The 142886-nt window shown below is 41.9% G+C and overlaps 17 protein-coding genes across 17 annotated transcripts in view; 5 read left to right on the forward strand and 12 right to left on the reverse strand.

The window, feature by feature from the left end:
• Window positions 1-2487: 2487 nt before the first annotated feature.
• shank3b (SH3 and multiple ankyrin repeat domains 3b) lies at window positions 2488-36483 on the reverse strand. The gene is made up of 27 exons (XM_083902663.1): window positions 36355-36483; window positions 25321-25492; window positions 24935-25138; window positions 23750-23821; window positions 23549-23657; window positions 23300-23451; window positions 21856-21985; window positions 21613-21650; window positions 21350-21466; window positions 21014-21091; window positions 20444-20510; window positions 20054-20297; window positions 11207-11382; window positions 10997-11110; window positions 10789-10864; window positions 9520-9602; window positions 9268-9392; window positions 9050-9185; window positions 7985-8065; window positions 7876-7893; window positions 7315-7445; window positions 7131-7224; window positions 6422-7036; window positions 5968-6261; window positions 3849-5142; window positions 3733-3759; window positions 2488-3470 (listed from the first exon to the last, which is right to left on the reverse strand). The coding sequence occupies exons 2-27, from the start codon at window positions 25486-25488 to the stop codon at window positions 2876-2878; spliced, it is 5238 nt and encodes a 1745-aa protein (XP_083758789.1). The 5' UTR covers window positions 25489-25492; window positions 36355-36483; the 3' UTR covers window positions 2488-2875.
• Window positions 36484-46287: 9804 nt separating this feature from the next.
• Window positions 46288-50180, reverse strand: LOC310937887 (uncharacterized protein). The gene is made up of 6 exons (XM_083902269.1): window positions 50151-50180; window positions 49262-49424; window positions 49067-49168; window positions 48153-48278; window positions 47507-47548; window positions 46288-46417 (listed from the first exon to the last, which is right to left on the reverse strand). Exons 2-6 carry the CDS (start codon window positions 49415-49417, stop codon window positions 46316-46318), a joined length of 528 nt encoding a protein of 175 aa, XP_083758395.1. The 5' UTR covers window positions 49418-49424; window positions 50151-50180; the 3' UTR covers window positions 46288-46315.
• A 1047-nt stretch (window positions 50181-51227) lies between these two features.
• LOC310938606 (bestrophin-3-like) lies at window positions 51228-68435 on the forward strand. The gene is made up of 13 exons (XM_083903143.1): window positions 51228-51517; window positions 51954-52048; window positions 53591-53678; window positions 53755-53900; window positions 55089-55243; window positions 55666-55743; window positions 56770-56922; window positions 57144-57224; window positions 66726-66877; window positions 66977-67067; window positions 67395-67513; window positions 67597-67872; window positions 67959-68435. The coding sequence occupies exons 1-13, from the start codon at window positions 51366-51368 to the stop codon at window positions 68347-68349; spliced, it is 1977 nt and encodes a 658-aa protein (XP_083759269.1). The 5' UTR covers window positions 51228-51365; the 3' UTR covers window positions 68350-68435.
• LOC310938277 (histone H2A-like) lies at window positions 58003-58389 on the reverse strand (the record flags this gene model as incomplete). Its single annotated transcript, XM_083902767.1, has 1 exon — window positions 58003-58389. The coding sequence occupies one exon, from the start codon at window positions 58387-58389 to the stop codon at window positions 58003-58005; it is 387 nt and encodes a 128-aa protein (XP_083758893.1).
• LOC310938179 (histone H3.2) lies at window positions 58698-59108 on the forward strand (the record flags this gene model as incomplete). Its single annotated transcript, XM_083902634.1, has 1 exon — window positions 58698-59108. One exon carries the CDS (start codon window positions 58698-58700, stop codon window positions 59106-59108), a length of 411 nt encoding a protein of 136 aa, XP_083758760.1.
• On the reverse strand, window positions 61593-62237 carry LOC310938607 (histone H1-like; the record flags this gene model as incomplete). Its single annotated transcript, XM_083903144.1, has 1 exon — window positions 61593-62237. One exon carries the CDS (start codon window positions 62235-62237, stop codon window positions 61593-61595), a length of 645 nt encoding a protein of 214 aa, XP_083759270.1.
• Window positions 64788-65102, reverse strand: LOC310938608 (histone H4; the record flags this gene model as incomplete). The annotated part of the gene is made up of 1 exon (XM_083903145.1): window positions 64788-65102. The coding sequence occupies exon 1, from the start codon at window positions 65097-65099 to the stop codon at window positions 64788-64790; it is 312 nt and encodes a 103-aa protein (XP_083759271.1). The 5' UTR covers window positions 65100-65102.
• Window positions 68436-69727: 1292 nt separating the features above from the next.
• Window positions 69728-70039, reverse strand: LOC310938557 (histone H4; the record flags this gene model as incomplete). The annotated part of the gene is made up of 1 exon (XM_083903077.1): window positions 69728-70039. One exon carries the CDS (start codon window positions 70037-70039, stop codon window positions 69728-69730), a length of 312 nt encoding a protein of 103 aa, XP_083759203.1.
• Window positions 70040-72064: 2025 nt separating this feature from the next.
• LOC310937825 (histone H3.2) lies at window positions 72065-72475 on the reverse strand (the record flags this gene model as incomplete). The annotated part of the gene is made up of 1 exon (XM_083902197.1): window positions 72065-72475. The coding sequence occupies one exon, from the start codon at window positions 72473-72475 to the stop codon at window positions 72065-72067; it is 411 nt and encodes a 136-aa protein (XP_083758323.1).
• A 308-nt stretch (window positions 72476-72783) lies between these two features.
• Window positions 72784-73170, forward strand: LOC310938638 (histone H2A-like; the record flags this gene model as incomplete). Its single annotated transcript, XM_083903181.1, has 1 exon — window positions 72784-73170. One exon carries the CDS (start codon window positions 72784-72786, stop codon window positions 73168-73170), a length of 387 nt encoding a protein of 128 aa, XP_083759307.1.
• A 1175-nt stretch (window positions 73171-74345) lies between these two features.
• Window positions 74346-74729, forward strand: LOC310938504 (histone H2A-like; the record flags this gene model as incomplete). The annotated part of the gene is made up of 1 exon (XM_083903019.1): window positions 74346-74729. The coding sequence occupies one exon, from the start codon at window positions 74346-74348 to the stop codon at window positions 74727-74729; it is 384 nt and encodes a 127-aa protein (XP_083759145.1).
• A 2708-nt stretch (window positions 74730-77437) lies between these two features.
• LOC310938155 (histone H1-like) lies at window positions 77438-78310 on the forward strand (the record flags this gene model as incomplete). The annotated part of the gene is made up of 1 exon (XM_083902606.1): window positions 77438-78310. The coding sequence occupies one exon, from the start codon at window positions 77438-77440 to the stop codon at window positions 78074-78076; it is 639 nt and encodes a 212-aa protein (XP_083758732.1). The 3' UTR covers window positions 78077-78310.
• A 681-nt stretch (window positions 78311-78991) lies between these two features.
• Window positions 78992-79306, reverse strand: LOC310938171 (histone H4; the record flags this gene model as incomplete). The annotated part of the gene is made up of 1 exon (XM_083902622.1): window positions 78992-79306. The coding sequence occupies exon 1, from the start codon at window positions 79301-79303 to the stop codon at window positions 78992-78994; it is 312 nt and encodes a 103-aa protein (XP_083758748.1). The 5' UTR covers window positions 79304-79306.
• A 664-nt stretch (window positions 79307-79970) lies between these two features.
• Window positions 79971-83739, reverse strand: nots (nothepsin; the record flags this gene model as incomplete). The annotated part of the gene is made up of 9 exons (XM_083902835.1): window positions 79971-80159; window positions 80755-80853; window positions 80939-81083; window positions 81170-81295; window positions 81802-82001; window positions 82217-82335; window positions 82585-82702; window positions 82788-82968; window positions 83678-83739. 9 exons carry the CDS (start codon window positions 83737-83739, stop codon window positions 79971-79973), a joined length of 1239 nt encoding a protein of 412 aa, XP_083758961.1.
• A 755-nt stretch (window positions 83740-84494) lies between these two features.
• Window positions 84495-91712, reverse strand: cct2 (chaperonin containing TCP1, subunit 2 (beta)). The gene is made up of 16 exons (XM_083902595.1): window positions 91639-91712; window positions 90673-90747; window positions 90523-90588; window positions 90032-90143; window positions 89832-89908; window positions 89627-89739; window positions 89297-89499; window positions 89095-89195; window positions 87078-87205; window positions 86885-86988; window positions 86685-86804; window positions 86118-86246; window positions 85909-86012; window positions 85722-85821; window positions 85035-85176; window positions 84495-84886 (listed from the first exon to the last, which is right to left on the reverse strand). Exons 1-16 carry the CDS (start codon window positions 91639-91641, stop codon window positions 84856-84858), a joined length of 1608 nt encoding a protein of 535 aa, XP_083758721.1. The 5' UTR covers window positions 91642-91712; the 3' UTR covers window positions 84495-84855.
• A 5864-nt stretch (window positions 91713-97576) lies between these two features.
• On the reverse strand, window positions 97577-107396 carry myrfl (myelin regulatory factor like; the record flags this gene model as incomplete). Its single annotated transcript, XM_083902836.1, has 22 exons — window positions 97577-97669; window positions 97971-98042; window positions 98717-98828; window positions 99910-99984; window positions 100074-100158; window positions 100635-100790; window positions 101137-101183; window positions 101965-102036; window positions 102132-102308; window positions 102563-102708; window positions 103158-103267; window positions 103354-103462; window positions 104322-104522; window positions 104612-104702; window positions 104782-104892; window positions 105004-105080; window positions 105165-105360; window positions 105442-105651; window positions 105848-106289; window positions 106407-106468; window positions 106848-106941; window positions 107324-107396. 22 exons carry the CDS (start codon window positions 107394-107396, stop codon window positions 97577-97579), a joined length of 2811 nt encoding a protein of 936 aa, XP_083758962.1.
• Window positions 107397-118372: 10976 nt separating this feature from the next.
• The window catches only part of LOC310938344 (leucine-rich repeat-containing G-protein coupled receptor 5-like), a gene marked incomplete at both ends in the record, with an annotated part of 32736 nt that continues 8222 nt past the window's right edge, over window positions 118373-142886 (reverse strand). Inside the window, 19 exons of the mRNA XM_083902837.1 lie at window positions 118373-119121; window positions 120238-120392; window positions 120489-120732; window positions 120827-120910; window positions 121853-122001; window positions 123134-123259; window positions 124568-124639; window positions 126280-126351; window positions 126654-126719; window positions 127652-127723; window positions 128390-128458; window positions 128564-128635; window positions 128775-128846; window positions 128939-129007; window positions 133275-133346; window positions 133933-134148; window positions 137722-137793; window positions 137937-138008; window positions 141120-141191. Coding sequence (XP_083758963.1) covers window positions 118373-119121; window positions 120238-120392; window positions 120489-120732; window positions 120827-120910; window positions 121853-122001; window positions 123134-123259; window positions 124568-124639; window positions 126280-126351; window positions 126654-126719; window positions 127652-127723; window positions 128390-128458; window positions 128564-128635; window positions 128775-128846; window positions 128939-129007; window positions 133275-133346; window positions 133933-134148; window positions 137722-137793; window positions 137937-138008; window positions 141120-141191 — 2575 coding nt within the window. The remainder of the gene's footprint in view (window positions 119122-120237; window positions 120393-120488; window positions 120733-120826; window positions 120911-121852; window positions 122002-123133; window positions 123260-124567; window positions 124640-126279; window positions 126352-126653; window positions 126720-127651; window positions 127724-128389; window positions 128459-128563; window positions 128636-128774; window positions 128847-128938; window positions 129008-133274; window positions 133347-133932; window positions 134149-137721; window positions 137794-137936; window positions 138009-141119; window positions 141192-142886) is intronic.

Consider the following 142886-nt stretch of genomic DNA (forward strand, 5'->3'; position numbering starts at 1 on the left):
ATAAAGACTTCATAAACTACCAAAATATTACCGTATAAATCGTATTTTCTACCGTACTTTGTAGATATATATTACACTATGGCTACATTATTCTACTGTAATATATATAATAGAGTCTATAGCGTCTACTCTAATGAGCTGTACACGGACTATGGTACATTCTAAACTCCTGCGCTGCCGCGGTTCGCGTGGAAACAGGCACTGCGACGTTGATTGTGCTTCAGAAGGGAATCGACGCGTCTTCTGTACGTCGTTAAAAAGACGACAATACGCAACGGTTTCGGTGAAATTAGCTGTGTGGTTTTTTTTTATTAGCAGCAGTTAGCGGCATTTTTTTCCCCCTCACGACCCTGTTAGCGAAGATACAACATTTAGCTAGCTTCTTCTTTTTCCCTCCCAGTTTCGGTTAAGCTAACAGTTTGCTTCTCATGTCTTGGGCTACGCTAACTCAAACAAACCCCCTCGTAGCAGCTAATTTCAACAATTGGCTAGTTTTGCCAAACATTTGACGATTCCACAGTTTGACGTTTGTTAGCTCGTTATTCATTTAGGTCGTTTATTGTTGAATAGATGGTTTTATTTTTGTTTTCTTGGCATTTATAAGATGATAAAATGTAACATTTTTGATTTTGGTTCCTTCTATTGAGAACTTCTATTCTATTTTTCCTGAAGACCCTGTTCGCGAAGATACAACATTTAGCTAGCTTCTTTTTCCCTCCCAGTTTCGGTTAAGCTAACAGTTTGCTTCTCATGTCTTGGGCTACGCTAGCTCGAACAAACCCCGCCCCCGTAGCAGCTAATTTCAACAATTGGCTAGTTTTGCCAAACATTTGACGATTCCACAGTTTGACGTATGTTAGCTCGTTATTCATTTAAGTCGTTTTATTGTTGAATAGATGGTTTTATTTGTGTTTTCTTGGCATTTATAAGATGATACAATTTTTGATTTTGGTTCCTTCTATTGAGAACTTTTTTTTTTTTTTGACAAACTAACCAATTAAAATTAAATCAGAATAATTCTTTTAAAAATGTCCTACAAATGTGTGCAAAGGTTATTTGGGCTGTTTAGGAAACTGTACATTATCTGGAGGAAACTCCACATATGGCAGGGAGGAAGTCCCTAATATGGCAGGGAGGAAACTCCATATATGGCCTGGTTTCGGACAAGTGACTTTTGCGCGGCGGGTGAAGCCAAAACTTGGATGATTGGATTCAGGGATTAAACATTAAAAGGGTGAACCTAAGATTTTGTGCGGGGGGGGGGGGTTAGCGTGAGGAGAATAAAGGAGGAAGAGGAGGAGAAAAAGGTATTTTTTCTGTACAGATGGCTTTAAACAAATAGCACCATGTACAGTAAGCCCTCGATAAGCAGGTTAGAAACCAGAGGTTTACAGTTGGAGCTGCAGCTCTCCCTGAAACACAGCACATCAGCACGACGTCATTGACAAATCATCATGAATTCCAAAAGAACATCGCCGCCAAAACAACCTGGGAATTCAACTCATTGTCAAATCATAAAAAGAACTCCAAAAAACCCAAAAACCCATTTTCCAAACTATTAAAACTCGGTTAAGTCATCACCACCACATTATTATTATTATTATTATTACTTGTTATTTCCGTAAAAACGATCGGCGTTAAGATAATGAACGTAAAGTTAACACAAAGTCTTCGTGAGCGATAACTGCAAAACTGAAGAAAATGCTAAGACACAAGAACTGTTTTTGTTTTGTTTTTTGTCTCGTAAAGGAACAGATAAACGTCGCTGTCGTTAGACGCCCATTAGCTCGCTAATCGCCCGCTAACTCCTGTGCAGAGGCGAAGAACCCGCCTCCATATATCTGCGATCGGTTTGACGCGTCAGCTGTTTGATCAACAAACCCTCGCTCAAGCTTAGCTCCGTGTCCCGCGAAGCTAGCTTCAGCAAATCAACACTAGCTAGCTAACACAAGGACATTGAATAAAGTGTCTAAAGGTATGGAGAGATTTGTCGTGGATATTTTGTTGGGAAAGCTAGCTCAATTAGCTACAATTCAGAGAGTTGTCTATGTCATATTTCAGCTAATATGCTACTGCTAAAGATCTCCGGGAGTTATTGAATCGGTAACAACGGGACTCGCGGAGATCTGACGTGGAAAACCTGAGATGTTGCTTCAAGTTTTGAAAAGTGCTAACAGAGCATTAACGTAGCGACGCATCGTAGACAGCAAAGAGGAAAATGGTTCTTGTATTTGTCTCTGAAGTTTGACTTTTGGACGTTCTTAGAACTTAAAGTCAACGTTGGGACATAAACGGGTTTGTTCAGTTTATTCGGGCCTCGTTCAGATCGAAGCCCAAATCAGATTCGGAGGCATGCGCGATCTGAATCTGACCACCTAGCATAACTAGAACGGAGTCGGAGTCGGTGGAAGCGGAGACGCTGACGTATCCATTGCGGGGCGAAATTAGCTATGTGGCGGATACGGTCTGTGGAATCGAAATCCTATCTGAATCTGATTAAAAATCCAAATTGGGTTGCCGTCTAAACGAAGGCCTTCAAGATTCAAAATGGCGTCAGTGTCAGTTGCTGTGTAGTTAGCATCTGACCTGCTAAATTGAGAAAGTATGAGTTTGGTTGATCAGTGGATACTCGATGCTAACAGACGCTAACGGACACAGAGCTCGGTCCGACCGCCGACGGTTGATCAAACAGGCGAGGAGACAAAAAGCCACAGAGGTCTTTCAGAGAGTCGGGCTCTGCGATAGTAAAAAGGTTTCAAGATTCAGTCATTGCTAAGATATCCTAGTCAGAAACGGCCTAACGTCTGACCAAAGGTCAGGGCTTATGAGGTCACAGTTCAAGATCCCTAAGGGTGAGCGGTCAGAGGTGATGGGGTCAAGTGGAACCGTCCAGCAGCTGTCTCAGCGCCCTCTCGATGTTGATGCGGTGGCCCAGTCTGGTGACGCCCAGCTCCACGTAGTCCTCCTTGGTGAGGGCGGGGAGGTGGGAGCCCTCGATCTCGTGGTCCTGGAAGCGCTGGCGGTGTTCGGCCAGGCCCACGCTCTCCAGCCAGTCGCCCACGTCGTATTTATTCCACAGGTTGAGGGGCCGCTGCCGCCACGGCCGCAGGGCCAGCAGGGGGCCGCTGAGCACCGGCGAGGGGCACGGGGAGGCGTGCGGCGACGGCGAGGGCGAGCGGGACCGGGTCCGCGCGCTGGCGCTCCGCATCACAAAGCGGACCTCCTTCGGTTCCGAGGGGAGGCTGAGACTGGACGACTTCAGGATGGTCAGACCGCGACCCGAGCTTAGATCTGGCCGTTCAGAACAGGGCGTGGGGGAGGAGGCGAGTCCTATCGACCTATCGGAGGGGGAAGGAGAGGGGGAGGGGCTCCGGCGGGTGACAGGGTAGCGGCTGCCTGGTCGAACGGTGTAGCTCGAGCCATACCCTCGCTGGGAGATGGTGTGGAGTTCCCCGAGACTGGAGAACAACCTGCGACAAATCAAAGAGAAGGACGTACCGTAAAAAGTACTGGTATTAGCATTGATTCAAACGGGACCAGTACCCACTTCCTATCTATGGTTAGCTTATCCGAACACAGAAGTTTAGCTAACGGTTGATTCCAAAGCCAGAGAGGCAAATCATTCATTCAGAGATTTTTAGTCGTTAGTCATCTGCGAAGAAGTTGCACGTTAGTTAGCTGTTAGCGTGACTTGGCGATAACGAGAAGTGTTTACCAGAGACAAAAACCTACGATTTACTCTCTCCACTGTCCACACATCTGGAACAAGACAAACATTAGATGACGTTAAAAACACACGTACACATGCACGTACGTACAGCTCAGTACTGCAGTATTTTCCATCTTACCTGGCGCCACCTACAGGTGACCTCCGACCTGGGTCGAGGGGGCTAGGCTCCTCCCCCAGAGAGTGACTGTCTTTGTTGAGCAGCTGTAGCCTGTTAGCGAGATCCAGTCCGGACCCGGCCCTCCCACTCAGCTCCAGCGCCGATGCGGACCGGCTCGTCAAATCCACAACCGACCCCGAGCCCTGACCTCCCAGTGCAGCCGGGCGTCCCCCGTCCTCTGGACTGAAGCCGCGGCGCTCGTCCCCGCGGTCGTCCCCGCCCCCCCAGAGCTTGGACCGCCTCTGGAACAGGTAGCGCGGCTGCCTGCCACCGCTGGTGGGGGAGGAGCAGAGCGGCGAGGAGGGCGAGGAGGAGGCGGCGGAGGGGAGGAGCTCGCTGTCCGACGACTGCTTCAGCAGCGGGTCGCGGAGCGCGGAGCGACCGCGGCCGATGGGCGAACGAAGGCGTGGCTTCAGGCCCGACGGGGAAGTGACCGTGGACGAGGAGGACGGGTGAGCCGCTGGTGGGGAGGAGGGGGAGGGGGGAGCGGGAGGCGAGGCCAAAGTGATGGAGGGCGGGAGTGAGCTCGGCGAGGAGGCGCTATCGTGTAGCCGATCGTCGCCTCCTTCCTCCTCTTCCCCTTGTCGACCCAAGTCAGAACCGCTCTCTCCGCCTCCCTCTCCACCTCGTCGTGGCAACAGGGTGAGGGAGGACGGGGGAGGAGCCCCCGCATTGGAAAAGGCGAGGGGCGGAGTCACTAAACCAATCCTGCGCAGCTCCTCCCTCGTTTCCTCATCACTGGATGACAACAATGCTGGTGGGAGTGTCACAGTGTAAGCCCCGCCCTCCTCCTCAGAGCTGCCCACCGTCAGGCTCCTGCGCCTGTCAATCAGCGACTGTGAGTGACTCTCATTGGACAGCGGCGGCAAGGGGGTGGGCCTCCAGCGCTCGGGGGAGGGGGCGGCGGGCGACGTCACCCCTCCCTCTGTCTCTGGACGCTCCACTTGTCCATCGGGGAAGAGAGGCGGGGTTATGATGCGTTTGTGCCTCAGCTCGGGGCTGGTTTGAGGAGTGGCGCGCTTGGTTCGCTGTTCCGGGCTGGTCTGCGGGGTGGTGCGCTTGGATCGCGGCTCGGGGCTGCTCTGAGGGGTGGCGAGAGGGGTGCGCTTGTGTCGGCCCTCTGGGCTCGCAGCCGGGGTGGGGATGGGCGTGGTGGAGGCAGACGCGTGTTTGGTTCGAGGCTCGGGGCTCGGCGTCCGGGCGGTGAGCGCTCGTTCTCGTGCAGCAAGAGCCAGGGCGAGTGGAGAGGAAGGGTCTGAAGAAGGAAGAGAGAGAGTGAAGGTGGAGGGAGCTTCAAGGTTCTGTTGGGGTTTACTACATCTGCAATAGTCCCTCAAAGATATGTCAAAGGTCCTCAAAGATCTTTCAACAATCCTCAAAGATCTGTCAAAGTCCCTCAAAGATCTGTCAAAGTCCCTCAAATATCTGTCAACGGTCCTCAAAGATCTGTCAACGGTCCTCAAAGATCTGTCAACGGTCCTCAAATATCTGTCAACGGTCCTCAAAGATCTGTCAACGGTCCTCAAATATCTGTCAAAAGTCCTCAAATATCTGTCAAAAGTCCTCAAATATCTGTCAACGGTCCTCAAAGATCTGTCAAAGGTCCTCAAACAGCCAAAGTCCCTCAAAGATCTGTCAACGTTTCCTCAAAGATCTGTCAAAGTCCCTCAAAGATCTGTCAAAGGTCCTTATTTACGTTGTGGAATGCTCCAAATTCCCGGCCATACTAGAATTTCACTGCATACCTCAGAGTTCAGTCCTACCTAAATGATTTGTCCTAGAGAACCTACAAGCCTTGGGCGAAAGGTGGGGTACACTCTTGAAAGATCGCCAGACAAACAACCATTCATGCTCCTACAGTCAATTTTAGAATGTCCAATTAACCTCTGCATGTTTTTGTTGTGAGAGGAACCCGGAGAACCTGCAAACTCCACGCGGAAAGGCCCTGGGGGTTGGACCGTTGGCCTCTCCTTGGAGATTAATACCACAAATCTTAAGGTTTATCTAGAAAAGTCTTGACGCCAATTCTACGTCATGAATTCTGCGACGAGACCACGTAGAGTGGCGGCGCTGGACTTACCCAGAGGTTTCCCCGTCAGCGGGTGGAGGAAGGTGTGAGGCGTCGGCGAAGGCGACAGGACCGGGGCGGGGGGAGGAAGCTCGCCGAGGTCGTCCATCGAATGGCTCTGAGTCAGAAGGGGCGGTGTCTGGTTGTCTGACCCCGCCCCCTCGACAGAGAGGAAGAGGGACGACCGGCGGCCCTGAACCCGAGCACGCTCTGAAAGAACCTGCTGCTGGTACAGCTCCGCCCTGCTGGGGCTGCCGGGCCCACCCACATCTAACTTGGACGAATCGTGATCTCTGAGGCCGAGTCCTGGAAGAAACAGCAAAAAGACGAATGAGTGTCAGGATTTGGAGGCATTGGTTTTTATAGCTGTGTCTCGATCGTGGACGTGAACAAGACCTCGTGAGTATAGCAACTTTATCATTTAAGCTAACAACATGCACAAATTGATAAAAACGAAAGTCCTAACCCTGCTCCTCTACAGGAAGTTGTTTCAACAAAGGCGACTTCCTCCTCTGCGGTTTGGTGGGCGGAGCCTGCTGTCCCACGTTAGCATAAGGGTTTTCTATTGGTCGAGCCCGGCGGCGTGACAGCGGCGAGTGGCCAAGGGCGGGGCTGGTGCTGTGGAGGGACAGCGTGGAGGTGTGCGTGGTGGTGGTGTGAAGCGTGTGCGTGGCGGTGTGCGTAGCGGTGTGCAGCGTGTGTGCGGCGGCGGCGGCGGCAGCGGAGTGCGTGTCGGGCTGCAGCGGCGGCGGGGGCGTGTCCTGCAGGATGATCATGGACCTCGCCTTCCTCTGCCGCTCGGCGTGGGCGTGGCTCCTCGACGGCGAGTCGGCGAGCTCGTGCAGCCGCGGCTCCGCCCCCGGTTTGAAGCTGGAGCGCGTCAGCCCCTCCCCTCTGGCCGGGGGAGGCGGCGGCAGGAAGGACGGCGGGGGTCCAGAGTCGAGGAGGAAGAGCGGCGAGGAGGGAGGAGGAGGCGGAGCCGTCTGCGGAGGCGGCGGGATGAAGCTGTCGGTCAGCGAGGAGCTGCGCGGAAACCGACTCTCGTTGATCAGGGCGGTGATCCTGTCGTCCTCGGGTGTGCCTGTCGCGGTAACCATGGAGACGTGACGTTAAAGACGAGAACGCCAAACTTCCTGTGAGTGTGTTGTTGTTGTTGTTGTTGTTGTTTTTCTCACCGAAACTCTTGGTTCTGGACATTCCTCGGGGTAAAGGCATGGTGGTCTTCTCCGGGGCCGAGGGCGGAACCAGACCCTGACGCTCGAACAGCGACTGAACAAACACACGGGAAACAAATATGACGTGAAAAACCTCCCCAACATCGGGGCGAAGCGAATTAGCTTTCGTTAGCTAGCGTCTCACGTTAATCTCGGCCTGGGTGATCCGCCGGCTCGTCGGTCTCTGTTTGACTGTCGCCGCCCTGAAGTCGTCCGATGGGCGCGCCCTGAGGACCACTTCCTGCTGACTGCTAGCCAACATCTCGTCCAGTTTCTCTGGAGGGGGGAGACACGGAGAACGACGTGAACAAACAAAGACGTTTAACGAAACAGCCTTCACGACATCATGACAGCACAGAGGTCGCGATAGGAATTGCACGTTTGCTGCTTTCGCTCAAGGTCAAACGTTTGAACTTAAGCGGAAAATTAGCATGAGACGATTATTCGTATTCCAATCACGCTAACACCAGTAACGACCACATCCCGTCATGTTCGGATGTTATCCGGTAACGATCGACGCCGGCCGCCGTCGCGGTTAGCATTTAGCGTTCCTCAAGCCACGACCGCTAACAGCGAGACCGTCATCATGCTAAAGCACGGCGATGACACCACGACAGTCCGACAACACAACACCGACGTCACACGCCGCCAAGGCTGAAAACCACAAACACAACATCAGATGCACCATCGAGTCCATGTGACTCACCGAAGCGCCTCCTCCTGGCTGCAGAGAGAACAAAGGTCAACAACACAATGCTGTGACTGTGTGTGTGTGTGTGTGTGAGAGAAAGAGTGTGTGTTTGTGTTTGCTTTACCTATCTCCTCCAGGTCAGCGGTCATGGACTTGGAACGAAGTGTCAGCGAGGTGCTAGGGGCTCGCTTGGGAGGGGGCGGGGCTACATGGCGAGGACCAATCAGATTAGAGTTAGAGGGCAGACAAAGAATGTGGGGTCAAGTCCTCCAGTGAACAGAGAGAGACACAAATAAACATCTTTTACGTACAGTTCTATTCTGAATTTAATGTTTAGTATTTAGCAAAATTCTGCCTTTTTATTTCATCAAATTTAAAAAAAATGATATAAGACCTATAGCTAAACTCCGCCCCTTAACTCACTCATTTTTGGCTGTTGTTTGAGTGAAGTTTGTTTGTAAAAAAAATGCAGAAAAACAGTTTAAACTCTTGGTTAAATCTGGTCTTTCATATGGTAGTGCAGTTAGCTTGTGTTGTTAGCATGAGGCTAAATCGGTTCTCGTAGTTTTGCCGGTGAAAATGAGCTAATGCTAACACTGAATCTGGTCTTAACATTGGTGGCAAGTAGCTAACAGTAGCAAGTAAACTTAACGAACGTTTGTGTTCAGGTTGCCGACTATTAGCCAATGTTAGCCAACATATATAGCCAAGTAAGCTTTATATGGTTTGTCTTATGCTGCTTTTCTATTTTCTATTTAGTCACAGTTGAGAAGTCGGACCATGGACTCAAATTTATCTTCAGCTAGCTATTGTTAGCAATACTAGAATACAGTAACAGCGATTTAGTACTTAGCAACATGTCTACAGTTAAAAACTACATAGTACTATGAGTTTGACTGACATACCATAAAACAAAAACACTAATACAAAACAACCTCGGAAATTCCGAGTTCCGACTACAACATTAGCAGCGATTAGCTAATGTTAGCAACATGTAGCATGCTCATCATTTCACTCCTCTTACAACGTTATGAAACCCCAGGAACAGAACAGAATATCCGAGTCTGTTGTGAAGCTAACACTCAGCTACGATGGTCCAGTGGGCGGGGCTTAGCCATAGGTAGCTATGTAACCAAATTAGATAAATAAAGACGAATATTAAATCAAAGAATAGTAGCAGCAGTGGCACCTTTCTTCCTGATCAGGTTGGATGATTCCGATTTCCTGGACACGGACACGACTTTCATCAACAGGTGACTTCCTCCCTGACGGATCAGCGAGACGACCTGACGGTGACCCACCTTCACCACGTCAGTGCCGTTCACCTGACAAACACACATACAGGTAAATACAGTGAAGCTTTATTCATATACATGTAAACATTACCGCAGGTGACAGGTGTGTTACCTCTATGAGAAAGTCTCCGGTCCGTAGCCCCGCCCTCCAGGCCACGCCCCCTTGGTCAACCGACTCCAGGTACTGAAGGGCGGGAAACGCAGGCGTGGGGGCGAACTCCTCGATGGGCGTCTCCGCTGGAAACAGACGGTCGTATTTTTTTTTATTATTCGCGATTCAACGCTTTTCGTAGCAATAGCCGCCGAGGCTCATGGGAGTTGCAGTTTTCCGTTTGTCGTCGTCGTCGTTATTTAACAAAAATACCTTTAGCTCCTCTCAGGACGAAGCCGAATCCTTCGCTCTCTCTCTTCTGCAGCACGGCCGTCTTCTCCTCGATCACGTAGTCGCTGAGAGACACGGCGATGAATGTTATTCACGTTATCGTTCACGTTAGCTAACAGCTTTCATTTTGTTAGCTTTTAAAGGAAAAAAACAACAACAAAACCTTTTACGTCTGTCTGCTGGCAGCCATTTTGTCCCTCAGGGACACGAATGCAGGAAGCTAGTGCTAGCTAAGCACGGCTAACGTTACCTACGCTTGTTGTTTGTCAAAACAACTGCATATAAAGGTGCATTAAATGACAAATAATTATTAATAATAATAATAATAATAATAATAATCAGTCTCAGGAGACAAGTCCAACTGTATACATGAACGTTTTTGAATTAAAATGCTTAATTGATCACATTTTGTCTCAATATCTTCACTTTATTGCACTAAAACGGATGTTTTTGCCTCATTACGTACTACGTGATACACAGTTTTTAAATATAATGACTATAATAGTAATGTTTACCTGTGTGTGTGTGTGGCATTTATGTAAACAAAAATCAAATTTTAGGATATTTTTTAAATTAAATTTGTGTTTTTGTATGAATTTAAGCAGACAAATTATATATTTAATTTAATGTCCCCTCACTGTTGGTAGAAAATAAACATTTGTCATTATTTAATGTTTTTAGGGCGAAAGCCGGAAGCTAGTGCTAGCTAAGCACTGCTAACGTTACAGAGGCTACCTTTATTTTTGTTGTTGTTGGTCAAAATAACTGCATATAAAGGTGCATTAAATGACAAATAATTACTTTAAATCAGTCACAGGAGACATTTCCAACTGTATACATTTACAATTTTATACAATTTTAATTAAATTGCTAAATTTATTATATTATTACGCAATATCTTGACTTTAGCGCGCTAATATTGACATTGTGTGACATATACTTCGATAAAACGGGTGTTTTTGCCTTGTTACGTCGTACGTGATGCAATATAATGAATGAAATAGTGTGTAATGTTTACCTGTGTGTGTTATGTACAAACAAAAAACTAATTTTAGGGTATTTTTTAAATGAAAAATGTTTTTATTTGAATATAAACAGACAAATCATATATATTTTAGCATCTTAATGTCCCATCACTGTTGGTAGAAATGTCATAATTTATTTCATTTATGTTTTTAGTCTTAATTTGCATAACCTCCACTGTGTGTGTGTGTGCTGTGAAATGCGGGCGTTGCAGTAACCGTGTTTCACCTGTAGGAGGTGTAGTTGTCATAGGATCCTACAGTGTAGTGTCTGAACAGCCTCTTGGTCCTGTCTTCTCTCGTCTCTGAAACACACACACACACACACACACACACACACATTTACAGTTAAACACAGTTAGCTAAATGCATATGTGTGTATGTGTGTGTGTGTGTGTGGGGGGGAGAGAGCGCCCCCTAGTGTTCGCATTATTTACCCAGCCTGGGGTCGTACTGCCTCATCTGCACTTCTTCCACACAGTCGGCGGGAAACCAACCCGTCCGCCCTTTGACGCTTCCCTCCCAGAAGCCGCCCTCGCCGATGGACAACACTGCAACACAGATGTAACAAACAAACAGTAAACAACAACAACAACAACGCAGCAGCTGCGAGTAAACAACAGCGACAACAGCGAAGGCCCCCCGACCTTTGACCCTCTCTCCGCGGTGCAGCTGGATCTCGCCCGGCCCCTGAGGGACGTGCGATCGCGTGGCGATGAAGGTTCGCCCGGGCACGGCACTGTAGAGCCTCCTCTTCCTCATCTGAGGGGTCAGAGGTGGAGACGAGGGGGGGCTGTTCTCCACGTGACCCGCCCCACTGGGGCTGAGGGCACACGGGTCAGAGGTCAGGAGTCAGGGGTCAGAGAGGGAGACAGAGGCACAGTGAAAATACAACTACACTAGACAACGTGCCACAGTATATACTGTGTGTACAACAAGTACTGTGTGTGCTGAACGAAAAGTACTACTTATATATGAAACATGAGTACTATATATACTGAATGAAAAGTACTACTTATATATGAAACAAAAAGTACTATTTATACTGAATGCAAAGTACTATGTATGCTGAACAAAAAGTACTATGTATACTGAATGAAAAGTACTATATATACTGAATGAAAAGTACTACCTATATGAAACAAAAAGTACTATGTACACTAAACGAAAAATACTATGTATACTGAACGAAAAGTACTATGTATACTGAATGAAAAGTACTATATATACTGAATGAAAAGTACTACCTATATGAAACAAAAAGTACTACTTATATGAAACAAATCGTACTATGTATACTGAATGAAAAGTACTATATATACTGAACTTAAAGTACTACATATATGAAACAAAAAGTACTACTTATATGAAACAAAAAGTACTATGTATACTAAACGAAAAGTACTATGTATACTGAACGAAAAGTACTATGTATGCTGAACGAAAAGTACTACTTATATGAAACACAAAGTACTATGTATACTGAACAAAAAGTACTATATATACACTGAATGAAAAGTACTATATATACTGAATGAAAAGTACTACTTATATATGAAACAAAAAGTACTATGTACACTAGACAACATGCTACAGTATATACTGTGTACAACAAGTACTGTGTGTGCTGAACGAAAAAGTACTACTTATATATGAAACATGAGTACTATATATACTGAATGAAAAGTACTACTTATATATGAAACAAAAAGTACTATTTATACTGAATGCAAAGTACTATGTATGCTGAACAAAAAGTACTATGTATACTGAATGAAAAGTACTATATATACTGAATGAAAAGTACTACCTATATGAAACAAAAAGTACTATGTACACTAAACGAAAAATACTATGTATACTGAACGAAAAGTACTATGTATACTGAATGAAAAGTACTATATATACTGAATGAAAAGTACTACCTATATGAAACAAAAAGTACTACTTATATGAAACAAATCGTACTATGTATACTGAATGAAAAGTACTATATATACTGAACTTAAAGTACTACATATATGAAACAAAAAGTACTACTTATATGAAACAAAAAGTACTATGTATACTAAACGAAAAGTACTATGTATACTGAACGAAAAGTACTATGTATGCTGAACGAAAAGTACTACTTATATGAAACATAAAGTACTATGTATACTGAACAAAAAGTACTATATATACACTGAATGAAAAGTACTATATATACTGAATGAAAAGTACTACTTATATATGAAACAAAAAGTACTATGTACACTTGACAATATGCTACAGTATATACTGTGTACAACAAGTACTATGTGTGCTGAACGAAAAGTACTACTTATATATGAAACATGAGTACTATATATGCTGAACGAAAAGTACTATTTATATATGAAACAAAAAGTACTATTTATACTGAATGAAAAGTACTACAAAAAGTATTATGAAACAAAATGTAGTACTTGTATGAAACAAAAAGTACTATTTATACTGAACGAAAAGTACTCTGTTTACTGAACGAAAAGTATTACATATATACGAAACAAAAAGTACTATATATACTGAATGAAAAGTACTACCTATATGAAACAAAAAGTACTACTTATATGAAACAAATAGTACTATGTATACTGAATGAAAAGTAATATGTATACTGAACGAAAAATACTACATATATGAGAAAAAAAGTACTACTTATATGAAACAAAAAATACTATTTAAACTGAACAAAAAGTACTACATATGAAACATGAGTACTATATATGCTGAATGAAAAATACTACTTATATATGAAACAAAAAGTACTATGTACACTAGACAATATGCTACAGTATATACTGTGTACAACAAGTACTGTGTGTGCTGAACGAAAAGTACTACTTATATATGAAACATGAGTACTATATATACTGAATGAAAAGTACTACTTATATATGAAACAAAAAGTACTATGTACACTAGACAATATGCTACAGTATATACTGTGTACAACAAGTACTGTGTGTGCTGAACGAAAAGTACTACTTATATATGAAACATGAGTACTATATATACTGAATGAAAAGTACTACTTATATATGAAACAAAAAGTACTATGTACACTAGACAATATGCTACAGTATATACTGTGTACAACAAGTACTGTGTGTGCTGAACGAAAAGTACTACTTATATATGAAACATGAGTACTATATATACTGAATGAAAAGTACTACTTATATATGAAACAAAAAGTACTATGTACACTAGACAATATGCTACAGTATATACTGTGTACAACAAGTACTGTGTGTGCTGAACGAAAAGTACTACTTATATATGAAACATGAGTACTATATATACTGAATGAAAAGTACTACTTATATATGAAACAAAAAGTACTATGTACACTAGACAATATGCTACAGTATATACTGTGTACAACAAGTACTGTGTGTGCTGAACGAAAAGTACTACTTATATATGAAACATGAGTACTATATATACACTGAATGAAAAGTACTACTTATATATGAAACAAAAAGTACTATTTATACTGAATGCAAAGTACTATGTATGCTGAACAAAAAGTACTATGTATACTGAATGAAAAGTACTATATATACTGAATGAAAAGTACTACTTATATGATACAAAAAATACTATTTAAACTGAACGAAAAGTACTACATATGAAACATGAGTACTATATATGCTGAACGAAAAGTACTACTTATATATGAAACAAAAAGTACTATTTATACTGAATGAAAAGTACTATGTATGCTGAACAAAAAGTACTATGTATACTGAATGAAAAGTACTATATATACTGAATGAAAAGTACTACCTATATGAAACAAAAAGTACTATGTACACTAAACGAAAAATACTATGTATACTGAACGAAAAGTACTATGTATACTGAATGAAAAGTACTATATATACTGAATGAAAAGTACTACCTATATGAAACAAAAAGTACTACTTATATGAAACAAATCGTACTATGTATACTGAATGAAAAGTACTATATATACTGAACTTAAAGTACTACATATATGAAACAAAAAGTACTACTTATATGAAACAAAAAGTACTATGTATACTAAACGAAAAGTACTATGTATACTGAACGAAAAGTACTATGTATGCTGAACGAAAAGTACTACTTATATGAAACATAAAGTACTATGTATACTGAACAAAAAGTACTATATATACACTGAATGAAAAGTACTATATATACTGAATGAAAAGTACTACTTATATATGAAACAAAAAGTACTATGTACACTTGACAATATGCTACAGTATATACTGTGTACAACAAGTACTATGTGTGCTGAACGAAAAGTACTACTTATATATGAAACATGAGTACTATATATGCTGAACGAAAAGTACTATTTATATATGAAACAAAAAGTACTATTTATACTGAATGAAAAGTACTACAAAAAGTATTATGAAACAAAATGTAGTACTTGTATGAAACAAAAAGTACTATTTATACTGAACGAAAAGTACTCTGTTTACTGAACGAAAAGTATTACATATATACGAAACAAAAAGTACTATATATACTGAATGAAAAGTACTACCTATATGAAACAAAAAGTACTACTTATATGAAACAAATAGTACTATGTATACTGAATGAAAAGTAATATGTATACTGAACGAAAAATACTACATATATGAGAAAAAAAGTACTACTTATATGAAACAAAAAATACTATTTAAACTGAACAAAAAGTACTACATATGAAACATGAGTACTATATATGCTGAATGAAAAATACTACTTATATATGAAACAAAAAGTACTATGTACACTAGACAATATGCTACAGTATATACTGTGTACAACAAGTACTGTGTGTGCTGAACGAAAAGTACTACTTATATATGAAACATGAGTACTATATATACTGAATGAAAAGTACTACTTATATATGAAACAAAAAGTACTATGTACACTAGACAATATGCTACAGTATATACTGTGTACAACAAGTACTGTGTGTGCTGAACGAAAAGTACTACTTATATATGAAACATGAGTACTATATATACTGAATGAAAAGTACTACTTATATATGAAACAAAAAGTACTATGTACACTAGACAATATGCTACAGTATATACTGTGTACAACAAGTACTGTGTGTGCTGAACGAAAAGTACTACTTATATATGAAACATGAGTACTATATATACTGAATGAAAAGTACTACTTATATATGAAACAAAAAGTACTATGTACACTAGACAATATGCTACAGTATATACTGTGTACAACAAGTACTGTGTGTGCTGAACGAAAAGTACTACTTATATATGAAACATGAGTACTATATATACTGAATGAAAAGTACTACTTATATATGAAACAAAAAGTACTATGTACACTAGACAATATGCTACAGTATATACTGTGCACAACAAGTACTGTGTGTGCTGAACGAAAAGTACTACTTATATATGAAACATGAGTACTATATATACACTGAATGAAAAGTACTACTTATATATGAAACAAAAAGTACTATGTACACTAGACAATATGCTACAGTATATACTGTGTACAACAAGTACTGTGTGTGCTGAACGAAAAGTACTACTTATATATGAAACATGAGTACTATATATACTGAATGAAAAGTACTACTTATATATGAAACAAAAAGTACTATGTACACTAGACAATATGCTACAGTATATACTGTGTACAACAAGTACTGTGTGTGCTGAACGAAAAGTACTACTTATATATGAAACATGAGTACTATATATACTGAATGAAAAGTACTACTTATATATGAAACAAAAAGTACTATGTACACTAGACAATATGCTACAGTATATACTGTGTACAACAAGTACTATGTGTGCTGAACGAAAAGTACTACTTATGAAACATGAGTACTATATATGCTGAACGAAAAGTACTACTTATATATGAAACAAAAAGTACTATGTTTACTGAATGAAAAGGACTACAAAAAGTATTATGAAACAAAATGTAGTACTTGTATGAAACAAAAAGTACTATTTATACTGAACGAAAAGTACTCTGTTTACTGAACGAAAAGTATTACATATATACGAAACAAAAAGTACTATATATACTGAATGAAAAGTACTACCTATATGAAACAAAAAGTACTACTTATATGAAACAAATAGTACTATGTATACTGAATGAAAAGTAATATGTATACTGAACGAAAAATACTACATATATGAGAAAAAAAGTACTACTTATATGAAACAAAAAATACTATTTAAACTGAACGAAAAGTACTACATATGAAACATGAGTACTATATATGCTGAATGAAAAATACTACTTATATATGAAACAAAAAGTACTATGTACACTAGACAATATGCTACAGTATATACTGTGTACAACAAGTACTATGTGTGCTGAACGAAAAGTACTACTTATATATGAAACATGAGTACTATATATACTGAACGAAAAGTACTACTTATATATGAAACAAAAAGTACTATGTACACTAGACAATATGCTACAGTATATACTGTGTACAACAAGTACTGTGTGTGCTGAACGAAAAGTACTACTTATATATGAAACATGAGTACTATATATACTGAATGAAAAGTACTACTTATATATGAAACAAAAAGTACTATGTACACTAGACAATATGCTACAGTATATACTGTGTACAACAAGTACTGTGTGTGCTGAACGAAAAGTACTACTTATATATGAAACATGAGTACTATATATACTGAATGAAAAGTACTACTTATATATGAAACAAAAAGTACTATGTACACTAGACAATATGCTACAGTATATACTGTGTACAACAAGTACTGTGTGTGCTGAACGAAAAGTACTACTTATATATGAAACATGAGTACTATATATACTGAATGAAAAGTACTACTTATATATGAAACAAAAAGTACTATGTACACTAGACAATATGCTACAGTATATACTGTGTACAACAAGTACTGTGTGTGCTGAACGAAAAGTACTACTTATATATGAAACATGAGTACTATATATACTGAATGAAAAGTACTACTTATATATGAAACAAAAAGTACTATGTACACTAGACAATATGCTACAGTATATACTGTGTACAACAAGTACTGTGTGTGCTGAACGAAAAGTACTACTTATATATGAAACATGAGTACTATATATACTGAATGAAAAGTACTACTTATATATGAAACAAAAAGTACTATGTACACTAGACAATATGCTACAGTATATACTGTGTACAACAAGTACTGTGTGTGCTGAACGAAAAGTACTACTTATATATGAAACATGAGTACTATATATACTGAATGAAAAGTACTACTTATATATGAAACAAAAAGTACTATGTACACTAGACAATATGCTACAGTATATACTGTGTACAACAAGTACTGTGTGTGCTGAACGAAAAGTACTACTTATATATGAAACATGAGTACTATATATACTGAATGAAAAGTACTACTTATATATGAAACAAAAAGTACTATGTACACTAGACAATATGCTACAGTATATACTGTGTACAATGAGTACTGTGTGTGCTGAACGAAAAGTACTACTTATATATGAAACATGAGTACTATATATACTGAATGAAAAGTACTACTTATATATGAAACAAAAAGTACTATGTACACTAGACAATATGCTACAGTATATACTGTGTACAACGAGTACTGTGTGTGCTGAACGAAAAGTACTACTTATATATGAAACATGAGTACTATATATACTGAATGAAAAGTACAACTTATATATGAAACAAAAAGTACTATGTACACTAGACAATATGCTACAGTATATACTGTGTACAACAAGTACTATGTGTGCTGAACGAAAAGTACTACTTATGAAACATGAGTACTATATATGCTGAACGAAAAGTACTACTTATATATGAAACAAAAAGTACTATTTATACTGAATGAAAAGTACTACAAAAAGTATTATGAAACAAAATGTAGTACTTGTATGAAACAAAAAGTACTATTTATACTGAACGAAAAGTACTCTGTTTACTGAACGAAAAGTATTACATATATACGAAACAAAAAGTACTATATATACTGAATGAAAAGTACTACCTATATGAAACAAAAAGTACTACTTATATGAAACAAATAGTACTATGTATACTGAATGAAAAGTAATATATATACTGAACGAAAAATACTACATATATGAGAAAAAAAGTACTACTTATATGAAACAAAAAGTACTATGTATACTGAACGAAAAGTACTACATATATATGAAACAAAAAGTACTATATATACTGAATAAAAATTACTATATATACTGAATGAAAAGTACTACCTATATGAAACAAAAAGTACTATATATACTGAACGAAAAGTACTATGTATACTGAAAAGTACTATGTATACTGAACGAAAACTACTACCTATACGAAATGAAAAGTACTATGTATACTGAATGAAAAGTACTTCCGATACTGAAAAGTACTATGTATACGAAATAAGAAGTACTATGTATACTGAAGGGGCAGCTGTGGCCTAGTGGTTAGGGCTTCGAGCTCGAGACCGGAAGGTAGCCGGTTCAATCCCCGACCAGTCCGCAGCTGAAGTGCTGTTGAGCAAGGCACCTAACCCCCTCACTGCTCCCCGAGCGCCGCTCACTGGCATGGCAGCTCACTGCGCTGGGTTACATGTTCTACACCTCACTGTGTGCTGTGTGTGTTCACTAACTCACTGCAAAATTGAATTTCCCCTTGCGGGACTTAAAGGGTTCTTAAAAAAAAAAAAAAAAAAAAAGAATGAAAAGTACTATGTATACTGAGTGAAAAGTACTACGATACTGAAAAGTACTATGTATACGAAATAAGAAGTACTATGTATACTGAATGAAAAGTACTATGTATACTGAGTGAAAAGTACTATGTATACTGAACGAAAAGTACTATCTATACAAAACAAAAGTATTATGTATACCGAATGAAAAGTACTACCGATAATGAAAACTAAAGTACTATGTATACTGAATGAAAAATACTACCTATACGAAATGAAAAGTACAATGTATACTGAATGAAAAAAGTACTATGTATACTGAATGAAAAGTACTATGTATACTGAAAAGTACTATGTATACTGAATGAAAAGTACTACATATATAGAAACAAAAAATACTACTTCTATGAAACAAAAATACTACTTATACAAAAAAGTACTATGTATACGAAACAAAAAGTACTATGAAACAAAAAGTTCTTTCTACACAAAACAAAAAGTACTAACTATACAAAAAAAATGACTATCTATACAAAACAAAAAGTACTATGAAACAAAAAGTACTATCTATACAAAACAAAAAGTACTAACTATACAAAAAAATGACTATCTATACAAAACAAAAAGTACTATGAAACAAAAAGTACTATCTATACAAAACAAAAAGTACTACAAGCGCGAGAAAGAAAAAATGACGTCAAAAACTCGCCGCTAACTCGTTTCCACTGAAAATACCTGAGTCTGCGCGTGTGTCGTCGCAGCGAGTGCGTGTGCGTGTCGTGGTGCGTCTCCAGGCTTTGGAGGGAGGGGCCAGGGGAGGAGGCGGGACTTTCCAGAGCGTTGTCACTGGCGGAGCGAATCAGAGAGCGCGGCGACGACAGACCGTTCCCCGCCGTCGGCGACCGCGGGGCGCCGCCGCCACCGCGGTCGCCGCCTCGCCGCCGTTTGGTGTAGGACGGGGTTTCTCTGAAGGGAACTACTTGGACACATGTATACAGATACACACACGTGCACAAACACACACACACACACACACACAGAAACACACACATACACACAGAGTTAACAAGCTAGTGGTTCGTAAATAAAGCGTCACCGGATTAAAAATGTGTTTTAAAAACTCACCAACATCAGACGTTTTATGGATTTTAATGATTTCTGCCAAATCAAAGTTCCCAGCAATGATCGCCACCTACACACACACACACACACACACACACACACACACACACACACACACACACACACACACACACACACACACACACACACACACACACACACACACACACACACACTCTGTCAACACTGAAGTTGAACATGACGTTAGCCGTGCTTAGCTAGCCCTAGCTTCCTGCATTCGCCCTGAGGGACAAAATGGCTGCCAGCAGACGGACGTCAACATCCTCACCTCATAAAACCTACGTCAGTTTAAGTCTACGACATCTTAAGAACTCGTTTACGTCTTTATTTCACTGTTAGACGAACTTTATCAACGGGAAACTTCAGTTCCCTGTTGAAAAACTCTGTCCAACAGTGAAATAAAGACGTAAACGTGTTCTTAAGCTATCGTAGACTTAAGCTAACGCGTATTTTATTATGTGTTGTTTTTGTTTCGTGGCTAAAATCAGACACAAACAACGCACACAGCCCAAAAACACACAGGATTGTTGTGTTGTTGTGTTGTTGTCGTACCTGAAAGGCAGTCTGGTTGTTGTAGTTCTTGATGTCCTTGTTCGCGCCCCTGAACAGCAGCACTCGCGCACAGCTGTCCTGCGAAAACCAGCGGCGGCCATTTTGTTAATCACAAAAACAAACAAAAACATGTGACACACAACAACATTTTTTTTTTTTACATATTAAAGAAATCGGGAAACTATGATTAACACAATTTATAGTGTTACATTTATCACAATAATAGTGACGCAGAGCCCCCCCCCCCTTTATGAGCCCCTTAGGGCCCCATAAAGGCTTGGACCGCCCCTGCACTGTTGTTATTATTATGTAATCATACGTGTGTGTGTGTGTTACCTGGTTGTAGAGCGCGCACAGATGCAGTGCCGTGTTTCCTGATGCATTCTGGGAACTCATGTCGGCGCCGTAGAAGAGCAGGTGCTCCAAGTGCTGCACGTTGCCATAGCGACATGCCTGAACTCACATACACACACACAGGCAAAAAAATCATAATGGTGCAGAGCTCCGACTTATTATCAGCACCGGTCGGTGCGTGCGTGCGTGTGTGTGTGTGTGTGCGTGTGTGTGTGTGAGTGTGTGTGTGTGAGTGTGTGTATCACCTGGTGGATCTCCTGCCACCCGTTCTCATCAGTCATCCCTGTAACCATGACAACAGGGAAATATTTCAGCGGGGAAGGAAGTGGAATGTCTCAACGACAACACAATTTAAAGTTCGCTAATAACAAAAGCCGTTGTTTAAAGGGCAGCGGTGACATCATCACACACACACACACACACACACTCTCTCACACACACACACACACACAGTGACAGGCCGGACTGGTCGCTCCGGGCTTCCGTACCGATGGTGGCGTGGTCCTGCAGCAGCAGCTCGCAGCAGTAGGGGGCGCCGCCCACCATGGCAGAGTGGTAGAGGGGAGTGAGGCCTCGACTGTCCTTGTAGTCTGGAGACGCTCCGAGATCCAGCAGCGTCTATTATACACACATATATATACATATACATGAATATATATATATATATATATATATATATATATATATATATATATATATATATATATATATATATATATATACATATACATGAATATATATATATATATATATATATATATATATATATATATATATATGTATTTGTGTTAAAGGGACAGTTGTGATAATGTGAGGCACTGACTCACAGACAGAAAAACAGATTTTAACCACTTAACAAATGACTCATCCGATCAAATCTACGTCAGTTTAAGTCTACGACGTCTTGAGAACGCGTTCACGTCTTTATTTCACTGTTAGACAAACATTTCCAACAGGAAACTGAAGTTTATAAACCACTCACTCTCCCACACCAAACCCCATAGAGAAAATCACTGATTTTAGCTCACGGTGGACACAGGAGCTGCTGGTCCTCTGCTGCCTCGTGTGGTCACTTTGTGTCACTGAAGTCGATCTGAACGAAAGTTTTTAAAAGCCGAATTTGACAAAATAAGACATTGTAAGTTAGTGATGGAGGCAGCAGTGGATCAACAACTCCTGTGTCTCTGTGATGTTAAAATCACTCATTTCTCTATGGACTTTGGTGTGGGAGAGTGAGTGGTTTACAAACTTCAGTTTCCACTTACTTGAGCCCTTTGCACTGAATAAAATAACCATAAAAACAAGTCTACGATATGTTGAGAACACGTTCACGTCTTTATCTCAGTGTTAGATAGATTTTATCAACAGGAAACAGAAGTTTGAAAACCACTCACTCTCCCACACTGCTGGTCTACTGCTGCCTCGTGTGGTCACTTTGTGTCACTGAAGTCGATCTGAACGAAGATTTTCAAAAGCCGAATTTGACAAAATAAGACGTATGAAGTTAGTGACGGAGGCAGCAGTGGATCAACAACTCCCGTGTGCTGTTATATTTGTTTTTAATTAAAATCGCTGGTTTTCTCTATGGGGTTTGGTGTGGGAGAGTGAGCGGTTTATAAAACTTCAGTTTCCTGTTGTAAAAGTCCGTCGAAGGATGTGACCAGATATTAGCACATATTTTTATACATGTTTATATATGTTAAGTGGCTAAAATATGATTTTCCGGCACAAGGGGGCACTCACAGCACAGTCAGAAAAATCCGGAAATTATTACTTAAATATGGCAAAATAGGATAGTTAGCGTGCGCGAAAGGCTATTTGCTAAAAAACCGGCCGTGACGTTTTTGTTCAACCACATAAAAAGTGGACCGCGTTCTTGCTTTGCTAGCGTCGCTACCGAGCGTAGCGCGAGTGCGCGGAGCGTTTCCTCACGGTGAGCGCGGCGCTGTTCCTGCAGAGGACGGCGCGGTGCAGCGCCGTGATGCCGTCCCTGGTCCTGAAGTCCAGGTGAGCTCCACCGCTGCGCAGGACTTTGATGAGCTCACAGCTCTCCTCCAGCTGGACGGCAAGAGTCAAGGGACACTCTGAGGACGGACCGAGACACACAGGTTAGCTTTGTGATGATGGGTTAGACGCGTGTGTTGTTGTTGTTGTTGTTGTTGTTGTTGTTGTTGTGCGTACCGCCGCTGTCCGAGTCGTGGAAGTTTGGGTCGAGACCTTTCTCTAGCCATTTGGAAACTTTCTCCACGTTCTTCTGATGAACATGTTCCATGAAACGCTTCAGGTTGGCCTGAAACACACGCACAACACGACGTCACTGCGCTAACTGTACGAAGACGCTATGTTAGCGTGCTTTAAGTATGTGTGTGTGTGTGTGCGTACCTTGGTGTGTAACTTGGCCAGCTGTTTGTCGTCCACGTAGCTCTGCGTGTAAACTCTGCGCTTGTAACGAAACTGTGGAAACACAGACGTCCAAACAAAATGTTTAAGACGTTAGCTTAAACTGAAACGCGCCGCAAACGTCAGAAAGGTACGATTAGCCTGAGCACACGAAACAGCGTTTCGGAAAATATTAAGACTGGGAAGGAAACAAGGTAGCCAACGTTCCCTAGCCAGGGTCCGCCCACTACTCCTAAACTCTTGAAGGCGATGGGTTAAACGCGGTACCAAATTAGCTAAAATCGTGGCTATTTTCGATCCTGCGTTTCAGTAAAAGCACATGAATACAAACTAAAAACACTCATGACACTTGTTCTTTGCCTTTTCTAGTTTGTGCTCTTCCACTCTGTCGTTTTTTTTGCAGGTCATACCGAGACTCCTGGGCTGCAGGATCCAGATCCAGATGCAAGGCTATTAATATTAGTAGTAGTAGTAGTATTGTCGTCTTTGTTATTATGCTACGATTCAAATTGTAGTAAAAGTATATGTGTCACCACAACCGGCCTTGGCATATACTGCAGGATCCAGATCCAGATCCAGTTGCGAGGCTAGGGTTAGGTAGCCATTGTCATCATTTGTTTGTTAAAATTTATATAAGTATATGTTTTTTTGTAACAATTAATGCTACTGATTGCATAAATGATATGGTGTCCTTTCACCACAACCGGCCTTGGCATATACTGCAGGATCCAGATCCAGTTACGAGGCTATTATTATTATTAGCAGTAGCAGTATTGTCGTCATTTGTTATCATGCTATGATTGAAGTTGACATTGTGTCTGTCGCTACCTTGTCTCATATGTCCTTTCACCACAACCGGCCTAGGCAGACGCTGCATATCTTTGAATCTGTGTCTGTTCGTTGTGAAACTGTTGGGCTTCTGCAGGACATACCGAGACTCCTGGGCTGCAGGATCCAGATCCAGTTGCGAGGCTATTATCATTATTATTATTAGTAGTAGTACTATTGTCGTTATTTGTTATTACGCTACGATTAAAGTCGTCTCCACCTCGTTTCCGCCTTCCCTCATTTGGCCTTTCACCACAACCGGCCTAGGCAGACGCAGCGTAAACCCTAATGCGCGGCTGCGATTTGACGCTACGCAAACGCGCTACGACGCGGACTGACCTCCAGGTACGGGATGGGCGTGATGGGGGGGAGGGGATACTCCTTCAGCAGCCGCTCCTCGTCCAGAAACTTTCCGGCTCGGCCGTTGAACGCCGGCTGGAAGAGACCATAGTTCAAAACATCCGACAGAGACTGAGTCAACGTCACCAGAACCCTCTGCTTACTGGTCCAGACCGGTAACTCTGGGTCCAACCGCAAACACTTCTGAGGAGCCACAGAGAAAGAGACAGACAGATGGGTTTGTCCTGCTGATTCATTCATTATGTTTGCAATGAGACCTCAGCGCGCACACCGTCCATGTTTACATCCACATAACTGAATAATAAACCCTACACACACACACACACGTGTGTGTCTGTGTGTGTGTGTGTGTGTACGTGTGTTACCGTCTGCTGCAGGTCCGGGATGCCAATGCGGACGACAACGCTGTTCCCGGTAGGTGTGTCATCCGTGTCGTCGTCCCTGGCAACAGCAGAGCCTGTCGGGTTGCCGTTAGTAACCGCCTGTTGCCGCGGGCGATCATGTTTGGTGTCAGCAGCCGGACTCAGAGGCATGTGGCTAACAACACACACACACACACGGGGAAAAAACACACACACACACGTCGTCAACTACAGCTGGAAACACGAGGCCATTTTCGTTCTCCTGTTACTTTACACTTCATTACATTTCAGCTTCGGGCGCTCGATGGAGCTACATTTAAAGGGCGAGTTCAGAGTTTTTGTTTCCTGCAGCCTGGAGACGAGGACACACATCGGATGTGCGATGTGTGTCCGCGTCCGTCGGCATCGGGGGAAAAAAGGTGCGAAACGCCTCAATGTCGTCGTACGTGAAATGTCTGGCATCACATAAAAACGTGGCAATTTTTGATCCTAATAAAAGCACATGAATAAAAAGTAAAAACACTCATGAAACACAAAACGGCAACATCTGCCTAGGCCGGTTGTGGTGAAAGGGAAAATGGGGGAGAACAAAACTCGACTGATCATGGATTAATCAAATAAATGTTATAATCTCTAGTTATAACTCATCACCCCCCCCCCCCCCCCCAAAGGTGAAAATAGAGGCAAAATTGAGTTTCACCGAATTTCCCGAAACTTGGTGGGAGGATGTTAACGACCAAGACGAACAAAAAAGTCGACCGTAACCATGGCCTCAACGCGACAGGAAGTCGGCAATTTTGAATTTCGGCGTCCGACGTAAATGAGCGAACTTGTCCGAGCGCGTTTGTCGCACCGACGTAAAAAAAAACGTGCCGATTCGTACGAAACACATCAAAGGTGAAAAGTTGTCAAAAGGTTTTGCAGTTTCAAAAACTACTGATTGTATACATGACATGGTGTCCTTTCACCACAACCGGCCTAGGCATATGCTGCATATCTTTGAATCTGTGTTTTTCTTTCTAAAAGACATACTGAGACTCCTGGGCTGCAGGATCCAGATCAGCTATTATTATTATTATTAGTCGTACTATTGTTGTCATTTGCTATTATGCTATGATTAAAGTTGATATTGATTTAAGTATCTGTTTTTACTGATTGTATAAATGATACGGTGTCCTTTCACCACAACCGGCCTAGGCAGACGCTGGATATCTTTGAAATGTAACATTTGGTGGACAGTGTCCTTCATGTCACGTTGGAATTCTTCTTTGTCGTCCGCTGACTCTGATCTGACCTGCACCTTCTCCTCTCCGCTAATAATGGCCTCAGGATGTGACATCACTTCCTGTTTTTCAGCCCAGCGTCCACTCACTCACACACTCACACACACACACACACACACACACACACACACTCACTCACTGCTTCAGAAAACACATGAATCACCACTTTTGCAAATTTAGGGCCTCATACGAGCGGAGGTGGATCCGTGTGATCTGTGAGCTCAGTTTATTTATATCGAGTTACAAGAACAAGGTTTTTTTTTGTTATTTTTTGAATGAATTCTGCATAATTTTGAATTTAACGACATGTAAGGATTTAATGCTACGTCAAAAATATTGTCCAGTAACATTGAGAAGGAAATGAGACGTGTTGTTGTTACACATGGAGCTAAAGTTAGCATGCAAATAGAGTAGCTTAGGATAGAGAGGATAAAATAACAGTAATTAATTAAAAATGTACAATTTAACAGTGTTTTAGTCAAGATACATTTTTATCAAGGCAGAAACCTCTCAATATTATAGAGAGAAGAGAAACACAAAACGGCAGCATCTGCCTAGGCCGGTTGTGGTGAAAGAGAAAATGGGGAAGAGCAAAACTCGACTGATAATGGATTAATCAAATAAATGTTATAATCTCTAGTTATAACTCATCATCATCAGATTGAGAGACAACTCTTTAAAAGTTGGGCTCTATAGCGCCCCCCTAAGGTGAAAACAGAGGTACAATTGAGTTCCACCGAATTTTCCGAAACTTGGTGGGAAGATGTTATCGACCAAGATGAACAAAAAAGTCAACCGTAACCATGGCCTCAACGCAACAGGATGTCGGCCATTTGCAATTTTGGCCATAACCACGAAACAGGAAGTGCCCCATGACTTCGGAAATACGTCGAGTTCCACCTAATTTCCCGAAACTTGGTGGGAAGATGTTAGCGACCAAGACGGACAAAAAAGTCGACCGTAACCACGGCCTCAACACAACAGGATGTCGGCCATTTGCAATTTTGGCCATAACCACGAAACAGGAAGTGCCCCATGACTTCGGAAATACGTCGAGTTCCACCTAATTTCCCGAAACTTGGTGGGAAGATGTTAGCGACCGAGACGGACAAAAAAGTCGACCGTAACCACGGCCTCAACACAACAGGATGTCGGCCATTTTGAATTTTGTCCATAACCACGAAACAGGAAGTGCCCCATGACTTTGGGAATACGTCGAGTTCCACCGAATTTCCCGAAACTTGGTGGGAAGATGTTATCGACCAAGATGAACGAAAAAAGTCAACCGTAACCATGGCCTCAACGCAACAGGATGTCGGCCATTTTGAATTTTGTCCATAACCACGAAACAGGAAGTGCCCTATGACGTCAGAAATACGTTGAGTTCGACCGAATTTCCCGAAAATTGGTGGGAAGATGTTAGCGACCGAGACGAACAAAAAAGTCGACCGTAACCATGGCCTCAACTCAACAGGAAGTCGGCCATTTTGGAATCTTGGCGTCCATTTCTGGCGATTTTGCACCAGACGTAAATAAGCGAGATGCATATAATTTTGTTATTTGTTCTATTTTCTACGAACGCTGATCACAATCCCTGACATTTGCGTACCACTGGCGGTACACACTTATTTATCTAAGTCACTTTGTAACGTGAGCTCCATCCCATAACGTCTGACTCATCTCTACACATTTTTATGGACCATCAAATGATTAATCCCCCCCCCCCCCCCCCCCCCCCAGGCGAGCAATTTTCCGACGCTCCCTTAAGCGGCGGATGCGCCTCCGCTCGACGCGCGACCTGGTTTTGACTTTAATTATCGTCTCGCGCTAACGATCATTGGCGCCCAATTAGCGGCTCGATTACGGCTCCTGTCAATAAAGGGAGACGAGGAGCCGAAGTCGGGGAGTGGACGACGATGAAAGAGAGACGGAGACGAGGAAGCGAGAGGAGGACGAGTTGTGAGTTGTCATAGAAACTGGAATCGCAGGGAATCCTGTGCTAACCTCACTGTGTCACTCTGAGTGTGTGTGTGTGTGTGTGTGTTAAAAAAAGCCCCCTGATCTACATCCTCGCTGTTTCTATGGCAACGGTTTTTGCAGCTCCTGTTGAAAAACTACCAACCTACCTGCTGACTCTCTCTCTCTCTCTCTCTCTCTCTCTCTGTGTGTGTGTGTGTGTGAACCTCGCTCGCCCTCACATCCACACAGTCTCTTTAATGATGAGGCGTTTGTGGGTAAAAAAACCAAAACACGGGGCGGTGAGTTCAGGGACACTTCAGGTGTGGAGGACGTCTCAGAGTCCACTCGTATTAAAAAAAAAAATAAAAAAAATAAAAATAAAATAAAATAATTAAAGGACCATTCCGCAAATACTGCTGCACTCCATGTCGTCACTTTTATCTCCCTTTAAAAAGCCCTTAAGTCAAATATTTCACTTAGAAAGTGTTGAATTCAGTTAAATTATTACAAAACACCATGTGTTCAGGGTCTTATGTCAAATATGTGCTGTCGGTGTCGCGAAAAAAATAGCCTCAAACGCGGAAAAACGGGTTTTCGCAACTTAAAAAAACCCCACCAAACGAATAAAATCTACGTCAATTTGCGTCTACGGTGTCTTAAGAACATATTTACGTCGTTTTCTCACTGTTAAACAGACTTTTCCGACGGGAAACTGAAGTTCGTAAAACCACTCGCTCTCCCACACCAAAGTCCATAGAGAAAATCGGCGATTTTAACGTCACAGAGACACAGGAGTTCGCAGGAGTCGTCAGATCCACCGCTGCCTCCGTCACTAACTTCACATGAGTTATTTTGTCGATTCGGCTTTGAAAAATCCTTCGTTCGGATGTATTTCAGTGGCACAAAGTGACCACACGAGGCAGCAGTGGACCAGCAGCTCCTGTGTCCACCGTGAGCTAAAATCACTGTTTTTTTGCATGGGGTTTGGTGTGGGAGAGTTTTCCTGTTTTCTGAATCTGTGATTGCATATATATATATATTCAAATAAAGCAGTGTTACAGCGCCACATACAGGTCTGGGATATGTACTGCACAGGAAAAGTTCCAGTTCTCAGTATAGGGGGCGCTCACGACCTTGTGCGACCAAACTCGTAGATTATCGGTTTGTTTTGCCTCGGGTTGAACGTCGCGTACGTTTTCTAATCTGAAGGTTCACGGTGTCTTTGTTTGGCAGAATTTACGCTATAAATAATGTGTGAGAGCGAAGGTCACAGTGCGGAGCTGCATCGTCTCGTTACAGCAGACTCGTCCACTTCCTGCCTCACAACTCTGCCCGTGTGTGATCGTCAGGTTTGATTTCCAGCTGCTGCTCTTCACGTCCGACCAATCAGACGCTCGCGGTCGACTTCCTGCTCAAACACAAAACCTTCTTCCTGTGCGGAAATGATTAGAACCGTGTCGTCTCTGACCTCCATGACAACAACAACAGTTTGGACGGATTAACCTTCGATATCCATCCACGGAAAACACGACAATCGAGGCTAAAGTAAAACAGTTGCTGCCAGTTTCACCCGCCGGGCGTCATTACTTCCCGTCTCCTCACGGTGGCGCTGCTCAAACGAATGAGGATAAATTCAACGGTGGAGAAAGCTACGTGAACGGATGCTCCATCCACGTTCAATACATGGACTGGATGACCTTTGACCTTTGACCTCTACGTTGTGAATAAATAGAGAAAATCCCGCACTTTTAACTTTTCACGTTATCGGAGCTATCAGAGTTATCGCATCGCATCTGTCGGAGATATCACAGCTATCGCAACTATCGTAGATATCGCAGCTATTGTATCGCAAACTATCGGAGTAATTGTATCGCAGCTGTCGCATCGCAGCTATCTGAGTTATTGTATCGCATCACAGCCATCGGAGATATCACAGGTATCGCAACTATCGCATCATATCGCAGCTATCGTAGATATTGCAGCTATCATAGATATGGCAGCTATCGGAGTTATCGCAGCGCAGCTATCGCAGCGCAGCTATCGCAGCGCAGCTATCGGAGATATCACAGCTATCGGAGATATCGCAGCTATCGTAGATATCACAGCTATCAAGATATCGCAGCTATCGTAGATATCGCATCGCAGCTATCACATCGCAGCTATCGGAGTTATTGTATCGCAGCTATCACATCACCGCTATCGGAGTTATTGTATCACAGCTATCGCATCGCAGCTATCGGAGTTATTGTATATCGCAGCTATCGCCGATATCACAGCTATCGCAACTATCGTATCACAGCCATCACATCGCAGTATTCGTAGATATCGCAGCTATCGTAAATATCGCAGCTGTCGTAGATATCGCAGCTATCGTAGATATCGCAGCTATCGTAGATATCACAGCTATCAAGATATCACAGCTATCGTAGATATCGCATCGCAGCTATCACATCACCGCTATCGGAGTTATTGTATCACAGCTATCGCATCACATCGCAGCTATCGGAGTTATTGTATCGCAGCTATCACATCACCGCTATCGGAGTTATTGTATCGCAGCTATCACATCGCAGCTATCGGCGATATCACAGCTATCGCAACTATCGTATCACAGCCATCACATCGCAGTATTCGTAGATATCGCAGCTATCGTAAATATCACAGCTATCGTAAATATCGCAGCTATCGTACATATCGCAGCTATCGTAGATATCGTATCACAGCGATTGTATCACAACTATGATATCGCAGATATCGCAGATCACACATTTTGTAATTTCCAATTATCAGCAGTTTTCCGAAGAACTCATTATCATTGATCTAAAACAACGTTTTTTGCGTGAACGTAAGGCTAAAAAAAAAAAAAAAACATGTTAAAAGACGTACGCTTTTCTACACGTTTATGTAGCTATAACCCGTCTGGAGGCGTCAGTGTTTCGTACACACTTGCGTATAATTCCACATTTCGACGGCTAACAAAAAAGTGAGTTAAGATTTATAAGTTAACGTTTATTAACGATATTAAGCCTTAATAAGCGTTGATTATAGAACATTTACCTAATTAAACCATTATAAAAACCTAACAGTCGTGAATAAACATCTTAATAAGTGTTTTCAAAGCAGTAATTGTGCGTTTATGAAATTTTACAGACGTATTTATGTTTATAAGCGTCTTCTAATGTCTGATCCGTGGTTAATTAACAGGATCTCGACACAAAGAGCGTCTAAATTTAACGTCTTTGTTCGTCCTCCTGCTTCTTTGTGAAGACTTTTTCACAATCGCTGACTTTTCTGTGAACAAAACAGTGAATTTGCATTTGCTGACGCACAACACTGTGTTTCTCTGATCATCTCGAGTACGTTTGAGACTGTGATCGCTGTCGTCTGCCGACACAGACGCTCCGTCCTCCTTCGTCTTCTTCTTCTTCTTCTGAATTATATAAGACGATTGTGTGAACCTGCGTTTTAGAACTTCAACATTTCCTTTTCAACGGCCGCTGGAATTATTTATGCTGCAGAAACGCAGCTGAGCAGCTTTATTAAATATTTAAAATGTCATTTATTTACTCATTTCATCACTTAAAGGTCCAGTATGGAAGATTTAGTCTGGATTTTCACTTCTATTTGGCAAAAATGAAATGTTCAATCACATGCGTAAAACTGAGGTTTACGCTAAAGTTCTGACACGATAAATACAACGTTTTGTATTTAACATCTTGTTTTAGTCGCTATTCTTATAAAACGGAGAATTTTTTGTACAATATCTTTCATTTTAGCACTTTTTTTTTTAATATATTTTTTTTTAATATTATTACATTTTATCATTATTTAATTATTTATAGAAACAAATATTTTTTTAATGGTATCTTTCATTTATTATTTTTTACGGAAAATAAATTTGTATTATTTTTGGTTTTTAGTCGTGGAAGCGAACGTTTGTTTACCTGACAAATGTTCGGAAAATTGACGACTTCCTGTCGAAAATTCAATAAAAATAATGTTATATTACGTTATTTTTATATAATAAATACAAAATTTTGTATGTAACGTCTTGTTTTAGTCGTTGTTCTTATAAAACGGACGTTTTTTGTACGATATCTTTCATTTTAGCACATTTTTATTTTTTATTTATATATTTTTTTTTAAATATTATTATATTTTATCATTATTTAATTATTTATAGAAACAAATATTTTTTTAATGGTATCATTAATTAATTATTTATTAATCACGAAAATACATTTGTATTATTTATGGTTTTTAGTCGTGGAAGCTTGACGACTTCCTGTCGAAAAAAATTATTTTTTTAATGTTATCATTTATTTATTATTTATTACGTAAAAATAAATTTGTATTATTTTTGTTTTTTAGTCGTGGAAGCGAACGTTTGTTTATACAATATCCTTCAAAATAAAAGCCACCACCTCCGGCTTTTGAACCACTTCTTGAGTAAAAACTTTTGCCGTAGCAATAAAAGCTAATAGCTAATAATCGGTATCTTGTAAAAAAACAAATTTACATATTTATGATGTCTTTTATTCAACTAGGTAACTCTATCAAATAAAAATAAAGTTGCTTTTTTTGTTGACGTTATGGTTTACGTAAAAAAAAAAAATTCTACTAACGTTATTTTTTTAGCGTTAGCCGTCAAAATCGCAGAACAAATCGGGTTTACCGTTAACAGCTTGCCAATAAATATTGCAGTTATACACGTTTTTATGTACACAACTGTCGAACTGTAGAACATTAGCGGTAACAGGAAGTAGTTGACGTAGCAGTTAACGTAGTATTTAACGTAGCTTCTACTCAGCTGTAACGTTGTACCTTTAAAGGACCTCAGTCCTCGGTCTGTTTTGGAGCCGTCAGTATATTTAGCAGCAGGAATCTAAACCCTGATCAGTAAAAGTGGATCATTAACGTTTTTTTAAAGCTACGACGTTTCCTCCCACTGCTCCTCAGAGTCATGTGGGCGATCTTTCTTTCTTTCTTCTTCTGTTTCTTCTTCTTCTTCATTTCCAGTCGAGCGTAGAGAGCTGCCAGTGTTTCTCACGCTGAGTGGGAGGACGACGACGATTCAGATCAGGACAGAAAAAGAAAAAAAACGGGAAGTGATTGAAACGTTGACCCCGCCCCCTCCTCCTCCCCCCTCCCTCACAGAAGAAGTTATTTCAAGACGAAGATGAAGATGAAGACCTCCCCGCTGAGAAGAAGAAGAAGAAGAAGCCTGAGCTTCTCCAATGTGGAGATAACGGGTTCCACGGAGAACGATTGTGAACGACCGTAAAAGTTGCGTTTCGTAGATCTGCGAGAAGGTTCTGAGCTGGACCACGACAAGAAGGTCTATTCAAAGGCTCTACGCTCTCAGAAATAAAAGTGCTAAGTAGAACCATATAAGGTTCTTCGGCTTGTCCTCATACACTCTTATAAATAAGGGTTCCAAAACTGTTCTTCTACAAGGGCTGAGGTTCTACCTGGAACCATTTGCTTCTGAAAAACCCTTTCCCGAAGAAAGGGTTCAAGTAGGGTTCATCAAAAGGGTTCTCCTACACTCTTAGAAATAAAAGTGCTAAGTAGAACCCTTTTGAAGGGTTCCACCAAGAACCCTTTTAAAACCCTTTATTCAGGAAAGGGGTTTTAAAGGGTTCCTACTGGAACCTTTAGTGTTACCAAGAACCTTTCCCGAAGAAAGGGTTTTTCAGAAGCAAATGGTTCCAGGTAGAACCTCAGCCCTTCTAGAAGGACTCTTTTGGAACCCTCATTTCTAAGAGTCTATGAGGACAAGCCGAAGAACCTTATACGGTTCTACTTAGCACTTTTATTTCTAAGAGCGTAGGACAACCCTTTTTGGTACCAGGTGGAACCCTGAGTGTCACCAAGAACTTTCCTATTCAGGAAAGGGGTTTTAAAGGGTTCTCTGGATCAAAATGGTTCTTACTGGAACCATTCGTGTTACCAAGAACCCTTCCAGGTAGAACCACAGCCCTTGTGGAAGAACAGGTTTGGAACCCTTATTTCTAAGAGTGTAGAACGGTCAAAGAATGCTCAAATATTCACAAATCTGACAGTGACGGTCGTTCCGCGGAAGTTCCGAGGTTCTACCGTAACGACATGTAGGGTTAGCGTAAAGTTCTTTTCCCCTGCTTTGCGGTATATATGACACAAAGTGACCACACGAGGCAGCAGTAGACCAGCATCTCCTGTGTCCACCGTGAGCTAAAATCAGTGATTTTTTCTCTATGGGGTTTGGTGCGGGAGAGTGAGTAGTTTTCAAACTTCAGTTTCTTGTAGGAAAAGTCTGTCTAACATTAAGATAAAGACGTAAACACGTTCTCAAGATGTCGTAGACTTGTTTGTATGGTGATTTTATTCACTACAAAGGGCTCAAGTAAGAGGAAACTGACGTCTGTAAACCACTCACTCTCCCACACCAAAGTCCATAGAGTAAACCAGTGATTTTAACGTCACAGAGACACAGGAGTTCACAGGAGTTGTTGATCCACTGCTGCCTCCATCACTAACTTACAATGTCTTATTTTAGTGACTTCGGCTTCTATCTGGATTAAAATCAGTGACCAAAAATGACCACACGAGGCAGCAGAGGACCAGCAGCTCCTGTTTCCCTGTGAGCTAAAAAATCAGTGATTTTCTCTATGGGCTTTGGTGTGGGAGAGTGAGTGGTTTTACTTTAAACTTCAGTTCCCTGTTGTTAAAGTCTGTCTAACAGTGAAAATAAAGACGTGAAAACGATTTTGGCTGAATTCTGAATTGACTTTTGTTTGTTATCGAGGTTATTTTTTTTAACTCTCATATCTGGAACCTTCAGCTCGTCACAAAAGAATCAACACAAATCACCTTAGTGATGGAGGCAGCAGTGAATCAACAACTCCTGTGTCTCTGTGACGTTAAAATCACTGGTTTTCTCTATGGACTTTGGTGCGGGAGAATGAGTGGTTTTCAAACTTCAGTTTCTTGTCGGAAAAGTCTGTCTAACATTAAGATAAAGACGTAAACACGTTCTCAAGATGTCGTAGACTTGTTTTTATGGTGATTTTATTCACTACAAAGGGCTCAAGTAAGAGGAAACTGACGTCTGTAAACCAATCACTCTCCCACACCAAAGTCCATAGAGAAAACCAGTGATTTTAACATCAACAGAGACACAGGAGTTCACAGGAGTTGTTGATCCACTGCTGCCTCCATCACTAACTTACAATGTCTTATTTTAGTGACTTCGGCTTCTATCTGGATTAAAATCAGTGACCAAAAATGACCACACGAGGCAGCAGAGGACCAGCAGCTCCTGTGTCCCTGTGAGCTAAAAATCAGTGATTTTCTCTATGGGGTTTGGTGCGGGAGAGTGAGTGGTTTTACTTTAAACTTCAGTTCCCTGTTGTTAAAGTCTGTCTAACAGTGACGATAAAGACGTGAAACGATTTTGGCTGAATTCTGAATTGACTTTTGTTTGTTATCGAGGTTTTTTTTTTGGGCTTTGGTGTGGGAGAGTGAGTGGTTTTACTTTAAACTTCAGTTCCCTGTTGTTAAAGTCTGTCTAACAGTGAAAATAAAGACGTGAAACGATTTTGGCTGAATCCTGAATTGACTTTTGTTTGTTATCGAGGTTTTTTTTTTTAACTCTCATATCTGGAACCTTCAGCTCGTCACAAAAGAATCAACACAAAACCACCACGACCTTGTGACTCGTGGGAATCACCGGCCGCCGCCGCTGAAGCCGTTTTAATTTTTAACCTCCGGTCGTTAAACATTAACCGTTAAAAAAAAAGAAGAGTCCGCTCACCTAACGTCTGCAGTCCCATCAAACTTTTCCCGACGGCCTTTCCTGGTTCCTGCTGGTCTCTGCTCGTCCTGGTTCTGGCTCCGGACCTCCGTCGTCTTCTGGTTCCTGGTTCCAGGTTTCTTCTGGGTTCTCGTTTCGACGTCGCGGTATCCCCGGAGGAAAGGCTTTTTTTAATCCCGACGACGAGGAGGATGATGATGAGGAGGTGGAGGAGGAGGTTGAGGAGGAGGTGGTTGTGGAGAGAATCCTGCAGGAGCTCAGTGAGGTCTCAGAGGTTCAGGCTGTATTCTGGGAGCTGCCCTGCCCATCCTGTAGGAAAAGGAGGAAAGAGAGGGAGGAAGAGGAAGGAGGCGGGTGGGAGGTAAAGGAGACCAGGATGTGAAGGAGGAGGAGGAGGAGGAGGAGGAGGAGGAGAAAAAACATGTCAGGAGAGAAGAAGAAGAAGATTGGAGGTTTTTCCAGAGACAACAGAGTATTTTGGTCTAAAGTGGGTCAGACACTGATGCAGTTGGTGGAGGACGTTTCAGGTTCACGTCCGTTACACAATATCACGGCAGGTTTGTGTGTGTGTGTTTTGCATGGAAGCTGGAGGAGGAGGAGGAGGAGGTGGAGGAGGAGGTGGAGGAGGTGGAGGAGGAGGAGGTGGCGCCTCCTCTGGCACTTCGGCGTTACGTAAAAGTTTGAAACCCTCGGATCGGTGGGAGTCGTTTATCATCAAGCGCACACATGTGCAACGGGCACAGTCTATATTTGTGTGTTTATTTTTAGGGTTTGAGGTAGAAGAAGAAGAAGAAGAAGAAGAAGAAGAAGAAGAAGAAGAGGACGACGACACGGGAGGAGACTTCTTCTTCTTCTTCTTCTTCTTCTTCTTCTGCTGTTGTTGTTGTCCCTGATGGATGGAGGACGGGGAAACTGTTGGACGGCAGCTGAGCTAGCAACAAAAAACACGTTTTAGCCTCTACGCTAAAACCGGCGTCCGCTTAAGTCTACGATATCTTTACGGAGACGTTTCGCGTCTTTATTCCACTTTTGTAAAAACCGCTCACTCTCCCCGCACCAAACCCCATAGAGAAAACCAGCGATTTTAACGTCAAAGAGACACAGGAGTTCACCGGAGTTGTCGATCCACCGCTGCCTCCGTCGCCGACTTCAAACGTCTGATTTTGTCAAACTCGGCTTCGTTTCGATTCAAATCGGTGAACGCAAAGTGACCACACGAGGCAGCAGTAGACCAGCAGCTCCTGTGTCCCCCCCCCCCCCCGTGAGCTTAAATCGCCGATTTTCTCTATGGGGTTTTGGTGTGGGGAGAGCGAGCGGTTTACAAACTTCAGTTTCCTGTCGTTAAAGTCTGTCTAACAGTGAAATAAAGACGTGAACACGTTCCCAAAATGTCGTAGACTTAAACTGACGTGGATTTTATGAGCTGAGTCTTTTCTGAAGTGGCTAATATGTGTTTTTAAACCACTCACTCTCCCTGCACCAAACCCCATAGAGAAAACCAGTGATTTTAACATCACAGAGACACAGGAGTTCACAGGAGTTGTTGATCCACTGCTGCCTCCATCACTAACTTACAATGTCTTATTTTAGTGACTTTGGCTTCTATCTGGATTAAAATCAGTGACACAAAGTGACCACACGAGGCAGCAGAAGACCAGCAGCTCCTGTGTCGCCCGTGAGCTAAAATCACTGATTTTCTCTATGGGCTTTGGTGTGGGAGAGTGAGTGAGTATATTTTTCACCTGACAGATGTTGTCGGGGATTAGAGATGAGCGGAGCGCAAACAGACGGAGCCGAGTCAACGCGGGATTACTCGACAATCCTGTTTAATTTGTGTCTGAGCTCGACGATCGTCAGTCTGCTCTTTTATCGGCCGTCGCCAAACCACAAAATCAAACGCCGAGCGTCGTTTATCGGAGACTGTCCACACGGAAATGAGTTTTGAAGTTTTACGCTCGTGGAAACAGCATTTTTTCTCGGGAAACGCTGATGTCGTAATCCCAGCTAGCTCTTTTTCGTTAGCTCTGTCGCCAACGTTTGTCGTCGTTGGCATCGTTGTTGTCCATTCTCTTGTGTTTGGAGAACATTTGGTCGTTTATTTTGTCTGAACTTTCTATGACGCCGTCTCATAGAAACTTTCTGTCGCAGCGCTACAGTGCCACATAGAGGCCTGGGGTATGTACTACAGTGTTTAGAGTTAGCGTGGATGAAGACATTTTTTTAAACACTTTCGAAATGACAAAATAAAAAAAAAAATTGTTTTCAATTTCCGTGTCGACAGAAAACAGAACTCATACTGGTTGTGGGCACCGGGGGGCGCCCCTCAGCGCAGTAAACTTTAGCTAGCATAAGTGTCTACAGGCGAGATGAGTTTCAGCCACGATGAATATGCTAGCTTAGATGGAAAACGCGAACATTTGAGACAACGACGAGGAGCTCAAACTTCTGAAGGAAGCTCGGGGTCAAATGTCAAAAGGGGAAAGAAAAGGTTTCGGACAAATCTGGTCTGGATCATTCTGTGTGGATCAGGATCCTGGAGGTTTCGGGAAGCATGTGCGAGTGTTAGCAGGTAGCTAGCATCGTCACAATTCTTCACTTTTATAAATAAATACATACGATTATTGTTGTTGTTTCAGACGCAGACAGTAAGCAGCTGTCGGACCTTTGTGTTTCCTGTTAGCTTACCATGCTGTGAATCACTTGCATGCTAATTGCTACTAGCTAAGGTGGCATGCTAGACAGCTTAGTGTGTGTGTGTGTGTGTGTGTGTGAGGAAACCAGTAGGTATTCATGACAACATGAATATAACAGGAGGACAATTCAAAAAAAAGTCTTGACAAAGATTTTAGAGGAACTTCCTGTCACACACACTTCCTGTTTCCAGTCTGCGTTGCCAAGGAAATGGATGTTTGGCAGGAAAAAGCTGAGAAGCACTGATAACACACACACACACACACACACACACACACACACACACACACACACGTCCTGTTCTGTCCCGTGTAAAATTTAAAGAAAACTATGAGCTGTCAATCACAGCATAGCCACGCCCCCAAAGCACCCACTGCATTATGGTCCATTTGACTCTAAACAACCATAAATAAAACGTATATATCATGTGTAATTATGTAAATTACAACTTATTTTTATGTATTTTGTTCTTTAAAATCATATTCACAGAAATCGCAGGTTTTTAGAAAATTCAGCTAATTTATTCGGGGGCCCGAAAAGACTCGCCCACGACACGTCTGTGGGTCCTCGACCCAGTGTTTGGGAAACACTGAAGTAGAATAGAAACAAATAATGCTAAATTGGTTTCTCCGCGCAGATTTCACATATCACACGGGTATAAAAAAAACAAAATCTGTTTTGTTCGCTAACGTTAAAAGTTTTCAACTTTCAGTACACAATTAATATTTCGGAATTTTTGCGAATGTGAGATTCGTACGACGTCCCGACGTATCACAAAGTTGATTTATGTGTCAACTGGTCTGCGAGGAAACGCGAGAACAAGCACACACGATATATCGTCCGTGATTATTGCTAGCATTAGCTCGAGCCGTGTACCTTTGCTCCCGTTACTAGCTTAGATAACGCGAATAAACACGATGATGGTGTAATACGAGCAATATGATGCATAAGAGTTGGTGACAGAAATCCGAATTTCCAAGTTCCAAGTTGGAAGTTCAACTGGAATGTTGGGATTTCCAACTCGGAAAATGTGGGAGGAGCTTCGCAAACCCCTCAACACTTCTTCACGTAGAGCGCTCATATACTTATACGTCGTCTTTTCTGCGAAAAACAACATACTTTTCTACGAGCTTTTCCCCCAATTGCGCGACTGGAACGCGATCAACTCAGCGTTTGCGTCACTCCCATTTCCGATTTCCGAGGTAAAAGGAACGCACCAGAACATTCACCTTTGGTGTGAATTGAAACGAGCGGTGTCGCCCCCTAGTGGACACACACACACGAGAATACAGGACAACGACACTTCCACTTCAGACGAATATCCGAAGCTAATTTGCGTTAGGAGTTTCTCAGCATGTTAAACGCGCAGTGAAAACTAAAGGAGCGCGACTACGTATGCCGTCTTCTCACCTCCTCGTTCGTCAACCCCGTACGTCGCAGAGAATGCGAAAAACAAAAAAATAAATAAATGCGATATTGGACCGTGAGCGTGGTCTCGGCGCCGGTCAGATCTCAGAAGACTCGCTTCGTTGTTAGGTGTGAACGTGGTGTGAGAGAGAAGAGAGAGAGAGTGTCCTGGAAACAGAGCTCCCTCGGCCATCGCCATGGTAACCGATGGCAGGATCTGATAATACTCACTGTTGTTTCTTTCTTACTGTCACACACACACACACACACACACACAACTTTCTCACATCACTGGGAACCAAAAGCGACGAGATGAAACGCGTCCAGTTTTTCGCCTCGAAATCCCAGATCTCTGCGAATGCCCCCTAGAGACCGGAACTATAATTACAGCTAAACAACATTTGAAGGTTAATCGCGTCGTGGGACTTTGCGGCGAGGGAGCAGGATTAACGCAGATTAAATACGCCCTCGCGTCCAGGGCCCGAAACTACGGCGGCATTCACCGATAATGACGCAAAAATGTGTGCTTTTGAAAGCGAGTCAGGGAACTACGGTGGCCTGCGGGGGAGTAAAACTTCTACTTCAGATGACGTACAAACTCTCCGACTGTCGGTTCGGGTCGCTATAGAAACACGACAATATAAGATGGCCGCCTCCGCAACTTGGATTCGGATTAGCCTCTATTAGCAATAGCAGTGCTAGCAGTGTATATGACGGATTTATTGCCATTTAGCGCGATCATCGTGGAATCCCTGCGTTGGGGGGGTTTGTAAAGTTTCTCCGACTTTCCGAGTTCCTAATTTCAACCGGAATGCCACCATGGGTCGGATTTCCAGATCAGAAAGTCGGAGTAACTTCACAAGCCCCAACTTTTGTCGTATATTTAGTTAAGTCCGTAGTACACGTAGCGCTCTGAGGCTTCTCCGAATTTCCGATGCTATAGAAACGCGACAACACAAGATGGCGGCCTCTGCAAAGCGAGGCTTTGCCTAAAGAGTTCACTGTGTTCGAGTATGGACAACGCGTCTCGGGGCTAGCCTTTGTTAGCAATAGCAGTCGAAAAAAAAGCCCACAAACAGCGAAGCTAACGTGCACGTATAAAACTCGAAGATTGCTTTGTGTACGATGGATTTACTGCGAAACAAAAATGACACGATCAGCGGTGGCAGCCATCTTGGAATCCCTGTGTCGGGGGGGTTTTGTAGGGTTTCTCCGACTTTCCGAGTTCCGAGTCTCAACTGGAATGTCGGATTTCAGGCTCGGAAAGTCGGAGCAACTTCACAAGCCCCAACTTTTGTCGTATTTATTTCACATTAGCTCGTCGTACACGTAGCGCTCTGAAGCTTCTCCGACTTCCCAAGTCGGAAATCAACACCCAGAATGCCCCCCTAGACCTCGGAAATTCCGACTTTTTGACTACAACTGGTACACACCGCATTATTGAGGCTACGAAAAACAGTTGATTTTTATCTAAAAGTACTTTAGTACGTTCTTATTTTTGCGAATAAACCTGTCTAAAGGTTACGCACTGAACATTTGTCATGCGTACGTCTCGTTACCGTAACTCAGAGACCGTTAGCGATAGCTAGAAAATTAAAAAAAACTATGGGCTGGCGATCTGTCCAGGCTTTGGCTCTATGTCAGCTAAGATCGGAAGACGGACGTTATGGAAACCGGAAAACAGAGAACACTTTACGTCATTACCGTAAAACCTCAGGACTTTTGGCGGGAAATGTAACGTTTGTGACGTTAGCGTCTCAGTAGCGTGATTCCTAAACGGTTGAATAAATAACCACCGGATAATGAAAGTGAACGTTATCTTTGGGGGGGAAAAGAGCGTTAAAGGGCCAGTACGCTAATACAGACGCTAAAACCTTTACCAGCAACATCCGACCATCGGGCGAAAAAGTAATAAAAAAAAATATATATTATGTTTCACGTACTGCATCTGCGATGTTGGTCACGTGACCACACGTCTGCTTTGGCCACACCCACCTCTCCAAAGACCCCGCAGTTAGCGAAGGCTTACTAATCGCTAGACGTCGATGTTGAAGGAACGCGTCATCGGATCCTAAAATTCGCAAAAAAATTGTTTCCCAACACAAACTTGTCGGAACTGGGACGTAAAAAAAAAATTCGGTTCTGGGGGGTAAACTTAGCATTTTATGACTTAAGTTTACGCACTGCATTTTCAACGTTGGTCACATGACCACACGTCCGCTGTGGCCACACCCACCGCTCCAAAGACGCCCGCAGTTAGCGAAGGCTTACGAATCGCTAGAAGCCGACGGAACGTGCCATCGGATCCTAAAAAAAAAATAATTTGCAATATAGTTCCCGAACACATACTTGTCATAACTGGGACGTTAAAAAAAATTAGGTTCTGGGGGTAAACTTAGCGTAGCGTCGCTATGACGACCACGTGATGTTTGTAGGGTTTCTCTCTTTTTTTTTGCGTAAATTGGAGTGACGGCGAGGACGGATCATGTTTTTAGATTGACGGTCTGAGATTACAGCCTACACACACTCTGCTGCGCTTACATAACACACACACACACACACACACACACACACACACGCGCACACACACACACACACACACACTAAAGGAATAGAGTGAAGGAAACAAACAGGAAACGAGAAGACGAGAAGAAACAGGAATAAATAAATAAGAAATAAAGATGGGACGATTAAGGATGGACAACAAGGTAAGGAGGAGGCAAGGGTGTAGGGAAGGAAGGATCGAAGACGGGGAAGGAAGTTTATACGAGGAAGGAAGAAGGAAAAAGTCAGCGAGCGAGGAGAGGAGGCGAGGAAAGGAAAGGAAGGTTGAAATTAAAGGAATCTCAAGAAAGAAAGATAATTTAAGTCACGACTTTTAAAGTTAGAGAGCGGCGGCAAAGTGACACACACACACACACACGCACAAACACACACACACACACACACACTGCAGAGAGAGAGAGAGAGAGAGAGACTCACCCAGAGACATCAGCGACTCGTTCTCCATGATGATGATGATGATGAGGATGATGATGAATGAATAGAAAAAAAGGGACTGATGGATGGAGAGAGAGAGGAAGAGGAGGAAGAGGAGGAGACGATGATGGAGGACGGGGAAAAAAAAGAAGAAGAGGACGAAGAAGATGAGGAGGAAGAGGAGGAGGAGGAGGAGGTGTACTAGAGACGGAGAGAGAGAGAGAGAGAGAGAGAGAGATGAGTGGAAGGCTGGTCGGTTCAGCCCACACACTGGTAGCATGACACACACACTCTGTGTGTGTGTGTGTGTGTGTGTGTGTACACAAGTGTGTGTGTGTGTGTGTGTGTGTGTGTTGTCTCCCACTCTAATGCGTGGGTTAGAAAACACACCTCTCTCTCTCTCTCTCTTTTTCGCCAGAGAGAGAGAGAGAGAGAGGGTGAGCAGCGTGGGTGTGGTGGAGCGGCCTCGTCTCCATGGCAACGACGCAACCATGGAGTGGGGGGGGGGGGGGGGGGGGGTTTGATGATGGGGGGGGGGGGGGGGGTCAGTATCGTAGTATCAATGATGGTGATTTAATAAAAAAAAAAAAAAATTCTACGTGCTAAACGCACTTTAGCGCGATTGTACGCGGAACTGCTACAGCTACAGCGCCCCCCTGCTGCACGGAGGCTCACAAAACGACTCGTGAAAAAAAATATGGCCGCCATCAGAGGCGCGAAGAAGTTTCGTAAACTCACTCATTCTCCCACACCAAACCCCATAGAGAAAATCACCGATTTTAACTCACAGGGAGCTGCTGGTCCACTGCTGCCTCGTGTGGTCACTGAAGTACATGCAAATGTAAGATTTTGAAAGCCGAATTCTTTAAAATAAGACATTGTAAGTTAGTGATGGAGGCAGCAGTGGATCAACAACTCCTGTGTCTCTGTGATGTTAAAATCACTGGTTTTCTCTATGGACTTTGGTGTGGGAGAGTGAGCGGTTTACAAAGCAAAAAAAATAAAAACAAACACCAGTTCCAAGTCTGAAAGTCTGTCTAATGAGGATATACAATGGTATATAGTCCGATTTCTAAACCACTCACTCTCCCACACCAAACCCCATAGAGAATGTCACTGATTTTAACTCACAGGGACACAGGAGCTGCTGGTCTACTGCTGCCTCGTGTGGTCACTTTGTGTCACTAAAGTACATCCAAATGTAATATTTTAAAAGCCGAATTGATAAAATAAGACATTTGAACTTAGTGATGGAGGCAGCAGTGGATCAACAACTCCTGTGTCTCTGTGATGTTAAAATCACTTATTTTCTCTATGGACTTTGGTGTGGGAGAGTGAAACTTCAGTTTCCTGTTGTAAAAACCCCTCTAACAGCGAGATAAAGACGTGAAACACTAAAGTTCTAAAGTTCACGATCACAGGTGAGCGAATACTTTCTCATAAACTCTTGATTTTTGTCATGTTTTCAGGCTCAGAGAGCGAAGAGTCTGTGACTGCGACAAAAGCTTTGGCTCTGAAAGGTTTTTCGTCGACCATCTGCGGCGTTTGTCTGACAATCGTCAGCTCGTCCGTGTCATCGAGCTCAGACAGTTACAGAGCGATCGCAAACAAATCCGTCACGTTCTTACACCGTCGTCGGAACAACGAGAATAAAAAAAACAAAAACGATTGCCGTGTGCATCACAGAGTCGGTTTCACGCCACATTAGAGAGAGATTATTCACATTTTTGAGTCTTTTTAACACCAAAATTACAAATACATGAAAAATACTAATTTTTTTACCTTTTTGTCAGTTTTTTTGGGAAAAACTTTTTTTTAATCAGATTTTTGGGGAAAAACTTTTTTGTCAATTTTTTTTTAAAGAATAATTTTTTTGTCAAATTTTTGGGGAAAAAATGTTTTGTCACATTTTTGGGAAATACTTTTTTTTGTCAAATTTTTTGAAAAATAAATGTCAAATTTTTTGAAAAATACATATTTTGGGAAATACTTTTTTTTGTCAAATTTTTGGGGAACATTTTTTTGTCACATTTTCGAAATATTTTCTGTTTTTGTCAAAGTTTTGAAAAAAAAAATAGTTTTTGTCATTTTTTATTTTTTTTTTTAAATTATGTTTTATACGTCTTTTCACTGTTTTGTCAAACATTTTTTGTCAATTTTTTTTTAAATTTGACAAAAAAAAAAGTCAAATTTTTCTACATATGTAGAATATAAAATATAACATTTTGCTGCTGAAAACCTTTAAAAACACAGAAAACGAATATTATGTTATAATATTGGCAAAAATCACTAATAAAAACATGAATGAATCAATAATCTTTGCTGTTTCAGAGGTCACACATTTACAGATCTAGTGTAATAAAAGTGTGAGTGTTGTTTGAATGAAACTGCTGTGAAAAGTCACAGCGCCCTCTGCTGGACAGAAGCAGCGTGTGCACTTAAATTTGCTTTGACATTAAAACACAAACTCATCACTTTTTTGTGTGAAAAACACACATTTATATTCAAATGTAAGATTTTTTTTTGCGTCTTATTTTGCTACGTGGAGATTTTAAGCGTCGATTTAAAAAAAAAAAATACCGGCCATCGTGACGGACTGGCTGGTTTCCATGGCAACCACCCACCTGCAGGAGATGATGGTGTAACGTGGTGTGTTCAGGTGCTGGAGGTGTACAGCTGTGAAAACACCCACAGGAAAAAAGAGATCCAGAGATTCAAACACAAATAAACTGTTGTTTAGACGCTGAGCTCAGGTTTATTCAGTCAAACAAACAAACAAAACAAACCAAACCAAACGTCCGCCGTCTGCTTTGAGCCAACGCGACGATCGCGACTTTGTCTCCACGTCGTATTTCCCCGGCGTTCGTTGGGGTGCGTTTGTTTTTCACGTCTCCGTTGTTTGTCCCTTCAGTAACAGGTCCACGTACGCGCCGGTCACCAGACTCTGCTGAGACACGTCCAACTGCTGCATCAGGTCCTCGGCCACCTGAACAAACAACAACAACACACAACTACATGAGTTTAACAACAGGAAAGTGACGTTTATTTTGTTCTCCGCAGAGACACAGGAGTTGACAGGAGTTGTTGATCCACTGCTGCCTCCATCACTATGTTCAAATGCCTTATTTTGTCAATTCGGCTTTTAAAAATCTTCATTCAGATTTTGTTTTCTCACTCGTGAACATGAACACAATTCTAACGTTAACCTACAACCAGGTCTGAACCCTGAAAAAGCCCTTTAAAGATGTGGTTTCAAATCTATGACCTTTTTGTCAAATTTTGTACAGAATTTTTGTTTTACCTTTTTGTCAATTTTTTTTAGGAAAAAAAAATGTTTTGTCAAATTTTTGTAGAAAAAACATTTTTGTCAATTTTTTTTTTTGGACTATTTTTGTGGAATTTTTTGTTTTTGTCAAACTTTTGGAATTTTTTAAAAATTATCTTTTAGACGTTTTTTCACTGTTTTGTCAAATTTCTGAGAAATTTTTATTTTTGGACAATTTATTTATTATTTGACCCAAAAAAAAATGTTTTTGTCAAATTTTTGTACAACATACTATAGTATTACTTGAAAAAAACAACAACACACAAGTACATTTATTTTGGTGATTGCAGAAAAAAAAAAAATCCCACACCAAACCCCATAGAGAAAACCAGTGATTTTAGCTCACAGGGACACAGGAGCTGCTGCTCTACTGCTGCCTCGTGTGGTCACTTTGTGTCACTGAGTTAAGTCTAAATTAAATATTTCAAAAGCCGAATTCACTAAAATCAGACATTGTAAGTTAGTGATGGAGGCAGCAGTGGATCAACAACTCCTGTGAACTCCTGTGTCTCTGTGATGTTAAAATCACTGGTTTTCTCTATGGGCTTTGGTGTGGGAGAGTGAGTGGTTTACAAACTTCAGTTTACACAAGGAAAAGTCTGTCTAACAGTGAAATAAAGACGTGAACATGTTTTTAAGATAGACTTACGGTGACGTATATTTTATCCTTTTTCCTGGCAGCCATGTTTTTTTTAACCGAGACTGAAACTGCTGAACTATCCCTTTAATTATGGTTATTTAAAAACTCACCTTTTGTCCGTCCTCGACCGTCTGCTCATCTCGCATCACCACCTGCACACACACACACACACACACACACACACACACACACACACACACACACACACAGTGAGTGTGTGAAGACACAGAGAGGAAGTGACATCACAAATAAACGGGTTAGTAACGTTAAAATAAAGGCGGTACATTGATCGCGTGGCGTTAGCGTCGTACTTACCGCGTCGTCATAAAACCTCTGGCAGGTTTCCGTGGTTACCGTCGTCTTCCTCTTCGTCGTCATTTTGTTGAAAATAAAAGAAGACGAGCAGCACGAGCGGTTTGCGCGTGTTTTCGTGGGAAAATGGGCGGGGCCTCCGTGGACACGCGGACGCGGGATAGCGCGACGCTAACGTACGGCGTTTATTATCGTCAATAATGAATCAAATATTAGTTATTGACTGTTAATACGTGACATTTGCAACTCTGTGTGTGTGTGTGTGTGTGTGTGCTTTTAACATTTAAACCACAGGAAGTGAGGACATTTTGTCTTGTCCTCACTTGTTTTTTCCAGGGTTAAGACCTGGTTTTAGGGTTCGGATCAGGTTTAGGTTCAGTGTCAGGACCAGTCATCCTCATGGAGACCAAAACCTGGTCCTAATGTGTGTGTGTGTGTGTGTACCTCCAGCTCCATGTAGTGTCCCAGTCCGTCCACCGTGTCCAGGTGAACTCTGGTCTGACCGATCAGAAACAGCCGTCGCTCCTTCTTCACCTGACCTTTGACCCCGAGGGCGTCCGACAGCACCGTCTACACACACACACACACAATGAGCAATAATTAAAACCACAAAAAACATGACATTTAATCCTTATATTTTTGAAGTTTCCATCTGTTTTCGCACTCATGAACATGAACCCAATTCTAACCCTGACCCTAAAACCAGGTCTTAAGCCCTTTAAAGATATGGTTTCTGTATTTGACACCATTTCTGATCCTATTCTATTACTTTTTTTTTTTTTCGGACATAATTTTTTTGACCTTTTTGTCAAATTTTTGAGGAAAATATTTTTTGGGTCAATTTTTTTTTGGGTAAAATTTTGGAAATGTTTTTTTTTAACTTTTTTGTCAAATTTTGGAATTTCTTTAAGTCAAATTTTCTTCTGATTTTTTTTGTCAAATTTTTGAAAAAACATTTTTTTCTACTTTTCTGACGATTCCCCCCCCCCCCTACTTTTTATGTAATTTTTTAAAAAAGATTTTTCCCCCTATTTTTTTTGTCAAATTTTGTAAACTATTTTTTTTTTTTACTTTTTTGTTGAAGTTTAAAACATTTTTATTTTTTGTCAATTTTTAGAATTTTTTAAAAGTCAAATTTTGCTCAGACTTTTTTGTCAATTTAAAAAAAAAACAAAAAACTTTTTTTTCCTACTTTTTTCTATTTTGACACATTGACACTTTTTTTTATTTTTTTACTTTTTGTCAATTTTTTTTTCTTTGACCTTTTTTCATCAAATTTTGGACACTTTTTTGGACCTTGTTGTCAAAATTTGAACACAAAATTACAAGAACACACACACACACACACAGTGTCTGACCTTCAGACTCTGGGGGTCGTTGGTCGGACTGATGGAGTACCGCGACAGTTTGGGTCCGTCTGTGTCTGGACGCTCGTAGAAGATCAGCTGACCTGAGCCGTTCTAAACAAACAAACAAACAAACAAACACAAGTGTTTATCGCTGACTCATGTTTTCACACACACACACACACACACACACACAGTGGTACGTACCATGAAGTCCCGTAGCTTGAGTCGTCCCGTGCTGCAGTTGAAGAAGGTGTCGTGTTGCCTGATGACGGTGCCCTCTGATTGGCTGAGCTTCGCCGCTTTCTCCGCGAACTTGGCCACGTCGCTCACTCTCGCTTTGATCTCCACGTTGGACGGCATGACGCTACTGAGCGCGAGCAAAAGACGATGACGACAACAACAACAGGAAGTAGAGCGTTGAGATGGTAGACGTGGTTTGCCCGCATGCTAGCTGGCAGTTTCCGTTGCCTAGCAACATCGCTCTCACAGTTGTACACTTTAAAACATCAAGTATATCAATATATTATGATCGATTAATCAGTTTAAGGCGTTTCTGAAGCAGTTTTGTGACGTTTCAGCTTCTTAAATGTGAATATTTTCTGGCTTCTTTGGTTCGTTTGAACAAAGAAATCATTAAAAACTGACATTTTGAGGAACTGTGGCACTGATGTGCCTCTAGAGGGCAGCACTGAACCGTCCAGTTTACAGACTGCTGGAAAATATTATTATTAATTATGATAAATGGTAGTTTGTTTGTGTTTTCTATGACAGTATTTTATTTTTAATCATCTAAAATACAGTTTTAAAACTGTATTTAATGTTGTTTTTAATGGACTTGAGTGCGATAATAAATACTTGACATATTTACACTGAAAAAGTTTGACAGACGTCAAAATAAAAGGGTTTTAATGTGAAAAAACCCCGCAGATTTCCTGTGTTTTCAGTCTCGTTCATAATTTAAACATTAGAAGAAGAAGAGAATGAGTGCAGCGCATTTCCGGTGTTTTAACAGTTTAACTTTTAAAGCTGTGTTTTTTACGCTGTGACGTAAAATAAACGTGTAAAGTTAAAGATAAACATGAACTCGTCTCACCTCCGTTTCTCTTCTGTTTTTCTCTCTGCGTCAGACTCGACTTTGCCGCGCTATTTCACTTCCGGGGTGGAGCAGCAGCAGCAGCGCTGATCTGAGAGCAGCAGGGGACACAGTGAGAGGGGGCGGGGCCAACGCATCAAACTGACCCCAGAGCGGCGGTGAAGGTAAACATCCACGAGGCAAACGCTGAAGTCTGCCTGACGTCGTCACTTCATGTTGAAATGACGCACCACCGCCACCTGCTGGTCAGGAGGGTGAACAATAAAATAAAATAAAATAAAATAAAATAAAATAAAATTAAATTAAATTAAATTAAATTAAATTAAATTAAATTAAATTAAATTAAATTAAATTAAATTAAATTAAATTAAATTAAATTAAATTAAATTAAATTTAAAAGAATACAATTAAATTATTATTAATAATAATAAGGCTATTTTCATCATCAATTAAATTGTGAATTAATTCAATTACTGCTGTTTCTCTTCCTGTGGGATCTGCACTGGAGACATTAAATTATGATCGTAATAAATAAAAACAAGGATACGATGTTTACTTAATATTACTGTGTTACTTTGTTACTTACAGCTGATTTAATGAGAACACATTCGTATTTTATGTTGTGTATTATGGGACCAAAGAGCCCATAATATGTTTTTTTTCTCTGTTTTGAGATTTCATTATTGACGTGTTTGTTTCCTTTTGTTTTCTTTAAAAAAATAAAAATAAAAAGAATATATATATATATATATATATATATATATATATATTTATTTGTTTGTTTGTTTATTTATTTATCTATTTATTTAAAGTGCAGCCAAAACAAAACAGTGGAGGCTTCAGCTTCATACCTGACACTGACATTCACTGGTATTGTGGCATCATGTGCATGTGTCTGACAGTGTTTCTGTTTATAACACACACACACACACACACACACACACACACACACACACACACACACACACACACACACACACACACACACAGTCCACATTTAGCGTTTAGCTCATCAATATAACTCTGGATGTGTGTGTGTTGCTTGGCATTACTGGGCAGCGGTGAGTGGGAGAGCATCAACCACACACACACACACTGATAATGGAGAGCTGATGTAACATCAGAGGACCTCCTCGTCCACGCCTGTGTGTCTCTGTCCCTCGTCTGGTCTGGTCTGGTCTGGTCTGGTCTGGTCTGGTCTGGTCTTGTCTCATCATGACCGTCCCGTACTCCAGTAAAGTGGCCAACGCCACTTTCTTCAGCTTCCACCGACTGCTGCTGCGCTGGAAGGGAAGCATCTACAAGCTGCTGTACAGAGAGTTCGCCCTGTTTGTCCTGCTCTACAGCAGCCTGAGCCTGGTCTACAGGTACACACACACACACACACACACACACACACACACACACACACACACACACACACACACACACACACTAGGACCAGGTTTTGGTCTCGTTTGGTTCAGTTTGGTAACGGTAAATTCCTGCGTCAGCTTCAAAAAGTCAATGCGTTAAAATCCGCTCAGTTAGCTCAAAATGTCGGGGTTTAGTGAAAATCTTTAAAATCTTAGCTCACAAACAAAAACAAACTGAAACAAAACCTATAGGAGAATATTTGTAAGTTTAAAAAATAAGTGCTTTTTACGTTCAGTGTTTTCTTAGAGCGCCGTCTGGTGGCAGTTAAAGGAAACGCAGCCATGGAGACTTTGTTCGATCACTTTGAATGTGAACGTTGTTTCGTTTAGCGTCATGTGCTAATGTCCACTCTGTCCTCTCTCTGTCGTTGTCCTCTCTGTCCTCCAGGTTCGTCCTCTCTAACGACCACAAGAGACTGTTTGAGAAACTTTCCATGTACTGCGACAAATACGCAGAGCAGATCCCTGTCACCTTCGTCCTGGGTATGTCCAACTGTCCAACTGTCCACTGACTGTCCACCGACTGTCCACCGACTGTCCAACTGTCCACTGACCGTCCAACTGTCCACTGACTGTCCACCGACTGTCCAACTGTCCACTGACTGTCCAACTGTCCACTGACCGTCGACTGACCGTCCAAATGTCCACTGACCATCCAACTGTCCACTGACCGTCCACTGACCGTCCAAATGTCCACTGACCATCCAACTGTCCACTGACCGTCCACCGACCGTCCAACTGTCCACTGACCATCCAACTGTCCACTGACCGTCCACTGACCGTCCAACTGTCCACTGACCATCCAACTGTCCACTGACCGTCCAACCGTCCAACTGCTCACTGACCGTCCAACTGTCCACTGACCGTCCACCGACTGTCCAACCGTCCAACTGCTCACTGACCGTCCAACTGTCCACTGACCGTCCACCGACTGTCCAACTGTCCACTGACAGTCCAACTGTCCACTGACCGTCCAACTGTCCACTGACTGTCCACTGACCGTCCACTGACCATCCAACTGTCCACTGACTGTCCAACCGTCCACTGACCGTCCAACTGCTCACTGGCCGTCCAACTGCTCACTGACCGTCCAACTGTCCACTGATCGTCCAACTGTTCACTGACTGTCCACTGACCGTCCAACCGTCCACTGACTGTCCAACTGTTCAATGACCGTCCAACCGTCCACTGACCGTCCAACTGTCCACTGACCGTCCACTGACTGTCCAACCGTCCACTGACTGTCCAACCGTCCACTGACCGTCCAACTGTTCACTGACCGTCCAACTGTTCGCTGACCGTCCAACCGTCCACTGACCGTCCAACTGTTCACTGACCGTCCAACTGTTCACTGACCGTCCAACCGTTCACTGACCGTCTAACTGTTCACTGATCGTCCAACCGTCCACTGACCGCCCAACTGTCCACTGACGGTCTAACTGTCCACTAACTGTCCAAAGACTGACAGTAAACACATGTGTGTGTGTGTAGAGTTTTGTCCCTGATCTTCAGGCAGATGGACACTTTGATTCACTCATTATCTGCTAATGGAAACAGATCATTAACCAACAGAGAAAGTTAAAAGCTACAGCAGAGGGAACACATGCTGTGTGTGTGTGTGTGTGTGTGTGTGTGTGTGTGTGTGTGTGTGTGTGTGTGTGTGTGTGTCCTTTATCAAACAGGAAACTGTCAGTCACTTCAGTACAGAAGAAAAAATGTTTTACATCTTATTTAGTTACTTTCAGTCTCTTTTGGACGTTTTTGAGTCTTTCAAATGTGATTATTTTCAGTCTCTTTATGCCTGATTTGAATGTTTCACAGTCCTTTAAAGTTCCATTCTGTCATTTTCAGTCTTAATCTATTTACGCTCCTCAGTGACAAAACGTTATGTTGTGTAGAGACAGATTTGTCCTCATTACTGAGGAAATGCGTCACCATGATGTAAAAAAATGAACCAAACACATCTTTCTTTCTCCAGCATGTTTTTCTCTGGACTTTAACAAACGCCCGGGTTTGTTTTCGCAGGTTTCTACGTCACCCTGGTGGTGAATCGATGGTGGAACCAGTTTGTGAACCTGCCGTGGCCCGATCGTCTCATGTTCCACATCTCCAGGTATCGATGACTGAATCCATGTAGCCGTAGATAGATATATGACGTAGATTCTTCACGCTCCACGTTTCCCCCGCAGCTGTGTTCAGGGTAAAGACGAGTACGGACGCCTGCTGCGCAGAACGTTGATACGCTACGTCAACCTGACGTCGCTGCTCATCTTCCGCTCGGTCAGCACCGCCGTCTGCAAACGCTTCCCGACCGTGGACCACGTGGTGGAGGCAGGTGAGGTCTTCACGGGTCACTTTGAGGTCTTTTTTGGGCTCTCTCTAGTCAAATGAAGGTGCTGCAGCGCCACGTACAGGCCCGGCATATACACAACGCCGTAAATGTGCAGCATCAGTTTGTTAACACGTCTGAAACAACGAGGTTTTCTTCACTGTCTGTAACGTCTGTTCGTTCCATTTTGTGTAGGTGGAGGTGACAGCAGGTTAACGAGGGTCGTTCTTCTCGTTATCGTTAAGCTCCTCCTGACGGTTTCTCAGAACAGATTGGACATTTTTTTTTTGCAAATTCTGGGTTCCTCAGGATAATCCTGCTAAGATTTACAAGGTAGGTTTGTTGGTTGGTAGGTAGGTAGGTAGGTAGGTAAGTAGTTGGGTTGGTTGGTTAGTTAGTTGGTAGGTTGGTTGGTTGGTAGGTAGGTTTGTTGGTTAGTTAGTGAGTTGGTAGGTTGGTTGGTTGGTTGGTAGTTAGGTAGTTGGGTTGGTTGGTTGGTTGGTTGGTTGGTAGTTAGGTAGTTGGGTTGGTTGGTTGGTTGGTTGGTTGGTATGTAGGTAGGTAGGTTGGGTGGGTGGTAGGTTGGTTGGTTGGCTGATGGGTTAGGTAGATAGGTTGATTGGTTGGTGTGTTTGGTAGGCTGGTAGGTAGGCAGGTAGATTGGTTGGTTGGTTGGTTGGTTGGTAGGCTGGCAGGTAGGCAGGTAGATTGGTAGATTGGTTGGTTGGTAAGTCGTTAGGTAGGTAGTTATTTAGATAGGTTGGTTAGGTAGTCAGGTTCTCGGTCGATAGGTAGGCAGGTAGAAAAGTAGGCAGGTTGGTTGGTTGGTTGGTTTGTTTGGTAGATAGGTGGGTAGGTAGTTGGGTTGGTTGGTTGGCTGGTAGGTAGGTAGGTTGGTTGGTTTGTTTGGTAGGTAGGTAGGTAGGTAGGTATTTAGATAGGTTGGTTAGGTAGGTAGGTAGGCAGGCAGGTTCTCGGTCGATAGGTAGGCAGGTTGGTTGGTTGGTTGGTTTGTTTGGTAGATAGGTAGGTTGGCTGGTTGGTAGGCAGGCAGGTAGGTATGGGGGGTTGGTAGGTAGGTATTTTTGATCCCAGACTGTGAACTTACAGGCCCTCAAGTGCTAGCAATCCTCCAGGCCGCTGCTACTACAGCTCTTTATCGTCGTGTGGTCGTTTCTCTCTCCTCACGTGTAGGTTTCATGACTCCAGAGGAGAGGAAGCTGTTCGACAACATCCGCTCCCCTCACCTGAAGTACTGGATCCCCGTGGTGTGGTTCTCCAACCTGGCGTCTAAAGCTCGACAAGAGGGACGCATCCAAGACAGCATCGACCTGCAGAACATTCTCAATGTAAATATGTTTGAGCAAATGAGGGACCACACCACCGACAGATCCATGTAAATAAAACAACGTTAAACAGGTCAACTGAAGGGGCACTTCCTGTTGCCAGTGGGTGGCGCAAATGGACCTAAAAAAGAGCGTATTAAATCCTGCGAGCACACTTTTTCGGACACTACCATGGCCGAACGCTTGCTGCATGGCTTGCGGGAACACGGAAAATGTGTTTTTTAACTGTAATTCTTGTAAATTTTATCGGATCGAGGTACATTTTCAGCGCTAGTCTGAAGCCACTTTAGAGCGCTGTGAGCACAGACATGTGGGTAACGTGACACTCGGCTCGTTCTCAGGCGGGAAAGCGAGACTCTCTTCGGCAGCTGGTGCCGAGCTGACGTTTTGCTTTGCCTGACGTTCTGTCTCTCTTCTCTGAACAGGAGATGAACCTCTTCAGGACCTGGTGCGCCACTCTGTTCGGCTACGACTGGGTCGGCATCCCGCTGGTCTACACCCAGGTCTGTGTTGTGTCACCGCCGAAACAGATGCTCTAATCGCATCATCGTCCCACCATTACTGTAACTGAATCAGAGAGGATGAGGGACGCGCACTTTTGTTTTATTGTGTTGTTGTGTTAGACAGCAACATCACTCACTCACCCCGCACCAAACCCCAAAGAGAAAACCAGCGATTTTGCCTCTAGAAGTAAGTTCATATGTCTTATTTAGTAAATTTAGTGTTTTGAAATAATTCAGATTGACCTCAGTGACACAAAGTGACCACAAGAGGCAGCAGTAGACCAGCAGCTCCTGTGTCTCTGTGAGCTAAAATCACTGATTTTCTCTATGGGCTTTGGTGCGGGAGAGTGAGTGAATTTACAAACTTCAGTTTCCTGTTGAAATAGTCTGTCTAACAGTGAAGATAAAGACGTGAAACATGTTCTTAAGACGTCGTAGACTTCAATTTTATGAGCTGAGTCTTTTCTGAAGTGGCTAAAATCTGTTTTGCCTTATGTTTTTAAACCACTCACTCTCCCACACCAAACCCCATAGAGGAAATCAACAATTTTAACATCACAGAGACACAGGAGTTCACAGGAGTTGTTGATCCACTGCTGCCTCCATCACTAACTTCTAATCTCTTATTCGGTCAATTCGGCTTTTAAAATATTGCATTTGGACTTACTTTAGTGACACAAAGTGACCACACGAGGCAGCAGTTTGTAAAGCACTCACTCTCCCACACCAAACCCCATAGAGAAAATCATTGATTTTAACATCACAGAGACACAGGAGTTGTTGATCCACTGCTGCCTCAGTTCAAATGTCTTATTCGTTAGATTCGGCTTTGAAAGTCTTGCATTTGGATGTACTTCAGTGATACAAAGTGACCACACGAGGCAGCAGTAGACCAGCAGCTCTTGTGTCCTCGTCAGCTAAAATCACTGACTTCCTCTATGGGGTCTGGTGTGTGATGCACAGAACTTTTAAACATTAAAACATGTACGTTTATACTCACAGAATCTGTGTTTACGCCCTCTTCAGGTGGTCACCCTCGCCGTCTACACCTTCTTCCTCGCTTGTCTGATCGGCCGTCAGTTCCTCGACCCCGACCAGGGTCACCACGGCCACGAGCTGGACCTCTTCGTGCCCGTCTTCACCCTGCTGCAGTTCTTCTTCTACGCCGGGTGGCTGAAGGTGAGATTAACGAGATTAACCCGACAAACACAAACCGTAGAACAATTCCGACGTAAATGGAACGCAGCTCGAGTCGCAGTAGCCGACGAAACGTCCGTCCTGTTTTTGCGCCGAGTCGTAAAACACGCCGACCTCTCGTCTGTCTTCACCTTCTATTCATAACTCGCCATATAAAGTTATTAATAACTACGATGAACGGGGGAATATAACGTGATTGACAGGTGGCCGAGCAGCTGATCAACCCGTTCGGAGAGGACGACGACGACTTCGAGGCAAACTGGATCATCGACAGGAACCTTCAGGTGAGAAGCTACGACCTCTAATGACCCGCGGACCAATGAGCATCGACTCTGGTCATTCTGATTTGTTTTATTTATAAATTATAATAATATCGCAGTAACAATATCTATTATGATATTTGATCAGATCAGTTTGTTTTGATGTAGTTTGCCATAAAAATGACGTAAAATAGATCTTTAAAGAGTAGGCTCCGCCCTCTATTGGGGTTTCCCCTAGCAACAGTGCTTAAATAAATAGGTTAATGAACATTACCTAATAAAAAGGTAAGTACTACAGATATAACCATAAAAATATATGAACAAGTGGCAATATTAAAACTAAAAGAAACTTATTAACTTTTCACATATGTGTAAAATTACGAAATATAAAGAATACTTCAATTATACAAGAGAATATTAGATTACATTCTACTGTGACCATATGAATATTGTTTTATATATTATGTTTATTTAGAAAATAAAATATTATATAGATACATGGAAGAAAAAGGTAAGTACAATAAATACAACCATTATGAACAAGTGGCGCCATCTAGTGGCTACACACTGTTCTACAGACATTCAGTCACTAATATTGGGGTTTATTGTATCATATAAAAATAGAGATATTTTTTATATAAATAAGAAAAAGCATATGCATTACAGATATATAGTAAATAACACGAATGTATATACACACACACCTAAAATATTATATAATAAGGGGTTTTAGTTGCGTCTCAGAGAAAGTGTGTGGCTCTTAAAAGAGCCTTTGTGTTGGGTGAGGAGTCCCGTGTTGTGTTTACTTCTTGGCGGCCTTCTCGGTCTTCTTGGGCAGGAGAACAGCCTGGATGTTGGGCAGGACTCCGCCCTGAGCGATGGTGACTCCGCCGAGCAGCTTGTTGAGCTCCTCGTCGTTGCGGACAGCCAGCTGCAGGTGACGCGGGATGATGCGGGTCTTCTTGTTGTCGCGGGCGGCGTTTCCAGCCAGCTCCAGGATCTCAGCGGTCAGGTACTCGAGCACAGCCGCCAGGTAGACGGGGGCGCCGGCGCCGACACGCTGGGCGTAGTTGCCCTTCCTCAGCAGCCTGTGGACGCGGCCAACGGGGAACTGGAGCCCGGCCCTGGAGGAGCGGGTCTTTGCCTTGGCTCTAACTTTGCCGCCACCGGTTTTTCCTCGTCCAGACATAATGTTATTGTTGTTTGATTCAAGTCTCAGACAAACTGTGACTCTCGCTCACCAAAGCCTCTCTTTTATCTCGTTCCTCCCGGAACTTTTGGCGCACATTTTCAAAGCGCTTTTTGTCCAATCACGGAAAGAGGCTCGCGCTTCTGGGCGGCGCTGAGCTCCAGGAAGAGCCGCTGACCAATCAGGAGCCGCAGGACTGACGCAAAGTCACCGCCCTCACAGCCGCTCCAACGCTTTAAAAGAAGCGCGTTTCCGCTTCTCCCCATTCTACTTTTCATGCTGTTGAAGAGAAAAAGAGTTTGTTGAAAATGGCCAGAACTAAACAAACCGCCCGTAAATCCACCGGAGGCAAAGCCCCGAGGAAGCAGCTCGCCACCAAGGCTGCCCGTAAGAGCGCCCCGGCCACCGGCGGCGTGAAGAAGCCTCACCGTTACAGGCCCGGTACCGTGGCTCTGCGAGAGATCCGTCGCTACCAGAAGTCCACGGAGCTGCTGATCCGCAAGCTGCCCTTCCAGCGCCTGGTGCGTGAGATCGCTCAGGACTTCAAGACCGACCTGCGCTTCCAGAGCTCCGCCGTCATGGCTCTGCAGGAGTCCAGCGAGGCCTACCTGGTCGGCCTGTTCGAGGACACCAACCTGTGCGCCATCCACGCCAAGAGGGTCACCATCATGCCCAAAGACATCCAGCTGGCCCGACGTATCCGCGGAGAGCGAGCTTAGATCCGAGGAATTCTATTGAAAAACGACAACACAACGGCTCTTTTAAGAGCCACACACTTTCAATCTGAACGACACACACCTCTTTATATATAAATGTGTTAGTACTATAAAAAGAAAACAACATATAGTAATAATAAACAGTCTGGTCTGAACAATAAATATAAAGTATATTAATATAGAAATACAACATTATTTAAACAGATTGCAGGATTTTTAAACCAAAAACGTATCTTCAAGTCTTCAGATATGTGAAGTTTTGAAACTTACTTCATATGTACATTTGAATGAAGTCCTTAAGAGAGTTTTGTTGTACAATCGTCTTTTCTTAAAGTTGATTAAAGAAAGAAAACGACCAAATACAACATCAGAATTTTCTGTAAATGAGGGACGTTGGTGTTTAAACTATTGGAAAAGTTGTGCAAATTTAAGGTAAAAAAACAAATGTAAGATAAACATTTAAATCTCTAAAGTTAGAGCTAAAACGTTGTTAGCAACTACTTTGTTTACAAGTTATATACAACTAAAAAGTGTAGTAATGTGATGAAAAACATAGGTATATTTACACATGTCTAGTTTAAATAAATTGTGGGATTAATAACAACTCATCTTTAAGTCTTCAGATATGTGATTACTTCATATGTACATTTGAATTTAGTGTTTAAGAGAGTTTTGTTTTACAACCGTCTTTTCTTAAAGTCAAATTAAGAAAGAAAACGACAACATCAGAATTTTCTGTAAACAAGTGACTTTGGTGTCAAAACTATTGGAGAAGTTGTACAAATCTTCAAATTTAAACCACAAAACCAAATCATGTCAAATTAACACTATTTAAGTCTCTAGAGTTAAAGCTAAAACGTTGTTAGCTGCTACTCTGTTCACTTAAACATGTACTGTAAATATTATATAGACATATAACTATCGATTTTGTCGCGTTAGCAAAACATGAACATAATCTGTAAAACACAAAAAATGCTTAATTATTGTTAAATAGTTAGGTAAATAAGTAAATAGGTAAATAATACATCACAGAATCATGAGCTAACACTCGCTAACAGATGTTATTTTATTATTAGGCCGAATTATTATCACACGTCCGGAGATAATATACAATTTAAATACATGTAAGAACAGTTTTAAAGTAAGTGAGAACATATACTAGTGTCATAGTTTTTAGAATTAGAATTAAGATACGTTTAAAATGTAAACAGTGTTAATAAAGTCATGATGTGAAAATATACGTTACACATACTAAGCTAACGTTAACTAATCGTGACAGTTTTCCGACAAACTTTTCTTCCAATATTAAATATTTGTACTTTTATTATAATAACTGTCAACATAGATTAACATAGTTTTGTTATTGACACATTGATGTTTTTGTCCTGGTGATTCTACAACTCTGTCAATATTAAAATGTAGCTTTAAAAGTTATTTTTGTTTTTGTTGTGGAATCAACTCGTTAAAAAATTAACCTTAACTTTGATGTTGTACATATTAAACAAACTTTAAACTACAAAAACAAATGCAAGATAAACACTACTTACATCTCTAAAGTTAGAGCTAAAACGTTGTTAGCAGCTACTTTGTTCACAACTGGACTGTAATATTATACATATATATATATATATATATATATATATATATATATATATATATATATATATAAATTCATATATTCATATATATATTAGACATAACTGGATTTATGGTTTGCAGAAAATACTTCTAAAAAACTTTTAAAATGTTCAAAAACTGTATGTATATATACATATATATATAGACACACATATACATATGTATATATAGAGAGTTTATTAGTTGCCAATATGCAAACCCTATCAAATTACGACAGAAAATAATAGCAACAATAACCCGGAAGTAGTTATATACGATATAAATGAAAACTACAACTACTAAGCTATTGATTAAGATCGTTTTGAAAAACTGTTCTACTTCTTCAAAACTGTTTATATGTATGTGTGTCTGTGTATACATATACATATGTATACACAGACACACATATACATACATGTATAGTTGCTAATATGCAACATCGTCAAACGACAACAGAAAAACAGCAACAACAAAAACCCAGAGGAAGTAATATACGATATAATTCAATATTATATATATATATATATAAGCAAAATTTGAAAACCAAAATACATGTACATATACACTTATACTAATGTGTACAATACATAGGACGTATTAAAAATTATCTAAATATGTATAAAAATGTAGATATTCAGAGTTTCCACCTGCAGCAGGTGTTTAATAATTATTTAACTTAAATTAATAAAGGGTTAAACAACCTTTAGTAAAGTAAGTAAAACACATTATATGTGTAAATATAACATAATAATAACTCATGTACAACAACATATTTCATAGAAATCAATGAGATTGTTTGTCTTGTAGAAAGAGTTGTGTGGCTCTTAAAAGAGCCTTTGTGTTTACAGATGTTTTCATGTTTTTCTCCGCTCACTTCCTCGCTTTCCTGGTCGCGGTTTTCTTCGCTGCTACTTTGGGCTTCGCCGCCTTCTTAGCGGGAGACTTCTTGGGGGCAACGGCTTTCTTCACGACCTTCTTGGGGCTCTTAGCAGCGACCTTCTTAGGGCTCTTAGCTGCCTTCTTAGCCGCCGCCGCGGGTTTCTTGGCCTTCTTCGGGGACTTCTTGGCGGCAACTACTTTCTTCGCTGCGGGCTTTGCCTTCTTGGCCGCTACGGGTTTCTTAGCTGCGGGCTTCTTGGCTTTAACAGCGGCCTTCTTCGCCGGCTTAACGGCCTTCACCTCGGCCTTCTTGTTCAGCTTGAAAGACCCGGAGGCTCCGGTTCCCTTGACCTGAGCCAGAGTCCCGTTAGCGACCAGAGCCTTGACGGCGGTCTTGACGCGGCTGTTGTTCTTGTCCACATCGTATCCTCCGGCGGCCAGAGCCTTCTTCAGAGCTGCCAGAGAGACGCCACTGCGTTCCTTGGACTCGGTCACGGTTTTGACGATCAGGTCCCGGACGTTGGGACCGGGCTTCGCGGGCTTGGCCGCCGCCGCCGCCGCCGCCGCCTTCTTCTTGGGGGCTTTAGCTGGGGCTTTGGCTGGAGCCGCGGCGGGGGCTGGTGCTTCTTCTGCCATGTTTAGTGTTCGCTGATGAGAAGTCAGAGTGAACTGATTTTCCCTGAGTAGGGGGCTGTCCTTAAACACACCATGAGAACCGTGGAGACTCAAGCCCGCCGCTGCTCTCCGTCCGTGCTCTCTGAACACCGGGACACTTGTGTTTTCTCTTCACCGATAAAACCACATAAAATCACGGTACAACATGCGCCGGAGTCCGGCGGTGGATGGAGCCGACAGCTGCGGCGTGTGTGCTGGTGTAGAAGCCGCGCATAGCTCCGGGAGTCTCGGCTTTGTGTCTGTGGAGCCTCCAAACCTCGTCTGATCGCCGCCGTGAGAGACCAAGCCCGCCGACTTTTCCCTCTTCTTTGTCGCCTAAAACGGGTCAAAATGTCTCGGGGCTCGGTCAGAACCCGTCCACCGGCTGCTCCACACGTTCGTTTCGGGCCTCGGAGCAAAAACGAGCAGCTGCCGGTGATTATTGTGCGAAAAAGTGAGGCCGATGTGTGGACAGCAAACACAGAGATGATGGAGGCTCGTGGAGCAGTGGAGCTGCTGCTTCTACTGGACTCTGATCAATCATCATTGTCATCAATACTCTCATTATCTCATGTTGGAAAGAAAGAAAACATTATTTAAAACATTATTCATCATTTAAAACAGTGAAGTGAAGACTATACAGGAATATCAACCTCTGTGTTCATGCACACTGACAGGAACATGACAAACACCGTCAATACTTAACTAAAGGTAAAATATATGAACCTGAATTGCATAAGAAATCTCATAATGAGCTAAATATATATATTAGAAGAGTCAAAGGTGTTGTTTGTTTAATAAAATGCAGTTTTATTTACTGCAAAGACCAGGAAATACAAGAAAAGCTACAGAAACTGGAGAATTCATGTTTGGTTCAAATCTACAATAACTTTATCAACATTTACAACTCTCACAGACAAAAACATTATATATAGTTTTGGACACATTGAACCAAACAACACACAGGTACATTTGTATACAAGTGTAAAATAATAGCCTTAGAATAAGTGTTTTATATGTTCACTGGGTCAGATTTATTCTCCCTCAACATCTGTATAATTCAAGTTTACAGTATTGTGAACTTCAATAACAGGATATAAAACATTCCTCTCGAAAAAGGATAGTGTATCAGTAAAGACTGATAAATACATAATACATGTTAAATGTGCAAAAACAGTGTGGAGTTTCATTTTTACTTGATTGTTTGATATATTTACTTTAACAAAAACAAACAAAATGTATGTTTTCAACTGTCATAAAAACGTGTTTCATGTCAGGTTAGAAAGTTTAAAGCATGACAACAGATTTAAATAAATAAATGTCAGCGACTGTAACATCTGGATTATCTGAACTTTACCTTTCCACTGTTACAGGAATACAAACATATATATAAATAGAAAAATGACAAAAACAAACATTAACATTTTCATCCAATTTTAATCCAGGCCCTTTTCTCTCTCTTCATTGTAGAATTCCTAATCCTAACCCAATAATTCCATTTTGTCTTTCATTCTTTTTGTAAATAGGACAAGACGGAGAATCACAAACATGAATTCATGAATCCCACAATACCATATCATGAGGTTTTTAAGAGCTCAATAAACAAAAACATGGTCACTGAAGCAGATTTCATCAATCACACATGAGATGATTACTACTACTACTAATAATAATAGACGCCTAACTATGTTTTCACTTCAGAACTGGAATAATTTAAGCGCTTTATTAAATCAGTTCATCTCCAGTGAGAGTTCGGTTGGTTTCCGTGCCGTGATGCAGGATCCAGGTCCAAACTCTAGAAGCCATTTAGCTAATGTGGCTTTTTCACTACATAGTTTATATGTATGACATTCTGCACCTTATATACAATCTTAAAACAGTATATAAGGTGCATTTGTACAAAGACGAGCACTCAATGAAATAGTGATGTTGCTAATTACTAAACTGGATGTCATTTATTCTTGTTTTCCTTTCCACTTCCAATTTTCCGCGAGAGAAAGTAAACATTTAACCCTTTTCAAATATGGTTATGGACTATCGTTTAAATAGAGCTGTTATTTTTAGTGCCGTGTTGTGTTCAGGTTCCAGGTTCAACCGTCGAAGAGCACCTCATGTTATACATCAACATTAGGAGAATTGAAATACCACGTGTTAACGTTATGATATTTAACATAAGTTAATATAGAAGGTAATTGAATTAGTATTAAAGCATTATATTTACTGAACTAGACCATTTAAAACAAGATGACCAGCTCTTCTTAGAATAGATGGTGCTGTTTTTCCAGCGTCGTCTTACATTCAGGTTCAGGTTATAACGGCCGAACAGCACTATGCAAACGTAGTAATTATCATAACTTCTTATACCGTAAAACTGTAATTGCATTGTAATTCCAGGATTACATTAATTGGTATACTATAATTCGTAAAAATGGTTTAGAATAAGATTATCAGCTCTTTATAGACTGAGTGTGTGGCTCTTAAAAGAGCCGTTGTTGTTTTTCAGCGTCGTGTTGCGTTCAGGTTCCAAGTAGTTTAACCGCCGAAGCCGTACAGAGTGCGGCCCTGTCTCTTGAGAGCGTAGACCACGTCCATGGCGGTGACGGTCTTTCTCTTAGCGTGCTCGGTGTAGGTGACGGCGTCACGGATGACGTTCTCCAGAAACACCTTGAGCACACCGCGGGTCTCCTCGTAGATGAGGCCCGAGATACGCTTGACTCCGCCGCGGCGAGCCAGACGGCGGATGGCGGGCTTGGTGATTCCCTGGATGTTATCACGGAGAACTTTACGGTGACGCTTAGCGCCGCCTTTCCCGAGTCCTTTGCCTCCTTTTCCGCGTCCACTCATTTTCACAGAGATGAGAAAGTTAAGTTTGTCAGAAACCGAGGCGGCGCTGATATTTATGAGCAGACTGCGGACCTGATAGAAAACACGAGTGACGCCATACTGCGTCATACACACGCTGTGACCAATCAGAGCTGAGGAGACCAGATTCAAAACGACATGCTCTTGTAGTGATTGAACACTGGTGAAAAGTTAAACTATAAGGAAACAGGAGGATTAGCTATTGAAAACATGATATTTGAAGACTTCCGGTGTTAAATACAATAATTTCTATTATATAAATGTATTTCATTTTTAACTTTTTTACTCATTATGTGTTTTATTTACTATGAACAGCAATGTGGTCCACTGTGGTTTGTTTAAAGCGCTTAACAAATAAAGTTGCAATCAGATTGGAATATATATATTTTTTAAATTGAACGTCAAAAAGACAACAAAATACAACAAAAAGTTACAGAAACAGCAGAATTAATCTGTTTCAAAACCAGATGACCTTTATCCAATTTAAATTTATCAACACTTTCAACCCTCACAGACAAAAACACTGAAAAACACTCCAAACGACCTGAACGACGACCACTTCTGCTGCTTTGAAAGACAATGGTCAGTCCTGACACCATCACTACCATCACCTCAGCAGGAACCTCGACACCTCCACCATAAACAATAGAACGGCTTGAACTAACACATTAACATTTTAAACCCACCCACGCAAATCAGCCGGCCCAGAAACCCTGAATGTGTTCGCCGACGTCTTTAACACCTCACTGGAGATAATCTGCTGTGTGTCGTCCTGCTTCAGATTGTCCACAATCATCAATTCAAAGGCTAGCATTAGCATGCTACAGCAACACAAAAACACACCAGAAGTTGTTATATTTAAAGTAAGTTACAGCAGTTTTTCCTCGGTAAGTTTTAAGCAGATTTGTCAATTAAAGCTGTGTTAAAAAAACAAGCTACAATAGCATAGCATAGAATGCTACGCTAGTATGATGCAAGTCTCTACCCATAAAACACTGGAGGTTGTGTTCTGTGTAGTTATATTCAATTTAACAAATATTTCATAAACCTCTGTTTTTCTGCATCAGTTACCAAAACAAATTCCTCCCTGGCAATAAACCTTCTCTTAAAATGTAAGCGTATATTCTGTAAGAAAATAAATACATTTCTAATTCAAAAGGTCTACTGTGTAACATTTTGCCGTATTTAAGTCTATAATCAATTGTTTCCATGGCCTTGTTTTTTGTTTTGCATAACATGAATTTTTAAAATGAAGTTTTCAAACATCTCTAAAGATGTAAATTTGTAGCTACATTAGGCACAACTTAGCTCTTGTCACAGCGTTTTTATTGTGATTTGGCTCACAATAGCAATTTAAGCTATGCTAAAACCAAATGTATTTGTTTTAAAACAGAGCATTCTCATAAAAACGAAGAAGAATTACATCCTTTGTGGTCTGTCTAGGCCACCATAGTTCCCTGAAACACTTCGTGAAGGAGGGAGTGAGCTACAATCTACCGTCTCACCACTAAATGTCGCTAATCAACTGAGTAAAATTCAATAAAGTCTATTCAAAGATCAAAAACTACTACTACTACTACTAATAATAATGCCTTCCTGCTCCTCTAGGTGTCGCTGTTGGCTGTGGACGAGATGCACATGGATTTGCCGCCTTTGACCAAAGACATGTACTGGAACGACTGCGACGCTCGTCCGCCGTACACGCTAGCCGCCGCCGACTACTGCATCCCATCATTCCTCGGCTCCACCACCGACATGGGGTTAACGCAGTAACAGTAACATCACGCGAGTATCGCTCGGGGATAAACGTGATATCGTCTTGGTTTTTTTTTTTTAAACTCCCTTTTTTTCTCCTACAGACTCTCTGAAATTCTGAATTTTGATGAGGCTGAAGTTAGCAACAACGGTCCACAGCTACAGGAGACAATTCTGGCTCGACGTCAAGAGTCGGTAATACGACATTTTTTTCTTAATAACAATTAGTAATTTGTTTATTATTTTTTTCTCTTTCTAAATTTTTTTGGGGAACAGAGTCTGTATATGAATAACACGATAGTGGTTTGAAAAATGACTTGTGCCACCTTGTGGTCATTTACAGATACAGCATTTACACGTTTATTGGTTTATTGATTTTGGGATCATTTCAACAAAAGTGTTAAATACAAAAGCTTTAAAGTTCAGTAAAGATACGTTTTTATTTCAATGTGTTAGCAGGTGTTGACGTGCTACTTTTTCGTTTCACAGTCCTTTGGTTTTTTTGATTTTTTGACGTTGCAGGTTCTCGGTCGAGTCCGTCGGCTGCTCAGCGTTCAGGAACCTCCCGACCTTCGACCTCCTCGACCTTTCTTCAAACGGCACAGCAGCGATGCGACAGGAGGCTTCTTCCCAGACTTCAGGTACAGGGAGTTAGCATCGTCCGTCGCTGGTGATCGACATTTAGACTTTGCGATAAAGACAAAAAATCTTCTTTTTCATCCAGACTCAGTCCAGGTGCAGATGCACGGAGTCCGCCCTCCTGGTTGGTCACGCCGCCGGCCACCGTCGACACCTTGTCCACCTTGAAGGAGGTCAGCAGCAACCCTCCATCTCCTGAACACTCGCCAAGCGAGGTTTTCCCCCATCGCGCCGTTAGCCCGACACTGTCGAACGCTGCGTGTTACAACGGGGAATGTTCTGATGGCGTTGAAGTGACAAAAATTCCAAATGGCCTGGATCATATCCCCAAGCAAGAAACACCCAGTTTGGAAACTCCAAGGTGATCCATTCGACATTTTCGGAGTTTCTTTTGTTGACATTTCTCTATGAAATCTGCGTTGATTTACTTGTTCTTCGTGTTTCCAGAGCCAACTCTTCCGTTTGTTGTTCCCCGACACGACTCGGACCAAAGGAATTCCGCTGGACGACTCACGGCAACCAGAACCGTCCGCCACCTCATCCCCGCGGGCGCCAGTTCTCCGTGCAGTTTTCCAGGCAGACGTCGAGGGCGTCGGTGCGAAGCCTGCCGAGCCCCAAAGCCCTGGGCAGGCAGAGGCAGAGGCGGGGCCTGGCTCGGTTCAAATCCAGAATATCGCCAGCTCCGCCTCCGGCCGACACCCTGCAGCTCCCCGAACCCGAGTTTGAGCACAGCTTCCAGGGAGTGTCGGTGAGCGAGGACGGCGAGGCGGAAGCACGCGGCAGCGACAGCAACAATGGCAGCAGAGAAGACGTCAGAAACAACAACTCAGACAAATGAGCATCGGTTACCTCGCAAACAGACGTGAGCGCCTTTAAGAGCTCTAATTTTTGTAGGTGACAAAAACGTCCATGTTCCTGATAGATGATAAATAAAATAAAAATTGGCCGATTATTATTAGAATTGACATATTAGTATTCAACAGTTGTCTTTGATGCCACCTTGTGGCTCATCCTGGAAGTAGAACTAAATATTTTCTTGAAAACACAACACACAACAACTTGTCCCTTTGTCTTATGTTATTGTTGTTGTGGAAAATGTCATACTTGTATTTGTTGTTGCTGTTAAATTACAGACTTTGACTTTTTAAAAATAAAACTCATGACAAACAAAATGAGACTAGTTGAACTTGTTTTTCACCCATGAAGGTAGCAAACGCGTGAATTGGAAGACACTTTCCGACACCAAGCGAATAAATATGGATTATGTTAATAATCCGAGAGATTTTATGGTAAACTGTGGGGATTAAATGAACTCTACTTCTTTAAGATATGTAAATTGTAATGCAGTTATTGTGGTTGGTGGCATGAATGTCCGTTATCAATTTCAGTTGTGCCAACTAATTCTCGAATTTCACAGATAAATAGATTTTTACGAAATGCTAAATATTCAAAAAAACTAAACAATCAGTTTAACTGTGACATGAACAGCTGTGAAACCTTACGTGTGTCATTAAAACATCTTCACACAAACACTCACCAGTGATCGTAGTCGTCTGGAATCTGAGAAATGAATATCTCGTCTGAACTGTTCTCAATGTCTTATCAAGTACAAGCTGTTTCTGACAGCTCGTTAAAGATGTACCTTTAGCACACAAGTGTTTCAAATCATTGTTTAATGTTAGGGATAATCAACTACTCTGATTTAGCAGATTAGATTGAGAACTAAAATCCCAGATTAGATCAAACTAAACTCATGTGTAGATTAACATGGAACCATGTCTACAAGCAGTATATATATAACAGTTAATTTAATACATGATGTATTTACATCAAATATGCCTAGATGTAATGTTATTTTCAAAATTTTTATTTGTGCTGGTGTTATGTAGGGTTACATTGACTGGACAAGACAATTTGAAAAATAAATCTCTTTTCAAAGATTGTGTATAGATCTTTAAAAGTTATATTTGGTGTTGTGTTGCATTCAGGATCCAGGTATCATACCAAGACGACGGAATCTACGTACCAAGTACCACGTGTAAGTGTAATAACAGCAGTATTTTCATATGAATAACGCAGACGAGTATTACATCTACTGTAAAATAGTGTAAAACTACTTAAAACAAGATTATCAGCTCTTTAAAGACAGAGTGTGTGGCTCTTAAAAGAGCCGTTGTTGTTTTTCAGCGTCGTGTTGCGTTCAGGTTCCAGGTGGTTTAACCGCCGAAGCCGTACAGAGTGCGGCCCTGTCTCTTGAGAGCGTAGACCACGTCCATGGCGGTGACGGTCTTCCTCTTAGCGTGCTCGGTGTAGGTGACGGCGTCACGGATGACGTTCTCCAGGAACACCTTGAGCACACCGCGGGTCTCCTCGTAGATGAGGCCCGAGATACGCTTGACTCCGCCGCGGCGAGCCAGACGGCGGATGGCGGGCTTGGTGATTCCCTGGATGTTATCGCGGAGAACTTTGCGGTGACGCTTAGCGCCGCCTTTCCCGAGTCCTTTTCCTCCTTTTCCGCGTCCACTCATCTTCACAGAGATGAGAGAGTTTAGTTTGTAAGAAACTGAGGAGGCGCTGATATTTAACTGCAGACTGCGGACCTGATAGAAAACGCGAGTGACGTCATACTGCGTCATACACACGCTGAGACCGCCATTGTTTGTAGCTGCAGGCCCACATGCAGCAGTTTCAGGACCGCAGAACTAGGCCCCTTCATTTGTAATTCAATTTGGTTGTTAGGAGTTCATTTTTAGACAATTTGTGATCTTTATGTTAGTTCTTGAACAATCGCAGTTCACCAAAATAAACACAAAAAAGCCCACATATAGTTACAAAATATAACCAAAATGTTTATTTTTGGTCAATTTGCCAATTTGCGAATAATAATAAGAATGATTTGAATTTAGAAGTGCCTTTCCAAAATTATAGGACAACTGTACAATATCAAATATAATATTAAAGATAACATTTAAGGTAGTTAAAAAACACAGACAAGTATAATATTAAAGACAAACGTTACACGTTTACGCTGTGACAATAATATAAGATATAATATAAAGCAGTTTATATATTAACCTCATTGGCCATACAGTTATTAAAACAACAATTATAACTTGTGCTAACAGGGCTGTAAGCTAATGTTCACATTTGAAGCTAATGTTAGGTCAAGTTTCCATTGACACCAGTATTGGCGTTGTTAGCTTATCAATAATGTGACACAATCTGGTGTTGCTACAAATACACGATTCTGCAAACATAAAAATCTCATTTAAAAAAAATAAAAATTATCATTAACTAAAAGTCTGTCTTCAGTGACGCTAATGTGCGCAACTAAAATAAAACAACAACGAAACACCTTTGTGTTCATTCAATTCACTGTGGGGTCTAAAACTGTGGGTCTAAAACTGCTGCCTGCAGCTACATGACTGACCCTTTGACCAATCAGAGCTCAGAGTAGATTCAAATCTTCTATAAACTATAGTGAAATGAACACATTTAGGTGTTTTGTGTTATGTGTTTAATAAAATATAAAAGTGATGAAGAGGTTTTAAAAACATATTTTTACAGTTTTATTGTATGACCTGTTTATTTGTGTTATTTTTATATTTTCTACATTTTTCATTGTTTGTTCTTTGGTCTATTATGTCACATATTTCATTCATTTATCTCTGGTGTACAGCACATTGTTTCAGCTGCTGTTGTTGTTTTTAAAGTGCTTTATAAATAAAGTTGAATTGGATAAAAGGAAACACAAGAGGAGCTAAAGAATAGATAGATTTCAATATTTCAAAACTATGAACTATCATTTTCCAGATCCATTACTTATATCTACTATTTCCACATCACACGTATGTACATTAAAGAAAATTCAAAACCTGTGCAATTTGATTATATTTAAACACCTATAATTAACAATTAAGCAATAATCACATGTGGAACAGGTGATGATGTTATATATATTTGTAGATTACAACATATATAAAGATTTAACTATTCCTCTTTAACCCACGTGAACAGCAATAACAGTGTATTTTTAATACGTAAAACATATGAATTAATTTAAGTATTAAGTATATTCATGTTTTGATAGAACATGTTTAAATATGAATTTAAAAGTTTGCAACAAAACAATCCTCACTGATAATTTAAGAAAATTTGAAACCTAAAAACATTTTACTTATAAAATCTATGTATGCATGTCTAAATCATAATATATATGGTGATTAGATATGAATTGGATAAATGGGAGTTTTTTTTACACCAATGTTTCCTGAACAAACTCTATTCTTGTTGTATCATCTAATAATTAAATTATTATTTTTAAGTATTAACTCAACCTGATCTCTACAAACAACAACAATTTAGTAGGCACTGTATATGTTCTTGTGTGTGTGTATACGTACATATATATATGAAAATATATAAACATATTCATATTTATAACACTAACACATATTATATATAAGTTGAGAAGAGGTGTGTTTCGTTCAGATTGAAAGTGTGTGGCTCTTAAAAGAGCCTTTGGTGTTGTCGTTCAGTAGAGTTCCTGAGATCTAAGCCCGTTCTCCGCGGATACGTCGGGCCAGCTGGATGTCTTTGGGCATGATGGTGACCCTCTTGGCGTGGATGGCGCACAGGTTGGTGTCCTCGAACAGGCCGACCAGGTAGGCCTCGCTGGACTCCTGCAGAGCCATGACGGCGGAGCTCTGGAAGCGCAGGTCGGTCTTGAAGTCCTGAGCGATCTCACGCACCAGGCGCTGGAAGGGCAGCTTGCGGATCAGCAGCTCCGTGGACTTCTGGTAGCGACGGATCTCACGCAGAGCCACGGTACCGGGCCTGTAACGGTGAGGCTTCTTCACGCCGCCGGTGGCCGGGGCGCTCTTACGGGCAGCCTTGGTGGCGAGCTGCTTCCTCGGGGCTTTGCCTCCGGTGGATTTACGGGCGGTTTGTTTAGTTCTGGCCATCTTTAACAAACTCTTTTTCTCTTTGACGGCAAGAAAAGTAGAATGAGGAGAAGCGGAAACGCGCTTCTTTTAAAGCGTTGGAGCGGCTGTGAGGGCGGTGACTTTGCGTCAGTGCTGCGGCTCCTGATTGGTCAGCGGCTCTTCCTGGAGCTCAGCACCGCCCAGAAGCGCGAGCCTCTTTCCGTGATTGGACAAAAAGCGCTTTGAAAATGTGCGCCAAAAGTTCCGGGAGGAACGAGATAAAAGAGAGGCTTTGGTGAGCGAGAGTCACAGTTTGTCCGAGACTCGAATCAAACAACAATAACATTATGTCTGGACGAGGAAAAACCGGTGGCGGCAAAGTTAGAGCCAAGGCAAAGACCCGCTCCTCCAGGGCCGGGCTCCAGTTCCCCGTTGGCCGTGTCCACAGGCTGCTGAGGAAGGGCAACTACGCCCAGCGTGTCGGCGCCGGCGCCCCCGTCTACCTGGCGGCTGTGCTCGAGTACCTGACCGCTGAGATCCTGGAGCTGGCTGGAAACGCCGCCCGCGACAACAAGAAGACCCGCATCATCCCGCGTCACCTGCAGCTGGCTGTCCGCAACGACGAGGAGCTCAACAAGCTGCTCGGCGGAGTCACCATCGCTCAGGGCGGAGTCCTGCCCAACATCCAGGCTGTTCTCCTGCCCAAGAAGACCGAGAAGGCCGCCAAGAAGTAAACACAACACGGGACTCCTCACCCAACACAAAGGCTCTTTTAAGAGCCACACACTTTCTCTGAGACGCAACTAAAACCTCTTATATAACAAATAATACTTTAGTTATATAAAAATGAGTTGGCATTACTTGTTATTCACTTAATAACCATATAATATATTTATTTTCTTTAAATATGACACTACAAAGTCCAATATTACTGAATGACTGTAGAACAGTGAGTAATCTCTAGATTGTGCCACGTGTTCATATACTTTTATCATTGTATTCCTTGTACCTTTTTAAACAGATGAGACCTTAAAATATGACTTATATATTTGCTATATACAAATAAACGCCTATGTTGAGTTAAACTAAAGCACCATGAGATTCTTATTGTTAACATTTAAGTTATTTCCCATGACTCAAAGTACATCCTTACACGTGTTGTATTAAAACAAATAACTATCAACCACTTGTGTCACAACATTCTAATTTTATATCGAAGTTCTCACTTTATGATTTTTACTTCAACTAAATTCTCTTAATTATTATTTTTTATTATACTCATCGGTTCTGATTTATCAAACATTTCCACACAAAGGTCAATGAAACTATCGTTAATCCTTCAGATTATTTTTATATCCGTGGCTTTGTTGTCATCTTTAAGGGGATTAACGTGCATACAAACTGGAAAAACATAAAATGTGATATTGGCATAGTTCCCAGACTTGTGTGTTGCTCAAGGGCTCTAAAGCGCCCTCTAATGCGAAAGGAAAAATTGAATTCCACCAAATTTAGCGAAACTTGGTGGGAAGATGGTTTAGACCAAGACGAACAAAAAAGTCAACCGTAACTATGGCCTCAACTCAACAGGAAGTCGGGCATTTTGAATTTGGCGTCTAGTTTGTATATGCCGAATTGTACTAGTTTAATTAGATTTTCTCGGTTTGTAAACAGTGCCACATAGAGGCCTGGCATATGTACTGCAGTTTGTGCGTTTCGTGTGAATGACCACATGGGCAAAACAATGACTTTGATAATTTTCTCCTTTGACGTAAACTTCAAAGAATATCAAAGGAATTATTTTGGAGCTGCGATAAAGAGCTGCATTTTAAAGAGACTTTGTTTCCTGTTTGAAAGCGTTTGTCAGACACAGTTTCTCGATACGTGAACGAGAAAAGCCACAACTGTGAAGATGTCTGGAAGAAGTAAATCTGGGAGCAGGAAAATCAGAACCAAAGCAAAGAGCCGCTCGTCCAGGGCCGGACTCCAGTTCCCCGTTGGTCGCATCCACCGGCTGCTGAGGAAGGGCAACTACGCGGCCCGCATGGGCGCCGGCGCCCCCGTCTACCTGGCCGCCGTGCTCGAGTATCTGACCGCTGAGATCCTGGAGCTGGCTGGAAAAGCTGCCCGAGCGTACAGGAAGACCAGGATCACCCCTCACCACCTGCAGATGGCCATCAGCGAAGACTACGAGCTGGAGAAGATGTTCAGAGGAGTCACCATCGCCCGGGGCGGAGTTCTGCCCCAGATCCTGGCTGTTCTCGTCCAGAAGAAGAACCACAAGGCCAAGAAGTGAAGCAACGACGACAACAACTCTTTTATCAGCCACAAACACTGTCTTTGAGATGAGTTCATCAAAGTTGGAATAAAAACTACAATTTTAAGATTGGAAATGTGAAATTCTCCATTATTGTGTTCAAAAAAACCTGAGTTTAGGGATTCTTCAAGTTTCCTACCTGACACATCCTCCACCAGCTGAGAGGGAGCAAACAATCAGTGAGTAATTTACCAACAGTCAAAGAGATGAAGTGTTGCCACGCGAAAGAAAAACAGCACCATGTACAGGCCATGTACTGCAGTTGTTTTGTGGGGGGGTTTCATGTGGATGAAGACATTTCCTGAAATTAAGGCAAGTTTATGAAAAACGTTTTCAAAACAAAGAAAAAGTGGAACAAAAAACTGGACTTTCAAATATTTCAAAATACAAAATATTTCAAAATTCGAAATACATTTAATTTCAAAATTCAACATTTTTCAAAATTCGAAATACATTTAATTTCAAAATTCAAAATATTTCTAAAAAATTTCAAAATTCAAAATATTTCCAAAAAATTTCAAAATTCAAAATATTTCCAAAAAAAAACAAAATTCAAAATATTTCTAAAAAATTTCAAAATTCTAAATATTTCCAAAAAATTTCAAAATTCTAAATATTTCCAAAAAAATCAAAATTCAAAATATTTCTAAAAAATTTCAAAATTCAAAATATCTCAAAATTCGAAATACTTTTAATTTCAAAATTCAAAATATTTCAATAATATTTCAAAATACAAAATATTCCAAAATACATCATAATTCGAAATATTTCTAATTTCAAAACTCGAAATGTTTCTAATTTCAAAATTGGAAATATTTAAAAATTCAAAATATTTAAAAATTCAAAATGGCTTATTTCCTGCTGAGTTGAGGCCGTGGCCCCAAATGTACTTAGTAATTTGTTCGTCTTGGGTTATTACAAGTTCCCATCAAGTTTCATGAAATCGGGTGTAACTTCATCTTGCGTACTCCATCCACATTTCGCCTCGGGGGGCGCTATAGAGCCCAATGCTAATATCGCATTTTCAACAGACCTGACCTCCGTGCAAAAATAGTTTTTTGCACTTTAATGCCCTCAAAAATTACTGATGATAGATTAACTGTAGGTTCATTTCAAATATTTGTACCAGAAGCCGTTTCGGTCCCTGACGTTCGTAGCTTGGGTCCTAGATAAAATATTTTTTCCGATAGATTTACAGACAAGCTCTTAACATAAGTACTTTTTCATCATCTATGGGGCTTTAACAGCAGCTTGGAGAACCATCATGGATCCATGACAGTGTTTTGAGTCCTTGATCATAACTCTCAAATTCCCAAAACAAAAAGGGGACATTTGGCCTCAAAGTCCAATTTGGACACTCACATCCAGTTAGCTGTAGCCACTTGGTTTGTTTATGTCATATTCTGTAATTAGCATTGTCATCAAATGGAAATAAACCTTTGGCTAAAGTCAGATCACAGCTGTATGCTAGCTGCTCTGTCCTAATAAATAAAGTGTGTGTTTGATCCTGTTTGTAAAACACCTAAGAATGAATTAAAATGAGCAATTTAACAACAGAATTAAACACAATTAAACTATAAAATGACAAAAATACATCCTCACCCAATACTTTACCCACTATATGTATTGTATTATTTTCTTTTCATTCAAATATTATTTTGCTGACAACATTTTTCCAATATTTCTTTAACTCAGACGTTAACTCTTAAGCAAGAGTGTGTTTTTCCCAAGGATAATTATTTTTATTTATAAGATAATCACCAAATCAACATTTCAACAGTAAAATAAATATAAATATAACAGAAAGAGTGTTTTGTGAACGTTATTAAAGTGATTCTTGAAGGAAATGTGTAAAACTGTAAAACTAAAATCAGTTATTATAGTTATTCAGTGCTGTCTGAATATTACATTTATATTATTATTATTATGATTAGTCTGTTATATTTATATTTTACCTTAAGGGTTAGTATTGACAGTGTTTGTCATGTTCCTGTCAGTGTGCATTAACACAGAGGTTGATATTCCTGTAAAGTCTTCACTTCACTGTGTTTTAAATGATGAATAAAGTGTTAAATAATGTTTTCTTTCTTTCCAACATGAGATAATCAGAGTATTGATGACACTGATGATTGATCAGAGTCCAGTAGAAGCAGCAGCTCCACTGCTCCATGAGCCTCCATCATCTCTGTGTTTGCTGTCCACACATCGGCCTCACTTTTTCGCACAATAATCACCGGCAGCGGCTCGTTTTTGCTCCGAGGCCCGAAACGAACGTGTGGAGCAGCCGGTGGACGGGTTCTGACCGAGCCCCGAGACATTTTGACCCGTTTTAGGCGACAAAGAAGAGGGAAAAGTCGGCGGGCTTGGTCGCTCACGGCGGTGATCAGACGAGGTTTGGAGGCTCCACAGACACAAAGCCGAGACTCCCGGAGCTCTGCGCGGCTTCTACATCAGCACACACGCCGCAGCTGTCGGCTCCATCCACCGCCGGACTCCGGCGCATGTTCTACCGTGATTTTATGTGGTTTTATCGGTGAAGAGAAAACACAAGTGTCCCGGTGTTCAGAGAGCACGGACGGAGAGCAGCGGCGGGCTTGAGTCTCCACGGTTCTCATGGTGTGTTTAAGGACAGCCCCCTACTCAGGGAAAATCAGTTCACTCTGACTTCTCATCAGCGAACACTAAACATGGCAGAAGAAGCACCAGCCCCCGCCGCGGCTCCAGCCAAAGCCCCAGCCAAAGCCCCCAAGAAGAAGGCGGCGGCGGCGGCGGCCAAGCCCGCGAAGCCCGGTCCCAACGTCCGGGACCTGATCGTCAAAACCGTGACCGAGTCCAAGGAACGCAGCGGCGTCTCTCTGGCAGCTCTGAAGAAGGCTCTGGCCGCCGGAGGATACGATGTGGACAAGAACAACAGCCGCGTCAAGACCGCCGTCAAGGCTCTGGTCGCTAACGGGACTCTGGCTCAGGTCAAGGGAATCGGAGCCTCCGGTTCTTTCAAGCTGAACAAGAAGGCCGAGGTGAAGGCCGTTAAGCCGGCGAAGAAGGCCGCTGTCAAAGCCAAGAAGCCCGCAGCTAAGAAACCCGTAGCGGCCAAGAAGGCTAAGCCCGCAGCGAAGAAGGTAGTGGCCGCCAAGAAGTCCCCGAAGAAGGCCAAGAAACCCGTGGCGGCGGCTAAGAAGGCAGCTAAGAGCCCTAAGAAGGTCGCTGCTAAGAGCCCCAAGAAGGTCGTGAAGAAAGCCGTTGCCCCCAAGAAGTCTCCCGCTAAGAAGGCGGCGAAGCCCAAAGTAGCAGCGAAGAAAACCGCGACCAGGAAAGCGAGGAAGTGAGCGGAGAAAAAACATGAAAACATCTGTAAACACAAAGGCTCTTTTAAGAGCCACACAACTCTTTCTACAAGACAAACAATGTCATTGATTTATATGAAATATGTTGTTGTACATGAGGTTTTATTATGGTTATATACAAATATAATGTGTTTTACTTGCTTTTCTACCTGATTAACGATAGTTAGTTAATATTTTTGCGGATAAGTATATAATATAATCGCATTTGTGATCATATATTTACCCTCTTATATATGTACCCTCATTAATACAGTTATGGGGTGATGAGGTCAAATAGTCATATATCAAAATTATCAAACTTGTAATTTGTATTAAAGTAATTTAACTTTATTTTTCTAATAACACAAGTGTTCAAAACGCAAATATAATTTACATTTATTTCGTCTATATATCGTTTTTATAGTTAAACACAAATGAATTGTTAATTATATAATCTGTATATAACATCAGATTTGTAGCAGGGGGAATTGTTAGCATAGCACATGGATGTATATAGTATAATCAGTGTATTTAGTATCAAAATTTTCATTTACAAAATTAAAAATGGACAATTACCACAAAAAGGCTTCTATAATTGCACGTCTTCATACCTACATGTTTACTTTATTTCTGACGTTCACCTTACTGCTTTTCCCCGTCGTCTCAAGACTACATAGCTGAAATTATTATAACGTAATGTATATTATATATGTATATATACACAATCTATAACTATTAAACTGGTATTAAATTCGTGTTAAAGTTAATGCAGTGACGCATATAAATGCAATGCTATTAAATATATTCTCTACTTTAAATAAATAGATAGATTGAGAAACTCTTAGAGAAAGTGTGTGGCTCTTAAAAGAGCCGTTGTTGTGTTTTAGAGTGTCGTGTTGCGTTCAGGTTCCAGGTGGTTTAACCGCCGAAGCCGTACAGAGTGCGGCCCTGTCTCTTGAGAGCGTAGACCACGTCCATGGCGGTGACGGTCTTTCTCTTGGCGTGCTCGGTGTAGGTGACGGCGTCACGGATGACGTTCTCCAGGAACACCTTGAGCACACCGCGGGTCTCCTCGTAGATGAGGCCCGAGATACGCTTGACTCCGCCGCGGCGAGCCAGACGACGGATGGCGGGCTTGGTGATTCCCTGGATGTTATCACGGAGAACTTTGCGGTGACGCTTAGCGCCGCCTTTGCCGAGTCCTTTTCCTCCTTTTCCGCGTCCACTCATTTTCACAGAGATGAGAGAGTTTGGTTTGTCAGAAACTGAGGAGGCGCTGATATTTAGTAGCAGACTGCGGACCTGATAGAGAACACGAGTGACGTCGTACTGCGTCATACACACGCTGTGACCAATCAGAGCTGAGGAGACCAGATTCAAAACGTCATGTTTTAGGATGAAATGCTGAAGAAACAGTGTTTACGTTATTTATGTTTTTAAATCACATTTTTATTTTTTTCATTTAGCATTCTTGAATTCATAATTATATCACCTTTTATTTGTCAGTTGCTCAGTGTGCTATCAATGTATTTTAGTCAGTTTTTGTAGGCTTTTAAACAGTATTCCTTTGTATTTTATGTACGTGTTCATGTTGCATTTAGAATATTGTAACCCAGACTGCAAATCATGTTTATGTTTTGAAATCATGTTTTGGCATGTGGCGCCACCTACCGCCGTCTACCAATCATTGTCTCAGCTGCCGAGCAACCACGGGTTGCCAGTTATGTCTGAGCTACAATGGCGGAGAAAACAAAACCTAAAAGACCTCAGTATTTTAAATCTGAGTGTAGTAACCATTTTTGGCCACATTCTTACATATGGCGCCTTTAAAACAAAAACAACAACAAAAGTTAATTTTTTAAAATCAATATATTTATTGACCGCGCGGAGCCGTCGGCTATTGTTGGGTCACCGTTGCGCTCGAGTGTCTCGCCGGAGCAAAGCCGACCCGGTTCTGTCCTCGGTCGAAGACGCTGTAGAACTCGGTCAGAAAGACGTCTCCCAGGATCCACAGCGGTCCCTCGGGGGAGAAGATGTCCACGGTTTGGAAACCGCTGAAACACAGCTGCTTGTCGCCGAGCATCTCCTGAAGTTTGAGAAAATATATAACAGTTGTTTTTTTAACGTAAGTTTTACAGAAGAAACTGTTCTTGATGTTAAAATTAGCCTGTGCTAACATTTCAAATGTTACTACAACAACGTTAGGATTTAAAAGGAGCTTTAAAGGTCCTGTGTGTAACATCCTGGAGGTTTTATTTGCAGATAATTGACCTCAGATTTTTATATAAGTACTCTACGCCAGGGCCTTGCCTCACGGAGGTGGCCATCTTGCACTGCCATGTTTCTACGGCACCTAAGCAGGATCTTACAACCAATAAAAATGTAGGCCACCGTAGTTCTCTACGCCACTACTAGCCAAGTCCGTACCAGAAACCCGATTTGACAACCGCCTTAAAGAAATAAACTCATACCCTAATCGCCAACTGTTCTCACCAATAGATGTCGCTGATTATTACATACTGGACCTTTCGTGTAGAGGCATAAACAAAGCTAACACCCCAGGACTGAGATGGCCCGATGGATCCCCCGGAACGACCAAAAGCCCAGACCTTGCGAATCTGAGACTCTCCGTTTAAAAGTTCCTGTCAAAAACAGACTCGGATTAAAACTGCGGTCGTTACCTTACGGACGTATTGTTCAGCCGTTAGCGTGTACTCTTTTCCTCCCAGGACAAACGTCACGTGAGGCAAACTGGACAACCGGACACAGTCGATCACAAACTAAACACAGAAGTAAAGGTTGAATCAGATGATGCACCATGTTGTTAGCATGTTTTCCCTGGAAAAAACTGCCAACTCTTCTCACTTCTCCGATGTTTGTGGGCGTGGCTCCGATCAGCTGCTGGAGGTTGAGGATGTCCGTGGTCGGTCCAGCGATGAGGGAGGTCCCGGTGTCGACGATCGCTTGGCAACCGTGAGGACAAAAAGAGCTCATACCTTGTACCGCCACACTGAAACAAAAACAAAAAAAGGTACATTTTGTACGTTTGTCGGTACAAGTTTGCGACTTTAGTAAATACATTTCTGCGTGTCAAACCTGTCCAGTTTGATTTGCCAGTATCCTTTAGCAGTCACCGGGATCCAGTTCAGTGGCCCAGTGTACAAGGACTCGTCGGTTCCCCCCAGCATCAGCTCACCCTGTGGGCTGTTGCTGCCGGTTCTCCTGCAGAAACAAACAAAAAAAGGACTAAATGTGCTTTCTTAAAATGTTAGAATTCATCAGAATTCCAGATCCCTGTGACAAATATCTACTCTGGATGTCTTGGGATTCTTCTCTAGTATTTGGGGAACCTTCAGAAATCCTTGTGAACTTCCTGGACCTAAAAGATCCTAAAGGAAGGTTCCAATCCTTTGTGGTCCTCCAAATCTTCCAGAAACTCCTAAACAATTTTAAACCCCCTGAAGTCTTCTGAAATATTTGGACTCTTCGAGATCATCCTGACAATTTGCACCTGGAGAACCTTGGCAACACTTAGAGCAGGGTTCTTCAATCCTGGTCCTGGGGATCCAGTGCCATGTGCCCCCATGTTTTAGAAGTGTTCTTACTCCAACACACCTCATGGAGCAAGGAAACTTCTAGAACATGCAGGGCACTGGGGTCCCCAGGACCAGGATTGAAGAACCCCGACTTCAAGGTGTTCCATCAAAGACGCTATGAATGTGTAGAACCTGCTGAGGTAGAAGGAGAAGACGGGTTGCTCCACGGCCTTCTGCGCCAACATGCTGTCAAAAACGGGGTTCCCGAGGATTTCTGCGAGGGACGGGTAACCCATGCCCAGAACGCCGTCAAACTTGGCCATCACGAAGGTCGCGCCGGGTTCGTAGACCGACTCCCCAAACTCCTGGTTCAGGACGCTGATTTCACCGATCTGGAAGAGAAAACAGCGGACTCACATCTCACATTTGGGCGACTAATGGTCGATGTGTATTTGGACAGATGTTTGAGAAGATTCACATCATTGAATCAGTTGCAACTGGACTTTTTGGAGTTCTCTTGAAGAGGCTTTCTGAAGAGGAGTTCTGTACGTTTTTGGACTTCGATCTCCTTTGCCGACATTTGATTTTTTAGGGTTTGTTCGGGTACCTTCAGAGTGTCTCTGGCCATGACGCCCAGCAGGTGACCAGATCCGTAATGAATCCCAAACATCCGACCGTCGTGACGAAACGTGGTCGAGTCGAACGCCCTGAAGCGCCGGTGTGACACTGTAACACACACACACACACAAACACACAAAGAGTGAACGACCTTGGACCTTCTTATCGCAGCCTGGAACAAACTCAACCAGAGTCGTGTCGTCCTGACCCACAAACGCTCAGGAGTTTAAGTGTGGACAATGACTTCTTTTCAGGACCAGTGGTCCTCATGGAGACCTGGTCCGGATATGGCAGAACCTTGTATCTGAGGAACCTGGTTGAAGTTAAAGACTATGTGGTTATGGTTAGGTTAAGTACCACAGGCCTCGCTGACGCAGTAGCTTGATGGCACCCACAGATCGGCCGAGCCGGTGTCAAACACCACAGAGAAGTTCTGCTCCGGAGTCCCCAACTGGATTTCGCCGTAGAACTGAGCCTGACGCACACAAAAAAACAAAAGACTTAAAGAATGAAAGAACGTTCGCTCAAGAAGAACGTCTCGGCCGACGTCGCGTCCTTACGTCCATGAAGTTGTAGATCCTCTCGCTGGAGCGTCCCAGGCGCAGCGACGGCGTGCCGCGCGGGAAGCACTGGGCGTAGCGGCGGCCGAACGCGTCGGGGCGGTGCTCCTTCAGGAACTCCTCCAGCAGGCCCTCGACTCGCAGCTGCGAGCGAATGGAGCGCACCCGCTTCAGGGGGACCCTGCCCGGGTGATTGACGACGACAGCTTGGTCAGCGGCTTGAATTTGAAACTTGAATTTTTGCACGTTTTTAAACGACGTTTAGTAAGTTAGCCGTGCGGCGGTTAGCATCCACAACGTTGCATAATGTAGATTCAGTCGTCCAATACTTGAATCTGGTCTTTTTGGACACTTTTAAAGAGTGTGTATAGTGTAATCAACGTACGCGTGTATGTGGTAAAGTTATTTGTTGATCCAAAAAATAAATCGGCGAATCTACCGCCTCCCTCTGGTCAAACACCAGTTACTGCATTCACATTTTGCCATTCGCCAACTTTTTATTTTGTTAAATGTGAGAGAGATTCTGAACGTTAAGTTTGGTAAGAATATCGTACGTTTAAAAGTCTCGTTGAGTAAATAAATCGTATTTACGTTATTTCAAACAAATACGACTAAAACACACTTGAATATGAATTCCATTCGCTACTTAAAACCTTATTTAATCACCGTACTATTGTCATTTGTTCAGTTTTGTCGTCTAATTTTAGCGTCAAGTACAAAGTCGTGGAAAACGAGAGTAAAATCCCTCGTACGTGGACTTAAAACCATTCGACTTTGGTGTAAAATTGAGAGAAAAAATTTACAAGAATTACATTTATCGGTGACCCCGAAACACAAATGAACACATTTTTTACCGTAAAACACTTAAAGTTGAGGGTGTTTTACGTTACCTGACGACTGCTGAGCTCGTCCACGTCCAGAACAACAGAACCAGCAGCAGCTTCTTCATCATGTCTTCGTCTCTGAGCGTCAACACAAACTGACGACGAGTGGACTGACGGTGTGTGTGTGTGTGTGTGTGTGTGGACACAGCAATCATTTATCATTATTGATTAAATGTCATATTATGACCTCATGAAACCAGGGTTTGTATTGAGGCAGTTTGAGGATAAACATTTTTTTGTTCCTCGATGACAAATACATTAGTTGACATTAAATAAAAGTTATTGTCAGGGTCAATAACCTGGTTTAGCTGTTGACACACTGAGGTTTCAGTCACTGTGACCTGATTATTTTTGATTTGGCTCCAGACTTATCCACACACACAGTATTTTTAGTGGTATTTTAACATAATATTTCAATATTTTCAACCTGAAATTTAAAGTTTTTGTGCTTATTTCTAAGTCTCACCAAACCCCATTCAAAAAAACATGCATTTTTAGCTATTTTTTAGCTGTAGCTTTAGTGCTATTTTGATAATTCGGCTCAAGAAATCCTTTGTTCACATTGACGTCAGTGACACAAAGTGACCACACGAGGCAGCAGTAGACCAGCAGCTCCTGTGTCCCTGTGAGCTAAAATCCCTCTCTATGGTCTTTGGTGTGGGAGATTGAGTGGTTTACAAACTTCAGTTTCCTGTTGGAAAAGTCTGTAACAGTGTAATAAAGACATGAACACATTCTTAAGACGTCATAAATAACGGACCGTTTAACGACTAAAACAGAACTATCCCTTTAAAAAGTGATAAAAAACGAGTGTAAAAACCTAATGATGACAATTGGTTCATTTATTTCAGTAAACAAAAACAGAGTCCCGACTTCCTGTGCTAACGTTAGCATAGCCAGCCTCCAGCAAAACGCGGTGAACTGCCTGCCAACGTTAGCATCACAAACCGTACTGACCTACATCATCACTGCTAGCAATTTTTGTAACGCTAGCTTGAGCCGAAGCCTCGGAAGTTAGCGGCGCTGAGAGGTCGACTTAGCGTCAGTGCTTCCACAGTGAGTTTTGACAACGGAGGAAAAACAACAAAACTAAACCAGCGGAGCGTTTGTTTAATCCGAACTACACAGAGGTGATAAATAACAAAACTGAAGCTCCTCCCCCTCTTCTTCGTCTTCTTCATCCTCTAGCACGGGTGATGGTCGGGAACTCTCTTCCTACAAAAACAACAAACAGGAAGCACAGACGTCAGGAGCAGGGTGGGGTTAAGCGTCGTACACGGCTAGCGGAGCCGGGGATCGAACCCACGACCTTCCGAGTCGAAAGAGGAGTCTCGCTCCGCCGCGGAGCTAGCGTAGTACTGACCTGGGCGCAGCTTTGATGATGTCATCGACCCTCAGGATCATCTCGGCGGCCTCGGACGCGCTCAGCAGCACCTGACGCTTCACCTGGAACGACTCGGTGATGCCCAGCTCGGCCATGTCGCCCACGGTGCCCTCGGACATGTCTGCGAGGAAAACAAACGCACCCGCGGTAAACGTGCTGCGTTCAAGGACCTGAAACAAGCTTCCACGATACCGATTTCACAAACTCAAAAAGTATCTTGCTGTTACCGATATTAGGCTGATACCGTCATTTTAGACCATTTATGAACGTATGAATCTGTTCACAACACATTATGCTAACATTAGCATACGATTCCAAACCAAATTAGCTGGGAATGCAGAGTTAGCACATGTCATCATATCCCATGCCATTTTAACCAAATACTGCTACATTTAGCAAATACGCACCAACAAGTACTTGTAGAGGTAGCATGTTTGACTGCGTTAGCAATGCTTAGGCGTCGGGTGTCGCTAATGAAACGGCAGCGCCATCGACTAACGGTTAAATTTGTAGATACTGTTAGCATCACAGTGAAGAGGCTAGAAAAAACTACTTATGAAACAGTTTCACTGTCACTGCCCTCTAGTGGTGAGGGTGAAGAAGGCGCCCTTTTTAAAATTTATTTTTGCCGCGTCAAATCATATTTTGAGTTTAGCTGCGACTCACTCAGTCCAGACGTGGTCTTGTTCTCCTGGTGTGCAGCTCTCAGCTGAGCCACCAGGTCGGCGCTGTCGTAGCCGGCGTTGTCTGCGATAATTGTTGGCAGCTGGAAAAAAATTGCGTTAATTGAGTTAATTTTAACAAATTGACTTTAAACCCGCCATAGTTTTTGTTTTCAGGGTTGAGATCTCACCATCCTCAGAGCTTTGGCGAACGACTCCATGGCGACCGCTTCCTTCCCCGGCGTCCTGTTGGCCAGATCGCTCACCACCTTCGCCATCAGCATCTCGGAGCAGCCTGGCGAAGAGGGCGGAGTCAGGGAAAAACAGGCGCGTGAGTGTGAGGTGGCGATAACGGCAGTTTATTACAGTTCGATAAGGAAAACAACGCGTGGCGTCGTACCTCCTCCGTAGACGGTGCGCGGCTCCTTCACGGTCTGCGCCAACACGCACAGGGCGTCGTGCAGCGAGCGCTCGGCCTCGTCCACGATCTGCTGAGTCGCGCCGCGCAGGACGATGGTGCACGCCTCACCTGAGGGAGGAAACAGTTTAACGGTTACGTTATTTTGTCGGATGATTTCGTCTGCGATGCCTCCTCCACCATCCATGTGACGGAAGCTAACATTTCATAAGCTAAAGGTGCGTTCCAGTTGTAGTCGGAAGTTCCACGCGGTAACGGAGAAATCGGAACACGCTTGACAAGATTCTAAGATGCTAATTTTACCATTAACTGCACATCCGACTTATTTGTTTCGCAACAAATTAGTCGTACACATCGTATAACGTTCAGTTTCTACTCGTGAAAATGGTTAGCCCGAAAAACCGACTTCTCAACTGGAACGCAGTCAACTCTGAGGTGACGGAAACCAATTAGCGACTTTAGATGTAAATGGAACGCCACACAACACCAAACAGCGCCCTCTGCTGGACCACACAGTAATCAGACACTCTTTCAACCCCAAGTTCGTACCCATGTCGACTCCAGAGAAGTGGATGAGCAGATCTTCTCCGATCATCACCTCCTCGATCAGCTTGCAGTGTCCGAGCTTCACCAGCTCGGGGTGGTCGAAGGTGGAGGTGATCTCTCCGCCTGAAGGCAACAAAAACACGTACGTGTTATCGCGTGAAACGGGCGCGTTAGCCTGCTGCGAAGTTTCAACGCTAACGTACCAGTGACCAGCGCGAGGCGCTCCACGCCGGCAAAGTCGGCGTGCTCGATGGCCATGACGCCGGCCTGAGCGAAGAGCTGCTCCGGGTAATTATAGATCAACTGTCTGTGGAGAGAAAACAAGACGTTTGAGCTACGACGCGGAAACGCGTACGAACCAAAGAATCATCGGAATCACTTTTTAAAAATGTTTACCTGTTGATGAAGCAGTTGATGCCGTGCTTCAGGATGCGCTCGACCTTCTCCTTCATCTTCTCTTTCTCGGCGAGCTCGATCTCGGCGACCTTCGCCATCGAGTCGACGCGAACTCTGGAGCCGAAGATCTGACGAACACAGTCGGGGAAATTAACGAGAGAAACCTCCGTGAATCATTGACTATTAGTGCTGGGTGCGATAACGGCGGTTAGTGTATGACGCAAATCCATGACGACTGACCGGTGAGTCTCTAAAGTAACGCTACTCTTTAAAGTCTCTAAAGTAACGCAAACGTTAAAGTCTCTAAGTAAACTTTAAAGTCTCTAAAGTAACGCAAACGTTAAAGTCTCTTAGTAAACTTTAAAGTCTCTAAAGTAACGCAAACGTTAAAGTCTCTTAGTAAACTTTAAAGTCTCTAAAGTAACGCAAACTTTAAAGTCTCTTAGTAAACTTTAAAGTCTCTAAAGTAACGTAAACTTTAAAGTCTCTAAAGTAACGCAAACTTTAAAGTCTCTAAAGTAACGCAAACTTAAAAGTCTCTAAAGTAACGCAAACATTAAAGTCTCTAAAGTGACGCAAACTTAAGTCTCCTAACGCAAACTTTAAAGTCTCTAAAGCAACGCAAACGTTAAAGTCTCTAAAGTAACGCAAACTTTAAAGTCTCTAAAGTAACGCAAACTTAAAAGTCTCTAAAGTAACGCAAACATTAAAGTCTCTAAAGTGACGCAAACTTAAGTCTCTTAACGCAAACTTTAAAGTCTCTAAAGCAACGCAAATGTTAAAGTCTCTAAAGTAACGCGAACGTTAAAGTCTCTAAAGTAACGTAAACTTTAAAGTCTCTAAAGTAACGTAAACTTTAAAGTCTCTTAGTAAACTTTAAAGACTCTAAAGTAACGTAAACTTTAAAGTCTCTAAAGTAACGCAAACTTTAAAGTCTCTTAGTAAACTTTAAAGACTCTAAAGTAACGTAAACTTTAAAGTCTCTAAAGTAACGCAAACTTTAAAGTCTCGAAAGTAACGCAAACTTAAAAGTCTCTAAAGTAACGCAAACATTAAAGTCTCTAAAGTGACGCAAACTTAAGTCTCTTAACGCAAACTTAAAAGTCTCTAAAGTAACGCAAACATTAAAGTCTCTCAAGTAACGCAAACTTTAAAGTCTCTTAGTAAACTTTAAAGTCTCTAAAGTAACGTAAACTTTAAAGTCTCTTAGTAAACTTTAAAGTCTCTAAAGTAACGTAAACTTTAAAGTCTCTAAAGTAACGCAAACTTAAGTCTCTTAGTAAACCTTAAAGTCTCTAAAGTAACGCAAACTTTAAAGTCTCTTAGTAAACTTTAAAGACTCTAAAGTAACGTAAACTTTAAAGTCTCTAAAGTGACGCAAACTTTAAAGTCTCTAAAGTAACGCAAACTTAAAAGTCTCTAAAGTAACGCAAACATTAAAGTCTCTAAAGTGACGCAAACTTAAGTCTCTTAACGCAAACTTTAAAGTCTCTAAAGCAACGCAAACGTTAAAGTCTCTAAAGTAACGCAAACTTTAAAGTCTCTAAAGTAACGCAAACTTAAAAGTCTCTAAAGTAACGCAAACATTAAAGTCTCTAAAGTGACGCAAACTTAAGTCTCTTAACGCAAACTTTAAAGTCTCTAAAGCAACGCAAACGTTAAAGTCTCTAAAGTAACGCAAACTTTAAAGTCTCTAAAGTAACGCAAACTTAAAAGTCTCTAAAGTAACGCAAACATTAGTCTCTAAAGTGACGCAAACTTAAGTCTCTTAACGCAAACTTTAAAGTCTCTAAAGCAACGCAAACGTTAAAGTCTCTAAAGCAACGCAAACGTTAAAGTCTCTAAAGTAACGCAAACTTTAAAGTCTCTAAAGTAACGCAAACTTAAAAGTCTCTAAAGTAACGCAAACATTAAAGTCTCTAAAGTAACGCGAACTTTAAAGTCTCTTAAGTAACGCAAACTTTTAAGTCTCTTATAATTAAGCTGCCCTTTCACAATAAAAGTCCCACGTCCTTACCTTGATCTTGTCGGTGTCCATGCCGGTGTTAGCGATCAGGATGTTCACGTTCTCCAGCCTCTTGGGTTGGTTCACGCCGATCTTCTTGTCCAGCAGGAAACCTGGAAGAGACCACGTGACGCGACGCGTTAGGACTCACACGCAAGCAGCCAATCGTAGCAGAGCTAGCAGCGCCGCCGTTAACCGTTAACGCTGCGCTCACCTTCGTCCAGGTACGAGTCGGTGAGGCTGCCGCCGAGCTTCTTGATGACGTGGATGGCCTCCAGGTTCCCGGAACCCTTCAGCCTCATGACGGCTTTGACGGCCAGGTGGGAGAAGTGGTCTTTGTGGTGAGTCAGCAGCTTGGAGGACAGCGTGGTGCGGGCGATGTTCAGCAGGTCCTCCTGGAAACGGGCGTCGTCGTTGCTACGGAGACAAAGGACGACAAGACGGTGTCGAGATTCTGTGATTGTTTTTTTTTTTTTTACATTGAAACTGCAGTACCTCTTCTAAACACCGGTGGCCGCTGTTGCTCTCAGAAACCTCCTCTCACCTGTTGTCGACTGCAGCTTCCCTCAGAGCTTCTCTGGCCACCTGCGTCGCCTGCCTCCAGCCGGAGATGATCGTCTGTGGGTGGATCTTCTTGGCGATCAGAAGTTCCGCCTCCTACGAGAGCGACAATTGGCGTTTAAAGGGCGACTACATTTTTTTTTTTTGGCTTCATAAAAACATCAAAACTTCGTTGGAGGGTGTTTTACCCTGAGCAGCTCGGCCGCCAGCACGGTGACGGACGTCGTTCCGTCGCCGACTTCATCGTCCTGCACCTTTGACATGTCTGCGGGTCAAAGATAATTCAAATATGACTGATTCTGACAGTGATTCAGCCGACTTTAAGGCATAATCTGACACTTTTTCATGATTTTCTAATAAATCACACACGTTGGGGATCTTCACTCACCAACCAGAACTTTGGCAGCAGGGTTGTCGATCCCGATGGCTTTCAGGATCGTGGCTCCGTCGTTGGTGACGGTCACCGAGCTGTTCTTCCCTCCGCTCATCAAGATCTTGTCCTAATTTACATAAAGAAAACATCATCTTCTGCCATTAAACTCAACTCACACGTCTTGTTTTAAGCATCAAAAACAGGTTAAGTCTGAACACAGGAGATCATTTCTGGTTCCCCAAACAATTTTGCAGAATTTGCCCGACCTTTTTATTCAGATTTAAGTGTAGATGTGTTCAATAACATGAGTTAGAACTAATTTAACAAATATAAAATGGTATTATATTGTGATTAAGGTCAGCTTTTGAGGTTGGGAAACAGTGGGCTATTTTAAACACATGGTGGTCCGCAACGGCAGCCTTTCTAGAACCGATATAATTATAAAAGGCTAATTTTAGCCTTTAATCCTCACACCAAAATATTTAAGGAGAATCTAAGTCGCTCACCATCCCCTTTGGACCCAGAGTGCTCTTCACCAAGTCTCCGATGGCGATGGCGCCGATGAACGACGACTGAAGAGGAAACAAAAAGGTTTCAGGAGGTTGGAAATAATAAAAATAACCACAAGAAAAATACAGAATAAACAAACAATGTACCAGTCGTGCAGTCTCTGCTTTCTCTTCATCAGCTCCGTGTCTGAAGATGCTGACCGGGGCCATCGATAAGGACGCCTGCAGAGAGACAGCAACACCCATCAATCAATAAAATCAACCCATCAATAACGTGCAGGAGAACAAATAATAGTGATATGCAAAAAGCCATCAAACAAACAGCTCTAGCATATTTTAATACTTAAGCAACGCCAATAAATGAATGTTTGAATTCGAAATTGTAGTTAAAAAGTTTAAATTGTAAGAAAAAAATTGCAAACATGAGGTGATTAAAAAAAAGTAGTTTTTCCGAGCAACATTGAATGCAGCACCCGTCGAGCCCCGCCCATGTCATCCTGGAAACCGCTAGAAGCTTCCAACACAATGAATTATACATTCATTAAGACATAAAACTCAACTAAAATCAACAAATACACTTTATTTATCAAATATAATTACGTTAGAATCACGTGATTTTAAATGTGATGACGTACATCGTATGTTTTAAATGTGTATATATAAGCTACAACTGATGTGTTCCGTGTCTTGACAGCCACAAAGCCCTGATGACTAGCTAACGCAGCATGCTAACGGAGCTAACTACGCATAAAGAGCAGGAGCCGTGTTAAAAGTGCGTTAACACACATTTAAAACTAAGGCGTTGATGTGACGTTGATATCAAACGTGTCGGCATCTCCACGGTTCAAGAAAGTGAGGTTTGAAACCGCTTCCGTTGAACAGTCTTAGCCGCAGTTAGCTTAGCCGCTAGCGCACTCGCATAACGCCCATGTGCCTCCTCGCCGGTAGCACCGTTAGCTCGGGGCTAACAAGAGACGCTACAGACAACGCGGATCGACAAACGCGCCGTTTCACGGAGTCAGCGCGTGTTTGAGTTCGCAAACACGCGTTGGTTTTAGAGCAAACCCGCGTATATTGCTTAAAAAGCGAGGAAAAATCACGGTTTACACTCACCATGATGACTGAGGGTTTAGCGCTGGAGCCGTACACGCACAGAAGGGAGGGCTGGAGCGGACAGTGACGTAGTTACGTACGGACGTGGTGATGCGTTCAGGGGAAATCAGGGAAAACACAGCAGTGTGGATACTGACAACAAAAGAAAAGCAACGACTGTAGCACAAAAGGAATTTAATCACAATTTAACATGTATGCTGGTTTCTACACGTCATTTAATCTGATACTAATAAAAAAAAACACAACAACTATTATATTACACCAATATATTTATAGTTGTATGTAATAATTACAGTTCATTATGGGTGTTCAAAAAAAAAATTCATGTACAAATGAGGACACATTCTTTTGACATGATTCTATTTGTGAAATATTTATATTATCTATGATAATAATATAATAATATATAATTCCTAAGGTGTATCTGCTTGTTTTCAAATATTAGGCAATGAATCGTGGCTCCCTTCTGTTTGAAGGGAATGCCAATGATATTACTGCAACAACCATAATCAAATGTGCTACACAGTAAGTCCACAAGAGGGTGCTGTAAGTCTGCCTGAGGGAAACACAGCGGGAAGTAAGGGAGACCGGCGGAGCAAACTTAAACAACATTTTATTTTTCAATTAAAAAAACACGGGAACACTTCAAAAAAACATCATTTCCTCTTCTTCAGGCCCCGCCTCCTGCGCTGGTGACCGGCGGGCTGCACGGGCAGACAGTAGATGTGCATGGGGAACGTCCTGAAGTAGCTGCTGACCCACGGTCTGAAACACAAGGGACAATTTATTTTTTATTTATTTAGTTCCAGGATCCAGCCATAAGTTGCTTTAAAGCACACATTAAGCTCCTAAAGTCGATGCATTTGAAGGACCACAGGTCGCCCTAAAGTGGCTCCCATGGACCTAAAACACTATCTTCTCCTGTAGACCCCACACTTAAAAAGTGTTGAGGTCCACCTGAGAAGATCATTTCCCAAGGACCTCCAGGTGGCCCTGCACTTAAAATGGTCTGCCATAGTCCCAAAGACCCCAGGTGGCCAAACTCAAACTGTAACTTGATGTAATTGGGGTTGTTTTTCAGGGCTACCAGGGGCCCCAAACTCAAAAATCTGGTTTTGATCCATCTGAGTGGACTCGGGTGATTCGCAACGGCCCCATTGATTGCTCTCCAGTGGTTCCCAAAGACGACAAAATCTTCTGTTCTTCTTCTTCTTCTTTTTCTATGGGGTTTAACTGGCAGCTTGCATCTCTCATTTCTCATTACTGCCACCTTCTGGAGACGCTAAACTACTACACTACCACTCCGTCAAAATGGTAACTTCAGGAGATCTGAGTTGTCGAGGTTGGAGAAGACCTCACATCGCGTTGCTAGCTAAAGTTGGAGTTAGTAGCGAAAGAAAATGCTAGCTAGCTAGCTAGCTCGCTAGCTAACCGTGTCACAGTGTGTGTGTGTGTACTTGGCCACTCGCTGGCTCAGACTCAGGTAGCACAGGTCCTGCCACAGCGTCATGTTCTCGTGCTGCTGGAGGAACTCGGCCTCCTGCCGTCGCTCCATGTCCAGACGCAGCGTCTCGCGAAGCTCCGCCTCAATGCGACCCAGCTGCGACGCACACACACACACACACACACACACACACACACATATATGATATGACATCACTATGAAGGCAGGAAGTGATGTCACACACACACACAGAGTTGAAACCCTTGCGTCACCTCCTCCAGCAGACTCCGGTTGTCCTCTACCGCCCTCTGCTGCCGACCGCTCAGAGGCGCCGCCTCGGACACTTCCTGTTGTCCGTCCACTTCCTGTTGTCCGTCCACCTCGTCCACGATTGGTCCACGGCGACGCCGGGCGATCGGGGGCGGGAAACTGAGAGCGAGAGAGAGAGAGAGAGAGAGAGAGAGAGAGAGAGAGAGAGAGAGAGAGAGAGAGAGAGAGAGAGAGAGAGATGAGTTCATATTTCATTCAGATTTGTTTACACTCTGATCAGTAATGTATCCCTGTAACACACACAAACACATTCTTGTACTTGCTGCATACTGAGGACCAGCATTTCCACTTTATAAATCAACACAATTACAAATAGCTACTTCATGAATGACATCTATATAGAACTACTGGTTGCAGTACCATAAAATGTCTGCAGGTGGAGCCCCAAAGCAAAAAGGGCTGGAAAACTGTTTCGATTTTTTTTTTTTTTTTTTTGGTCAACATTTTTACAAAAACATCATACTTATACTATGTCGACCAAAATGTAAAAAAAAATTGGACCAAATATTTTTGGTCCAAAATTTGAAAAGAAGGAAAAAAAAGAGAAAATTTTTACCCAACATTTGAAAAAAAAAATTTGGTCCAAAATTTGACAAAAAAATTTGGTCCAAAATTTGAAAAAAAAAAATTGGTTCAAAATTTGACAAAAAAAAATTGGTCCAAAATGTAACCCAAAATTTTTCACAAAATTTTTTGGTACAAAATTTCACCGAAAATTTTTGGTCCAAAATTAGATTTTTTTTTTTTTTGACAAATTGAGTATAGCATGTTATAGCAACCTAAGGCAGTGATTTCAATGAAAACAAAGTGAGGACCGGACGAAATGTCCTCACTCTGTAAAAATGACCTCACTTTGTTGGTTAAAAACCCTCACTGGTCCTCAGTATGCCGCAAGTACAAGAGCAAACACACACACACACACACACACACACACACACACACACACACACACACACACACACACACACACTGAGTTTCCACTTCCTCTGTAACAACGTTTCCACTCTGTGTTTTATTCATATTTGGTTGCACAAACCACTCACTCTCCCTGCACCAAACCATAGAGAAAATCAGCGATTTTAGCTCACGGTGGACACAGGAGCTGCTGGTCCACTGCTGCCTCGTGTGGTCATTTTGCGTCACTTAAGTACATCCAAATGTAGGTCTTTAAAAGCCGAATTTTACAAAATGAGACATTTGAAATCAGTGATGGAGGCAGCAGTGGATCAACAACTTCTGTGAACTCCTGTGTCTTTGTTGATTTTAAAATCGCTGGTTTTCTCTATGGGGTTTGGTGCAGGGAGAGTGAGCGGTTCGTTTACAAACGTCAGTTGTCGCGGCGTTACCTGTGTTCTCTGCTCTCCGACTCCTCTTTAATCTGAGAGAGATGTCGAGCTCCAAGACCGTCCTGTCGCACACACACACACACGCGCACACACACACACACACACGCGCACACACACACACACACGCACACACACACACACACAGGGAGAGGATAGTGTATCAGTTAATTACATGTACTCAGACGAAAGCTGAGAAATGACGACCGTTTCCACGGCGACGGGAGACGACGTTTGTCCGTCAGTCGTCAGGCTGACAGACGACACCGCACACACACGCACGCACACACACACACACACACACACACACACACACACCTGAGGACCTCAGGTCAAAGGTCACATCACATTAAACCCGTCACCGTCATGAATTCAAACATTAGTCAACCGTTTAACCAGGATTTAACTCATTTACGAACCAAAAAAGGACTTTATTCCTGTAACATATCTTTGTTCCTATTGAAATATCTGCATTATGCTTGAATATCGAAGTATATGTATATATATATAATAAACAATTCAAACTGCAAGGATTGTAACTTCATTTTTATGAGTTTATGAAGTCATTTTTTCATCTAAATTCATTATTATGTTATTTCTCATTATTTAAAACGGTAATGCTGAATTTTTTTGCCATTTTTCACTCTTTCTTTCTGTATTGTATGTAGATTTTTACCTTCTTAACTGTGTTTTTAACCCATATTGTGCCATAAAACATATAAAATACGTCCCCTGTCCAATGATGATGTAGCTGTGGCAGAAATTAAAATAGAAATCAAACATATTTGCTGTTTAAAAGTGTTTGATTCTGTAGAAACATGGTGGATAACATGAAAACGCCATCGTTTGTCATTTTCACATGATAATATATCAATGAAAAACATACTTTTAATTACAAATTTGACTGATTTCACCTTTACTTAATAACATTCAGGTCAGTTTTTAACGCATTAACGTCAAAAAAAGGTGTAAATGTGCAGATATTTAGAGATATACTCACATTCTGCTCAGCGTCCATCTCTGTCCTCCTGCTCTGGACACACACACACACGCACGCACGCACGCATGCACACACACACACACACACACACACACACACACACACACACACACACACACACAAACATCTTTGTTTCCGTGCTGCAACTTTAGCTTCCTCTCTGCAGCTGACCTGTTTTCTCTCAGACACCTCATTAGCTTCATTAGTCTCATCAGCCTAATTAGCTTCATTAGCTTCATTAGCTTCATTAGCTTGGTGTTTGGTGTTTCTGCTGCTAATATTTTATATTAATAATACTAATAACAATACAAAAACGCACTATAGTTAGAAATGCTGTGTCCGCACGTTTAAGCTACAGCAACATGTATGCTAAACATGTATGCTAATGTTACTGTTAATAATGTAATGAATTATTTTCGCATTGTACACACACACTACAAATAACGTCAGAAATCAACAACAAATACAAAACAAGCCAAGCTAGCTAACACGTAGCTGTGGCTAGCTCCCCGTGAATGTCACTAAGCTAGCTTGCTAATAATAATGTAATACAAACAGCAAAAGAAAAGGGAAAAACATGAAGCCAGTACAGTTTCCGTCAGACGCCGTATGAAATGATTACGCTAAATGTCACGTGATTTAAGTTTTAGCCGTTGAGTTAAGAGTAAATAGGCGGAGCATCTCGTCTACGACAAACACCAACACAAAAAGCTAACAGCGGCATTTTGGAAAAAAGCGGACAAGACTTTTGTTAGCTCGAATTCTTCAGTCAAATCCCATGACGTAAACAACCGTGTTAGCATAGAGTTTAGCATTTTATAAACTTAAAATCGGTGGAGAGGAGTTATGCTAGCTCGTGTTTATATATTCTATCTATTTATTTACCACCATATAATATTAATTAAATTAAAAAACACACCAAGTGTTCATATTTGCTAGCTCTTGGCTAATAACATTAGCCTTTGCTAAATAAAGAAGCTACACCGGTTGAGAAATAAAACTATTTGCGCTACAAAGTGTTATTTTATGACTTTTTATTTCACATAAAACAGCAAAACAGACAAGCTAATGCTAGTTTTTATCAGGTAACGTCACAATTCTCCTTCAGTCAAAGCAACGGAGGTTTTTTTCTCTTAATATTTTCCGTGTTAATTTAACTCAAATGTTTTTAAATATTCTTACATATTTATCGTAAATTTGATTCTCCAAATTCAATCAGATGAGCAAAGTTGTATGTGAGTGTTGGACTAAAACTTTAATTGTGAAGTTTTAAAGTTTAAAAAGTGTAATCACAAATATTATGACAGCAAAATTCGGATTCTATTCAGAAAAAAAATATTTACGTAAATTGCAATTGTTTCCCCTGAGAAATCAAAGAATAGAATAAAAGAATAAAAGGCTATTATTATTATTATAATACATGAAATACAGCACTATAAAAAATGTCACAATAACAACTAAAACAACACAAGCTATTAGCTAACAAGCTATTAGCTAGCAACTTTCGGCATAAATGATGAGATTATTTTAAATCCTTTCATGGGAATGAAATCAATTCTTAAGCATAATTTGCAGATTTCTCGTATCTATTATAAATTTTGCGATTTCTGCGATGAATTGTTGTGTTTGAGGGTGAATTATGATAAACTTTGACCTAAACGTTTCATTCCCTTTGTCTGAATCTGAAATACTGAACTGAACTCCCACATTTACATTATTACATTAAAAAATATCTGATCGTCATCTGCGTGAGGGTGAAATATTTATTATGTTAAAAGTGTAAAATTATTTATCGTTTTTTTTTTTTTTTTAAAGTGTCTTTTACGAGTCCGAACAGCGTCTGTAGAAGTGGAAAATGTAATCGGTGAAGAGCGCCCCCGCGAATTGATGGCTGGTATTGCAGTCGGCTTGACCCTGGAGAAAAAAATAAAACATCGTACATTAGGCTGCGTTCAGTTGAGAAAGCTAGCGATTGTTAGCGATACCGGTCGATAGCTGCGCTCTAGAGCTAAAAATGTACCGCGAATTATATACGACAGATTTGCCGCTAGCGCTAAAAGTTGTAGAAATGGAACGCACCGCTAATATAAACAAAATAAAAAAATCCTTTGTGTTTTTCTGTAAATGTAACAATGTAGCAATTTACATTTTCATGAATCCACTTAACTAACATTTATTCCTAAATTTGGGAAAACTAGAATCTTCAGGTTCTTACCGCCACGGTGGAGCGAAAATAATACGAGCTGTGATAAAGCCGAGCCACGTGGAGACGCCACTCATGTTCCCCCTGCAGACACAAACGCACAAACACAACATTTTCACACTTTAATTTCATAATTTCTTAATCCCTCGTTTCGCTCCATCAGCGTTGCACCTGTTGCCGCTTTTGTGTGTTTGTGTTATTTGAGGATCCACTCGACTGACTCGGTTAGCATAACGGTAAATAATGCAGGAAGTGTGCGGGAAGAGGCCCCCGACGATGAATAATGGACGCGTGGTAGCGACAACATGCTAATCACAGCCGCGCTAACACTAAACCATGACATGGACACCGGTCACCAGTGACCCACACAGTGTAGAGAGAGAGAGTACCGCACTACGAACACAACACAATACGACGTCTTTATCTCACTGTTAGACGGACTTTTCCAACAGGAAACTGAAGTTTGTAAACCACTCACTCTCCCACACCAAAGCCCATAGAGAAAATCAGCGATTTTAACATCAACAGAGACACAGGAGTGTATTCAAATGTATTATTTTGTCAATTCGGCTTTTGAAAACCTACATTTTGAGTAACTTTAGTGACACAAAGTGACCACACGAGGCAGCATTAACAAAAAAAATCCAGCAGTTTTCAAAAGACTCATGCTAACATGCTAGGAATCATAAAAACAATGTTTTCAGTCACACGCTAGAGTTATTAAATATTGACAAAAACAATAATAATGTCATATTTACCTGTGTGTTTGAAGGGTACGAGCTCCCCGTGACCGTGTTCATGTCCAGCAGAGCAGAACACGCCGCGGACTCGTCAAACCGACACAGATGCACCACCAGGAGCTCCGTCGAGCTACGAACAAACACACACAACAATGTAAAAACGTTTACATTTACTTCATATTTTTAATCTGTCGTCTTCATTTCAGACTTTATCACAATGCTGGCTAACGCGGGAGCTAGCTGCCTCACTTAGCAAACATGTTTGGCTAGTTTCCCAGGGCTTTTCTGTTAGCTAGTTTGCTAATTAGCTGCCACAGCTATGCAAACAGTTGTGTTTTTCAAGTCATATTCACTTTTCTGACAGGTTTGAGTCGATAGCTCACTACACATGCCTTAATATTTAATGTTTTTTAAGCTAGCTACTGTGCAGCGTCTACATCTAGTCCAAAAACTGAAAATTGGACAAAATAATGGATTTATATTGACGTGGCAGCCATTTTAAACTCTGTGTTCGTATTCATTCACATTTACTCCGTATTTCTTTATCTTTTGTCTTCATTTCAGACTTTATCACACTTTTGGCTAGCTTGGGAGCTAGCTGCCTCACTTAGCAAACATGTTTGGCGAGTTTCCCGAGGTTATAAGGTTAAAAAACCGGAAAACTCCCGCATTTTTGTCAAACATTTGTGTTTTTTAAGGCACATTCACTTTTCTGACAGGTTTGAGTCGATATCTCATTACATGACTTCATATTTAAGGTTTTTTTTAAGCTAGCTACTATGCTACTATGCCTACATGTACTAAATAATGGCTTTATGTTGACATGGCAGCCATTTTGAACTCCATGTCTTCGATTTTCACTTCATGAAAAAACTTTCATATTTACTCAGTATTTTTGTAACTGTTGTGTTCATTTCAGACTTTATCACACTGCTGGCTAGCTTGGGAGCTAGCTGCCTCACTTAGCAAACATTTTTGGCGCGTTTCCCAGGGCTTTTGTGTTAGCAAGTTTGCTAATTAGCTGCCACTGCTATGCGTAAGCGAGCCAAAGATACTAACTAGGTTATGAGGTTAAAAAACAGGAAACATCTGTGTTTTTAAGTCACATTCACTTTTCTAGCTAGCTAGCTACTATGCTACTATGCCTACAAGTAGTAAATAATGGCTTTATGTTGACATTGCAGCCAATTTTAAGTTAGATTTGAACTCACTTCATGAGCAGAGTGACTCTCATGTTGACCGGGACAAACTGGCTGATGGGAACTCTGAAGACGAATCGACCCGGACTGAAGATAAACACAGGGAAGGACGTTTAATCCTCGCAGATTTAATCTCTTTTTCAGACACACGTCAAAGACCGACGTCATGTACTTACCCACATTCGTCTCTCAGACAGTATTTACTGTCAATCACCTGCTGGTTCTCTTTGATAGTGAAGGAGTGGATGGTTGTGTTTGTCCCTGACGGAGGAAGAGAGTGAATGAATGGGTGAATATCTGTTTTTCAGCATGTCTACTGTCTAACGTGTTGAATTTAGATTCATATATGTGTTATTTACAAGCATAAAATGTCAATTCCTGTTGTGTGTACATGTAAATATGGTGTAGATTATTTATAGAATGGGCCTTGAAACAAACAGACGTGTAAAATGACCATTAAATTACCAGAATTAGCTAAAAAAAGAGTCAAAATAGCAACAAAAAATATTGAAAATAACCAAAAAGACACACAGGAATAGTCAGTTATTGTGTTAGCGTGGACACTCACAGTCTCTGGACTTTTTCAGATGATGAAAAAGTCGATCTTGTGTTGTTTCTGCGGAAAAAAAAATACATTATAATAAATTAAATGTATACATATATATATATGTATTATTACTGTAAACATTCAATCCACGTGTCATCATATCACGTATTTACTGCCTATATTGAGTCACCTGACGGATCTGTCTTCTCCGGTTCGCCGGTGGAGGAGTTGTTGAAGTCGACGCTGCCCCCCGGTGTCGAAGGGCAGCAGTGCACCTGGTCACAGTACAGCAGGTCACAGAAGTCCACGTCCGGAGGCCAAGGACCCAGAGGTGTGGTCGACGGAACTGAGAGAGGCAACGGAAAAAAAAAAGTACTTTTTCTTCATATCTTTTTTAAAAACTTAAGAGTTAAGCATCCAGATTTATGGCTTTGGTGTTAATATAAGAGCAGGTCACATCAGACCGTGATAGGGATACAGGGAGGGTTCAAGGAACGCTGGAGGAAGGCGTGTGTTTTGTGTGTGTGTGTCTGGAACCACTGAGTGAATGAATGAATGAACGGTCACTGAACCCAATTCATTAATCAGTTGCTACCGTACGTGCTCAGTGCTGATATTGAAGAAAAGATGATGATGATGATGTCATGTTATGGAACAGCTGACGTAAGACGGTCGGCGGGGGTGTTTTTTACCTGCACTGGTCGAGGCCGTGGTCTGCAGGGGAACCACGGTGCCGTTACTGAGAAACACAAAGAACAATCACGGAATTATGACACGATATATCGTAGAATGAAGGTTACTAGGAAATATTTTTGCTAAAATTCCGTAAGCGACAAGCCTAGACGTTGGGTGCGGACCACATTCCGACAAGGGGTGGAGCCTGGTTTAAGTTGGAGAAGGTAGGCCACGCCCATGTTCTTCATTGTTAGCTTTTTCTTGCTAGCTTATCAGACCTTTTCCAGAATTGGTAGTTCTGGAAAATTTTGAGGCCTTCCAGATCCATGATCTTGCAAGGCTGGTTTTTGTCCCGCTAACAGACAGTAGGGGGAGCGGAGACAGCCCCCCAGCTCTTGATCGCAACATTCAGAATTAGCAAGAATTAGCAATAATTAGCAGAATTAGCAATAATTAGCCAGAATCAGCAGAATTAGCAAGAATTAGCAAGAATTAGCAATACTTAGCAGAATTAGCAAGAATTAGCAATACTTAGCAGAATTAGCAAGAATTCGCAAGAATTCCCAAGAATTAGCAATAATTAGCAATAATTAGCAGAATTTGCAGAATTAGCTAGAATTAGCAATAATTAGCAGAATTACCATTAACTAGCAGAATTAGCAATAATTTGCATCATTGGCTTGGAATTGGCATTTTAAAAGTGAAGAAGTTGGACGACCTGAAAATACGCGTCATATGATTGAAGCCGTTTGTTGAAGGTAAGTAGTTGACAGTTTAAGCGTCAAAAATTGTGGTAAGAAAATTAGCTTGTTAGCATCTTGGTCTGTTTGGTTGCCGACGTTCACCTGTTGCCAGACGCGATGTCGGAGTCTTTGTCCGTCAGATTCACCAGGTACAGACCAGTGATGGCGATGATGCTGAAAACACACAAACGCGGGTTCAAAATTTGGGTTTTTCGAAATTTCTCCGTCTTGAAAAACAGGAAGTGACGCCACACTGCGCCACGCCTCACCAGAACGCCATGGTGGCGAGCAGGCTTAAGACGCTGACCAGGACGAGTTTACGCTTCACACAGCGGCAATATTTCTGCCTCCAGTCGTTCCTCCCGGTGCTCGGCGTCTTACACGTGTCGGCGCCCGGCGTCGGCGTCGGCGTAGTACTGCTGGTGTTGCTCGGTTTCACGGGTTTCCTGTGGGGAGAACACACAGAATTAGAGCTTTTATTTTGAAATCGCGAGGTTTAACCACTGGATATTTGAAAATACAGTCCCTCTTCAAACGGGGTCACGGTCATTTGATTTGCTGCCTACAGTGACCTTCAAAACCTCACTTGTCCTTGAACTCTGATTGCCACGAATGTGCTGATAACACACAGATGTTTCCGTTATGTAACGCACACACACACACACACACACTGATAGCTGCAGTGGATAAAGACGGATACCCGGTGGAGCGCAGGCTGCCCGTCAGGCTCTTCAGTTTGGCCAGCCGTGTGTTCCAGACCTCCAGGTCGATGATGCGAGCCTCCAGGTTGTCGGTGAGCCTCGACAGCTGCTGCACGGCCCCGATGTTCTCCATGAAGATCTGCTCCTGGAGCAGGAACAGGAAGCAAAGATCTAGATTTAGCAGCACTCTGCGTCAAGCCACGTAAGGTTCTGATGCCTACCTAGCTTGGGCACCTTGCTCAGGGTTACCCAAGCCCTTGTCCTACAGTCTTAGAAATACGGGTTCCTGAAGTGTTCTTCTACAAGGGCTGAGGTTCTACCTGGAGCCATTTGCTACTGAGGGTTCTTGGTAACACTAATGGTTCCAGTAAGAACCATTTTGATCCAGAGAACCCTTCCTGAAAAAAGGGTTTTAAAAGGGTTCTTGGTGGAACCCTCCAAAAGGGTCAAAAGAGGACAACCCGAAGAACCTTATATGGTTAGCGCTTAGCACTTTTATTTCTAAGAGTGTAGTGAGGACTTGGTTTCTTCCACTTGGCCAAAGTCTGGGCCGTTGATCGGTAAATATTAAGGAAGGAAATAAGGTCGGAATACCTTGTCCACCATGAGGAAATTCTGAATCGTCTCTCCATCAGAGCAAGTCACGTCTCCGACTTCCTTCACCGCCGACGGCAGCAGCTCCTTCACCTCCTGAGCGATTATACCTGCATATTACAATGAACAATCGCAGTTTACACAACATCGCACTGGACCGCGGTAAAAACCTGAGTGAAAGTCTGAGCGTTGGTACCTGTCTGGTGGGTGTGGTCCATCCCCATGGTGGAGGCGAACTCTGGTTTGTAATCGAACTCGACGATTCTCATCTGAGTGATTCTCTTCAGCTGCTGCTCAGAGTCCACCTGACCAACGAGCACAAGACTCAGATTAAGAAGACAATAATGTCTTGAAATCGTGTTTGGTTCGGGCACCAGAGGGCGCCAAAGTCATTATCTACCGCTTTATCCTCCACCAGAGGGTCGCCGGGGGTGCTGTGCCTATCTCAGCTGACATTGGGCGATTGGCGGGGTCACACCCCGGACAGTTCGCCAGTCCATCGCAGGGCCACATATAGAGACAAACAACCATTCACTCACACTCTCACACCTACGGTCAATTTTAGAGTGCCCAATTCACCTAATCCCCATTTCGCATGTTTTTGGACTATGGGAGGAAGCCGGAGAACCCGGAGAAAACCCCGGCACACACGGGGAGAACATGCAAACTTCTTGCAGAAAGGCCCTTGTTCCCAAGTTGTTCCAAACGGAGCTTGAACCCAGGAATCCGGGTCTTCTTGCTGCAAAGGCAAGAGTGCTAGCTAACCACTTCACCAACCGCTGGCCCTTCCAACCGATATTTTACAGGGTAATAACAGCACTCCAGACACTGATTCTACCGCTTTATCTTCCACATGAGGCTAAAGGACGGGGCTGATAGACGGGGGTAACACCCTGGACTGATCGCCAGACCACCGCGGGGCCAAGATACACCAATTGGGAGGGTCATATTATCCCAATCCCCAATTTCGGCGGCGTCTTGAACAGTGGGAGGAGCCTGGAGAGATCGAATTCGGTGACCTTAATGCTACGAGGAAACAACGCTAGCCAAGAAAATACACAACTAACAAAAGATTCCTCCAATTCCTCACTCTTTCATCGGGGGTTTGCCTTCAAAGTTCTACCGTAAAACAGTAAACACGACGACGGATATTCCGTCTCTCACCTCTTGTATGTTTTCTTTGACGCGGCAGTCAGACGGCTGCATGATGGCGCCCATCACTTTGGCGTTACCGCAGACGACCAGCGCCTCGTCTGGCGAGTCCGTGTTGATGCCGATGCGGCCCTGACAAACCAGCGCGTCCTGCGTCGCCCCGCGCTGCCACAAGGCGTCCCCGTCCATCTCAAACTGACCGGGGTTCGAGGCCTGGAGGAGGAGGAGGAGGAACACAAATCTTAGACTCAAAGATTGAAGTGCAACGGTAAGGGATCGGTGCAAAGATGGCCGCCGATTACCCTGACGATGATTCTCTCCGAAACCAGAGCTGTGAGCAGATGAGTGTCCTCTCCTACTGCAGCGTAAAGACCAACCACCATCTGAAAATACCTGGACACGCACAGCTACGGTTAGCATCGCCGGCGCAACTGCAGTTAGCGTTGGAAACAGGAAATAAAGCCTCGCACACCTCTGCTCAGGGTTGGGTTTGCCTTTCTTCCTCATGTTGTTGGCCGTCGTTTCGCTGAAGTGAAGCCGCCCGAGCGTAACCTTTGTGATCTTTCCGACGGGAAGGCTAACCCTGGACGTTCAGAAAGGTTTGTTTTTGTAAATACGTCAATGCTGGCTAACGCTAACCCTAACCGAAGCAGCTGGTTCCTGGTGCATGGTGACCGCCACACCCGTTACGTACCTGACAGGGTGAAAGGGCTTCTTACTCCGGTCGGGTTGCGATTGCTCGATGGTCACATGGTGGCTTGGAGCTTCCAACTGCGAGTAGAGAAGATTAAATTAAACAAAAAAAAGACCCAACTCGGAGCAAAGTTCCATTTCTGGAATCAGCAATACTCGCACCTTGATGCCAAACACTTTAATTTGGAAGTGGTCAACCTCCCGCGTTCCCCTGGGTGTTTTCACGTACTGTGGCTCTGCAGCGACGCCGATGTGAATGGTGACCTGAAAGTGGTTCTTCTTCTGGCAAATGAAGGCTTCGTCGGCCGCGGAGTAGTTGAAGCCTTTGTCTGTGTCCACGTGGTAGGCGGGAGAAGACCTGAGCAGAGAGGACACGAAGGTCAGCCGAGTCTGTCCGACACGTTCGTCTACCGCGGTATCTTGGTTTTCGTAAACTCACAGAGTCTGATAGCCGTGGTCGTACAAAGGGCTCCAAGGGTCCAGTCTGTACTGTTCCCAGGTCAGATGCTGGTAGGATGCCAGGTTTAAACCGCCGCTACCATTTCCTGCCGAGCATGTTTCGTCAACAACGCTGCCGGACGCGTCAATCCCCGGCGACGACGACGATTCCTCGCACTCCGACCTCCTCCGTTTTTTACTTTGCAAGGAGCTGATGCTAAATGAGACACGGGAATTCATGTTAAGACACACAGTGTTCGGCAAGGCTAATGCTAATGCTTTCTTGGTAGTTTGCCACAAGGCTCAGTGTTACTGTATACGCAGATGACACATTGTTGTATGCACCAGTTGTTGAGTGACTTAAATAATCACTAAGTAAAGACTAAACGTCAACAAGGTCTACTTACTGGTTGTGCAGCGAGGGGGTGGAGCCCAACAAACAGGTCGACGTGGGTGTATTTAACGGTGGCGCCATGCTAGCACCGGCGCAGTGTGCACCGTAGTTGTTGGAGGGAGGTGGGGGAGGAGAGGGAGGCGTGGGCGGGGTGTAAACGCTACCTGAGCCGTCCGGACTCAGGTAGCGTAAATGTTCCGGCGAGCGGCAATCGCTCTGATGTAGCCGCTCGTGCGCGGCGGGCGGAGCGGCGGGTGGCGCGGCGGGCTTGGCGTAAGCGTTTGTGAGGCCCAGACCGCGAAGCTGATTGTAGGTCAAGAGTTCATCGTGGCGGGCGAGGGCGGAGTCGCAGTCCTTAAAGTGACAGGACGACGACGCGGTGGACGGGGTGGAGGGTTGGAACAGCTCCCGGTTGGTTTGCCGGTTGGTCCAGTAGGGCGACTCGCGGTGTAAGTCTGTCACGTGGAAAAGTTCAGGTTATCGGGTACGGTTTTGTACGATAAAAAGTAGTAGACGGTACGACTAGACATCTATAGACAAGTAACATCAGGGGTCGACGATGAGGACCATACCTGGTATCCGTGCAGGCGAGCAGGCGTCCGAGCACGAGTCGGGCGGAGACTCAGGGAGCATGCTGGGACAAAAACAAAAACAAAACAGCAAACAATTGTAAATATCGGGATTCCTAAACTGTCCTCAAAGTGTCTGTTTTACGTGTTGTATATCGGTTTAAGTGCATCTGAACTTCTGTATCTGATAACTGGGTCAATGACCAAGAATGAACTTCCATCCATTGGTTCTACAGCATACAGTTAAAGGGGAAACTGAGGCCAATTCCAGCTGATACTGTGTGGAAGATAAGGTGCAACCCGGACACCTCACCAGTCTATAACAAGGGTGACTCAGCAAGGTTTAAGTCAGTGTTAGGGACAATCGTCTGTGGAGGTTCTCAAGGTCGTCCAGGTCAACTGGACTTGAGTTAAGTTTCTTGTTGAGTTTTTAGAGAATCTTACAAGCTGTTCGGGTCCATGTCGTTGCTGAGGTACTGCTCCAGGATACTCGTATCCACGGCGACCGAGCTGTCCAACACGCCGCTCACATCCTGACCTGCAAACACACACAAACACATTTTAAACACACGCATTAGCCTTGAAACCACCTCCAAGACCTGAACCCAGGAGGTTCTTTAAGACCCTCCAAAACCTCAGACTCGGTATACTCATCCACCCTGAGTGATACCAGGTCTGTACACGGTCTGGGTCAAGGGTATCGTCTTAGAAATCCTCTATCAGGACTTGTGGAACAACCTTCAAGGACCTCTAGGGCCACCTTTCCCCTGATGTTTGCAATGACCTCCTGAACCTGAACCTTCTCAGAGCGCCTTGAAGCTACCTCCAAGACCTGAACCCAGGAGGTTCTTTAAGACCATCCCAAACCTCAGACCCTGAGTGATACCGGGTCTGAACGTGGTCTACAGACGAAAGCTCACCGCTGAAGAACTGCTGCAGAGCCTCGTTCTCTCCCAGCACGTGGAGCGGCAACCGGCTGACTCCAGGCTCCATGTTGCCCAGCAGGGGGCAGCACCGAGCCTGGGGAACGGGGAGGTGGATCAGGAGTGGACCTGGACCTGGACCTGGACCGGAGCTGCTGCTGCTGCTCCAGCGACTGACTGACTGAATATTTAACACAAAAACACAAGTTTGAATCAATATACAATGAAAAAAACAACAAAAATCGTTCTTTCTACGACATAAAATTACATTTATATTCACCAAAAACATGGAAAAATGTTTTATGATTCTGAAATATGTTAAAATCTGATAATGACGCAGAGTTCAAGGTCAGAGCTGCGGCTGATTGTGAAGAAAGGTCAACGTGTGACGTTTAGGGTCAATTAAAAAGCAAAATAAGTCAAATTTATCAGTAAATACGACAACAACAACAAAAATATTTTCCTCTCAAGAAATCTGTGATTTGATCAGAATTTATGTCACAATTATGAGGACAATGATGTTTATTTCAAGGGTTTAAATCATTCTGCTTAAAGTTAAATAAAAAAAGATTTCTAAAACTTTGAAGAGTAAAAGAAGCCATATTCCTGTGATCATTTCTGAAATATTTAAATTTCAAAATGATAACACATCAGGCTAATTTACATCTACACGGTATAAACGTTAAAAATAAGTGTACACACACCATGTTTTGATGGTCATTAAAGTATTTATAACCAACAATTATAGTTTACAGCACTTTAGATAAAGTTGAATTGACCACATTTTAACAATGTGTTGTAAAAAAAAAAATTCGACAGGAAATCATAAAATCTATTAATGTAACTTCAAATATTTTTACGGCGAAAATTCAACTTAAATGTCTGTAAAATGAAATACTAAAAATATGCTAAATAGAATCAGATTAATAGTGATTTTCTTCAGTGAGTTATTTTTTAATGTAATTTGAATTTTAACGAAAAACATCTACTACTTATATAACAACTTATATATATACATATATATATATATATATAGTAAACATCAGAAATTGATTTAATTTGACTAATAAAATAAAATCAGTTTTCGATTTGAGTTCAAAATCATCAAAAACCACTTGTTCTTTGGCTACGTTTCAGTTTATTTTGAAAAGAAGAAGCAAAAAATGCTATATTCATATACATTTGAACAACTGTCCCTTTATATTTGCTTCGTTTTATTGACTTTAATGTTTCTTTTAAAAAAAAGAGTCGCGATCCCAAACGAACAGCAGCAGACTTTATTTGCTCAGAACTCACCCGTGTGTCTCCAAGATGGCCGCCGCTGGCTCTCGGTCAGCAGTGGATCAGAGCGACTGAGCTTCAGCCCTCAGGTGTAATCCATCGGTGACGGAGGATCCAGATCCTGACAGGTTTACCGACAAAACCGCTCCAGAATTCTGCTAAATCCTGAGAGGAAATCTGACGTAAACTTTCTTTCTTTCTTCTTCTTCTTCTTCTTGTCAGGCGTCAGTGGATCGATCGCCGCTGTCTCTCACCTGGACTTTGAGCTTTGAACAGGAAAACGGTTCACACACCTGACACAGGCACACACACACACACACCTGTCGTCTGAGGGTGTGTGTGTGTGTGGACTTGTATTGATATCTTTGTGGGTCCCGCACCTTTTTTCTGGGTTATGTGTGGTCATGTTACAGTTAAAGGATCCAGATCCAGGTGAAATTTAGTGCGACAGTAGAGCGTCCGATCCTGTGTACACGCACCAAATTTCGTTCAAATTCAGTGAGTTTTCACAAAGATATTTAACTTTTTTCCATATTTTCCCCCATTTATAATAAATAGGGACTTCTTGAAAGTTTGTGTCGCTTTTGTGACGTCATCAGTGGGCGGATTCTTACCAAAATTGAATGGGAACATCCTCGGGTGATGGCCTATCCATGTTGAAAAATTCAGACTGAACCGTGAAAAAAAAAAAAAAAATGTCAACGTGAAGTAGCAGGTGCCTTCAACTCAAAAAAGTTTTAATCTTAAAATCTAACATTCAGTCCACAATATATTAGGTTTAATTCAGTCCAAAAAAAGTCATGTTTTTATGTTCTATCATTCTCTACCAGCAGGTGGCAGCACAGGATAAAGTTCAGTCCCAGTTCATTGACTTGGTGATCATAGTAACCTGTTGCTTCTGAAATGAAAGAGCTGAGGAACGTCCTTGTAATGAATGTAATAAAATAATGTAATAAAAACTACCGTCATAAATACGTTTGATATTATCTGACAACAATAAGAAATTAAACTATGAAGTCAAACTGTGTGTTTGTTTGTCTACGTTTGGTGAATTGGTGAAAGGAAAACTGATAATTACATTTTTGTTACTTGATTTTTCCAGAACTTTTCATTTTGGGGGAACCACTTTTCAAACATGGCAACGTACCATGATGTGGTTCACCACAGAAAATGCTGTAGTGACACCTACTGTTTGAAAAAGCAATCACAGAATTCATTCAAGTCTAACTTCAACAGTGTCTTACAGTCACTGGGGTTAGGGTTAGGGTTGGGTTGTGGTTAATGTTGGGGTTAGCGTTGTGGTTAGTGTTGGGGTTAGCGTTGGGGTTAGGGTTGGGGTTAGCATTAGCGTTAGGGGTGGGTTGTGGTTAGTGTTGTGGTTAGCGTTGGCGTTAGGGTTGAGGTTAGTGTTGGGGTTAGGGTTGGGGTAGAGTTGATGTTAGGGTTGGGGTTAGCGCTGGGGTTAGGGTTGGGGTTAGTATTGGGGTTAGCGTTGGCATTAGGGTTGAGGTTAGTGTTGGGGTTAGCGTTGGGGTTATCGTTGGGGTTAGGGTTAAAGATAGGTAACCCTTGTGAGACAGAACCTGTGATACGCCTCACCATAAAGGTAAATTTTGAGTTGCTCAGGTCACTAGTTTAGATTAAAGAGAATGGGTATCAAAGGATTTGAGACGGGGTTTTAGGCCGTGATGATAACCAATCAAATTCAAAAAAAAAATCAATCCTAACAAAAAGCAACAGGGAGCCAAAATCGTTAAAACAGGTGTGTCATCATATTTCTACGTTCTACGTTAGAAGGTTGAACGGACTCCAGGGTTTAAAGATGAAGAGCAGATAAAATAGTTTCTGGGGTCTTTAAAAATTCAAAACAGGCCCTGATTTTGGAAATATTTGATGGAAAGATGGTAAAACACAAAATTGGAGAATTTGAAGCTCGAATGCGAGACCGCTATCAAACGAAACCCATCTTTGGCCGTCTCGTCGATGCAGCTGACGTTCAAGTTCAGGACCCGATATTTCACAATTCACCACCGTCAGACCTTAAGTACCGACGGGAACAGATCATTCCGGAGATAGATCTGGACTCCGTGTTTTCAGAATCCGAGGTGACGTCCGTGTGCTAGCGGCTAACGTCACCTCTGTTCTCCGCAGGATTGCACGAAATCGTCCAACAATCTTAACTCTGACTCGAGGGAACTCCCCCCAAACAGATTCTCAGATTCCAAACGTTGATAGGTGGCTGATAAATGATAAACGGCCGTATTGTTTTGGTAACGCGTCGTCGCCCACTTGTAAAAATTCTCCGTTTTATTGGCGTCAACTAAGATGAAGCAACAATTAGCTAACGCCTACTCGGGTATGTCCGTCAAGCCTCGTTTGTCAACAATCCAAAAAGTCTGTGGTTCTTTTCTCGGGTGACGCTTTAGTCTTTAATTTCTGGAGTGAACTCTTTGGATCGGGATCAGGAGTTGACCTTGAGTTGACGACAAGAAGAAGAAGGAAAAAAAAATAACTAAAACGTTACGAGCCCGATGAGTAAGAGCGTTATCAGCGGAGGGCGATTCCCCGTTTGTGGCGGCGGGAACCAATGAGCGTGATCCAGTGCGGCGGGATTCACTGCGATTAGCGAGCGGCTCCGCCCTCGCGGTTTATGGACGTGGCGCTCACACCTTGGTTCTCCGTTCAGGGGGAAACCACGGCGACCTTCAGAGGTCAAACGACACCGTCGCGAAGGTCAGATCTTTGTAGGTCTTCGTTAGCGTCGGGACTTTGCGGCGGCGGCTCCTTTGATCTCGGAGAATCTGGGCGTTAATGCGACAAGGGAAATAATTTCAGTTTGACAATAACTCGTCTGTGTGCTCTTATCTTATCACCATCACACACACGCACACACACACACACACACACACACACACACACACACACCATTGTCTTCCTTATCACTGCTGAATTTCTGCTCGTTGACCTGGATTCTACATCCGACTGCGACCTGCGCTCCATAAACACGCGTCGTTATGCAAGTTTTCACAGATTTCACAGAGCTGAGCCGCTCTGATTTATGAAGATTTGTTGGAATGCGTTGAGTTTCCTCTGCAGATCATGCTAATAGCAATGAGATGGACCGAGGCTAGGTAGCACGCTAGCTTCAGCAGAAGTAAAGAAGTGAAAGAAACGGAGGAAAACCAAGAGTGAACATTGTTTGTAGAATTAACTTTACTGGGAGAGTTCTCCCTTAAAGTGCACATATAAAACAATCACACAAACTACTTAGCGGTAGTTGTAAGTGGTAAACAGTGGCTAATGCTAAAATTAGCTACAGTTTGTAGGCAATACCTTATATATAGCGATACCTTATATATAGCACCTAGCACCTTTAGGGCTTGTGGGCAACTCATAGAAATCGAAAATTGTGCAAACTGGACGCTACAGTGACGAGACGAAGTGCGGCTAGTTAGCATGCTAACTTCAGTGGAAGCAAAGAAGTGACAGAAATGGAGAAAACCTTTGTAAAAAAGAACTTTGCGAGTTAATTTACGACGCCGAAACTCAATCTGACGATTGGTAATTTAGTAAGTAAACAGCTGCTAATGCTAATGCTGATGCTAATGATAGAGCTATGTAGGCAAAACCTCACATATTATGTGCCTTTGATCAGTAGAAGCTACGGCTAATTCACAGAATTTGGAATATGAATCTACTTTGTGCGAACTGCATGCTACAGTAAAGGGATGGATCGAGGCTAGTTAGCATGCTAACTTTAGTGGAAGCAAAGAAGTGACAGAAATGAAGAAAACCTTTTGTAAAAATAACTTTGTGAGTTAATATCCGACACCGAAACTCAAATTGGGGATTGGTAATTTAGTAAGTAAACAGCTGCTAATGCTAATGCTAAGCTATGTATGGCAATACCTCATATATTAGGTGCCTTTGACCCGTAGGAGCTATGGCTAATTCGTAGAATTTGAAATATGGATCTACTTCGAGCTGCTGCGATGAGATGAACCGAGGCTATAGTTAGCATGCTAACTTCAGTGGACGTAAAGAAGTGACAGAAACTGATCTTTTACGTCCGCGTCTGTTAAAAGAACTTGAGGAAACGACAGAAGTTTGATGTTGGAACTCGCTGGTTATAGGTCATTTAGGAAGTAAACACTTGCTAATGCTACAGCTAATACGAGCTATGTAGGCACAAGGCCACTTTACAGTCGGTCCCATACGGCGCATGTGACTCACGAGTCATTAATTGAAATGTTCTTTTCCATTCATTAACACTTCTTTTCGCTGAGTAACAGACGTGGAATGCTTGAGGAAAATAGAGCTTCTATTGTTTCAAATATCAAATGAAACTCTTAACTCTTTAAGAATCTGAGCGTTCAGCAGCTTCAGAAGACGTCGGACAAAGAGCTCCAGTGTCTCCCCCCCCCCCCATCACCGCCACCCACAACCCACCGCCGCCGCCGCCGCCGCAGCGCTCGCTCGCTCGTACAGTCACAGTCATGGAAGGTAATTAACGTGAAGTAAATTCACCACAACACAAGCGAACGAGTGAGTCAGAGCTGCGGCTCGTCGCGGTTTGTTCTGGGTAATTGTGCGATTGATTTAGCGTCGTCGGCTCACGGTGACTCACCTCGGCTCGGTTTTTGTTCTTCGCAAAAGTTAAAAAACGCAGGTTTCTATAAATGTCACCGAGACAAAAGCATGAACAACGCGGCATCACCGACGGCGACGCGCTGAGTCACCGACGAGGGGAAACCTCTTCGTGCTGAAGGAACGACGCGACCGTCGATCGTTGATTGTTGACGAGCTGTGGAGCAGAGAGTAATTGTTCAAAATCAGCCTCCGTTTTTTGGTTGTTTTTAGCACGAGTGAGCGACAGCGGGGCGTTTTAACACGTAGCTCGAGCGCTAATGTTGGTGATTAAAGCTTCAGAATGACCTGTGAACTTCTAGTCTGGTCAGACTAGAAGTTCATTTTTGGACGAGCTAAACCAGAGCTAGACCATTTCAAAATAAAAGTGGTTGTTTTGATACAGTAGAGTACAATTTACAACATAAAAAAACATATTATTTAACTATCTTCTCTCTTACTAGCAAAGAACAAATGCCTCTACACATTGCTGTTAACACACACAGAGCTAACATTAGCTTTAACACAGAGCTAAGGCTAACATTGACTGAGAGCTAATCTCTCACCATCTATGTTAGCATCAACACAGAGCTAATATTAGCATCGACTAAGAGAAAATCTTATCATAATCTATGTTAGCATCAACACAAAGCTAATATTAGCATCGACTAAGAGCTGAAGTCCCATAATCTATGTTAGCACCGACACAAAGCTAATATTAGCATTGACTAAAAGCTAATCTCACATACTCTATGTTAGCATCAACACAGAGCTAATATTAGCATTGACTAAAAGCTTGTCTCGCATAATCTATGTTAGCATCGACACAAAGCTAATATTAGCATTGACTAAAAGCTAATCTCGCATAATCTATGTTAGCATCAACACAGAGCTAATATTAGCATTGACTAAAAGCAAATCTTGCATAATCTATTTGAGCATCAACACAGAGCTAATATTAGCATTGACTAAGAGTTAATCTCACATTATCTATGTTAGCATCAACACAGAGCTAATATTAGCACTGACAGCTAAGTAAACCGTGCGCTAACTCGACAAGAGTTAGCAAATTAGCTTCCGAGCAGAGCTAAATTCTTCAAGGTATGTAAAATGTTTCGTACGACACAATCAGCAAAAATCAGAGACAGACGACTCAGTGCAGTTACATCCACTTTGTTTTTTTTTGTTTTTTTTACAAACTACAATAAGAAAAGTTTACAACAGAAATGAAGATGAACAATATTACAAAATAAAAGCTTATGTTTTTGTTTTTAGGATTTTTAAGTGCTGGTCACAGAAAATTGCAGCAGTTCAACTGTCACACAGTCAGTGTCTTTTTTTTCTTTTCTTCTTTTTCCTCGCCCGTTGCCACGGCTACAGATCAACGAACACAAGGTGGTTCTGGGAAAACGAGACAATACAAGAGTCCGGTCCATGTACCAGGTTTTTGTTCACGTCCAAAATGATACATGTGCTCTTTCATGGAGATCCAACGTTGTATTTGGTCAGAAGAAAACCACGAGATGTGGAGAATCCTCGAGTCGATGGTGTTTTCAGTCGCCTCCGTTTGATCAACGCTTTATTTTGGTAAATTTTACACGTTAAAAAAACTCCGTAGCAACATCGTCGGTGCTAGCGTCGTTTACGACTCGGCTAGAATCCTGGTGTATTTTTTAGTATTTGCTCTGACAAGGAACTTCTTTCAAGCACGTTCAATGACCCGTGTCTATTTTTGCCGATTTTCAAAAACTTTCAAGGACCTTGAATTGTTTTCCCCAAATTCAAAAACTTTCAAGGATTTCAAGGACCTGTGGGAAACACTTCAGGAGACATTGGTGAAGGGAGATGTGGATTTAGGGCAATTTTCAAAAACTTTCAAGGACCTTGAATTTTTTTTCCCCAAATTCACACACTTTCAAGGATTTCAAGGACCATTGGGGAGCTACTTTTAAGGGCCTGGATTTTTTTTTTTTTTTTTTAAATTTACAAACTTTTTAGGATTTTGATGACCCATGGGAAGCTTCCTTGAAATCCTTGAACGTTTTTGAAAATATCTCTAAAAAGACATTGGAAGTGCTTGAACTTTGTGAGAAGTTAAGTCAAGTTGATATTTTATTCAAATTCACAAACTTTCAAGGATTTCAAGGACTTATGGGAGCCCCGAAGGACACATTGACATAGGGAGACATGGATATAGGGCAATTTACAAAAACTTTCAATGACCTTGAATTTATTCACAAACTTTCAAGGATTTCAAGGACCTATGGGAACCCCTGAAGGGAACATTGCCAAAGGGAGATGTGGATATAGGGCAATTTTCAAAAACTTTCAAAGACCTTGAATTTTTTTCTCAAATTCAAGGACCATTGAGGAGCTAGTTTTAAGGACCTGGATATTTCTAATTTACAAACTTATTAGGATTTTGACGACCCATGGGGAGCTTCCTTGAAATCCTTGAAAGTTTTTGAAAATATCTCTAAAAAGACATGGGTCATTGGAAGTGCTTGAACTTTGTGAGAAGTTAAGTCAAGTCGATATTTTTATTCAAATTCACAAACTTTCAAGGATTTCAAGGACCTATGGGAACCCCTGAAGGGAACATTGCCAAAGGGAGATGTGGATATAGGGCAATTTTCAAAAACTTTCAAGGACCTTGAATTTTTTTCTCAAATTCAAGGACCACTGAGGAGCTACTTTTAAGGACCTGGATTTTTTATATTTACAAACTTATTAGGATTTTGACCCCATAATAACCCATAGGGTGCTTCCTTGAAATCCTTGAAAGTTTTTGAATTTCCAAAAAAAATTCAAGGCCCTTGAAAGTTTTTGAAAATGTCCCTAAAAAGCTGTGGGTCATTGAAAAAGAGCCAAATGACACAAAAAACTACGGATTTAGCCATCTTGAATTACAAACTTAAGGCCGGAGTTAGAATTTCCCAGTTCCTAGTCGGAATACTCAATTGGAACGCCTCCTAAAGTCGGATACAGATTTTTATACGTAAACGTGCTGCTACGTCGTTTCTTTGCGCAAAAATACCAACTCGGAGGTAACGTCTCTCCCGGTTCCCCCACTTCCAAATATCCAGTGTAAATGGAACGCGCCGTTTGAAGGAGTTTTGACGTCAAACTCCAGGGGGCGCTCCGATAACGGAGAATAATATATACAAGCACATAAAAAAACACACACTTTTCTCACAGTCTACACATGATTGTCACAGTTATTGTTAGCACACTACACACTCACAGAGGTGTGAGTCCGTCTTTGATCCGATGTCTTTCTCTATTTCTTTGTTTTTATTTAAATGACCTTGTTTTTTTTCCTCACTTCGCTAACGAGAAAATAAATAAGCGAAGTTTGTGTTTCTGAACATCGTCAGCGTCTGGTTCCTGTTTTTTTTTTTACTTCGAGGTTCGGTGACGAAACTCGCACGGACGACTGACTTTTCACACGCGCTCGCAAACACACACACACACACACACACACATGCACACACACACACAGTAAACAGCGTTTGCTACAACATTTGGTCGCACGGTTTTGTAACGCAACGCTGTAAAGCACGAAATATTTCAAAATAAAAGCCACAGGAAGATCTCATTTTTCTCAAGTCGCGTTCGTAAGTCGACGTCGTGCTCGCGGCGCTTCGCGTTACTTTTGTAATTGCAGTCGCGACACGTTAGCGTAATTGCATCGCTAACGTGACTGTAGTCACTGAATGTTTACGTTTAATCGCATTTCTAACGTGACTGTAGTCACTAAACGTTTACGTTAAATCGCATCGCTAACGTGACTGTAGTCACAGAACGTTTACGTTTAATGGCATCGCTAACGTGACTGTAGTCACTGAACGTTTACGTTTAATCGCATTTCTTGCGTGACTGTAGTCACTGAACGTTTACGTTAAATCGCATCGCTAACGTGACTGTAGTCACAGAACGTTTACGTTTAATGGCATCGCTAACGTGACTGTAGTCACTGAACGTTTAATCGCATTTCTTGCGTGACTGTAGTCACTGAACGTTTACGTTAAATCGCATCGCTAACGTGACTGTAGTCACAGAACGTTTACGTTTAATGGCATCGCTAACGGGACTGTAGTCACTGAACGTTTAATCGCATTTCTTGCGTGACTGTAGTCACTGAACGTTTACGTTAAATCGCATCGCTAACGTGACTGTAGTCACAGAACGTTTACGTTTAATGGCATCGCTAACGTGACTGTAGTCACTGAACGTTTACGTTTAATCGCATTTCTTGCGTGACTGTAGTCACTGAACGTTTACGTTAAATCGCATCGCTAACGTGACTGTAGTCACTGAACGTTTACGTTTAATGGCATCGCTAACGTGACTGTAGTCACTGAACGTTACGTTTAATCGCATTTCAAAAGTGACTGTAGTCACTCAACGTTTACGTTTAATCGCATTGCTAATGTGACTGTGGTGACTGAACGTTTAATCGCATCGCTAACGTGACTGGTGACTGAACGTTTACGTTTAATCACGTTTCTTTCGTGACTGTGGTGACTGAATGTTTACGTTTAATCGCATTGCTAACATGACTGTAGTCACTGAACATTTATGTTTCATCGCATTGCTAACGTGACTGAACGTTTCATCACATTGCTAACGTGACTGTGGTGATCGCATTGCTAACTTGACTGTAGTCACTGAACGTTTACGTTTTATCACATTGCTAACGTGACTGAACGTTTAATCGCATCTCTAGCATGACTGATTATTCGCGTTGCTTGTACCTAACGTTTAAAACGCAAACCAGCTACTACTCGCCAGTGGCTAACGCTAATGCTAAAGCTTAGTTAAGCGCGTCCGACAGTGTTTTCAGAACGATCGTAAATGAGGGAAATTTGAATTTGTGTACGACAGAAACGTTGTCGTACTGTAAATTCGTAAGTTTGTGTACTTTCGGCGCCGTCGCGCGCGCAAGCGAGCGGGCGTGTCCTGCGGTCGCGTGAGTCAAACGGGGGGCGGAGCTTGTGTCGTTCGGACTCTAAAAACAAACAGAGACAAAAACAGTCGAACTCTCGGTTGCGTTCGTGGCGTTTGTTTTTCCTTTCGCCGTCCTTTGCTACATGTGCTGCCTCAGTCATATCAATGTGTGTGTGTGTGTGTGTGAGACTAATAATGCGGAACTAGCGCCACCGAGTGTCGCCTCTCGCTCTTTCCTCTTCCTCTTCCTCGCTCCTCCTCCTCCTCCTCCTCTTCCCTGCCCTTCGCGCCTCCGAGCGCCACCAGCGCCTGAGTGGAGTCACACGACTGTTTCTCTGCGTCCTCGTCGTACGTTGAATCCGTCGTCGTGGACGCCGGTCGTCCTCCTCTTCCTCTTCTTCCTCCTCTTCCTCCTCCCCAGTGTTTCCTCGCCACAGCGCCGCAGGTGCGTTTGGCCAGCGCTGCCAGCTCCTCCCTGGCGAGCGGGTTGAACAGGAGGTAGAGGAGCGGGTTGACGCAGGACGGCAGCGGCGCCACCAGCAGCAGCATCCCCTTCGCCGCCTCCGGTCCGGCGGCGGGGAGGCGCAGCAGCGACGAGGAGGAGAGGAAGGCCACGGGGAGGTAGAGGAGGCAGTCGGAGAAGAGCAGCCAGGCCACGTGGCGCGTCAGCGCCGCCTCCTCCTCCGAGGGGGGCGGGGCCTTGTCGGCGCGGCAGTAGAGGCGCGCGTAGGCGAGCGTCATGGCGAGGAAGCAGAGCGAGTCGAGCAGCACGAGCGAGACGGAGAAGGCCAGCGAGGACGCGGAGGAGGGGGAAGGCAGCGGCAGGCAGAGGGAGGTGCTGCTGTGCGCGGCCACCAGGGGGGGCAGCGTCACGGCCACGCCCAGCAGGAAGCACAGGGCGATGGCGAGGCGGAGGGAGATCGGAGACGAGCAGCGACCTGAACAGAGAGGGGAAATGAGAAAATTTATTTCTCGTGTTATACGGAATTCGTGAGTTGCGTTTTTTTTTTTTTTAGTTAGCGTAACTCAATTAGCGTACATGTTTTCAGAAGTTACCGAAGTCGAACGTCATTCTTTGACCAGTCTTTGCGAACATACACGTTTCATCGCATTGCTAACGTGACTGAACGTTTACGTTTAATCGCATTGCTAACGTGACCGAACGTTTACCTTTAATCGCATTGCTAATGTGACCGAACGTTTACGTTTAATCGCATTGCTAGCGTGACTGTGGTGATCGCATTCTTAACGTGACTGTGGTGACTGAATGTTTACGTTTAATCGCATTTGCTGCGTGACTGTGGTCACTGAACGTTTACGTTAAATCACATTGCTAACGTGACTGAACGTTTACGTTTAATCACATTGCTAACGCGACCGGGCGTTTACGTTTAATCGCATTTCTAGCACGACTCATTATTCGCGCATTACTTGTACCTAACTTTTAAAAAGCAACCAGCTACTACTCGCCAGGTGCTAACGCTAAAGCTTAGTTAAGCGTGGCCGACAGTGTTTTCAGAATGATCGTACAGAATGATTGCGAACATACACCAACGTCAACAACAAGGAGAATTTTAACGTTCACAGACTTGACGTATTGGCCAACTTTGTACGTAAAGTACGTATTTGTACGGCAAATATTTTGAAATGAGGGGATGAGATGTGTAATTTGCGCAATCAGCACAAAATCTCAAAGTTCGGATACGCATTAAATTTTGGGGCAGGCTCAAACGTTAACCTTAAAAACCCAACTGATTTCGAAATATACAGCTAGCTATAGTGCTAGAGGTCATTATCGTGTGGTCCAGCAGAGGGCGCTGTGAACACAGCATGGCCTGAGATTAATTCTGAATTAGATTGTTTTTTACGACTACTTTAAAACGGAGTAGCGAAGCTAAACTGTCCGACACCAATGCGTTTGAAAAGCAGAGTATGGAAGAATTAGTAGCAAACAAATGCTAGCTGTTAGCGCCATCTGTGTGAGGAGGTGAAGCTACACAAAAAAAACCAAAAAAACAACGTACAGTACGCGCGATAACATTCTATCTCCGTACCTCTGTGTTCGAGAGCTTTGCTGCGTCGCGCGTTAGCGGCCACGCATCGTTCCAGGACGGCCACGGTGAGCAGGAAGAGGCCGGTCTGCGACGCAAACACGCACAAGAAGCCGCTGAGACGACACAGGAAGCTGCTCTCCCACTTTGCCCCGAACCTGCGACAAAACAAACAAACAAACAAACAAACAAACAACGTTAAATATATGATATATAAAGACTGCGGTCCGATCTCCCGCGACAACTTCTCGTACCTCCAGAAGCTGCCGAACGTCCAGGCGTCCACCGCCGCCAACCAGCCGCTCCACACTCCCATCAGGCCGTTCACCAGGGCCAGCAGGCCAATCAGCAGCTTGGGGGGCGTGACCAAAGTGGCCGGCGAGAAGAAGACGGACAGCACGACGAGGCTGTTGCTGACGAGCGAGATCGCGGCGACGAGCCACACCCCCACGCGGATCAACCAGCTGCCGAGCAGGTGGAGACAGGGACGGAAGGGACCTGCGCGGACATTTAACGCACTTACTTTACAGTAACGTAGGTGGCGCTAAAGCTCCAGGCAGTGAGTGTGTGTGTGTGTGTGTGTGTGTGTTACCTGGGGCAGGGCTGCAGTGGACCGAGTGCTGAGGTTTGGGTTCTTCGTCAAACTCCATGAGAAAATCGTCCCAGTCCTGATCCACTGCAGAGACACGGAGACAGTTAGCACAACGTAAACAACCGATATTTATTCGTATTTAATTTTTTTTTTTTACGATCTAAAATAAAAGAGCAAAAAAAGGAGTATAGATACACTAGTTAGCTACAGTTAGCATGCTAGCTGTTAAGCTAATCTATCTATCGCTACCTTACAAGCTTACACAAAACAAGCTATCTATCTTTAGCAAGCTACCTTTCACTAATTAAGCTAGCAAACACATTTTTTTCCATATTAGTTCCAGTTTCCAGTCCATCCATCGAAGCTAGTTAGCAAATTGTTTATCCAGGCTCCGTCTAAGCTAGTTAGCAAATGATCTATCCGGGCTAGTTAGCAAATTCAATCTACCTATCTATCGATAGGTACATATTTTTAAGCAAATGGCATCTATCTATTATGCTTATTAGCTATCGATCTAGTTCTTTTTGCTAATTAGCCATTTATTTAGCTTTTTTAATCTATCTATCTATCTATCTATCTATCTATCTATCTATCTATCTATCTATCTATCTATCTATCTATCTATCTATCTATCTATCTATCTATAAGCTAATTCACATGTTTAAGCTAATTAGCATCTATCCATCCTCCTTACTAGGCATCGATCTAGTTCTTTTTGCTAATTAGACATTTATTTAGCTTTTTTAATCTATCTATCTATCTATCTATCTATGAGCTAATTCACATATTTTTAAGCTATCTAGCTTTTTTAAGCTAATCGTCCGTCTCTGCTGCTGTCATTTTCCCTCCAGTGTTGTGTCCACTTAGTCTGCAGTCTGTTTTCACTTTTGTCTCTCGTCTGTCTCCAATTTGTCTCCGGTTTCTACCGCAGTCTGTCCCTCAGTCTGTCTCCGCCTTTTGGTTTAGCGATAATCTCGTTGACATGTTGTCGTCGTTGTCGTCGTCGTCGTCGTCGTCACAGTTCACCTTGTCTGGAGACGTCGGCGTTGTCTCTCGCAGTCGAGTCGGACGCCTCGTCTTTCTCCGAGGACGGACCTCCTCCTCCACCTCCACCTCCTCTTCTCTCACAGGAGATGAAGGCGCAGCACTGGAAGGCGTACGGTAGCTCCATCACCCTGCACACACACACACACACACACACACACACACACACCTGCGTCATTCCCGGTTACGTTCAAACACTCGGATAAATCACTTTTACTACACCTGCTGTTCGCTGGAATGTCCTCGAAATACTTAGACCTGAGGACACAGTGTGTGTGTGTGTGTGTGTGTGTGTTCTTGTACTTGCAGCATACTGAGGACCAGTGAGGGTTTTTAACCAACAAAGTGAGGTCATTTTTACGGAGTGAGGACATTTTGGCCGGTCCTCACTTTGTTTTCATTGAAATCACTTCCTTAGGTTGCTATAACGTGTTATACTTAATTTGTCAAGAAAAAAAAAAACACATTTTGGACGACAGTATGACTTTTTAGTCAAATTTTGGACCAACATTTTTTTTTCAAATTTGTTTTCAAATTTTGGACGACATATTATAGTATGACGTTTTTATCAAATTTTGGACCAAAAATGTTGGGTCAAATTTTTTTTCAAATTTTGGGTCAAATTTTTTTTCAAATTTTGGGCGAATTTTTTTTTTCAAATTTTGGACAAATTTTTTTTTTCTAATTTGTTTTCAAATCTTGGACGACATTTTATAGAACGACGTTTTTATAAAATTTTGGACCAAAAATTTTGGGTCAATTTTTTTTTTCAAATTCTGGATGACATAGTATGGTATGACGTTTTTGTAAAATTTTGGACCAAAAATGAAAAAGAAAAAATGGTACTGCAACCAGTAGTTCTTTGTAGATGTCATTCATGAAGTAGATATTTGTAATTGTGTTGATTTATAAAGTGGAAATGCTGGTCCTCAGTATGCAGCAAGTACAAGAATGTGTGTGTGTGTGTGTGTGTGTGTGTGTGTGTGTGTGTGTTATAAATTCCACTTAAAGGAAAATCCCCCCCCCCCCCCCCGCAGTGTTTGGATTACGAGTGATGGAGGTTCCGTGCGGCGGCGTCACATCAGGCAACGTTTTGCTCGGTATTCCGTGTATTAGTTACGGTATGCGAGCCGTGGATGAACCAGAAAGTGTTTATTTACAGACCGAGGGTTCGAGATCGCGCACACATGTCCGACGCCGACGCAAACCCGGGAATCTCACGTCAGGTACGCAGCGCGCGTGTGTGTGTGTGTGTGTGTTTACCTGACTCGAGGCAGGTCCTCTCGGGGCATTAACTCCATCAGCAGATCGTTCCCGGCCAATCGCAGGTGAGTGACACTCTGCAGACCAGTCAGAGGCAGAGACGACAGCTGATTGGACGTCAGGTCGCTGCAGGAGGAAGAGATTAAAAAAACTGTTTTAACTGTTGTAAAAAATTAGGAGTATCAGACGATAAGAAGACTGGAGCTAGCTACAGTTAGCATGCTAGCTATTCAGCTAATGTCAGCAGAGTGTTAACACATATAAATCACTCATATTTGACTTTGAGATACTGGTAAGAACACAGATGCTAATGCTAATGCTAATGTGACCTAAGCAGCAACAAAAATACATAACATAAAGATCTCTCTAGCTAATTAGTGAAATATCCATCTAAGCTAGTTAGCAAAATATCTATCTATCTAAGCTAGTTAGTGAATTATCTATCTAAGCTAGTTAGTGAATTATCTATCTCAGCTTGTTAGCAAATTATATATCTATCGAAGCTAATTAGCAAATTATTTATCTAAGCTAGTTAGCTAAATCTATCTATCTATCTATCTATCTATCTATCTATCTATCTATCTATCTATCTATCTATCTATCTATCTATCTATCTATCTATCTATCTATCTATCTAGTTAGTGAATTCCCTATCTATCTAAGCTAGTTAGTGAATTATCTATCTAAGCTAGTTAGTGAATTATCTATCTCAGCTTGTTAGCAAATTATATATCTATCGAAGCTAATTAGCAAATTATTTATCTAAGCTAGTTAGCAAAATCTATCTATCTATCTATCTATCTATCTATCTATCTATCTATCTATCTATCTATCTATCTATCTATCTATCTATCTATCTATCTAAGCTAGTTAGTGAACTATCCATCTATCTTACAAGCTTACACATAACAAGCTATCTATCTTTAGCGAGCTAGCTTTTACTAATTAAGATAGCAAACACATTTTTTCCCATATTAGTTCCAGTTTCCAGTCTATCCATCTAAGCTAGTGAGCAATGATCTAGCTTAGCTAGTTAGCGAATCTATCTATAGAAAACAATCCATGAGAAATTGTTTCCATAGACAACTTACAGAATTCCAAAGTCAAAATTCTGACGCATTACGTTAGCATTCACTAAAGAATGAACACAAAACTCTCTGTGAACGTATGATGTTATGAATACGATGCGAGGGGGGCAGCGTTATCGTGGACGTATCTTTCAAACGTGACGAACAAAGCGTGATTTTAGTGACTGAAAGTGACAAACACGGGATGTTTAAGGCCTCGTGAAGAGAGACATTTCCCCCTGACAATCGTTCTCCTTGTTGTTTTTAAAAAGGTTTTTCCGTAAACACAGAAAACCGTGTCGTGGGAACGGCGGCTGCTCGTCCTCGCGGGTTTTGTTTAGCTCAGTTTTTGTCGTGGTTTACTCACAGTTTGGTCAGAGCCGGCAGAGCCGAGAAAGAGTTGGACTTCACTGACGACAATCTGTTCCAAGACAAATCTCTGCGGAGACAAAAGACAAAAGACGTGTTGACGTTCAGCGTCAACATCAGCGGGAACAGATGCTAACAGCAGGTGTGAACGCAGAACGCCGAGCCGTTAGCGGCTACACGTGGTTCCATTTAACATTTAACAGAAGAGATAAAACTGTAAAAGATCAGAGAATTGATCACAGGGACGTCGAGTTCTTCCACCGCTGAGCGACACGTCACACTTTCAGATGTTTTTTATGTGGGAAAAGTCGTAAAGTAAGTGTCTCAATACGTAGTCAGAACTCGGAATTTTCCAAGTTCAACGGGAGGGGAGTTCCTCACACAGGAAGACATCTGGGACTCCCAGTTCCGATGTAAATAGAAACACAGGAACGGTTCCTTGCTTAACGGAGGCGGCCATCTTTGTACAGGAGCCCACATCCCTGGAGTGTTTCGGGAAGGGTTGTGTGCTAAGCTAGTTAGCGAATTATCTATCTAAGCTAGTTAGCAATTATCTATCTATCTATCTATCTATCTATCTATCTATCTATCTATCTATCTATCTATCTATCTAAGCTAGTTAGCAAATGAACTATCTAAGCTAGTTAGCAAGTATCTATCTATCGATCTATCTATCTATCTATCTATCTATCTATCTATCTATCTATCTATCTATCTATCTAAGCTAGTTAGCAAATTAGCTAGCTAAGAAAGTTAGCAATGATCTATCTATCTATCTATCTATCTATCTATCTATCTATCTATCTATCTATCTATCTAAGCTAGTTAGCAAATTAGCTAGCTAAGAAAGTTAGCAATGATCTATCTATCTATCTATGCTAGTTAGCAAATTAGCTAGCTAAGAAAGTTAGCAATGATCTATCTATCTATCTATCTATCTATCTATCTATCTATCTATCTAAGCTAGTTAGCAAATTAGCTAGCTAAGAAAGTTAGCAATGATCTATCTATCTATCTATCTATCTATCTATCTATCTATCTATCTATCTATCTATCTATCTATCTATCTATCTATCTATCTATCTATCTAAGCTAGTTAGCAAATTAGCTAGCTAAGAAAGTTAGCAATGATCTATCTATCTATCTATGCTAGTTAGCAAATTAGCTAGCTAAGAAAGTTAGCAATGATCTATCTATCTATCTATCTATCTATCTATCTATCTATCTATCTATCTATCTATCTATCTATCTATCTATCTATCTATCTATCTATCTATCTATCTATCTATCTATCTAAGCTAGTTATGTCAGAACTCGTTATCATGTCCGCCCGAGGTTTAAGTAATAGTCTAATTGACAGTGTCAGCTTTTTTTATAAAGAATGGATACTTTATTTATTTATTTGTTTGTTTTTAAAAACTGTGTGTGTGTGTGTGTGTACGTGTGTGTACGTGTGTGTGTGTGACATGTGTTTCTGTTTCCTGGTGGAATCCAGATGACTGCAGGACAGAGTGTGTCCTCAAACCTGTTCCACGCATCACTGAGCGGAGACCACCTGCATCTGTGAGTGTGTTTCCACTGCTGTGGGTTAATGAAAGCAGTGTGTGTGTGTGTGTGTGTGTGTGTGTGTGTGTGTGTGTGTGTTTGTGTGTGTGTGTGTGTGTGTGTGTGTCTGTGTGTGTGTATGTGTGTGTGTGTACTTGTACTTACAGAGAACACAGTGACGTCAGACCGTGGAAGGTGTTCTCCTGCAGCTCCTCTATCTCATTATGGTGCAGGTCACTGACACACACACAAACACACACACACGCACACACACACACACACACACACACACACCATTACATCACATTTATCAATCACGTTTACAACTTTTTTTCTTTTTTTGAACGGACCCATAACGATGTTAATTATTCCCATGATGCACAGCTGGTTGCACTTGATTGGTCGCCATGGTAACGGTTACATAAGACTTTATACTTTAGGTTGTTAGAGCGGAGAGTCGTCTCTGAACCAGAGACACACTGAAGGACACTGAAGACACTGAAGACACTTTAATGAAGACAGTGAAGGTGAAAACTCACATTTTCTGGATGTTTTCACACCCGGAGAAACTGGGAAGAGTCTGGATGTGATTATAGGAGAGGTCTCTGAAGAGAGAGAGAGAGAGAGAGCGCTGATAATTACTACACACACTGAACACATCACGCTAATCTATCTATCTATCTATCTATCTATCTATCTATCTATCTATCTATCTATCTATCTATCTATCTATCTATCTATCTATCTATCTATCTATGCTAGTTAGCGAATTATCTATCTTGATTGATAAGATTGATTGATTGATTGATCTATCTATCTAAACTAGATAGCGAATTATCTATTTAAGCTAGTTAGCAAACTATCTATCTAAGCTAGTTAGCAAATTATCTAAGATAGTTAGCGAATTATCTAACTAAGCTAGTTAGTGAATTATCAATTTAAGCTAGTTGGCGAATTCTCTATCTAAGCTTGTTAGCCAATTATCTATCTAAGCTAGTTAGTGAATAATCTATCTAAGATAGTTGGCAAATTATCTATCTAAGCTAGTTAGCGAACTATCCATCCAAGCTAGTTAGCAAATTATCTATCTAAGCTAGTTAGCCAATTATCTATTTAAGCTAGTTGGCCAATTATCTATCTAGTTAGCAAATTATCTAAGATAGTTAGCGAATTATCTATCTAAGCTAGTTAGCGAATTATCTATTTAAGCTAGTTAGTGAATTATATATCTAAGCTAGTTAGCGAATTATCTATCTAAACTAGTTAGTGAATTATATATCTAAGCTAGTTAGTGAATTATCTGTCTAAGCTAGTTAGTGAATTATATATCCAAGCTAGTTAGCGAATTACATATTTAAGCTAGTTAGTGAATTATATATCACAGCTAGTTAGCGAATTATCTATTTAAGCTAGTTAGTGAATTATATATCACAGCTAGTTAGCGAATTATAAATCTATGCTAGTTAGCCAATTATCTACAGTATCTAAGCTAATTAGTGAATTATCTATCTAAGCTAGTTAGTAAATTCAGACTCACAGCAGCTGCAGGTTTGGAAGCTGCTCACACACTGAAGAGGGAAGAGACTTGATCTGAGCTCCTGTGATGGTCCTGCACACACACACACACACACACACACACACACACACACACACACACACACACACACACACACACACACACACACACACACACACACACACACACACACACACACACACACACACACACACACACACACACACACACACACACACACACACACACACACACACGGTGAGTTCGTACTGTGGTGCGTTCAGGTGCATAAGCAGGTAATTAGTGTACTATGGTGCGTTCAGGTGACTCTGGGGAGCATGTAAGGTGCGTTCATGTGTCCTGTGACCTGAAGTAAATGTTGTGTTTCTGCAAATCAAAAAGATTAATAAGAATTGTTTTTGAGTCAGAGCGGACGGAAACATCGGAGGAATGTTTGATTTCCACCGAAAAACGAGGTTTGAAAAATATTAGAGGGGAGGAAAATAAACAGAGCGGAGGTGTTTTTATGAAACAGAAACAGACGTGAGGGTGAAACCAAGACGCAGGAGGGGGGGGGGGGGGGTTTAATTTCAGGAAAACAAAGTTACACTCTGTCGGGTTGAATAAAAACAACCGCGGCGTATTAATAACACTGTGTGTGTGTGTGTGTGTGTGTGTGTGTGTGTGTGTGTGTGTGTGTGTGTGTGTGTGTGTGTGTGTGTGTGTGTGTGTGTGTGTGTGTGTGTGCGTGAGACTCACAAACTCTCCAGGCTTTTGGTTCCTGTCAGATCTGGAAACTCGGTGAGATCCGCGGCTCCGTTCAGAGACCTGAGAGATTTAAAATAAACAAAAATAAAACATTTTTTTATGTAAAAATTGACTTTTTTTGAGTCAAAAAACAAACAAAAAGTGACATATTTGTTGTTTCCTCACAGCGTGCGAAGCTCCGGCAGGTTCTGGAACGCCGAGCGTCCGACCGACTGGATCGGATTGTCGTAGAAGAATCTGAGGAAGAACCCAAACAGGGACACACGTTCAGGGTTTTCCGTTTCCTGTTTTATTTTGTAGTTTCCCCTTTGCGTGTACCTCCACTTCCTGTCCCGTGTATTCATGTTTTAGGATGAATATTTTCAGTGGTACCTACATGGTGATGAGTGACGGGTTCCCAGTGAAGGCGTTCTCCGGGATGGACTGGATGTTGTTGCTATGGAAACCACTAAACGGGGGGAAAAACAGACAGAAGTTCAGGTTTTTGGAGGAAAATTCCCTGTTTTTTTGTGTGTGAAGTGAACTCAGATGTGGACTCACAGCTCTTTGAGGTGACTGAGCGATCGGATCGATGTGGGAAACTCCACCAGACTGTTGTAGTTCAAATCCCTGAGGATTTAAAAAATAAAATAAAAATGTGTTAAAAAAAATCCTGGTTATCATGGTTAATTTGGAATCTCTATAACAGATAATAAGTTCAAAATACCTGCTTTATCCTTTATACTGGTCTAAACTGGGAATATTCAGCTCTTAACTGGGAATAATGAGCTCCAAACTGCAAAAAGTGGCATCATAAGTGGGAATAGTCAGCTCTAAACTGGGAATAATTGGTTCCAATGTGGGAATAGTTTGATTAAAACTGGGAATAATTTGTTCCAATGTGGGAATAGTTGGATTAAAACTGGGAATAATTCGATCTAAACTGGGAAAAAATCGATCTAAAGTGACATCTAAAGTGGGAATAGTTAGCTCTAAACTGGGAATAATTGAATCTAAACTGGGAATAATGAGCTCTAAACTGGGAAAAGTGGCATCATAAGTGGGAATAGTCAGCTCTAAACTGGGAATAATTGGATCTAAAGTGGTAATAGTTAGGTCTAAACTGGGAATAATTTAATCTAAACTGGGAATAATTGGATCTAAAGTGGCATCATAAGTGGTAATAGTTAGCTCTAAACTGGGAATAATTGAATCTAAACTGGGAATAATGAGCTCTAAACTGGGAAAAGTGGCATCATAAGTGGGAATAGTCAGCTCTAAACTGGGAATAATTGGTTCCAAGGTGGGAATAGTTGGATCTAAACTGGGAATAATTCGATCTAAACTGGGAATAATTCGATCTAAAGTGGCATCTAAAGTGGTAATAGTTAGCTCTAAACTGGGAATAATTGAATCTAAACTGGGAATAATCCGCTATAACCTGGGAATAATTTGATCTACACTGGGAACAATGAGCTCTAAACTGGGAAAAGTGGCATCTTATGTGGGAATAGTCAGCTCTAAACTGGGAATAATTGGTTCCAAGGTGGGAATAATTCGATCATCTAAAGTGGGAATAGTCATTTCCAAACTAGGAAAAATTGGATCTAAAGTGGAAATAATTCAATCTAAACTGGGAATAATTGGATCTAAACTGGTAATAGTCAGCTCCAAACTGGGAACAATTCGATCTAAACTGGGAATAGTCAGCTCTAAACTGGGAATAATTTAATCTAAACTGGGAATAATTGGATCTAAAGTGGCATCTTATGTGGGAATAGTCAGCCGTAAACTAGAAATAATCAAAACGAAGGTGGGAATAAAAGTTTTAAGGAGGGAATAGTCGTCACGAAACTTGGAATGGTCCGATCAAACCTGGAAATCTGGAGCCAGATCTAAACTGGGAATAGTCCGATCTAAAGTGGGAACAGTTGGCTAAATCTGTTTTCTCCAAAATGAGGAAAATTCCCTTCTCCACTTGGAAAACTGATCTTCAAACAGTAAATCAGCTGCTGTTGACTGATGATTCCCTGACCTACGGGCAGAGCGGGAACGCTACATTTCAACTCGTATTCCTGTTTCCGTGTTTGTAGCGCGGCTCTGTGTCGGGAACGTCGGTCGTGTTTCTGAACCGGAACGCTGCGATGTGGGAACACCAGAGCGGGAAAAAAACGCGCCACGTAAACGTTCGCGTTTGATTCCCTTAATTCCTTAATTTTCCGACGTTTAAGTTTATCAAAGAAACGTTTTACTGTGTCTCCGTCTTTGCGTCGTCGCTTTCATCAGCGGAGACGACGGAATTCATCCACACATGGATTCAATTAGCTCCGCCCATCTCTGGGACACAGGTGGCTATTACACACACACACCCACACACACACACTCCATTAAATAGAAATTGCTTCAGTGTGTGTTTGCGCTCGTGTTTGGAAGAACTTTGTGCTTCCTGATTTCTAAATATGTTTCCGACGACAGGTCGTGATTAGCGGCCGCAGAAAATCGCAATTTTTCAAACTGACGACGAGACGATTTATAATTTCCTCGACTTTAAAGTGATATTTATAGAGATCGCAAAAAGGGAGTTGTTGGTTTTCTGAAGCCCGACCGTTGTGGGCGGAGCCAGTCTAGCTCCGCCCTGATCGTACTGTCGTACTGACACTTTTTGTTTTTAAAAAAGTAAAACAAAACAAAAAATCAACATCATGTTAAAAAAAAAAATTGGTTTAAAATAATTTGAAAACGTAAAAAAATAAAGTTAACATTTTGTTTAAAAAAAAAAAAAAAAAAGTGTTAAAAAAATATTGCAAAAATTTGGTTTAAAATTTTTTTTTTACAAATTTTGTAAAAAAAAAAAAAAAAACGTAAAAAAAGGGAAATATTTTTTTTTCTGGAATATTTTAAAGAGGAAAAAAGTACAAATTTTTTTTTTTTTTTTTTGTAAAACTCGTGGAAATAAGTACAAAATTCATGTATCTGGACTTTTACATTGTTATTTTTATTTCCTATCACTTTATGTGTTACTACACTACTATATTCACCCATTCACACGCTGCAAGTGTCTTTGCCCAAGGGCACATTATAGACGAGCAGAGGCAGGAATTGAACCCACAACCTCCCAGTTGAAAGACAATTTAAGTACAGTAAATGTTATATACTTTAAGTACTTTTACTGAAGTAATATTATATTTTTTTTAAATCCTCCCATCTACTGTAACATTATATGACATTTTAGCTCAAAGCTGCTGGAGCTTCCTCCTGTTGTTTTTGTTGTTTTTGTTCCATAATGACAACTGTGATGTTTGCTGTAATGGATCATTATACATTTACACATTTATTTAGTGTTTTCCATTGAGCAGAAAGTTCGCAGACGTTGCCGCCGCCACACGAGACGCTAGTGAAAGATGTGTGTGTGTGTGTGTTTTTCTTTACGTCCAGAGTCGAGACGCTCGAGTCAATTTATTTCTTTTTTGCCGTTTTCATTTCCGTTTTCTGGGTCTGTTTGTGTTTGTGGTTTCAGACGAACACGACGTTCTGCTGCGGTTTATTATTGCTGATGGCGCAGGTACACAACCTCCTGGCTCCATGTGTGTGTGTGTGTGTGTGTGTGAATAGTAATTATGATTAGCATACAGCCAGGGCCACACACAGAGCCTAGCTACACACACACACACACAGGAGTATTTCCAAATGAAGGCAGTGTGTGTTTGTGTGTTTAAAGCTGCTTCTCTGGTTGACTGAGAAAACAGAAACATGTCTACAGACACACACACACACACACACACATTCCTCACACACAACATAAACATACGCAGGTTAATCCTCGCTACGACTCCGAGCTAATACTCAACAATTTTTCTCATCATCCAATAGCCTCAGTGTACCATTAGAACACTGGAAATGAACCTCTATACACATATTGCATTAAAAACCAGACGTTTACCACATTAACAATGTACAGAGTGTATTTATGATTCATTTAATGTTATATTCATTCAAAATTTCATTTTTTCTATCAAAATTTCATTTTTTTCTCTAAAAATTTCATTTTATTCTCTCAAAATTTCATTTTATTCTCTCAAAATTTCATTTTTTTCTCTCAAAATTTCATTTTTTTTTTCTCAAAATTTACGTTTTTTCCTCAAAATTTACTTATTTTTCTCAAAATTTCAAATTTTTGTCAATTTCTTTTCAAAATTTCAATTTTTTTACTCAATTTTTTTTTCTCATAATTTCCTTTTTTTTTAAAAATCTCTCAAAATTTCCTTTTTTTTCTCAAAAATTTCTTTTTTGTAATTTTTTTTCAAAATTTCTTTTTTTCCTAAATTTTTTTTTTCGTTCAAAACTTTTTTTTTCGCTCAAAATTTACTTTTTTTCGCTCAAAATTAACTTTTTTTCGCTCAAAATTTACTTTTTTTCGCTCAAAATTTCGAATTTTTGTCCATGTCTTTTCAAAATGTACATTTTTTCCAAAAAATTTTTTCTCAAAATTTACTTTTTTTTCCTCTCAAAATTTTAATTTCTTTGTGTTATATTACTTGGAAAAAAAAGTGCTTTTCCTTCAAAAATAAGGAAATTTCTAAGTGACCCCAAACTTTTGAACAGTAATGTAAGGTAGTAGTAAAACACAAACTGAAAAACCTGGAATCACAGGTGACAAGACTGAGATGACGTTTCATTAAAAACCTGTTTTCAGTGTAGAAATTAAACTTCTCTCTTTCGCTCTCATCGTTTGACCTTTCACCCCAAGTCAACCCTGAGCACCGCAGCTCCTCCCCACCCACACACACACACACACACACACACACACACACACACACACACACACACACACACACACACACACACACACACACACACACACACACACACACACACACACACACACAGAGAAACTTACAGCGTCTCCAGACTGTGGAGTCCGTGGAAGCAGCTCGTTCCCATGGAAACGATCCTATTGTTGTTGAGATGCCTGTGGAGAGAGAGAGAGAGACTGATGGACTAATGAAGCAGACAAAGAGTGTGTGTCCATGTGTGTGTGTGTGTGTGTCTGTGTGTGTGTGTGTCTTTCTAAAAAGGGGCCCCCGGGGCCTCTCAAGAAGCTTTTTTATCCTTCGGTAATTTCATGCAAATTAGCTTCAAGACGATTGGACAAAAGAATTGACAGCAGACTTCAATGCTGCCGCCCTGAATGCCATCGCACACACACACGCACGCACACACACACACACACACACACACACAAAGTGTTTTTGCATGTTATTAAGGTGCTAATACAGACGGACAGGGACAGTCGCGCTGCTACGGTCAAACTTAAACAGATCCTAGCAACAGTGCACCCACACACACACATACATACACACACACACACATACACACACACACACAATGTCACATTCCTGACATCGGGAAAGTCTCACAACATTGCGTCACGCAAATTGTTTTGCTCAAGTACCAAAACATATAGGTGATCACTTTCTGTCTTAAAACTACTATCACAGCATTTGCTGCCAGCATCAAACTCAGGTGTGTGTGTGTGTGTGTGTGTGAGGACGTACAGCACCACCAGGCGGCTCAGCTTGCTGAAGGCGTGGTCGGGCACGTGGGCGATGAGGTTGAGGGCGAGGGTCATGGCCTGCAGCGACGGCAGCTCGCTCAGCGCCTCCACGGGCACCGACGTCAGCGCGTTGTCGTCCAGCCACAGGTGACGCAGCAGGCGCAGGCCGGAGAAGCAGCCGACGGGAACGCCGGAGATGTGGTTAGCATCCAGACGTCTGCGGTGACCAGAGAGGAGTATGGAATTAGGAGTGGACAACACCAAACTTGTTCTTTGTGTTCCCTGGGTTTTTGTTTGTGATTCTGACCATGGGCGGGGCTTAGAAAGCCGCTTTTTAGTCTTAAACTGAGTCTTTTTTGTTTTAAACTGAGTCTTTTTAGTCTTAAACTGAGTCTTTTTAAGTCTTAAACTGAGTCTTTTTTAGTCTTAAGCTGAGTCTTTTTAGTTTTAAACTGAGTCTTTTTAGTCTTAAACTGAGACTTTTTAAGTCTTAAACTGAGTCTTTTTTAGTCTTAAGCTGAGTCTTTTTAGTTTTAAACTGAGTCTTTTTAGTCTTAAACTGAGACTTTTTAAGTCTTAAACTGAGTCTTTTTTAGTCTTAAGCTGAGTCTTTTTAGTTTTAAACTGAGTCTTTTTTGTCTTAAACTGAGTCTTTTTAGTCTTAAACTCAGTCTTTTTTAGTCTTAAACTCAGTCTTTTTTAGTCTGAAACTGAGTCTTTTATTTTTAGTCTTAAACTCAGTCTTTAAGTCTTAAACTGAGTCTTTTCAGTCTTAAACTAAGTCTTTTATTTTTAGTCTTAAACTGAGTCTTTTTAGTTTTAAACTGTCTTTTATTTTTAGTCTTAAACTGAGTCTTTTTTGTCTTAAACTGAGACTTTTTTATCTTAAACTGAGTCTTTTTAAGTCTTAACTTAGTCTTTTTTAGTCTTAAACTGAGACTTTTTGGTCTTAAACTGAGTCTTTTTAAGTCTTTACTTGGTCTTTTTTTAGTCGTAACCTGAGACTTTTTAGTCTTAAACTGAGTCTTTTTAGTCTTAAACTGAGAATTTTAGTCTTAAACTGAGACTTTTTAGTCGTAACCTGAGACTTTTTAGTCTTAAACTGAGTCTTTTTAGTCTTAAACTGAGTCTTTTTAGTCTTAAACTGAGAATTTTAGTCTTAAACTGAGACTTTTTAGTCTTAAACTGACCGGAAGAATCACTGTCCAAGTTTTCCCCCACTGACATCCGTGTAGCTAACGTTTGTCAGATTATCTTTGAGATTATTTCACATCGTTTTGAGTTTAAGAAGAACAATAAAGAGGATGTGGAAGCCTGACTATAATGTTTTAAAACTAAAACAAAAAAAATCATTTTCCTACCATCTACTGTAACGTGATATAACAGTTTAGCTAAAAGCTGCTGGAGCGTCCTCCTGTTGTTTTTGTGTTCCATAATGACAAGAGTCTGGAACTCATTCCCCATAAACTTTCCCCGCCGACATCCGTGCATCCAACGTTTGTCAGATTATCTTTGAGATTATTACACGTCGTTTTAAGATTAAGAAGAACAGCAGAGGCTAGTGGGAACGCGAAATGTGTAAATGCGTTTTTAGCTACAATTCCCGCGAGCGTCATCGGATCGCCTTGAAACTCGGTCACGTCGTAGTGTCCGCAGACGCCGATGTTCACGCCAAGTTTGGTGAGTTTTCGTTCACGGCAGATCCTTCAAAAGTGCGGAAGAAAAAGACAACGATAAAATAAGAACGAGCTCGTCCAAAGAACGAGATTATTGACTGTTTTTCCCTCTGATTTATAGCTTTAATTATCTACTCTGTGTGTGTGTGAGTGTGTGTGTGTGATTACTTTCTTATTTTGGTTCACAAGACAAACAGAAATCCTCTGACGCTGCTTCAGAGGAATGTTATAGGTCGAGTGTTTGAGCAGCGCTGGAGAACGATTGCCACTCCGTCGCTGCCTAATGAGCTCTCAGGGAGAATGGAGGTATTTTGTCGAGTACAGACTTAATGCTGAGAGGATTGTGTGTGTGTGTGTGTATGTGTGTGTGTGTCTGACTGCAACACACACACAGCGTCTTAGGACTCGACATTGACTTCCATTTATTTGCACAGACTAAACAGAGCCTCATACACAACCTTAAACATAACCACTATTCAAATCTTAGTCCTAAACCTAAACAGTTCCTCAGAAAGTGAGTAAACAACTTCAAGAACACACATACTTTATATGTTATTTTCAAGTTGTTGTTAAACCCTTGTGAATTGTTAATAAGTAAACAAATCTCTTCATTTTACCCCCCGATAGCAAATGAATATACTTCCTCCTCGGCCTTTAAAGTGACAAACCTCTTTTAATAATGGCTAATTGAATGTACAAAGTCCTTAAGGGACAGTTTAAGTGTGTTTCATGAGGAACTGACACAAACTGTAAGAGCTTGATGTGTTTTCTCCCCCCTCCTTCTGAGGGTCGAGGTCAACCTCAAACATTTTACGCCACTGTTAAGTCTACGATATCTGAAGAATGTGTTCACGACTTTATGTCAACTGTCAGACGGACTTTTCACAACAGGAAACTGACTAGCAACAAAACACTAGTAACCCCAACAAAACACTAGTAACCTCAACAACACACTAGTAACCCCAACAAAACACTAGTAACTCCAACAAAACACTAGTAACGCCAACAGAACACTAGTAACCCCAACAAAACACTAGTAATCCCAACAAAACACTAGTAACCCCAACAAAACACTAGTAATCCCAACAAAACACTAGTAACCCCAACAAAACACTAGTAACCCCAACAAAACACTAGTAATCCCAACAAAACACTAGTAACCCCAACAAAACACTAGTAACGTCACCAAAACACTAGTAACCTCAACAAAACACTAGTAACCCCAACAAAACACTAGTAATACTAGTAACGTCAACTAGCAACCTGAACAAAACACTAGTAACCCCAACAAAACACTAGTAACCCCAACAAAACACTAGTAACCCCATCAAAACACTAACAACCCCAACAAAACACTAGTAACGTCACCAAAACACTAGTAACGTCACCAAAACACTAGTAACCTCAACAAAACACTAGTAATGTCAACAAAACACTAGTAACGTCAACTAGCAACCTGAACAAAACACTAGTAACCCCAACAAAATACTAGTAACCCTAACAAAACACTAGTAATCCCAACAAAACACTAGTAACCCCAACAAAACACTAGTAACCCCATCAAAACACTAGTATCCCCAACAAAACACTAGTAATGTCACCAAAACACTAGTAATCCCAACAAAACACTAGTAACCCCAACAAAACACTAGTAACGTCACCAAACCACTGGTAACCTCAACAAAACACAACTCCTGTCAGCTGTGACGTTGATTTGCTGGTTTTCTCTATGGGGTTTGGTTTGGGAGAGTGAGTGTTTTTTCAGGAAGGGACACAAACTTCAAAGTGTCTGTCCTTCACAATACGTCCTCTGTTCGCGAACAGAGAGAAGACGAGGATGGGACTTCACATAATGGGAGAGACGGTGGACGTCGCCATTCTTATACCCTTATCTACACACACACACACACACACACACACACACACGCACACACCCCCCCCCACACACACACACACACACACAGGTAAAGTTTCAGTATAATTATTGTGTGCTGTTCAGGCTGAGAGAACACTGGAGGACTGTATACATTAGTGTGTGTGTGTGTGTGTGTGTGTGTGTGTGTGTGTGTGTGTGTGTGTGTGTGTGTGTGTGTGTGTGTGTGTGTGTGTCTCACAGCGACTGCAGGTTGTGCAGGTCCTTGAACGCCTCAGCAGGGACGGACCTCAGCTGGTTGTTCTGGAGCATTCTTGAAAGATGTGAAAAACCATGATTAAGTCCTGACATTCAACGACATTCAAGTGTGTGTGCGTGTGTGTGTGTGTGTGTGTAATCAATAGTGTATATTGACAGAACTGTGTTGATTGGCAGTGATTGTGTGTGTGGACTTACAGCACTTTGAGGTTGTAGAGGCCGATGAACGCTCCGCGGGGGATGAGCGTCAGATCGTTTCCCGCCAAACGCCTGAGACAAGAGAACGAGACACGAATCACCACCCGTCTAAGCAACGTATCCGTGGTAACAACATCGCAACAGCACCATCAAAACACAAGCAAGAACCATCAAAACTACAACAAAACACTAACAACCCCAACAAAACTCCACCACAACACTAGTAACCCTAACCCCAACAAAACACTAGCAACCCCAACAAAACACTAGTTACCCCAACAAAACACTAGCAACCCCAACAAAACACTAGCAACCCCAACTACTTACCCCAACAAAATACTAGCAACCAACAACAACACACTAGCAATACCAAATAGTAACCCCAACAAAACACTTGCAACCCCCAACAAAACACTAGCAACCCCAACAAAACACTAACAACCCCAACAAAACTCCACCAAAACACTAGTAACCCTAACAAAGCACTAGCAACCCCAACTACTTACCCCCAACAAAACACTAGCAACCAATAACAAAACACTAGCAACACCAACTAGTAACCCCAACAAAACACGAGAAACCCCAACAAAACACTAGCAACCAACAAAACACTAGCAACCCCATTAAAACACTAGCAACCAATAACAAAACACTAGCAACCCCAACTATAAACCCCAACAAAACACTAGCAATCCCAACTACTTACCCCCAACAAAACACTAGCAACCAATAACAAAACACTAGCAACACCAACTAGTAACCCCAACAAAACACTAGCAACCCCCAACAAAACACGAGAAACCCCAACAAAACACTAGCAACCAACAAAACACTAGCAACCCCAATAAAACACTAGCAACCAACAACAAAACACTAGCAACCCCAACTAGAAACCCCAACAAAACACTAGCAATCCCAAATCGTAACTCAAACAAAACACTAGCAACGCCAACAAAACACTAGCAACCCAAACAAAACACTAGCAACCCTAACAAAACACTAGCAACCCCCATCAAAACACTAGTAACCCCAACAAAACACTAGCAACCCCAAACAAAACACTAGCAACCACAACTAGCAACCCCAATAAAACACTAGTAACCCCAACAAACACTAGCAACCCCAACAAAACACGAGCAACCCCAACAAAACATGAGCAACCCCATCAAAACTCCAACAAAACACTAACAACCCCATCTAGCAACACTAGCAACCCCAACAAAACACCTGCAACCCCACCAAAACAATAGCAACCCCGACAAAACATGAGCAACCCCATCAAAACCCCAACAAAACACTAGCCACCCTTAACAAAACATTAGTAACCCCAACATTAATCAATGTTTTTAAATGTTTTAAAATTCTCCACTAAATATGAACAGAACTCATATTTAAAGTAGAATTGATATGCAATGATGACACAGATGATCATAGTCAAGTAAATAGTGTGTAGTAGAGTTAGTACAGTGTGTATCATTTTCTGGTGAGTGATGCGTCAACAATCAAAGATCGGTCGTCTTCCAGTAAACATGACGTTTGTGGAGGCCACGCAGAGTTCAGCCAGGTTCTCCCAGCATGCACCTCTGCGGTGTCCTATCGCCGTAGTGACGTTTCTCGCGCGGCGGCGACAAATATCACACGCGCGCAGACACACGTAGGAACACACATATCTGGCAGAACAGAGTCGTGTTCGGGGGTCTGTGGAAGGTCAGCGCTGAGCTCCGCCGTCGCCACGGCAACGCCGTTTACGTTGAGATTAAACTTTTATTTCTTTGATCGTAAAAAAGAAAACGTGTTTTCGGCCTTTAATGTGACTTAATCTGAGACATGAATCAGATTAAGCAAACATTAAAGTCCATTTCTGACATTGTTTGTGTTTTGTGTGTGTTGTGTTATTGATTAAATTATTCACGGTGTTGTGCGCCGAAGCGCGGGTGATAATCCAGCCACGGTGAGGTGAGGACAGATGGGATTACATATCACATCCTCACAGATATCTGAGCCCCACCGTCCTCGTGTCAGACGCTCATATCAACCAGGGTTCATGAACACATCGCGCTGTAGCGTTTGTGTGTGTGTGTGTTCTTGTAGTTGCAGCATACTGAGGACCAGTGAGGGGTTTTTAACCAACAAAGTGAGGTCATTTTTACGGAGTGAGGACATTTTGGCCGGTCCTCACTTTGTTTTCATTGAAATCACTTCCTTAGGTTGCTATAACATGCTATACTCAATTTGTAAAAAAAAAAAATCTAATTTTGGACGACATAGAATAGTATAACGTTTTTGTCAAATTTTGGACCAACAATTTTTGGTAAAAAAAAAAAATCAAATTTTGGACAACATAGTATAGCATGACTTTTTTGTCAAATTTAGGACCAAAAATTTGGGGTCAAATTTTTTTTTAACATTTTGGACGACAGAGTATAGTATGACGTTTTTGTCAGAGTTTGGACCTAAATTTTTTGGTCAAATTTTTTTTTCAAATTTTGGACGACAAAGTATAGTATGATGTTTTTGTCAGATTTTGGACCAAAAAATTTGGGTAAATTTTTTTTTTCAAATTTTGGATGACAGTATCGTATGAAGTTTTTGTCAAATTTTAGATCAAAAATTTTGGGTCAAATTTTTGTTTTCAAATTTTGGACAACATAGTATCGTATGAAGTTTTTGTCAATTTTTTGACCAAAAGATTTTGGTAAAAAAAAAATTCAAATTTTGGACGACATAGTATAATTTTTATATGTCAAATTTTGGACCAAAAATTTTGGGTCCAATTTTTTTTTCAAATTTTGGACGACAAAGTATCGTATGACGTTTTGTCAAATTTTTGACCAAAACATTTTGGTAATTTTTTTTTTCAAATTTTGGACGACAGTTTAATTTTTATATGTCAAATTTTGGACCAAAAATGATAATAAAAAAAATAATAATAAAAAAAGTTTTCCAGCCCTTTTTGCTCTGGGGCTCCACCTGCAGACATTTTATGGTACTGCAACCAGTAGTACTTTATAGATGTCATTCATGAAGTAGATATTAGTAATTGTGTTGACTTATGAAGTGGAAATGCTGGTCCTCACTTTGTCAGCAACCCAGTCCTCAGTAGGCAGCAAGTACAAGAATGTGTGTGTGCGTGCGTGCATGCGTGTGTGTGTGTGTGTGTGTGTGTGTGTGTGTGTCACTCACAGCTCCTCCAGAAAGTGCAGGCTGGACAAACCTCCGCTGGACAACGTCGTCAGATTATTCATACTCAGATCACTGCAAACACACACAAACACACACATTGTTGAGTAAATAAAGTCACAAATAAATATCAAATGTATGAAAAACAAATTGACTTTTGGGTAAAAAATAAACAAAGGTTGTTCACAGGACATCACATGAGTCAACACACACCTGAGTGAGAAACAAGACAGGAGTGGAAGTTACCAGAGAGCAATGAATGAATGAATGAATGAATTGTGAGTCAGTGAAGTCAGAACCAGGTGACATCACAGTGTGTGATTGTCAGATACCTCGTCTGTTGTGTGTTATTGTGTTATTGTGTGTTTGTGTGCGGCCTCAAACGTCTTCGTCCTTTTCTTTTCCTTATCTGACCTCGTCCGCTTATATCTATGTGTGTGTGTGTGTGTGTGTGTGTGTGTGATAACCATCGGAAGGTAGCGTCTTTCCACTCGGGAGACTTCGTATGGAGACAGACTGTCTCTGTGTGTGTGTGTGTGTGTGTGTGTGTGTGTGTGTGTGTGTGTGTTAACTTTCTCAACACACCATAAAGCCTGTTAATGTGTGAACGTACGTACGCGCAACTTTACAACTGCGGCGACACAGACGAGGTTTGTTTGGGCTCATATTTAGCAGAATGTTCCTTTACTTTAGCAGAGCGACGGTGTTACGGCCCACTGGGTTTACAGCCTACACACACACACACACACACACACACACACACACACACACACACACTGTCCATTCATGTCATTTATTGCCGTAAAAACACGCAGAAATATACCGTCTCGCGAGCGCGTCGCCACACGCGCCGAATTGTTTCGTTAAAACCAGACGCAGACGCGTTCTCCGCATGTGGTCGTAGGCTACGTGTAGCTAAAAATAAACGCAGCGAAAACACAGAGGCTATTTACAGAAGAACAGGTCGTTTTTTTACGGAAAGAAATACTTACGCGGTTCGCGCGTCCTCGTAACGTTACTTTAACTGCGTGAGAACGTCGAGACGCAATTAGTCAATGTTAGCGTTGTAGGGTCAACATAATGCTAGCTTCTGTCCTGTCCAGGCTGAATCACGGGTACTGTGGTTTAGCGTGGACTCTGTTAGCGCTAATGTGAATTCTGCTAATATAACACAACTGATAGGTAGCTTAAATCTAATGTTGATTGTCTATGTGATAAAAACAACGCAACATAATGCGGTCAAGGTTATTTTAACTATTGCTTACCTTCAGTTAGCATACAACTGATGCTGAACCAGCAAATTCCTGCTAACATATCCACGTAGCTATAGCTTATACATCTAGTATGTTGATAAACGTCGCGTCATATCATGTGTTCAAAGTTATTTTAAGTAATAGCGACTTTTAGTTAGCACATGCTCTGATAGCTGCTGGAATGTAAGCGTTTTTCCACATCTAGCTAATGTGAATTAGCAAATTCCTGCTAATATAACACAACTGCGAGGTAGCTTAAATCTAATGTTGGTAGTCTAGATGATAAAAACAACGCTACGTTATGTGGTCAAGGTTATTATCTTATACTTAGCTTCACTTAGTGTATGCTGTGTTTTTTTTCCACATCTAATCTGCTAACATAACCACGTAGCTATAGCTTATACATTTAGTATGTTGATAAACATCATGTCATATCATGTGTTCAAAGTTATTTTAAGTAATAGCGACTTTCAGTTAGCACATGCTCCGTTAGCTGATGTTATGTTAGCTTTTTCCA

This window comes from Microchirus variegatus (genome assembly GCF_963457635.1).
Source record: "Microchirus variegatus genome assembly, chromosome: 16".
NCBI classification, from domain to species: Eukaryota; Metazoa; Chordata; class Actinopteri; order Pleuronectiformes; family Soleidae; genus Microchirus; species Microchirus variegatus.

Coding starts and splice junctions, on each gene's coding strand:
- cct2 (XM_083902595.1), bottom strand. Junction 89,196..89,296: donor CGACTCGTACCTGGACGAAG/GTGAGCGCAGCG, acceptor GGTCTCTTCCAG/GTTTCCTGCTGGACAAGAAG. Junction 85,177..85,721: donor CAAGACCACGTCTGGACTGA/GTGAGTCGCAGC, acceptor TTTTCCTCGCAG/ACATGTCCGAGGGCACCGTG.
- LOC310938606 (XM_083903143.1), top strand. CDS start 51,366: ATGACCGTCCCGTACTCCAGTAAAGTGGCCAACGCCACTTTCTTCAGC. Junction 51,518..51,953: donor AGCCTGAGCCTGGTCTACAG/GTACACACACAC, acceptor TCTGTCCTCCAG/GTTCGTCCTCTCTAACGACC. Junction 67,068..67,394: donor TGGCTCGACGTCAAGAGTCG/GTAATACGACAT, acceptor TTGACGTTGCAG/GTTCTCGGTCGAGTCCGTCG.
- shank3b (XM_083902663.1), bottom strand. CDS start 25,488: ATGCCTCTGAGTCCGGCTGCTGACACCAAACATGATCGCCCGCGGCAA. Junction 21,092..21,349: donor TGTGCGCGCTCTACAACCAG/GTAACACACACA, acceptor TGGTTTTCGCAG/GACAGCTGTGCGCGAGTGCT. Junction 7,225..7,314: donor TCACCCAGGCCGAGATTAAC/GTGAGACGCTAG, acceptor GTGTTTGTTCAG/TCGCTGTTCGAGCGTCAGGG.
- LOC310937887 (XM_083902269.1), bottom strand. CDS start 49,417: ATGCCGTCCAACGTGGAGATCAAAGCGAGAGTGAGCGACGTGGCCAAG. Junction 49,169..49,261: donor TCAAGCTACGGGACTTCATG/GTACGTACCACT, acceptor TTGTTTGTTTAG/AACGGCTCAGGTCAGCTGAT. Junction 47,549..48,152: donor GACACTACATGGAGCTGGAG/GTACACACACAC, acceptor GTGTGTGTGCAG/GTGGTGATGCGAGATGAGCA.